Source organism: Patagioenas fasciata, chromosome 8 (assembly GCF_037038585.1).
Source record: "Patagioenas fasciata isolate bPatFas1 chromosome 8, bPatFas1.hap1, whole genome shotgun sequence".
In the NCBI taxonomy this organism is placed as follows: Eukaryota; Metazoa; Chordata; class Aves; order Columbiformes; family Columbidae; genus Patagioenas; species Patagioenas fasciata.
Genome location: NC_092527.1, coordinates 25690924 through 25813189, shown reverse-complemented (window position 1 = coordinate 25813189; position 122266 = coordinate 25690924). Strand labels below are relative to the sequence as shown.

The following is a 122266-nucleotide window of genomic DNA, read 5'->3' as shown; positions in this document are numbered from 1 at the left end:
AGCAGCCTAAGGTGGATGTCTAGGACATAGCCTAAGGACTGGGGATACACATGTGGGACCTTCTAACAATCTCAAGCTTTAAAAGCCAGGTGTGGTTCCCATGTGTTAGTACCTCGATGGATTTCTCTTCTAGCCTCCCCTTAAGCCCCTTTTAAAACATGAAATTATTAACTAAGGGTAGCGTACTAGACAATTACATGGTGGTCTGATTCCAAAACTATTTATGTTTTCATAGGTGATGCAGATGCTACTAGAGTGCACATAAAATCTGAGACACTCCAGGGTAGGAACTGAGAGTTCTTCAGGGGACAGCAGAATTTTCCATTTATCAACACCAATGTTCTGAAATAAATAGGATGGATTATTATATTAACTACCAAAACCCAAAATAAATAGTATAACAGTATATCAGCTCCTCCAGAAAGTTTCTCAGAATTACTGTAAACAGAAACTTGAACATGATGCAATACCCCACCTGCACGATTTTGCAAGAGTTTTACAACATTATGAATAAACAGACTCCTCACGTGTTTTACATGTAAGCTTTCATTTCTAGTCACTGCAGATGAGACTTTTAGCTGGAATACTGTATCCAGTTTTGAGCATTGGACTTCAAGAACAATTTAGACCAATGTGAATGCAGCAGGTGTCTTTCAGAGTTCTGATCAAATTTATTGAAGAATCAGGGTTGTGCAGTCTAGAAAAGACCACGAAGAAAAATGACAAAACTTCATACAGAGGAAAGAAATAAAGTCTTTCTGTGCTCATAAGAGTAACAAGCTCAAAATTGCAAGAGGCGAAATGTTAACATAAGGAAAATCTCTCTGGTGGTTGGAATAGATGAGCAGTGAAACCCATTGCTTATGGAGGCTGCAAAATCTCTACCACTGGAGATTTATGGGGACACTTAGGTAACTATCTTAACCATTCCTGACAGGTGAGTCTGCCTGGGATCAGGGATGTCAGTCACATGATTTCTCAGAGTCCCTTGAAACCTTGTTTTAAGGACATGTATAGACCTGTAAACAACTTTTACCACAAGATTTAAATTTTTTTAAAAAGCAGGTAACACTACAGCTGTTCTGCACTGACTTTCCATGTTATTCCACTCCATCAAAAATCAGTAGCTACCGCACCAGAAGTCAATATAACAGTTTAACTTCTCCTTGTTTCTCAATTGGAAAACTGCTGGCATTCTATGTCTGTATAAACCTCTAGCCTGAGCAGACAAAGTCACGTAGAATTGGTATTTGCACTCACGCATCTCAGCCCCGCTGGAAAACAAGATAAATGACACAAGTGCAACCTGATGTCACTTAATTCCCTAGGGTTGGGAAATGCCTTGTTCCCACGTTGTTTTAACAAGCAGTGCTGTGCTGTTTGGTTCTTTGGCATTTGGGGAGTTCGGGCTCCCCTCCACGGGGTGCCCAGGAACAGGAGTCAGAAGCCAGCGTATTGAGTGGGAGTGACCCAAGCCAGACAGTGAGAAATGACTCCTCAAGAAAGGCTGAAAGGTGCTGCACAGAAAGGAGGTGCTGTTGAGGATTCAAAGATGTAAATTCTCTTCTGCCGTTGGCTGCCTATGGCAAAGAAGTCTCTTCTCGCAAAAGAAAAAAGCTGACTTCAAACAGGACACAATACAAGCCTGGGACCTTATCATAGTGATATCCAACTGGCTTCTTGACAGGAGTGCAATCAGGTTTCATTTCCCTGATAAACTCAAAACCAGTGAACGAGCACACTGCATCAGCAAAAGCACAAGTTTTATCAATGTAACAAGTGTGATCTGGTCATTATTATCTCATTCAGCTAGACAGAAAGCTATACAGCCTAATTTAGACATCCATGCCTTCTGGACATGGTTTATGAGAAGCTCTAAGTCAAATCTTTTTAATCATTTCAAATTATAATGCAACCAGGCCCCAAACAGCCACTGATAATGAAAAACATGAACAGTGCATAAAATAACATGTTTTAGCATTACACTTGGGAAGTCATAAGGGTTTATAGCAGAATTTAAAGCGTTATCTGTACTTTCCCTCGTTGATGTCACAAGAACGATTATTCTGTTTCTCCAGCCCTAGATTAATTCTAGCTAAGCACAAGCCTTATCTTCCAATACGAACAGATCTTCACAGCAGACCGACCCTCTGAAAATCTAATTTCAGAAACACCCGACATTTAAAAGTAAAGCCTTTATCCCGATTCTGACCCGAGTAACTCCTGTTGGTCCCAACAAGTTACTCTTCTAAGATAGGATGTAAGGGAAAGAAAGCAAGCCAATTCTCCTCAAACCTCTAGAGCATTCTCTAATCACTATGTCCTTGAATATGAAGGAAACTATGACATCTATGATCTCTGCACTGCGTGCAATCCAGCAGACCAATGTGTTCAGGGAATGTCTGAGTACAACTCACGAGAAAAAGAGGTTGGTGACAAGTTTTGCTTGTAAATCCTTCAGAGGCACACCATAGTATTTTGTTTGATGGCTCTGTATCAAAGCTCATCAGCGAGAATGTAAGTAACTTCATGCGCAATTGAGAGTTAGCCAAGGGCCAGTGGCATTTAAATATCAGACTATAATTCTCCATGTAAATCTCACTCAGGGTCTCAGTTCTATAGTGAGAGTGTTCTACCAGATCCCATAATGTCCAAATGAACCATTCTGATACCCTGTATTCACTGATAAACTCCCTAAATCTAAGGGCTAGATGTGTACGAGTAATCTAATATCTAAAAGTGTTAAGAAACAACCTCATTTAGTTAGAACAGCCTAGCTAGAGCTGCGTCACCCTGGGTGAAGCTTGGTTAGCGTGCAGCGTAACAGACACCATGACCTTTCAGGGGAATTCTCTGTTACGTGGATTATGTACTTACATTTGCACTTGGTTCAGAGAGAAATCCCTCCCTTACTGTAGGTCTTGAGGACGTTGTTCAGTGTTGCTGCTGGCAAAACTTCTGGTGGTCTTGATGAGAAAAAGCTGATTGGACTCTTATTAAAAGCATACCTACTGAGAGATTACCAGCAGCTCTGCTACTGACTGATGCGTTGGTCAGTAAGGCTGTTGCTACAGCTTGAAACTACAGCACCACTGGCACATAGCTAAGGAAGCTTCTGATGGATATTGACCATGGGAAAATGAGACATCCTAGAAGAAACAGTGACTTGCTCACTCTCCCGAAGAAACAGGGACCAGTTCTTGATATAATCACACAGATCCATAGAAGCATCTGGTATTTTCAGTGGATGCTGGAGTGGAAGAGCTTGCTACTATGTGAAGACAAACAGTTGCATTCGTATTTGTGCTACAAGTTTCAAATTGTCCCTTGGACATGGGTGTAAATGCTTCAGTTCACCGATACAAAAATATTACAATGGGTGAGTACTTAGAAAACTTCCTAAAAAGCAAATTAAGTCAAACCAGTTCTGTATTTGAAACAAACCTTACAACGGCATAGCTTCTAAGCACTGAATTAATAGTGTCTAGAAGCAGAACAGCTGTAGTATGGGATATAAAAGCAAATGTTAAAATGAAAAGCTAACCTTGGTTGTAACTTATGCTAAAGCCCTTATATAGACACAGCTTGAGTCACCTACAAGCTTGTAACCTCTTTGTGAAGACAGAGACAACTTTTCTAATCCAACAAATTTAAATCACCTAGCAAACATTAAATATGTAATACATCTGTTACAGAAGTCAGTATTATTCACTCATTGTGACACAGGTGCATGGAAATAGACCCAAAGACATAAACACCAATCTACATGCAAGAGGATGCATAGATAAGGCAAAAACTTTTACTAGGTAATGTTCAAATGCAACGAGAATCTCAGTCTCCCAGAACCACCTAGCCCAAGAGGCCCCTCTCTCTGGGACTGTTCTTTATGCCCAAGCTGAACTATCCCCATCTGTCTTGACAGTTCATGGTTGTCAGGGAAACAATCTGAAAAACAGAGCTTGACTTCTGGTATGAGGTAATACAGCCCTTATCTGCCACAGAGAAGGCAAAACCCCAGGCTTCATTCAGGATTAAAAAAAAAAAAAAAAGGACACAAAAGAAGAAACAAGATTTTTCTCTGCTAGGCTCGTTAACCAGTTCCACAGAAGTCCTCGCAACTTTAATTTAACCTAGAACGAGGAAATCTGAATTGACTCCATGTTTCACCGCTTCTGACCAGAAAAGAACATACAGGTTGAAAAAATAATATAGGTTAAGCAACCAGAACAGGTTTCCAAGCATCTGTTAATCACTTCCTTGTCAGTGGCACACATGGAACATACACTGCACACAGCATCCACCTAATCCACTTATTCCAGCAATGCCTGGGTAGCTCTAGCGAGGTTATGATTCCTCCCTTCCTCAGATTTCACATTGTAATGATTGCTATGATTGTAGCTACCCAACAACAAATTCAGCTTTTGTACTTTATGGGAGGGAAAAGAAAACAATTTTTTTAGATAATGGATCCATTAGACCCAAGAGTAATCAGGCTGGTTTTGTTCCTGCAAGAAGCTCCCATTCATTTGATTAAACTCCATGGAAACATGCACATCTCTTCCCATCTCTGCTGTCCCCCGACATAGGGTTTTGTACACAGGTCAGTGTGAAGCTCACTCACTAAGATCATACTAAAACCAGCATTTTGCCTTGGTTCTCCTGAGCAAATAACAGGCTTATGTCAAGTAAGTAAGGTTCTCATTCACACCAAAGGACCACAGCTAAAGGTGATCTTTTCTAAAGAAGATTTATCCAGATATTTCCACACATCAACTCATTTTCAAACCTTCTGCTCCTCTATGGCATTCCTTTCCTCCCTGACTGAACACATCTTCATTTCTTCAGTAATGCTGCTTTGGATGTTTCTCTCCCTATTTTCCTTCACAGAATCACAGAATGTTAGGGATTGGAAGGGACCTCGAAAGATCATCCAGTCCAATCCCCCTGCTGGAGCAGGAACACCCAGATGAGGTTACACAGGAATGTGTCCAGGCGGGTCTTGAATGTCTCCAGCGTAGGAGACTCCACAACCCCCCTGGGCAGCCTGTTCCAGTGCTCTGTTACCCTCACTGAGAAGAAGTTTCTTCTCAAATTTAAGTGGAACCTTTTGTGTTCCGGTCTGTATCCTTTACCCCTTGTCCTACCATTGTTTGTCACCGAGAAGAGCCTGGCTCCATCCTCGTGACACTCACCCTTTATATATCTGTAAACATTAATGAGGTCACCCTTCAGTCTCCTCCAAGCTAAAGAGACCCAGCTCCCTCAGCCTTTCCTCATAAGGGAGGTGCTCCACTCCATCATCTTTGTTGCCCTGCGCTGGACTCTCTCCAGCAGTTCCCTGTCCTTCTGGAACTGAGGGGCCCAGAACTGGACACAATATTCCAGATGGGGTCTCACCAGGGCAGAGTAGAGGGGAAGGAGAACCTCTCTTGACCTACTAACCACCCCCCTTCTAACACACCCCAGGATGCCACTGGCCTTCCTGGCCACAAGGGCACAGTGCTGGCTCATGGTCATCCTGCTGTCCACCAGGACCCCCAGGTCCCTTTCCCCTACACTGCTCTCTAACAGGTCATTCCCCAACTTATACTGGAACCTGGGGTTGTTCCTGCCCAGATGCAAGACTCTACACTTTCCCTTCTTATATTTCATTAATTTTTTCCCCACCCAACTCTCCAGCCTGTCCAGGTCTCACTGGATGGCAGCACAGCCTTCCGGGGTGTCAGCCACTCCTCCCAGCTTGGTGTCATCAGCAAACTTGCTGATAGTGCACTCTATTCCCTCGTCCAAATCATTGATGAATATATTGAATAATATAGGCCCCAGTACTGACCCCTGAGGCACTCCACTAGATACAGGCCTCCAACTAGACTTACTTACCCCATTCTGTTTCAAATGTGTTTACTAAGAGGACCACTTTCTGATTTCATTTCCACTAATGTCAAGGGGCTAAAGATTCCATTCATAACGCAATTTGCATTTCTCTGTGCTACCATTTCCAGCTGCCCCGCTCCTCTCCCCCCTAGACCCTGTTAATGCTTTCCAAGTTTTCACACAGGTATAACCAGACTTCCAATAATAGCTCTTTCCCAAATCCCAGCCTCTATTCTGAGCTGACCGCATCACTGCTACTGCCAGCAGCTGACCAGAACTTTGGGGCTAGTTTGACAGCTTGTATAAAGTCCCAGACCTGTGAGGTTGTGGCAACTGGAAGGTATTTGCTCTATTTCAAGATTCACTAAGCACGCTAGAGAATCAGTCCACAGCAAAGCCAACATAAATTGTGGCTAAATATGTCAGAATTTGATGATAAATATGAATAATCATCCTCATTAGTTCTACTAAATTCACTGAAACTTTTGCAATATGGGCACAAAGTTTTTTCTCCCAGCAAATGATATTGAATAAAATATGTGTTCCAAGACACTTGCCAGTCAATTGCATTGCTGGCTGCCAAAATACATCTTTGCAAGATTTCTTATTGTCTTAATTTGAGTTAACAGTTCATAGCAGCCACCCACTTAACAGCAAATCTGCCCACATTTCACACAGTCAAAGAAATCAGCAGGAATTAGTAGGAGCATCTCATCCACCTGTTTAAGGTGCCCTGCAAACTCTGTTTGATGGGACAGCATAGATAGAACCACTTATAGCACAAGAGAAAACATGTTAATTAAAATCAATGTAAATTCTGCACTGGTAAAGACGTGGGAACTGGTCCAGGAAAGATCACACTCTTGTCATTCCTCATTAGGAGATTGTCCCTTAGAAGGACCAAGTTTCTGGAATCCCTGCTAATCTGGAATCCCCATTAATGCCATTGTGTAAGTGGCTGATGGTAGGGTCACATCCAGGGTGCCACGGAAGCACCGCCCAGTCACCCCGTACCATCAGCACACTGGTTTGGAATAACTCTCGCCTAATCAAAAGGTGCAACTCCATACGGCCCAGCCTGTAACTGCACCCTTAAGCGCCTACCCTGGCACTGAGTCAAATGAATTCATCCAGAGCCGTCTAAAGTTACAGAACTGTTAACATACTTTATGAAAACATTTTATCTTATTTTATGAGACATTATCTGTTCATCTGTGACAATTTACACACTTAACTCCTAGTTCATTTCTAAACCATCTGGAATGAAGAACGTAAGCAGAAAGGCCTACTTTCATTTACAATTTGAGCAACTGCTTTCAGGAATTGAACTCCATAGAAAAGATGGTATTTTCTAGGTCCTAATTTACCAAGCTTCTTCAGCAAGAAATCATAACTGAGGTGGATAAGACTCTGGATCAGCTAAGTAAACATATCCCAAGAATCAAGATGGGGCACTAACCCTCCACACCAGACCATGGTTAACACAAACATGCACAGGACTGCTTGTTCCAAACACCATCATCAATGCACAGGGTGATGGGTAAATTCCTTTTTTTACCTTAGAGCAGAGTTCGTTATCCCGGGCTCCCAAGAAGAGCTCTGGAGTGGTCTGACAGTCGTCCCTCTGTTTTAAGCCATGCACACACCCTGCACACATCCCCAGCCAGGGGAGCAGCCAGGGTGGCTTCTCTGGGTCACTGGCACCCCAGGGGCCTGCCTGTAGAGCAGAACAGACCAGGGCTGGCACTGGAGGAAGTGGCCAGGCCTGGGACCCTCAGCATGGAGGTGCCAGCGTACAGACCCGTGCCCTCCCAGGGGAGGTGTCAGGCAGCCTCGCTTGTCTCCAGCCCCTCACTGCCCCCCACGCACAGCGGCCTCGCCTTTGTGTGAGCTGCACCGTGTTTACTCTCCCACTTCCTTGTTCCACTGTAGTATGAGGGCCATAAACCGCCTGACTGCCACAGCTGAGCCCTCAGCAGCACAGGCAGGAGGAAGAGGAGGGAGGGGGATGGCGGCCAGCCCCCTGCTCTGTGCCAGGAAGGCAGCCCTTGTGCCACCATGGTGGTTGGGAGCACAGCCCTTCTTCTAAGACTGGCACCGCTGCCTGCGGCAGGCTGCTCATGCCTGCTGGTCACCCTCATGCCGAGGTCTAGGGGCGTGCCAGGGGGGAACAGGACCTACTTTCCCTTCTTCTCGGACTTCAGGGGAGGCAATGTGACGGCCCTGCGCATCATTGAGTCATCTGCCCTGGCCTCCATCTTCCTGCTGGCCTTGGCGGGAAACATCTGGGGCATCTGCCTGCTGGTGCGCCAGCGGCAGCGGCTGAGCGCCGCCAACTGCCTCGTCCTCAACCTCTTCTGTGCCGACCTGCTCTTCATCACCGCCATCCCCTTCATCGCCGTCGTGCGCTGGACGGAGTCCTGGGTGCTGGGCGACGTCGTCTGCCACATGCTCTTCTACGTGGTGAGCCTCAGCGGCACCGTCGTCATCCTCTCCCTCTCGGCCGTCAGCCTGGAGCGCGTTGTCAGCATCGCCCGGCTGCGCCACGCCGCCTTCCGCCGCCGCAAGGGGCTGGCCGCCGCCCTGCTCCTCATCTGGGGCTTCGCCGCCCTCGCCACCGTCCCGCTCTGCTGCTTCTTCACCGTGGTGCGTCTGCCCGCCGCCGCCGGCGAGGTGAGGGCGAGCGCCGCCAGGGAGGGCCCGCAGCAGCGGGGCTCTGTGCGGCCGGGGGCGCCAGGGCAGAGTGGGGAGGCAGGCGCGGGGCCGGGCGGCGACGGAGGCTCATCCGCCGCTGTGGCCGGACGGAGACGGCTTCTGGGGAGCGGGCAGGTGCCGAGGATGTGCCTGGAGCAGCGGCCGGAGCTCCCCCGGCAGGGCAGCCCTGACACCCGTGGCCGCTGTCGGCAGCGCCGCCGTCCCGCTCTCCCGGCGGGCCCTCTCATTAGATCGGCTGGGATTTTTTTTGCGTTCCCCGGTGCAGCTCGGAAATCCCCTTTTCAGCGCTCTTCCCCCTTACCGAGGGGTCGGCATCCCAGGAGAGCGGAGTAGCTGCCCCGCACATGCGGTAACATCTGTACGAAATGGCTACGCATGGATTTTTCTGCCTGATCTTTTGAAATGTGTACAAAAGTACACCCAACCTGAGACTCAAACACGTGGTTAAGCCACAGGTCTGTAAGTTTCAAAGTTGCTGTTAACATTTGATATAAAATTTATGGCAATATTTAGATTGTGGACAAAACATGCATTTGAATTTATATGGGCTTTTAAAACCATGAAGTAATACAATCATTGACTGCTCTCTGAGTAGAACGTTTTCTCAAACTCGATTTAGTCTGCAGCCATTTTCTCTACAACCTTGTAGTAAGAATGACTGTACAATGTTAATTTTCTTTTTTTCTTTGTAAACAGAATATTCACATTTGCACCTTGGTTTGGCCCAGCACTGCAGGAGAAATAGTTTGGGATGTGACCTTTGCTATTGTTTTCTTTCTAATACCAGGATTAGTAATTGTCATCAGTTATTCCAAAATCTTACAGGTATGTTTTTGCTTTAAAGTTTGTTATAGAGCAAAGGGAAGTAGACAGTAACTCACTAGGCATCAACAGGTTGTCACTGAATACAAATACACCATTTGCTCAGTAAATGGTATGTGATATAAAATGAGGCACTTCAACCTATGCATAACAGCCTGTATGTTTCAAGTAAGAAAATACTTGAACAGCCCATTAGCAGAAGCCTAACAAAAAGTTGTCTTCATTTATATACAGTATTTAATGCATTTCTCCATTTATGTGCTGTTCATATTTGAAGACTTTCAATCTCCTAAATGCTAAAAGAGTCGAGCATTTGAAATAACTAAAAACTAGATTTTGCTTTCCTTGAGTCTAAACTCCAGAGTCACAAGGGATTTGTAAGAAAGCAAAGAGAGGCGGGACTATAAAAAATCCATCCTCTTTTAGATCTACTGTTTTTCTGCCTGTATTTTTAGTACACAGATCTTGTTAGAATACACTTATTCCTCCACAATTTCAGACTTCACAAACAAAAACTAAATTAAGCACTCAGTTTCCACTGTCTTTCTGAGTGGATGTTGTTTAACTGCTGAAATGTAGGCCAAGACACCAGGCACCACAGAGTTTTTATCTATATTCTAGCAAGCACGATATTAGTTACTTGAATTCCTTTTGAAACATCTAACTTCATACCACTTCCTCTTCCAAAAACAGAGTGAGAAAGAGTGAGAAAGCTTCAAACTAGGTGCTGAAATGCCTAGTTTTTAACAACTGCCTCCAAGAGATTCTTGATTCCTGTATTAGGTAATTAGACTTTTCACACTAAATATAAGGAAAAATATAGGGTTTGAAAAGTAGCCTCAAAATACACAGATTATTGAGCAGGGAATTAACTGATGACATGCTGAGCACTGAGGGGTTGTGGGTGCCTGCACCAGAGCTGCAAGTAGGTGTTTCCATGAACTTAGAACCTAGAATTTTGGCTCTGTATGTACTTGCCTGTTGATCAGGCTTAAACTCGTAGTCAAAATCATCAGCTCTTAGTTTCTATATGGTCTATGAGATCATTATAACCTTCAGATAAATGCATTAGGTAGACCTCTTCTAGTGAAGTAAAGCACTTGCCTTTTGCAACCTTGTGTTTGTTGTAGGCAAAGAACATGTAGTAACTCAGTGGGGAGTCTGAGCTCTTTGAAAGAACCTAAAAAACTGAAGACCAAGGAATGCCACAGTTCTTGGTCAGAAACCAGGGTGGGAACAGTATTCCTCTTGTCCTTGCAGAATCCGGATTACAACAGCTGTATGTAGAAAACACAATGACATGTAGGGAGCTAGAAGCGCCCCCAAAATGTTTGGAATACTGGGTTACAAGACAGCCCCATGGTGCCATGCTCATGTTTCTTTTCCAACTTGGTAACACAGGTGCTGTGTTACCATTTCTCCTGAACTGATAAAGGAACAAGGCCCATATCAGGATCCCACCTGTTATAATTGAATCTTCTCTCTCACACATCCCTCCAGGAAGCAGCCAGGACTGAGCTGGAGAATGTCTTAATCCCTGAGTCATTGCCAATTGCAGATTCACTCTCACTTCGTGAGAACACTCCATGGTGCCTGTACACACAGAGAACAATGCTCAGCGTTACCAGAAGCGATTCAAAGCATTAATGTATTCAAATAACACAGCATCTGTCATGATGATGATTCACTACAGCTATAAGACCTCAAATTTGTTAACAGATATGCTCTACAAATGTATACTTTACAATTTAATCTGAATCTGAATATTATTTTTACTTTTATGTATTGTACTTACCAGAACCCTGGCAAAAATGATTGGAAGCCGTGATTTGTCATTAAGTTATTTGTTTCTGCACTGTTCCCCTTTTCAAGCAAAGCTTACGTAAGAGGCTAGAACTAGTAAAAACGTTCATGTTCTGGAAATTACATACTTGTATATAAGTGACTTCTAAGTTTCTGGTTCTCGGAGTGTGGTCTAGATGCCCACTGTAGGTATCTAGATTCCTTGTACTAGGCAGACCAAAAAGCGACCCAAAACATATCACTGCTGCCCCATTTCAGTTGAGCATTTCCTTAGGATGCAGTTGTGCCTTATTTGCTGCAGTCCTGGTGATTCCTGCATTCTTAGTTGTAGGCTGTGCAGCTCCAGCAGGAAAGATAGAGGGCACTTAGGTGGGAGGGAGACAAAGGTATCTGATGAAGACATTCTGTAGCCATTTCGAACAGTGGAGGCTGAGGAGGGCACAGAACTTGGTTTTCCCACTTTTTCCCACTTCTATATTAGATGTGGATATTGGTCGTTTGTATTTTACGAAACCTTCATTCTTACTAAGGCAGGTAAGCTGTTCTCTGAGAAAAACTCTTGGATTGGATTGTTTGGAGGAGTTAGCCTAGTGTCTGGATTCCAAATGCATACAGCAGAAGATCATCAGCCGGAATAGTTTTACTTGTTCAAAACATCAGAATTCTCTGCCTCTTTTAAATCAGGGAAGCAGCTAGTGAAACTGCCCCCTTCTCAGGCTCAGCAGCTGCTGAGAAGGCAGGATCACAGGTTTTGATTTATTCACCTACATTCTGTTGAAATCTTCAGTAAACATTTAGGTTCTTAATGCACATTTATTCTAGGCCATCTATGTGACAAACATCTATGTGACAAAATCAAAGTGACAACTTCAGAAAACATCAGATTACATATAACCAGTTTCATCCTTACCTGAACCAGGAAGCTATTTAAGTATCACTAGTATTAGCATTATCCTTCCTTTAGTTACTGCTAAAGGGAAATGTCACACATAAAAGCAGGAGGAAGAGTCTTACGCCTTTTGACTTTTCTACTCAGACACCAAATTGATCCAGGCTTTTGAAAATACTCCTCCTTTACCATTCAGGGTGTAAAATGACATCTCAATTATTTAGCCTAAATGTTTGTTTGCTAAATATTTGTATTTTATTTTATTTGCATTGGATGTGTGAATGTAACAGACTTACCGTGCTATACAAAGTTCAGTGGAGACAGGGATGTAGAACATGAGATTTCGAATTTTCTTCAAGCCATTGGCGTTCAATATTCTACCTAATAACAGATGACTCGTACTGACGAATACTAGATTCCCAAACTACCCATAGTCTGCTTTATTACATCAAGCAGTACTTCTACAAGATGCAGATTTTCGTAGTGACAAAAGGATCCATAAGATTTCAGGTTAGTCCACATAAAGCAATTCTGATTACTGACTGAAAAACTAGAAGTTTACACAAAACAGTGTAAAATCCCATTCAAATTTAAAACATATAATGATTTAGTAAATAAATAATGTAATAAATTCATGCTCCTTTTAATACCTACCTTATAATAACAGCATGGCAATAAGAGAATTGGATTGCGTTCCTGCTTGTGCATCAACAGCATTGTTAAGTATGTTCCAGTCTACATTTGCGAAAAAAATCAATGGGTTTATTTAGATAGAACAAATGAGGTCATAATGTGAAGTTAATGGGATTTCATGAGTAATTAAGGCTGTGGTTTGTGCTGAAAAGTATTTATGGCTGGTAGAGAGCCATGAGGAGAGCAACCAGCTTGACTAATATTGAGGTGAGTGGAGAGGAAAAAAAAAAAACTAGTAAAGTGAGAATGTTTGAAATGGAACCATTGACAAAAAGTAGAAGTGGAATTCTGCAATACTTTTTTTGTAGTCACTTTTCAAAACAGAAAAATCATGTGCTGAGATTTACTTTTGCCCTTGTAAAAATGTATTGTTAATTCTAGGTTTCAATGAAAGTTACTTTCTTCTCTTTTACTGCAGATTACGAAAGCATCAAGAAGGAGTTTAAATGCTGGTTTAGCCTGCTCAGAAAATCATCAGATTCGTGTTTCCCAGCAAGACTACAAACTATTTCGAGTCCTCTTTGTGTTGATGATCTCTTTCTTTATCATGTGGAGCCCAATTACCATAATTATTCTTTTAATTTTAGTCCAGAATGAAAAACAAAATATAAATATTTTGCCATCAGTTTTCTTCTGGATAGTGTTGTTCACTTTTGCCAACTCTGCTGTCAATCCAATTTTGTATAATGTTGTCTATTTCAGACGTAAATGTCAGGAAATTCTTCTCTGTTGTACAGGGAACCCTGTAAGGCACGGGGCTGGTACAGAAACCACTGCAAGAAGAAGTAACCACGAACAACCAGATTTGTCTTTCATTACCAGATAATTGTTTAAAGTTTGAGCTGTGCCACACTTTGGATGTTTTGTCTACGCTTTCCCAGGTTTAACAGGTCACTATGTTATAGTATTATATGCCAGAGAAGGAAAATAAAAAGCTGAATCTGTATTTTTAATTCCTGCAGGTAAAATTCTCTTGACTTCACTGCTTTGCCACAGTAAGATTTAGACAATTTTATGCAATTGATTGAATTCTCCAGTTACACTGAAATAAACAGAATATGTCAGTGAACTTGGTGAATGTAAAATAGATGAAATAAGGACTTACCAGACAAATTAATTTCTATGAGGGTACATTTTCAGTTGGCATAAATGTTATTAACTTTGATGAAGTTATAGAGAATCTATATCAAGAAGGCATCTGATCCTTTTTTTTACTCTATTTTCTACCAAGAGAGATAAACTTTCTAATGAAAATGCACATCCTCAGAAAGTATCTGCTCTTTTTTTTAAATCTCATTTTAAAAGGGCACTTGATTATACACTTAGATAACTGACTGCCTGAATATTCCATGTAGGAAACAAGATGATGTATTATTACCAACCAAATGACCAATTTGTTTCCATATCTAATTAAAAATATGGACATAATGCCTGTTAATTATAAATAAAAAATAAATAAATAAATGTTTGCTTGTTGTGTGTAAAATAGTCCTTTAAAAAATATGCATATTTTTATGTCTTCAGTAGTCATATAACAAAGTTAATCAGTGATAAGTAGTGTTACTGAAATTCCTTCCTTCTTTCTAAAATGCTATTTAGAATGAATTCCAGTATTTCCTAGAAAAAAGATGACATTTTATTTGAAAAGAAATTTAAAGTTTTAGAAAGCAAATACATTTTTAAAATTAAAACTCTTTTAATCAGAAACTGAAACCACGAAAGAAAGGTTAAAGTATCAATTATTGCCATCTGTTACTAATTCAAAATAGTGCAGTAAGATAACAGTTTACTAATAAACCAATGTCTACATATGTACAGATGTGCATACAAACAATTTGCATCCCCTGCAATCCAAATTTATTAAAATGTTTCATTGGTTTATTAACAAGATGAGCCACACAGCTCAGATAAATATACTCAAAATCTAAATGAAGCCATTTAAAAGGTTTTCAAAAGAACACCAGATCAACGTGTTAACATTACATCCATGGTGCTGTTACATGGTTTCTTTCCATAGTTTGGATCTTCTTAAGAGCAAAATCCTGAAACACACAAGGAAAAAAAAATTGTCTTTTAACCACACTAGACAAAAGTATAATATGCAAACTTTCACCAAAATTAAAATGCATACATATCTAATTTCTTTAAAATGCTTGTGAGTCCAGCAGTCCATTACTTGTGACGATAATGCCAATTACATTGCTCTGTAGTTTATAATTCCACATTTTCAACTCAGAACAAAATAGGAATTCATCCAACCTGTTACATCTGTCCTAAGCATTTTAATACTTTGGCAAACAAGGTACTGGCTAGATCAGTGATAAAGGGGTTATTTATTTACTTTAACAAGCTTCAAATTATTTGCTTTTTACTAACTTAAGAATGTCTTTCAACCAAATAAGAATCTAAAGCTTCTAATGGCAATAGTAAAATAGCTGAAGGAATATGCCACTCTTTAATTCACACTTTTTCCTTCTGGTAAATGCCAACAGCAACTTCAGCTTTCAACTCTAGTAACATGACATGGTATTGTATTTGCAAAAAGTCTCACTGTGATATCCACACTCCCATTGGATAACTTAGAACAATTTGAGCTATTACTCTGAGACATTAAGTTTATCATAGCCTGATCCAACCCTATCTGGAAAGGAGCTACCATCAGAAATGCAATGTAAGTTACTACCTAAAATCTCATCATTTCCTAGGTTTCTTTTTGCCTTAAAGAGCAAGTATACAAATAACAGATATTTAATTTTTATTTCCCATCAAGATAAGTTTTGTAAGTTTTGTACACCTATTAGTTTTTTGGGGAAACTTAATTTGCATACAGTATTAATTTAAAAAGCTAAAGAAAAATCTTTGGGGGAAAAAACAAACCAAACCACAGGCAGAGTACACACAGTTAGAAACAGCTTATTCTTGCAGCAGCTATTAACACCATTCAGAATTTTACCACAATAACAGAATACGGGTCAGTATAGACAACTGAAGTTGGCTTTTTTTTTGGCTACTAATTCTGCAGCTCTTAATAGCAGAAATAAAATGAAAGTAGCACAGCTTCCAATCCACCCATAAGAAATTAAGTGAATTTTGTAAGATATTCTGATACAAAGCTTTCAATAATTTTTTTTCAGTTTAGCTTACAATCTCTCCCTCCTTCCCAAATGTACTTGCTTTGCAGGAACTTTGCCTTAATGATACGGGAGAATTCCGAATCATCTAACACTATGGTAATTACAGGTTCTGATTACTGTAAGGGGAAAATGAAAATTGCTGGCTTTAAGTTTCATTTATATTTTGGTGCTGGGCTCATAATCTCTGGCATAATCCTCAATAAAAAGAAGATAGCATTAAGGACCTGAGCTACTATTTTTCATTTACAAACAGTATGGAACTCACACGGTCTTATCAGACAGTGCACTCAACACCTAACATCTGGATAGAAATTAGAGCAGCAGACAAAGAATGCAGCATTTGGTGCAACTTAGTAGATTTGATATTTCTATAACAAACTAGTGGTAGCATGATCAGTTTTTAAATTAAAGTCAGGAAGTCAAAGAATGTTTAAGGCTGAACTTTCAAAAGACATTCTGGGCTTTTATTTTCAAATTACACTGTCGGCTCTATATTCTGTGGAAAAACAAACATTCTGTTATATAAAAGTTCTGAGATCTTTGAAAAAGTTATATCACAAATTATGAATATATGAATATATTCAGTTTTTCTTTTAAGTTTATACTTTCTTGCAAAGATTGACAATACATTTATTGCCCTGCAAGCCTTGTATAGTGTAGAAATAATAGAAACACAGACTCCACCACGCTGAATCAGACCAGTACTTGGACTCAACCAACATCCTGATTTTACAGTGAGATAGTACTTTATCTGGGTTTGACAGAAATGCAAGAAACCACTGTAACACACACCTCTCAAGGTCACAGCACAACAGCTGCATATCTACACTTTATCTTAGATTAAATTAAAAAAATGTCCCTAATCATCTCATTATTTTGTTTTCTTATCTTCAGAAATTTACATTCTTGCTCATTTGAAGAGCAGTGAATGCAGCATTCAGAACAAATATAATCAATTTATATAATGACATTGTTTCTTTTCTCTCCTACCCTTTATGCAATCATGCACATCATTCACAGAAGACAATTTCATTTGCATTTATGATGTCTCTTAGTCTTCACTGCCTCAAATCTCAACTGTCTCTTATATTGTCTCCGAATTCTCATTCAAGACAAAACTTTTATTTTCGTTGTTGTCAGGCACTTTTTCCAGGTCACTAATCAGTATTCTGAATACCACCCACCTTTGCAGATCTTTCAGGCAGCCTGTTATCAGCACATCTACTTTACAACCTGGCAATATTTTACACTCTGTTTATAGATCAGTTGCACAGGTAATAGAACTGCAAGAGCTGACTGTGCTCATCTATTCTGACTTTCCTTATAGTACACAAAAGTTCCTTCAGTCAATCCCAGTTTATTCTAACTTGTCATTTAGAAAAGCCTTTAATCTTGATTTACAGATTTCAGTGATGAAGAGCATACGACAACTCTTGGTAAACTGTTCCAAAGGTTAATGACCTTTGGAGTTAAACAAATGGCTATTTATTTCTGCTCTGATTGTGTCCAGTTTAAAGTTCCATTCACTTTAATTTGTTATTCCTATGTTTGCAAGTTCCCATTGCTGGTGTGGGCAAGCACAGACTTTGCTCAGGTCGGCTTTTAACCTGTTTCTGATGAGAAAAGATCAAGGTCTTTGAAACACTCACTAGATGACACATTTTACAAACTTTCAATCATTTTCTCTGGTCTTCTTTGAAAATTCTAAGTCATGACATAGCAAGCAGACCTATGTCAAGCACAGCAGTCTCATGAGTCTGTAAATTAATCTTCGGCATTCTTGGTTTATGCATCCAAGAATAACATTATCTCTTTTGGCCATAGCATTACATTGGGATTTCACATTCCGCTGACTCACCAGTCAAGCCTTCTGTAGGTTTTGTGTCTTCCAGAATGCAAGAAGTGGGGTAAGGACACATACACCACTGTTTTGTTTGTGCTGAATATCCTGATCTGTCTTCTCCATTTTTTACTATTCCCCACTCTGGGAGTAATCTTTATTGGTAAGTATATCATGTTTTCCTCTAGATCACTGATTAAAGTAGCATAAATTGCCATTTGGCCTTTTTTCGTATACTTGAGCATAAGCTAGCTACTCTGTATCTTTCCCTGTGCTGGAAGCTCAGCCTGCCTATATGACTCAAGATAGGGTCATACTTCCAGTATGAGGGATATGTCCCTCTTCCACAATCCTTTGTGAAGTGGTTGGCATGAGGATCTGTGAGAAAGGGTCTGCTATAAGGGATCCTCACCAAGACTTCTCATTTTCTTTAAAGGGCTTTTACGAAGAAAGGCAAAGAGTTCTGATTAAAGGGACACAATTTCTTTTTACCGTAACTATGAAGTTTATCCTTACTATGTTTACTCATACTACATTGATTTAATTGTTTTACAACTTCCTCTAATTATTGTTTCAGCTGATGTGATATGCCATATAATAACCTATACACCTTAGCTCTCCTTCAGATAATGGAAGTAAATTTTGGAATAACTACAAGCTTCAGTTTTCAAAAGATAATATGATAACTACTAAGTAAAAGACTTAATGCATTTGCTATTTAATGAGCAAGAGACTCCCAGTGCTTTAGTTATTAAATCCTAAAATAAAATTCTTCATAAAAATATGTTCTTACCATTATGAACGATAACTCTGTATTTTCTTTCCAAGCAGAGGTCTACCTGTCTTTGTCTGACAATTTTCTGTGCCTCTGGAGGCAAGCCCTTGGGGTCCCGGGAGAACACAAAGGAATAGCTATCAGCACAAGTGCCATCTTCGTTTAGTTGGCGGCAGGAGTAATGAAGAGCATACGTATCATAATCCGTGTCTACTACCCAGTGATCATCATCTGGAAAAACCCATAGCAAAGAAACAAAGGTGTTAGAGACACAAGAAAAAATAGTACATCTAAAGAGATGGCTGCCATAACTCTGTAAAGAAAATAATATGACAAAGATTGGGGTGAATGATAACAGATTAGCTATTATTTTATCACTGTGTCCAGTATTTAATTCCATATTTGGGAGGAAGTTGTGTTTGTTTTTTTCTTTGTTGGTTTGTTTAAAAAATAAAATAAAACTAAATAAGCATATTTGTCATGGACAGTGATGGAGAGAAAAGGAATGGTTGGCACCACTTCTTCTCTAACATGAGAGCAGTATGAAGAAATGCTAATAAATGCCTTATAAATCCATAGTTGAACATCATTATAATACGTGGCAACAGACACAAAAAAAGAACTGTGTATTACAGTAGCTACCATGAAACAGAAATTAAGTTTTCTTATTTTAACCAAAAAAGCAGAACAGTCAGACAGAAAATAGTTAAAAAACCCAAAAATTAAAAAAGTCCAAAAAGCCAAACAAACAGCAAACATTAGAGAAGCTAAATGTGCTGTTGGTCATGCTAGTCTCATTCTTTGTAACTGTGTTTTCGGGGAGAACAGAGCTCCAATCACTTCCAAATTCCACCTACTTCTCTTGGAAACAATCCATGGAAATGTCTTGAGCTACAAGTGTCTGAATCTCTACTTGGATCAATAAACTATTTTTGCATAGGGTGTGACAGGTGACAGGAAAATATGAATATATATGTATACTGGATCATTTTTGTTTCTTAAAACAGATAAATCCCTACATTTACAGACACAAGACTAAGCAAAATAACAATTGCAAAATCCTCTTCCCTCAACCAAGTCTGACGTTAGGATTTTCAGAGTGAACAGAAGCATCTGGTGACTGAGTTCTGAACTAAAACATGACCTAAAACACTTCATCTGCCTTTAATTTCTTTCCAAACAGTGACCTTTGATTATATTGTTGGGTAACAAACAAAAGAAATATGAAGGTTTACAAAGGCCTGGTCTTCACTTGTTTAAAGAAAGCCAACCACCTGTTCCATATAAAACAGTGATTACCTTGTTCACATTAAGGTTTTCCAGTATGATAGTTATTACATGTTTTAAGTGTGCTTAAGAAATTCAACACTACATTTTCCTTCCCCATCATGGACATATAACATAACTAGGCTCCCAAGTAGTTCTACATCTTCTATAGCTAAATACTCACTTCCTTTCTGCAGAAAAGAGGCAACACCCCAATACTTCATCTTGAACTTGGCAGGATCCTCTGTGTCAGTGAAAGAGCCAATCATGTCAGCACAGACATCCCAGTTACTGCAGCCAGAGAGAAAGAAAACATCACATTTAAACTTAGCAGCACAGATTCAGTGTGACTGTGTGACTAGCACAGGGACAGCAGGTAGGATTAGAGTGCTGGTAAGTGAAGCAGAAGCTTAGTGAAATGGAATAAGAGGAAGATTGCAAACAACTTACTTGAAGAGTCTGACCCTGCCTTTTGCAGTGGCAGTCATTTGTCCATTCTCATCTACAGCGAACTCAGCTACCACGTTGTCCTGAAGAAACAGTCCCTCAGGATCTTTTTTTGCCATGGCATACCAGATGCCACTGTACTGCAAGTACATGAGAAAGGTTGTAGTTAGACCTAGAAGTATGGAAAACACTACAAACAGACATTACAAACTAGAGGAGATGTCAGAGGGGAGGACATTGTGTCTCAAAGTTGTACCTAAGAAACAAATCTAGCTCTTCCAACAGCAGAAACCCACCAATACACCCTAGCGCAGCCAGAGTTTCTGAAAGAATTGACATTTTTTGGTTTATTTTCTTGTATCTGCAGTTCTCTAGTATTTAGAATACAAAACTTGTTGGAAAGATGATAACAGCTAGCAGATACTGATAGAGCTATGTATAAATGTTTGGTGTTTTTTTTTTTGCCATGATGTCTGGAAACACCAGAGTATCAATTTTTCATAGAAACAAACAAGTCACTGCACTCCCTTTCTCTTTAGACCATACAGTTTGAGGCCAGTCCGCTAAACCTTAGTTTTTGCAGTATTCCTTTATCAGATGCATCAATATCCAGCATCTGTGGAGGTGTGGGCAACATCACACACTTCTGCTGTTTGTCAGTGTTGCAGTCTCTGACTGAGTGAAAATGTGAACATGCTGCTACTGAACGCCAGCATTTGTAGCCTGGGAAGAGGAGTTAGGTAAGAAAGAAAGAAAATTTACCCTGGTCTTGTCGAAGTTCTCCTTGACTTTGAAGCTGCTTACTCGGCAGTCCCGCTCCGCTGTGCTGCTGCCCAGCAAGGCCAGTGCCAGCAGCAGCAGGTAGGACAGAGCTCTCTCTGTGTGGGCCATCCTGTCCCTGCAGGAACAGCAAACAGAGAATAGCATCAGAAACAGGCTCTGACACACAAGCAGAGGAGGGAGGAAGTATGTCCTGACAGGTCCCCAGGGAATTGTGCAGCTTTCCCTGATGCATGCACAGGCAGGGCACCCTGTTGTCCCCAGCTCACCACAGCAGGGTCCCTTACAGACAGTGCTGGTCCCTGTAGCCTCTTGGAGCCCAAGTGTTGGTTTGATGGCAGTGGTAGGGCAACCAGACAGGGAGGGCTTTATGTAGTCCTGAGGTTTTCGCAACCCCTTGAGGTACAAAGCCAGCATTGGAGGGGGCATAGGAAGGCGGGTTGATGCATGCTGCAGACTGGGGCTGCTTCACAACAGCCTCTTGCGTAACACGCATGGGCTCAGGTGGTCTTTGACCCTGACCCATAGCCAAGCAGGCGCTAGGAGAAAACGCCTCTGTTTGCTTTTCCTAACCCAAAGGCAGCGCTCACATCTGGGGGAAGGGGTGTGCACATGTGTGGGGAGAACAAAGGAAAAGAGAGGCACTTCATCTTTGCATGAGGGAGAGTAACCAGCCTGCACCTCCTCTGTGATTTTACACACTGCAGTACAAAGTTCCTCTTACCCAATGTGCTCAACCTAGTTACAAGGTGCAGACCTGTTTCCTCCACCTCCTTCCCAAATTCCTTTCCCCTCTTCCCGTGATAAACAGTGGCAAACATCATACTTGCAAGTTTCTGCTTATGTTTCTGCAAGCCTGTTTGTGCCAGAACCTCTTCAGATCCTCATGACTGGTTCCCTCTTGCTGCTCAAAGGCTGGCTCAGTTGCTAAACCATCCATGATCAGCTCCCAGAGACAGGAACCAGAACCCTGTGAATCTTCAGGAAGGCAAAAGCACTTTTGTGTGGTACTGGAAAGATGGCAAGACATATGTGTGGCCTGCAAATACCCGAGTGCATGTATGCACCACACCTGGCCCTTTTGACATCAGTTTTAGATCAGAACTTCCAGAATTTCTATTCTGTTTTTGGCAAACTGTTTTCAGTTATATAAACCATTATTGTTTTCTCCTGTCCAGGCAAGTTTTGCTGTCTCTCAGTCAATATTTGTTCTATAGTTTCAACATCTTTAGGAAGCATTAGAGAAAACCTGTTAATTATTTTCTAGACATGTAACCAGAGCAGGACAGGAATGATTGTTACCAAGAGAACTAATTCACCTACTTTTTTCACCTCTCAGTTTTGAAAGAACAAAGGCAGAAGCCTGTTAGTTGAAAGGTCTGTGTTCATTACTTAAAGAAATAAGCAAAAATATAATGTAAATATGGATATACCAACGTAGTATAAAAAATACTCCAATAGTAGCTGAAGTACAGAATTAAACCAATTTTTTCAGCATGGCCTTTCCCATAAATTTACTTCAGCCTTCTATTCCTTTCATATACTCAGAAAAATATTAAATTCTTGCTGTTGCTGCCCTTTACAATCTTTTTCAGAAGTAATGTGAACAGTGGCACAGTCTCTTTCATTTATCTTTCAATCTTTCTTTCCTGCTTTCTGTTGGAGCCTTTTTGCATAGGGAGTATGTGTTTGTTCACTTTCTGAAACATCAAATCCTCAGGGATGTTCCAAGTCTGCTCTGAAGCCTTTCCTTCCCTGGATAACATCAGACACTAAAAATTCTACTATGTTTAATATTAAGCTTCTATTTGGAGTAAAGAACATACTTAACACAGGTAACAAGAAAGGCTGATGCATATTAATTGTCCTGAAATTTTAAACAGTAGTCTTTCAATAACCCAACATTTCCATTTTTAAACTGAGATTTTCAAGTTTGCTAATTCCCACAGAGACTGAAGAGAAACAGCAATAAATATGTCCCTCTGGTGGATTTAGAACCTTGCTTCAGCCCCTGGCAATGATGACATCAGTTATATACATGCATTTTCACAAATCTTTTACAAAATACTCACTAGTCTTAATTCATCATACTTAGAAGATCAAAATCAACATGGATTTTCTTTGGTCAGTGTCTCACATGACTGAGAGTAAGAAGAAGGACTACAGCTTAATTTATAACTTTTAAATCCATTACTTTCTTGAATATCAAATAAAATAATTATTTATTTATTCTCTGCTAATTTGCGAATTATTATTATTATTTCTCCTAAGTTTCCTCTCTTCAAAAACCTGTATCCTGCTTTTTATTCTCAGGGAGGTTCTTTCAGGATCAAAGCTATTTCTATAAAGTTTTGTCAATAGTGTAGTTTTCCATGAAAATTCTATGGCAGAGGTTTTCAAATGAGTCTACAGTTACTCATACAAATGAAACAAAATCTGATGAGATACGATCACCTCTGAAAATCTAGGTTAATAGTCATCTTATACTTACTGCATATTGTCCTCAGCACGTGTACAGACAAGAGACCAATCCTGGCTTCACTGAAACAAAAATTTACTTCTGTTAATAATTTTAAATAACATCAGTTCTAAATATATGCAAGAGCCATTACAGTCTCTTAAATTAATCTAAGGTCGTACACAAAAATAGATAAGAAATATGTAGTTTTGTATTAGCCATGACAGAGCATTTCTTTACTTCTGTGCCTCCACTGATCTCTGCAGTGCTGGGCAGCTCATATCTGGTGCTGATGTCTGATAGAGACTTAGTAATTATAATTTTTCTTTCATCCAGATCCTCAACTCTGGGATCTATACAAAGTCTAGGCAATGCCTGAGAAAACTCTTCTTTTGAACTGTTATCATGGTGGATTTGTGGGAGTGCAACTACAGTGAAGTCACACCAGTCTTTCCCAGTCAAATTTCAACAACTGCAGCAGAGGACCTAGACAAGTCTGTACAATTTGAAGGTTACATACTAAAATTTTGGCTCTATGCCTCTTCCAGTTTAGCTGTGCTTCCAAACACTGCCTACCTGAGCCACAGTTTACGTTAGTGAAATCCTTTCACAAATACAGCTAAAGCACTTCTTTGGTTCAATGAGACAAGCTTTTTAGGCAAAAAGGCCCCTCTGTGGCCAGTTACATCTAGATTGGGAGCATCTTGGAGGAGGGATGGAAGCTTGTTGGCAGACTAGCATCATTATGGCAATTCAAGGGTGATTTTTTTCTCAGTCCTAACAGATGTAGCTATGCCAGCACAACTATGTAAACTCATAAACAGTGTAAACTTTGCCTCAGTTAATCATCATTTGGATTGACTTGGGCTATGGATTCAGCTGAGAAATGATGCCAGCAAGTGATCATAGATCTTTGAAATCTTGATATACCCCTTGCAGATTTGTACTTCTCATGCAAACAGAAAGGAACAGAATTTGGGTCAGGATTTCAATTGACTCTGACAGCAATGTGCACAGATCAAGTCAATGGCATTGAAAGATTGCTGGGTTTTGAGAAAGCTCAGACAATCAAATTTAAAAGAATTAATAAAACATTGATAACACACAAACATGCAAATAACCTCTACTGCAAAGCACACATTTACAAAACCTGTGCTGAATTCAACACCAAGTGTGATAAATTTCATATATAACTTCCCATTCCGATGTTTGAAGCTGGCAGCATATTTTGACTACTATAGAAAGTTTTTTACAAGTTGGTACACAGATTTTTTGGAACTGTGTTTAGCTGAAGGGGAAAAAAGTCTTCTACAATTGAATTTTGCCAAGAGGTGATAACTTCAGACAATGATACTGTGATTGAAATGTTTTCTGCGTTAATAGCTTGTAAAAATTGGCAAGACTTTCCATTAGGAATAACAATAGGAAATACACAGAAAAGGACAGATTTTCAAAGGAAATCGCAGAAAGAAGTTTTCATTATAGGAGTTATTCTAGTTTCATTTATGACTTTACAATAAAACGGAAGAAACAAGACTCAAATTACTTTTTAAAGGATTTTAACACGGCAACATTGAAGCTTTAAATATTAAAAGAACTAGCATTATATTTGTGGTCACAAGAACAAGTCTAGCTCTTAGGAGAAAGCTGGCTCAAAGAACTGGTAATAGAAAATGGAGCATCCATTTCCAGCCAGACTGCATATAGATTGAAAGACTTTTTGCTCTCTTCTTGTGGTTATTTGTGTATGGAGTGCCATTCACAAACAGGGGTATCCATTAAACTCTTAGGGGCAGATTTTGCGGAGGGATGAATGACTGTTGTGTACACAGTGGATCCAACTGTAGTCACTGCCCTGTGGAGCCAGGTTCAGATGAAAAAGCGACAAATGGCATGAGCTGAGCCAAGAACCTCCATGTACTTTGTAAGGAACAATTGTGTACACTGCCACCATCACAACTGCTCCTCTTGGTGGCACTCTGAGTACAGGGGTCAAGGGCAGAACGGAATTGAAAACATTGGCCTTTGCACCATGCCAGCCTGTGTGTTACCTGTTTTTGTAATTTAATGATGTGACAGTCTGCTTAAGGAGTAAATTTACATTGAAATCTTTATAAACGGTATTTAAGCAAACCTTGTTTTAAATGGTACCTTTATTCTCTTTGGCAAAACTTTGTGAGGATCGTGATTCTGAATTGAAATGTTTTTTCCTAGATGTATTACTAAAATGGAAACACCTTGAAACAAAGATGTAAAGTTTGCCAACAGGCTGGACAGCCTGGTGAGGAGAGCTTTAAACTACGAGTGATGACAGACGGGGACATACAGGAGTGAGTCCAGCAAAGAGCCATAAAGATCATTGAGCAATAAGGGAATCTGACCAAAGGAGAGGCTGAGAGAGCTGGGACTGTTCGGAATGAAAAAGGCTCCAGGGAATCTCATCAAGTGCATAAACACTGGGCAGGAGGGTATGAAGAAGACCGAGTCAAACCCTTCTCAGCAGTGCTTAGTAATATTCTCAGTAATAAAAAATGGTCAGATAACCTAAGATCTCCAGGGAAAAAATGTGAGAGTGGATGAGACTACAAGGCTGCTGTCCTTTGCCCAGTTTGTATACTAAAATTCATGCTGACCAACCAAGAATCCCATGCTTATGGTCAAAGCTCCAGTGTATCTGGCAACCCAGGTTAACCCCTTCATGCTAGACTGGCCATTTATTTAGTAACTCTGCCCTAGAAGCTAAAATCTCTGTTGACTACTTAGTTCATGAACCCCCAGAGCTAATAATTGGTAGTTTTAAGAGACCATGAATATTTGCAGTTGTATGGAAAAAGCAGCTAACTTACTATCTTCAGAAAAGGGACAGAAAATTATTTTTAACGAAATGTAAAAGTTGAGGTTGTTTATGAAGGTCCTCAAACCATACCAGATCAGTGACACAAAAAAATTTCAGTGCCAAAAAACTGTCTGTGTTAAGAGCAAACAGGACCTGTTGTAAATACCTACAGAATCCATTCACACAACATAATAATTCAGAAAAAAAATCAATAATATTTCTGAATATTAATTTATTGGATTATACACATGAATTTCCAAAGTCCAGACAGTGGTCACAAAAATGTCCACATCAATAGCCAAGTGATTGAAATAAACACATTTGATCTGTTTCTTCAGAAAAACTCAACTGAGTGAGCCACAGTGACTGCTGTTGAGATGGACAGAGACAGTCAGATACAAACACTGAGCTGAACTGGGAAACCTCATAAATACCTTTGACATTTACATGCTGCTTGAATCTATTTAAATAACCACGTCTGTCACTTATCCTTCTTAGGAGTTTCCATGCCTCAGAAGGGCTCAGGAATGGTCTACTGCTAAGAACTAATCAATAAATAATTTAATTTCTGTAGTAACTGTAAACGTCAAAGGCAGATGACATCATATCTAATAAAATCTCAAAGCACACAGATTTCTCTGTTTTAATTTCTCTGAAATTAAAACAATTGGAAAAATATTGCACCTGACTCATTGTGTTTTTAAATCAAGCCACCTTAGCATGGAAAATAATCAAAGCCAAATGCATATTATTTTGGCCTTTAAAAGTGCAGTGAAAATGGCTGTGTGAGGTTATCCCCCCGTGTTAAACCTTCATGCATATAATGGATCCTACATTAAAATGCATTTTCTTAAGAGATGATCTTACTAAAAAATTTCTATGAAAGATGATAGCAAAATCATATTTGAAAGTGCCAGACATGTGAAAGGGTTTTTTTTATAGTTTCTTACAATAAATTTAAACATAAATGGGAATTAGCATTACTAAATATAAAATGTTCAATAGCATGGAAAATGAGAATAAAGGAGACAAAACAGAAATGAAATGTCTTGTTCCAGCGGAGAAAATTTAAAATTCATTACAATGCTAGATACGATATATATTTGTTATCTCAAAGTAAAAATAGTGTAATTTACCATTTGTAAAAACAGTTGGGCATAGGGGAGATTTGGCAGAACTGTGATAAGCATTTTAGGTGGTCTTGCATATTGGACAAAATAGACACAAAAATGAGCTTACAAAAATGTTAACCCAACACCCCCAAAGAAAACAATGTAACTCTGTCAGGTTTCCTCTGTTTTCTGTTCTCACACGTGATTAACATGAATGTGTAAATCTTATGCAAAAGGTAATTTTCTAGAGTGTTTAAACTGGGCATGAGACAGATCCTCTGTTGACCCTTTCTACTTCAAAGAAACTAGTATATAGAATGTTCCAAAGTCAGTAAGAAAATATGACTGAGCAAGTAATGAAAAAAAATGTTACCATTCCTTCACACAATTTCATTCAAGCTCTTCAACATTCTTTTTTTAAATGAGTAGCATGAAAATTATTGAGCTACAAATGAGGAACATGACAGATGAAGAGAAATAATGTAACTCTATGTAAATACATATAAAATTATTTTCAAGTCTCTATTGCTTTTATACATATTGATCAAATTATGAAAAAAACCCACAACTATTCAAAGTCAAAGATATATGTGCATTTCTTTTGCTGTTTGCTTGTGAACCACACATGCGCACAGTGGTAATAACTTCTTGTGCTGCAGTTGCACGGTCCTGCCACAAAGTTTATATCACCCGTTCACACCTGTAAGAAAATCCTGTAACCTCTTCCACCCACCAGTGAGCCCCCCTGTGTGCCCCCCTAGACTGTGAGGGGTGAGTAGCCCAGCTGGAGAAAAGGACCCAGACCAGAATGTGTCCATACTGTGCTGATTTTCACATACATTTTTAAATCCTCATGGCAACTGCAGTCTGTCAAAAATTAATGTCTTACACAGGATTTGATATCACAGTCAGAGGGAAAACTAATGTATTGAGTTAGTGCTACTACAGACCAATCACTGACCTGTTCTTTGTGCACGAGAGGATCATTGTCAGTTGCCCGTGTTGATTCTTTTAGATCTGTTGATAAAAATGGATGTTGACACACTGTGGCCTCTGACAGACAAAGTTGTACTTTGAAAATTACTCTTTTCAAATGAAGAATTGTCAAAGTGTATATGTCTATTTTCTTTATATCAAGAATCTCTTTCTGGTCTCTGATCAATACGGATGCCACAAATAGAAATAAGATGAATTGCATTGCAGCCCTAGTACTACACTGAAATTCAGATCTGTTTCAATGAACACAGATCATTTGCTGTCATAGTTAGCACTCAACTTAAACTCAATGTTCTCACCCACATAGCCCTGAGGTGTTTGATCCTAAAATTCAGCACAGTTTTCATCATTCCTTTTGCATCCATCTGAATAATGCTGAACTTATGATTGTAGGAAACTTCACACATTATAAAGATACAACCAGACTCAAGAGTCTCTTTGCCCACTGTCTGACAGTTATTACCATTTCTCTGCTCTTTAAGAAAGCAGAAATCTCCCACTTCTTCTGAAGAAGGCATAGAAGAAATCACATTTCTTTCAGCACCCTGCCCAGTTACTTATGCTTATAGAGTAAAACTTTTACTGTCTCCTGAACTCAATTGGAACTCAAGCCATTTTCTGCTTTTACTCTTTCTTTTAAACTACTTTTGAAAAAAGTTATATATAAGTCATATCTGGCTGTGCTGAGTCAAATTCTAATTGCTTTATGCCGTCTTCACCTGGGTGAATCACTTGAGCAAGCTCAGACTTTTGTAAGGTCTTTAAGATTTCACCAGTTATATACATATATAGCTTCATAATTATTTACTTTTAGTAATCCAATTTCTATCATCTCCTGGCTATCTCCAGGCAAGCTAAATTTTGCAATTTAAAAATTTTCTCTGTAACATTCTGTGTTCCTCCCCTTAAGTACCTCCCACAAATACACGTGTGTACGTGTGGGCACGTGTATAATGTGGGCTAAGCATCTGAGTGGAATTCCTCATATTAACTTTCAATGGGAACTTCTGTGTGCATAGTACAACATACATACTGTGAATGTTGGAGGTAACATACAGGTATACATATGTACACATCAGACAGTTTTTTATAAGGTCTAAGAATTAATTGGTTAGTTTAAAATGCTAAAATGATTCCCTTAGGATTTAGGAGCTAAGAATGCTCAGGGGTTTAGTGTCCTGACATCTCTTTAATTAGCAGTCTCCAAGATCTCACACTAAGAAGATGCTAAGCCAGTGCCTTCTGTCATATCTCAAGAGTTTCAGAAGGCTTAGAAGCCACAGAGGAAGGTAAATGTACTATGCCTGTGAGCTATACAATATGTACAAAGTACCATTTTCTTATTAGTATCAAGCTAGGACTTCATGCTACCACTCCTGCTTTGATGGTGATGCAGTTCTAAAAGAAATCCTAAGAACAATCCAGAAAAAATGGGTGAAGTAAATAAAGATGCCGTTGAAAAATACTTGGAAAACAACCCCCAGTTTGCCAAGGAGTATTTTGACCGAAAATTGAGGGCAGAAGTGCTGGGAAGTATTTTTAAAGTGAGCCCTGGAGATGTGAAGGAAGGAGTCAGCTTCAAAGACATGTCCCGTCTGGAGGAATGTAACATACTTTTTGAGCTGCTAACAGAAGTCCAGGATGAAGGAGGCCATATGGAAAAGATAGTGCACAAGGGCCTGCAGAGGCTGGCACAGCTGCTGGCAGCTGACCGGTGTAGTATGTTTATTTGTCGATCCCGAAATGGTATTCCAGAGGTAGCCACCAGGCTCCTCAACGTCACTCCAACTTCCAGCTTTGAGGACAATTTGGTGAATCCAGACAATGAGACTGTTTTTCCTCTGGACATCGGGATAGCAGGATGGGTTGCTCATACCAAGAAGTTTTTTAATGTACCTGATGTGAAAAAGGTAAGTGCCTTCTCTTAGGGAATGGATTTCTGTGCATTTGCTTACTCTTCTTCCTGCACAGGGCTTGTGGTACAGAGTCACTCTTCAAAAACATCCCAGGGACAGAAATCCAGACCAAAAGCATGAGGAAAGCAGCAGCAGAGTTTGCTTAAAATCCAGTAGAACCACATAATGTAGCCTAGTGACGTATTTCCCATATCCTTGCACAATAGTTGCGCTGTAATTTACTATAATAAAGAAGGAGAATATTAGATTAATAGAGACCAATTGAGTACTTGTGTTTCTGTTGAACAAAACAGGCTCCTATTCTCTTTTCCAGTCCAGGCTTGCAAGTGTTCTTTCTTATCATTCCATGCTGCCGTATTTGTACCTCTGAATACAATTAATTTGCAGCTTTTGTCATGAGGATGCTTCCTTGTAAGTAAGTGAATGAAGCCAGATGAAGATTATGTTAATGTTCAGCTCAAGTCTGTCTCCGAATCTAAAATAGCTTCAATTGACTAGATCCAGGGCTTTTGTTCAGAACCGTCTATAGAAGAAAATTAATGAGTCAGAACTGCTCTAACATTTTCAAAGTTCCTATTAAATTCTCACAGAATCACCCTCTTTAGTTATGGTGCTGATAAGGGTTATTATAAATGTTAATTAAAATGATGAGTGACATAACAGAAAGTAAACGCGCGTGAATAAGAACTGCTTTCAAAACTGCACTGAAACACAAGGGGAAACATAAATATGCTTTGTTGTAGATTTTTTAAAAAACAGCTAACCTTATATTATCAAATGGTGACACCTTCATCTCTTTTTAGTCTTATGTGGAAAAGCTCAGCATAATCAAGTTGTGCTAAGATAATTATACAAGATGACAGCCTGGATTCTCAGTATTTCCTATACAGTCAGTTTAAAACTCTGGGCCATTCCACAGGTGGAAACCACCTCAGTGTTCTAAGCCTGATATAATTAATATTTATGTTTTCCAGGATGCAAACAAGAAGTAATATATTTTATCATCTTAACAGCTGGTAGGCATAAAGTAATAACGGAGTGCTTTTACAGCTCAGAAACAAATGAAAATGTATATATATGTAAAACCAACATTCTAATATATAGTAAACCACCTCAGATGTAAGTAGTAATCACAGGAGCAAACAGAAGAATGATTGATCTGAGAAAATAAATCAGTTGATTTTTAACTGCCCACTAAGATGCCTTCTTCAGTGGCTGTCGGTCTGACAAGAAGCATCTGATTTACTGCTTCTTACCACCACATGGGGAGATTGGAGGATAATCCTTCTAAATTCTAAAGGCTGATTACATGAGAAAAGATCAGGAGGATCAAGAAAGATGTGCCTTCTATCAGACTCTGCACTGCTCCTTAATATCATGATATGAGAGGTGCCCAGAGCATGGCTGCCCAAGTATTTCTGCGTTTGAAAGTGGATATGTTCAAAATTTTGTGACAAATGTAATTCGAACATACTTAAATCAGAAAACCTGTCTGTCCATCTAATCCATGTCAGCTGAATATCTGTCCAGCTGTTATTCAGTCATTCTAAGGTAATCTTTACTTCAGTATCCATTTACTCTCTTAGGATTACTGAGGTCTATGCCATTAGGCCCGCACTTAAAAATGCAGTTAAACCATGGTGCCATTAATCCACATTTGTTAACTAAATGTCATCAGAACATTGACATTTTATAAGTTAATTGCAAAACTCTCAGAGATGTCTCTTGGACCAAGATTTTGTTATTTAAAAACAACCCTTGAAATTCTCACAATTTCCATTCTAATTGTAAAAAATGTCAAGTGTCCAAATCCATGCTCCTCACATAGGCAAAGCTCCCACTAATGTCACCAGAATCTTTATCTCCGTAAGGAACCCAGAACCACAGCTTTAGTCAGTAACGTGTAAGGAATATAATTAGTCCACGGCAGCAGAAATAGGCAGCCACTGAAGTCTTTACCATGTTTTTGAAATGATCATTATTTTTCAGATGACTTTTCATGCACTTCAGTCAAACTAGATTGGCTGCTACCCATATCCTGAGAAAAAAAATGACAAGCAGAGTTAAATCAGAGAGGAATTTTGCCCCTACTACCTTGTTAAATAAAAAATGCACAATGAATAATTCTAGATGGCTACAGTACTCTAAAGATGTCATGTCTAACCATTTTCTATTGTTGTCACAATCCATATCCAAACAGTATAGTGGTTTTTAAGTGTTAAGCACATTATGACATTGATAAACCCACAGTGAGACATTTTCATGCTCTCAGTCACCACTGCTTTATAACAAGAGTGAATGCAACGAAAGATCACAACAGCAAGAAATAATTGGAAAATGTAAGACTCCATTTTTAGTGCCTGGTAGCCAGTTCTTTAGGGATTATCTCCTCCTTCAACCTGGAAAGGTACCAATAAACGTGAGGAAGCTCCTCATCCTGACTAATGCTTCAGAAAAGAAAAGCAAATGAAAATATATAGACCTTCCGTAATTAGTAGCCAGAACAGTCTCCCCCCCCACAAGATTATGAACCTGTTGACTGTGAGAGTTAATAGTGTCTAATCCAGGATTTAATAGTAGTGAGAAACAGGAGGCCAGGCAGGACCGCTACACTAATAATTTTCCTCACATTATTCCCAGGGTCTGGCAGAGTATGTGACGCAAATATTCCGAAGTAAAATAACAGGGTGCATAAAATTTGATATCTCCATTAATGATATTTAAATATTAACTGATAACATGGACCACATGATAAAGTAGAGTACAATTACCTTATGTCTTTTGCTAAGGCATTATTTCCAAATAAGACTAAGAAATAAGAACATTAAACAAGGAGCATGTCTTCTGGGGAAACAAAATCTCACATGCTCAGCCTGTAAGAACCAACAATAAAGACTATATAGATATTTGCTTTAATCTATCATGTATTTAAATTATTGCATTATTCTTTTTAATTCGGAGATGGTTGAGGACAAAGATTTAAGTGAGGATTGGAAACTCAAGAAATAGTATTCCTGGTTATAGCAGAATATAAAATTATATGAATGGTGAAAAAATGCTTCAAAGGAAGTGAAGGCTTTGGATTAGATCCATAAAGGGACTCAAATGTTCTGATACTGAAATAACAAGCCCTCATTTTTAGAGATCCTGCACAGGAATCCGCAATCCCCAGTGAAGTGAAGAAACAACAGAGTGTGGAGGGATTCTAGTGCTTCCAACTCACATTAAGCAGCCAGAGCATTTATAATTATGGCACATAATTTAACCACTGGAACCCTATGATACAAAACAACTTAAACACATCTTCAAGTTGCAAGCACTTGTGTCATCCCTTTGTAAACTGATCCAGCTTCAGTTTGCATGAGGTTTTTTTCCTTTGTTTTGTTTTCCCCTTTTTTTTTCCTCTGGGAACTCTATGTCTCTTTAATGCAAATGTGGGAGACACTTTAATTCCGGGTCTGTCTGAAGTGACAGGACTTTCAGATTCATGAAATGTGTCAGTTCCTTGACTCCAGGCTGTCTGAGGGGCTCCGTCCCTTTTATTGAATCTACACCAAATTGTAAAATAAATGAAAGATTATTTAAAGAGGGGAGAGAAAAGTGCAAAGAGAAGCATGGGTTTGCAGCTCAATGGTTCAGACTCCCATGTGGCATCGAGGAGACCCAGACATCAAACTTTGTCCAGCTGCTGTATGTGAACAGCTTCTCTGGAAACACAGCAGTGGTCCTTGGACCAGACAGTAATCTTAGACTCCCTCCTAGGGAAAGAAGACATTTCTGGAATCAGGTGAATCCATGTCAAAAATATGAAGGAGTGGGAAAGCACAGGAGAGCATGAGATGGTCAATGACACAACTGGTTGCCCTGAAAATTGAAGGAATGGAGTCACTTTGTGGTGGAGCTGGTAGCAGGGCAGTCACTTGCTAATAAGATGTTTCAGTTCTTAACTCATGTTCTGCTAGAGCCCCAACAATATGATCTTGTAGAAGAAACCCAAACATCCAACATAATGACAAGGCAGAGTATGTTAAAAAAAGGCTTTGAAAGCCAGAGGAAGATAGTTAAAGTAATTTTAGAGGGAAGTTCTTGAGAAACAAACTCAAGAGTTATTAAGATGAGAAGAAATGAGAGCAAAGATATACAATACTACAGAAGTACTGCCTTCCTGAATGTCTGGAAAGAAATGAGAATTGAAAGAAACAATCCTAAGAAAATAAAAATGGGGAAAAAATTGAGAGGTAGACTTTTACCTGGGAAGAACTTGCATTGTAAATATTACTGTCTGCTCCTCCATTTTATCATCTTGATAATAAAAACCAGATTGCGATAAACTCACACTCAGTATGGTAAATATTAACTGGAAAAATGGAAATGTGTTCCAATTTGATACAAAGACAAAGATTTTGTCAGCTTATAAGAAAATATTTTAATATAGGAACAAATGTCTATTAATTGTGCCTTCCACAAGAATAACCCAAACCTTTCTTTCCTTGAATTAACTTACGTTAAAATGGGAAAGCTCCCAAAATGGTAGAAAAAAAAAATTACAATTAAAAACTTTGTTTTAACCTAGTATTATTTTTTATTGTGAAAAAAATATTCATATCAATATAATACAGATTCAATTTTTAAAAGTTGCAGAATAGCCGCTACATACAGAAAATGACAAGCAGACATCATAGTGACATGACTGAAAAGATCAGCCCCCAAATGTTAAATATATATTCATTTCTACTTAATTCAGTTTCAAAACTCTAGTGATCTTGAAATACCAAAGTCAATTTGTTCTGCAATGCTAGTAAGTTACATGCCAAAATGTAGTCGTTTTACATCCCTGACAAAACATGATTATTTGAGTATGGCCTAATGAATGACCAACTCATTTAGCTAATTGGTTTTGGTTTTGAATCAGACTGATGGCATTTTCATAGCTGATGGTAGGTGCTTTCTGTTTTCCATTCATCCTCAATTACATAATTATGAAACAAAAACATTTGTGAGTTGAAATTAGGGGAAGCAGAAATAGGAGATGAAGCGATATAGCACACCAATACCACCTACTCAGTTATAAAAATATTGTTTGAGAAATGTGAGCCAATGCAAGACAATCAGTGGGAGAACAAAATAACAGAAATAGGAGAAAATACCTCAGGGTTATCAGAAAGAAAACCAGAAACATGTAAAGATGGTAATAAGAAATGTGTGTCAGTGATCAGAGTATGACACCAGCTCCTGATGTCAGGGTTTCCTACGGTTCCTGTTCCAATAGTGCTCCAGACCCACTCCTGGTCATCACACATGCAAAGGATGGCACACTTTGACCAGTCTGAGCTCATCTGTCTAAACCAGAACCTCCAGCCCAACATGAGCGAAGTAGTCATAACTGCAAGGGGTCCCAGAAAGGCTCTGCTTTGTAAGAGGAAAGAGGTGGGGGAAAATAGGCATCTGCTAGCTTGGCATTATCACCTTGGCTGCAGGATTAAGTCTTATCACCTTTCCTTAGCTGTGATATTTGATGAAATTCACCAGACTCAAAATGGAGAGGCAGGCTGCACAGTAAGTGTTGACATGTCACTCGGAGTCAGCACAAGAAGGAAGGAACAGTAAGAGTTTTTAGAATGAGAGTAATTGTGATGGTGATATGAAAACCAAGTTATAAATGTCTTCTGTGGGACATGAAGAAAACAGCATCATGCTGCTTCCTATCAAGGCCTCTGGACAGGGAAGCAAAGGTTTATGGGAAAGTCTAATTTCCTAACATTTCAAGTATGTGATGAAGATGCTGATGGTGTACCAAATTAAAAGCAATTGGTAATAAACAAGTGTACCGGAGATGTGAGAAGCCTCAGTACTAACAACTTTGACCTGCTGTTCCTATTACCTCAAATGAATCAGAGCAGTGAATCTTTACCCTGATGAAACAAACAGGGCGGAAGGATCCTTGTTCCCTTATACTTTCGTTTTGAGTTACTTCTCACGCTTCTCCATTTCTCCGTCTTTCCTGCATTTGTATAAATTACATATTTTTGCATGTGCAATGGAAATCAAATTAACAAGGGATACACTACCTCATCACTTAGAATAGTTGATGCATTTTCTGATAAAATTTACACTCAACAAATAATTTATACTGCAGACTTTGACCTGACATCTCTAATAGTGTCAAACTCACTTGCCTCAGACTGTATTTTGTCATTAATCCAATCAGAAATGCTCAAGGCTTAGCTCAGTGTTCTGGAGTAGAGTGTAGCAAATCCTAAGATAACTTTATGAATTGGGAGATGTATTTTCTTTATTAAATACTGTAGGATGAGTCAACGAACATTAGAATTACGGTTTTCAAGCTTGGCGTAGAATAAAGCCTGTGAAAGGTTACAAATTTTTGCAGTGCTTTTTTTCATAGTTTGCTTGAAGAACTGTGGGATATCTAAAAAACAGCCAATGAAGGAGGATTCATCATGAAAGAAGTAAGGTCTTTAAAAACTGGTAAAAGGAAGCATAGGAGAACATATCACTCGCAAGAAAGGAACAGAGCTCTCCAGAGAGAGCCATAAAATGAGACAGAATACAGTTCCTTCCTCTGGGCAGTCCATGAAAAAGAACCTTTCATAAACAATAAAGAAAACACTGTTTTTTTTTTTTTTAAACAAAACTACATAATTGTAAAGTATTATCTGCTTTAAAATTAAATTTCTTCTTGAAATGCCTGTGGTTCCCAAGGGAATGAATTTTTCTCTTTTGTATTTATTTTACCTTATTACAGACATTAACTCATAGTTGTGTATCTACAATTCAGAATCAGATGTGATGCAGTCTCAGTAAGCAAGTTCATTTGTAACTGCCATATGAGGAAAATAAAAATTATTTTTAGAAAGAATGGCCCTATTTTTCCTTTTTGCAGAGGTATAATCACACTGGTTTCGCAACAGTGACTTCTGTTTTCGTAAATTCCACCGCTAGCTATGAGGTGGAAATTAGGCTTATAAAACTTAAAGGAATTGAAAATTTGAAGCCAAATGATCTAAACATAGAGCATTATATTTATATTTCATTGGTAAGAGGCTTATAATAACAATGTATAGTAGCGTTGGTAAGTTACAGGGAGATAAAACTCATGTCATGGTTTAGAAAATCAAGAAACATGAATTAGCTGCTGATTTGAAGTGTATAGGTTAGATCCATAGTAGCCTGCCAAACCCCTCTCCAGTTAACAGCACAGGCTTGTGTTCTTTAAAATTTTCCTGTCCTCTGCAAAAACTGTAAGACCGAAGTGCTGCTTCTGAACACTTCTAGCCACTACTGCTTTTACCTGCAGTTATTAAACAAACTAAGACTCAGCAGCTGTGTCCTGCTGATTCAGCTCACTTTGTGTATACAGGTCCCTTTTAAGCACTCAGAAATACAGAAATGTCTGAAATTTTAATTTATTCCCTCATATCAGCATACAACATTCTAAAACCAGGAACTTGGGCCTCGCCATTATGCTAGCTGCTCTTGGTGAGGCGGAGGAACACCAAAACAGGGTCAAATTCTCTATTTACTTTATTTTGAAGATTTACTTTAATTTTAATGACTGAGATAGTCAGAGATTCAGTCTACATTCTCAGGGTTGTATATGCTATAGATTGATGCAACATATAACAGAAACAATTGCTAAAGTAGGAAGAGAGGAACAAAGAAATTAAGAGGAAAGATCCAAATAGTAGACAAATAATTTTAGTTCTTGCATCTCCTAGCCTTTTCATGCTTGATTTTACAACCTAGAAGACATTTGTATGTTTATTTGTTTGTTTGCTTGGTCATCTAAGTATTTTCGTGTATAATTTATGAAAGCAGGAATTCCATTATGTGGCAACCTGGGCAGGGGGATTGGACTAGATGATCTTTTGAGGTCCCTTCAAATCCCTAACATTCTGTGATTCTCCAGCCCATCAGCAAGTAAGAGACCTTGAGATCCACCATGCCTAAGCTAACACAGTAGTTAACAGCAGTTATACACATCAGCTCTGTGGGTGGACATGCACTAACAAGTCCGTCACTTTATAAACAGATTCACAAATTTTTGCTAACAGCAGGGGATTGGTCAGGTTTGGGAATCTTGGTTCCAGGTGGATGTCCCTAAAACAGGACACCTTTGGCCTCCCTCTGGCCAGTTGCCATTCCTACCCATGGTGTTATAATGTAGTCTGACCTTCCCTGCTTATCAGGCCACTCACCACCTCTTGACATTGCCATTTACCACCAACCGTTCATCACCTTGAGAAATCAGAAGGAGACCTGTTAAAAGAAATTCAGGGAGAATCTGCCATTGACTGTAGACCAGGACTTGAGTGGTCCTGTCTCTCAAGAAGTTTGAGCACTGAATTGTTAGAAGTGGCAGATGCAAGGGGATGGAGAAGGCTCAGTGAAGATAGAATCTGGCTGTTTCACATGCTTGGTAGAACCATGTCACTTCTCAGTATGGACATTTTGACAGATTTCAATTCCCCAACTCATAACTCAGGTCATTTATGTGTATTATCATAAGAACATCCCAAAACACAACCACCTCTGACCAACAGATTTCCCTGATAAATTTAAAACCTCTTTTCTAAATTAAAGAGAGCAGCAAAGCATTTCAAAGAAAATGCCGAGAATTTCTTTGATGTGAGGAAATGAAACAGTCTTCTTTGAAACAGGAACCAGCTTCCCAGGATTTTTTACAGAAAATAGTAGCATTTGGTTTCAAGGATGAAACTGGTGGGGTAGTTAGTTGTGGCTCTTTCATCAGTCATGTGGTTTCATTCCCACAGGATCCCACCACCCAACAAAAGCAGCTCTGTGTCCTGATCGCCCCGGCCCTGTACCCTCCCATTCAGCAGAGGAGTGTGTTGGGCTGGCAGCAGCAGGGCTGGGAGTCTGGCAGCCAGGAAGGAATAGGAAACAGCTCAGCCAGATGCAAACCTGTTGGGGATGCCTCCCTGCCAGAAGCATTTTAAGCCATATACATTCAAAGCAGGCCGTAGTTTTAAACATGGTGCAGTATCACGACTTTTATCGACAGAAATAACTAAATAATGATAAATATTAACATAACTATGAAGTAATTCTCCTACATGCAAACCATTGGTATTAGACTCTTCGGTAGCTTAAAAGCCATATCACTCTCTCCTCTACTCTAGATTTTCCTGTATTTTTAACTCCTCAGTTTCTCCATTATTCTAATAAAAATCTGCACAGAACATGGTTTCAGAAGCTATATTCATAACCAAAGCCAAGTTAAACTTATACATATAACTCTGCAAGGTTGACTTAAATAATGATAATAGGCTTTTTGCAAGTATAAACCTACTGCACTGTGAAACTGTGCTCATAGCATTGCAAACAAATTATCAAATGAAATGACAATTTGCTCTTGGCATGGTGACTAACTATAATGCATTTCATCTGTGTTTTGTTTTGTTTTCTTTCAGAACAACCATTTTTCTGACTATCTGGACAAAAAAACTGGTTATACAACAATCAATATGTTGGCAACCCCAATTACACAGGGTAAAGAGGTGCTTGCTGTTGTGATGGCACTCAACAAATTAAATGCCACTGAGTTCTCAAAAGAGGATGAAGAGGTAATCTCAAATGTCACAGTTGTTAGTTCAACAAGCAGTTTGAGTAAATCCACCTCTTGTTTTGATAATTTTGTCTTATTTTTACTCTTTGTCATTTTTAGGTCTTTAAAAAATATCTCAATTTTATATCTTTGGTCCTAAGAAATCATCATACGGCGTATCTCTACAATATTGAATCCCGAAGAAGTCAGGTATAGAAGAATTTGTTAATGATAATACCTCATTTTTGTGTGAAACCATTATTATTCCCACTATCTTATATCCTTCAAGCTTATGGAAGTAAGGATAGCATATTTTTAATTTTTTAATTTCATAATAGTAACACATCTTATAATTTTATTCTGGAATGCCTAGAATTTATACGTTTATGTTTTCTTACTGTTGGGAACATTCACCCTCTTTCTCTTCCATTGTAAATAGATGCTTTTGTGGTCTGCCAACAAAGTATTTGAAGAGCTAACAGATATAGAACGGCAGTTTCACAAAGCCCTGTACACTATTCGAATGTATTTGAACTGTGAACGATACTCTGTTGGTCTGCTGGACATGACTAAAGAGAAGGTAATAATCATTTTGCCTACTTGCTGTAAGTGTGCTACTCCTAACTTTAAGCTATAAAATCCATCCTTCTGATTAATTTCTTCTGCATATTTCTAGTGCATGTCTCTCCAAGACACAAAGTCACCATGCCTGCTAGCCCTTTGGGATAATTTATATAATATAAAACCTAACCATGTTACAAAAATTACATGCAAAATAAAAGCATGGCAAAGGAAACAACCATGATAAACATAAAGGCTAATTCTGTAATAATTTTTCGTATGGATAATTCCATATGAGAAAGGGTAGAAGAGAGAAGTGCAGGTCTGATTATTGCTTTATAAATACCTGCCTTCTAAAACAACAATTAAGCTGTACAACCACCCAGAGATAAGCTTCAGATTAGCCTGCAATTTACTGGTAAACGTGTCTTTCCTGGAATACATTTAACAATGTTTTCTTAATATTGTCTGAAATGTGACCATAGTACAGCTATGGAGAATGAAAAATAAAACTGCTATCCACAGATATCATACTACCTATGAACACAGAACCTATTTTTTTTTTTTCTTTCGCTAAACCCTTTGTATTATTTTCTCAGGAGTTCTATGACGAGTGGCCAATCCGGCTGGGGGAGGCAGAGCCTTACAAAGGCCCCAAGACACCTGATGGACGAGTGAGGATATTGATTTTTCTTTTTATGAATCTTAATTTTGACATTGAGTTTGTACAGGTCACCTACATTTTTTTTTCTGGTTTTATTTAGGAAGTCAACTTTTATAAGATTATTGACTATATTTTACATGGAAAAGAAGAAATCAAAGTCATTCCGTGAGTATTCATTGGCAGCCTGCAAATGAGTGGCAATTAGATAGATTGCTTGGACATAATAACAACATGTCTGTATTACAGAAATAATTTCATTTCATTCTCTCTCTAAAGGTCACCTCCAGCAGATCACTGGTGTCTTGTCAGTGGATTGCCAACATATGTTGCTGAAAATGGATTTGTAAGTTCATAGCAAAAGTAATACCTAAAAATTGTAGTTCATGCAGTTCTTCTGATTGAAAAAAATAAAACCCCAAACCTCCAGTGACCAAAAATCTCTACAAAAATACAATGCTGTTTCCAGTGTCATTGGTTCCCAGTGAAATCATGTGAATCAGTAGTCTGGGTGGAGACAAGACCTCAGTACAAACAGCCAACACATCAGGAAAACTTCCCTCTGATTGTGGTGACATTGGAGGAATAATAACGTGTGTCTGATGTCACTTTGCAGGTGTACTAAGTCTCACAACAAAAGGTCAAAGTAAGAAAATCATCATATACAAAGTTTAAATTTTTTTTTCTTCTTACCTCTTCTTGGGTAGATGATATACCTGAGACCAAGTTGTAATGTGTGACAGTTATTAATAATCCTATGGTATTTTTAATAGCAGTAGGGACAGAGCCTTTAGTACTCACTTATTTCTACGTACAAACCCCCACGGCATTTGAAAGTGGAAGTGATTTCCTTAACCATCGTGCTTATGCTCTGTGAGACAACAGACATGAGGGACTTTGCTACAAGCACTCCAGAATGAGGTTTGTTAGAATAACCATATTTAATTTAATAGGAGCAGTTTTAATTGCTGTAGCAAGCTAAGGTGCTCACTGTTGTTAGCTTAAAAAATAAATATGTCTGTTACATATATCAGGTGAAGTCTTGGTGCACGTTATATTCCAGTTAAACAATGTCTCCTTTTCTTTATGCTGCAGATTTGTAACATGATGAATGCACCAGCAGATGAATATTTCACATTTCAGGTAATTCTGGTAATCTATAATTATGTGTAGATTACAATATCTACAGTTATAGAAATTGTAGAAAAATATGCTAATGTTTTCCACCAATTATTTATACAGTTGATTACATAACTAATTTCTCCTTTGTTTGTGATGCATGGGTCTTCATGTTACATTGCCTGTATCAAAGCTGTATTACTACTTTCAAAGAAATAAACAACATTTCCTGTTCTTTGGCTTTCCTACAGAAAGGACCAGTGGATGAGACTGGCTGGGTTATCAAAAACGTCCTGTCATTGCCTATTGTCAACAAAAAAGAAGAAATTGTGGGAGTTGCAACATTTTACAATAGGAAAGATGGAAAACCTTTTGACGAGTATGATGAACAGATCATTGAAGTAAGCTTAATAGGATTAGAGGTTTTAAGGAGCCATATGACGTTAACATAAATATTATTGTAAGAAGTAATTTTGAAATGTATAAACATTTTCAAATAGGCTATATTAACATCTAAGCAAGTGTCTATTTTCTTCACTATGCAGTTTCCTAGGAATCAGAAATTTTGTTCCTCTTTATAGAACTGAAAATCTGAGGTCATTTACATTCTGATAATGAACAGAAGTCAGATGTAATTTTACTTTTTAATCATTTGACTCTTAGTGATAGCCAGCATCTCCTAATTAGCAGTGAGTAAGCAGGTATGACATTCTGCTTGCCAATGGATATCATGTCTGTGATCATGGGAGTTCCCAGAGCATTCATGACCACATGCGCCTGGGCAAGATAAGATGCTACACAGTGTACCCAAGTCCACTCAGCTAATTTAAGCTTCTTAAACCTCAAAGTCCCGTATGCAAAATGGGAATATGGGCCTTTGATTACTAGGCTGACACAAAGAACATCATTAAAAGCTGCAGGTGTGGACAGAACCTGCTGATGGAAGGTAAAGGCCCCTAACAATTAGAGTTACACATTGCTTTTCAAAGCAATGTAATTTTAAAAAAGTAAGTTCAAATTGTCAGCTTAATTTTATAGTCATGGTGTCACCTTCACTTTGCTTGGCTTTGTTCCAGACTCTCACACAGTTCCTGGGGTGGTCTGTTTTAAATACTGACACTTACGACAAAATGAACAAGCTTGAAAACAGGAAAGACATCGCTCAGGAAATGCTTATGTACCAGACAAAGGCCACCCCTTCTGAAGTTGAATCTATACTGGTAAGTTTCTGTCCACAGTTACAAAATTAAAGAAGAAAATTTGCTACTCAAAGACTGAATTTCTTACTTGTTTTTACTTTTAGAAATACAAGGAGAAATTAAATGTAAATAGTTTAGAAGAATGTGATCAAAAGGATCTTATCAGGATTTTGGTAAGTCATTAAACTGAAAATTCTGGTAGCATACTTATATCAGATATTTATGTGTCTTCATTACAGAAAAAGTTGTGTATAGTCAAATCCTGATCAATACAATTCATCTTAGCTGTCAGTTCCACAAGCTAGATGGAGCTGATTTAATAATACCTCTTCAACCTCTTTGGTTCTTCAAGGTGCAGATCCCACTGTTACCTACAGGGAAACATTCTGTCCCAAATATGTGTCAATACACTCAGACAGTCCAAGTTATAGAGAAGTGTTTAGAATTATAATTAATATTTAAAGTCTTTAACTTTCTTAAATATCCATGGGGACAGTGCTATACTTATAACTGAATTTATTTAATTTTGAAAATAAAAGAAGGGATATTGATGTAAGGTCACTTTGATTTTGAGTAAAAGGATATGTGCAAGAGTGTCCATTGGAACTGAACTACTTTTCAGATTAATTTTCCTGCATTTCCTTAGGCAGAGAAGTTCAAAGAGAGTGATCACTGACTTCACAGTGATCAAACAGATTTGATCTGATCAGCCAAAACTTTGCTTCTACTAAACCAAAAACAAGTCTCTTTTCCAGACTGTGCAGTCCTCTGACTGCCTTAGTATTTTAATCTAGAAAGGGAGCACCTTTTTGGAGGAAAACTCCTGTTTGTGCTCTCTTAGTGCACTTCCTTTTTTCTTGTGGAGCAGTCCTGGAGTACATGCGCTGGCTTACTTTACTTTTAGTGAATGAGCTCCCACTGTTAATAGATCAAAATAGAGCTAGGCTGAAGAAAAAAGGTCAAATACACACAAATCTGTTGACTTCCAATACTAACCAATTCACATATTTCCTCCTATTCTACCATGTTTGCTAATGTAGACATAGCCATAGGGGAAAGATCTCATTAAACTATTTTAGTTATGTACATGTGCATGCTGGAATGTAATGGTGTTAGGGTTTTACCGGCTCCTACAAGACAGATGCTCACACAGCTTACAAGTGATGAAACCAAAATACATAAACAGACCATGTGTAACTTCATATACCTTTTAAAGTAAATTTAATTTAGCTGCATGAAGAACCGCAGGAATTAATAGATAAACATTATAAAATATCTCTAGTGGTAGAGCAACAAGTGATTTTTATGGTGCAGACTCCAAATATAAAAAAACATAATACTGGTATGGATTTTTAAATCTCAAAAAAAGCAACAAAAGAGAGTTGTCTCAACATCGTGGACTCAGAAATTCGAAGATCTAATATCTTCTGCACTGACAAGGCTGCATGCAAATGCTTGATCCTGTTATAAGACCTGGAATCCCAGAGAGCTAATGGGATAAAGCAGGTGTTTCTAGATCTGATGATTCACAAAGTAATGGGTCTTAGAACACCACTGCCCCAGGTTTCCCTGTCCTTGACCTCAGCTCAGAGTAGATATAACGGAAAATCCCAAGGAGAAGGAAATACCTTTGCATGGATGCTCAGCCTTATTTGTTGAAATATATGCATACTTTTAGTCATCTTTTTTTCCGTATCCATAAAGCGGAGATAATTTGTAGACTATTATGGGGGAAGGGAGTAATGGTGATCATATAACCTAATTTTTGTGTTGCATCAGACTTCTCTGAATTAATTCTTGTTTGGATTGGGGCATATCCTTTGAAATATAATACTGCTCTCCCTAGGCTTTGGGATATATAGATGAAAAGTGTTATAGAACAATTCAATAATATTGACACTACCAGTTAGGTTATTCAATGTGAACCTATATAATATATACAAATAGGCAACTTAAATTGAATACAGGCTTCTTATTTTTCGTATCCTCTGCATTTTAGAATTTAGTGTGTGCTATATGGAGGTTCTTCAGTACAGGAAAGAGCGGGTCTAAGCTCCGTATCTGCTCTTCAGAGAGAGAAAAATCCCTGAATGGCATCCAGACAGCTTCTAATGAAATTTAGTACCTGGGGAAAAGATTATGCACTTACACAGTGCACTACTTCTGAAGTGACCCCTTGTTTTCATCAGTGGTCAGGAATGTTCAGAATAGACAGCTGTAAACTACAGAAAGACAATGACTAGGACAGAATCACCACCAACTACAGCACTAGAAAGTACATGATACTGAGGTGTTTGAAGCCATAATAACCATGATTATTATATGCTTTGGACATTTAAGCATTGTAACCATTTTGTACTTTATGCATACACTGAGATCATTCATGACCCAAGCAGTCAAGAGTCTGCTGCAAGTAGACTAAGAAGAACATAAATAAGATATGTGTATTTTTACGTCTGATCTTGTAGGATTTTCCAGTCCACTTTCTATGTGCTAAATCAGCCTTGCAGGTTTGTCTATTAAGTGTATATAGGCTATCACAGACAAAGAGAGACTGTCACAGGAGATGAGGTAAGACAGACTAGTTTTGAGAGCTGGTTGTGGAGCAGAAAGAAACCACCAGCACTTCAGAAGTTAAAAAACATACAGCAATCTTTCTTTGCCGGTAGTCTCTCCAAGAGAAGACAAGGCAATGAACAGGTAGGCATGCAAGCAAGCGTTCTGGTTTGTTTTTTTTTTAAAAAAAAAGGTTGTTATACTTTATTCTACCATAAAAGTGAAATAATGTTTTGTTCTAAACAAGTTGGTTTTGATCACTATGTTCACCACTATTCATAAGATCCATAAGTGAAAAGCAACACTTAACAAGAAAAATTTTGGTTTGGCTGAACTGCAGCCTTGAGACCGCGCTAAAAGGGGATGAACCATAGGATTTTAAAACAGGAAGGAGAAATTCCAAGGCCTGAGATTTCTAAGCTAAGGAAATGTTGAGATGGTCACAACAGATAGTGTTGGAATTCAGAGTGGGAAGAAACACTGTCTGGCCAAGATTTCTACCTACCTTGTTTGAGGGGAAAGCTAGCAGTATCACAATTCTGTTTCCTAACTCAATACACATCAGTTTGTACTGAAACCTGAGGCCTTTGAAGATATAGTAAGCATACTGTATTTAGACAATGTTTCTACTGAAATGGGAAAAAACATAAAAAACTTTTCCCAACTTTGTTCTTATCAGAAAAACTCTAGTGTTTTTGATCTTTTCTAACAGAAAGAAGAATTACCTGATCCAAAAGATTTAGAATTGTATGAATTCCGCTTCAGTGACTTTCCTGTTACAGAGCATGGCCTGATAACTTGTGGAATACGACTGTTCTTCGAGATAAATGTTGTTGAAAAATTCAAAGTCCCAGCTGAGGTCTGATTTATTTTGTTTTGTTTATGTTTATTTTAAGATAGAAGGGAAATAGCTGACTGTAGCTACTTTAATAAAGAAGTAGGCAATACTAAAATATTAATGGTACGGATAACAATCTTCCATTCTTAATTAAACATTTGCATCTGTCACAAAGACTTAAAACTAATCATGAAATTATGTGAGGTATGAAAGGAATTAAGTCAACATGCATTTACATAAGAACAATTTGCTGCTTCTATGTTTAATTCGATGGAAAGCAATTATTCTCATAGAACTTGCACGTTATTACAGTAATTTCATAGTATATTACAGTAATTTTACAGGAACTCCATCATTTTGTTTCAATTAACAGCACAGTTTTAATCACTTATGTTCATAATAGGTCCTTACAAGATGGATGTACACAGTTAGGAAAGGTTATCGAGATATCACTTACCATAACTGGCGACATGGATTCAATGTGGGACAAACGATGTTTACTCTGCTAATGGTAATGTTGCTAATATTAATCTTACATTCATTATCTAATTTTCATTTCAATTCCAACTGGAAGATTCAGGAAGGCACACACTCAGAATTGTCTGTTTTCTTTTACAGACAGGCAAAATAAAGAAATACTATACTGATCTAGAAGCCTTTGCCATGGTTGCTGCTGCTTTCTGCCATGACATTGATCACAGAGGGACCAATAACTTGTATCAGATGAAGTACGTATAAATGCTCAAATATGTGGATATGTAGTATTTTTAGTTGCAAATAAAAAAAAAAAAAAACAAAAAAAAAGTCAAAACTTGCAAAATATAAGGTATATATTCCATATTCATCTGGCATCAATAAACATTTATCCTATAGAGGATTTCTGCCTCAGAGCATTTGTCAGACAGGTGAAACATAAGGACAATATACAAAAGCAGAATATTATAACAGATGGGTCTCCTGGATTTGCATTCATTTTTAAGAGATGCAAAGCTCTTGCAATGCTTGGATTGTATCAGAGGCTCATGCACATGAGGTCACAAAGAAATGAGAAAAGTAAATTAAAATCCCTAGCTGGATTACTTTTTTTCAAGACAGGGCACAAACACTTTCCTGGAGAGGGATTCAGAACGTGGTATACACAAGGGTCAGTTTAGAGGGAGACAGGATTTAAGATGCATTCTTTTTCTTTGTTTTCTACTGTCTGATTTGACTAGCTCAGTTGTTATCCTCCTGCTCAGTCTACCAATGGGTGTAGGTCCTTTCCTGAGGTGTAATCTCCTCATGTTATATAGGATTCTGAGCTAAAGAGTTTGTGTCCTGCCACTGCGTCCACATGCAAGAATGTTACACATCATGAGGTCAAGCTTTGCAACTCATGCTCCTTTTTGTTCTGAGAAAATATTCTGAAGGATTCGTTATTTTTCCCTTGTTAGTGATGAAACAGTACTAATTAGGAGATGCTTGTTATAAAACCATATTAATTCATTTTGATTTAAAGTTACCTTTCAATTACAACGTTATGTATCAAGGTGAGACCCACTCTTCTCCTGAAGAGGGATCAATTTACTATTTAGTCTTTGATAAGATCTGTTAGGGCTTGTTTCTGTGTTCTAGCCAGAGAACATAAGTCTCTCAGAATGTGATATGTACCAGGAGATTATAACCATAATTTTCTGAGTACAGTTTCCCACCAACTGTATCTCCAGAATGATTCATCCTCCTCCTCTGACCCTGGAGAGGCATTTCAGCCTGCATGCTGGAGCAGTGACGGCAGGGGATTTTCTGATTATTCTCAGGGATTCTCCAGGTGACGTAGGAGAGAGAGAATGACAGACACTGATTCTTATTCAGCGGGCTGCCTCTTATCCAAATAAGTTTAAGGGAGGTTTTTAATCTCCCTACTGTGGTCTTCCCTAGCTGAAAGCCCTCTACATGAGGTCATACGCAGTAAAGCTATTTATAAAAGTTATCAGGCTTTACCACGACAGTCCTAATCACAAGTCAGAAAATACAGATAGCATGTAGCAATCTATCTTGGGTCGGCTGAGTAGCAGAGTTATTAGCCAAGTGAAGAAAGGAGGAAAATACACTTCCAAAGATGCAGAACCACCTGAAGCCTGTGTAAACAAGACACTTCTTCCTTCCTCCTGCTACCATAGTCTGACACAGAACTTCCTTTGCTTGATGCTTAGCCCAACATCAGCGGCATGCTTTGAACTCTGTGATAATACTGAACACACCTGAGCTGTCAGGACTTGTGCAGTTCATAAAACAGTGATTTTGAGGCAGGGGAGGAGCCCAAGGGCACTAGAGGAATTTAACTCCGTTTTACTGTTACTTTAGATTTAACTTACTTACAGTGTTAGAATCATAGGGGACATGGCCCAAGTCATTACAGACAGACAGGAGTTCAAAAGCTGTGCCACACAAGAAATACTAAAAAATCCATAAGGGCCATTTTTAAGGTACACGGAAAGAGTGCGGATTAAACAAATAGCAAAACTGAACATGCAAAACAAAACAGAGGCATCTGACCACATCTTTGACTCCAGTGGGCACTGAACACCCAGTGCTCTCCAGTTGCCATCATTACTCAGTCACAAGAGAGAGAGAAAGCAAGCAAGTATCTTTTTGCATCATACCAGTGTTTAAGATATATAGGTTATACTCTTGGACGTGCAGATCAGAACCATTTTAATCCTAAAAATTTGAATCTTTAAACAAAAATATTGCCTCCAAAATATAAAGAATTGCTTCTTTTTCAACAGATCAGCTGCTCCGCTGGCAAAACTTCATGGCTCATCCATTTTAGAGAGGCACCACCTGGAGTACAGTAAAACCCTTCTGCAGGATGAGGTATGTCTGCAGGAACCTCCTGCTCACACCCATCAACACTAAACATCCAACTCAGTTATGATGTTCCCAATTTCACCATGTCTCATCCACTCCTCTAAGTCTATATTAAGAAATTACACTAGAATTCAGAAGTTTAAGCCAAATTCTTATGCATTGCCCACTCCTAGATGATGGATTATAGGAGGCACAAGACCAAAAAAAAGTTACTTCATATGTAAATCAAGGGTTCCTGTATAAAGACATGATCTGCTTCACAGCAGGCCACAATTACAATCCATCTGCCCCTCTCTCTTTGCCAACTGTTATTGCTGAGGTGATTATTTTGCATCTCTCCAAAACTTAGAGTCCTTTTAAAAAAAACTTACCAGCGTGCTTTTAGAGAGACATCAGTGATTCCACCAGAAATAGACTCACTCAAGCTTTTCCTTTGCGTCTTGCTTGTAGTCCTCAGACTTTTTCCACTTTCACAAAACAGCTGATATGGAAACCAAAGCTGAAAATACAATGTGTACAGACAAAATGTTGTCATTAAACTGCTTCCCCTGGTTCAGTAGGTCTGAGTTCAGCTGCTGGCTCTGACAGCTGAGGAGCAAAGGGATGGAGCTGTTTATTATGCCCAGCTGTCAGCTGTTACCCTAGGCCAGACCCCCCCACACACCTTACCTTGCTAAAACAGAGAAGGCAGTATCACGAGGCTCTCCCCTGAACTGGGCAGTTTCTCTCAGCTGCCCTTTGCAGCAGCTGGAGGTGAGGCTCCCCACCGAATCTCCTCAGTCTCCACAAAATGGCGGCAGCGCAAGCCCGCCAGGGCCCTCTGCCCCACGGGGCCCTGCTCCTCTGGCAGCCATCGGCCACCTTTCCTCAGCGGTGCCTGGCTACAGGGGGAGAGACTCTTTACAACTCTTTACTATGTACTTTGTAGGGAAATAAGAGATTTAACAGGCATGCTCGAACACATATGCCTCTTCCATCCCGCTTGTTCGCAGCAGCACGGTAGGCTCTCACTGCCACTCTCAGTTTTCATTTTCTAATCCCTGTGGTGGTACTATTCCCTGACCCGACGCCACAAAATAAATCTTAACACTAACCAGCAGCACAATGATCATAAAAAATCCAGGAGATTTATAATTCTAAATAAAACCACAAACCATATTTACCTTTATCAATAGAAATGTCCTTTTTCAAAAATGAGGTGCCAGGGACTAACCCCAGCTTTTTGCTTGAGATGTCGTCAGGATCTCTGTTGGCTCTCAACAGCACCATGTGCTCTCACAGGTATTGTCCCCTCAGTTAAAGAAGGAAGGAAAACTAGGACACTTAGAAAAATGCCGAGTGTGACACTCTCATTCCCTTTGCCTGAGGAAAGCCCATTGTAATGGCCATAGCAGGTCCCCAACAGTGCAGTGGGAGGTTGCGCTGACCCAGGGTAACAGGGGGAAAACGGTGTCTGCTACAGAGCTTTAAAAAGTCTAGGAAAATTAGGTGTATGGAATGTGTACTGCAAAGAAATGATGAAGAACTGCCATTTCTGTACTAATTATGTGGAATACAGGTGGTTTTCTTTGGTTTTAGTTTACATGTGGCAATAGCAGGACTTGCAACTGGTTTGCGTCACTGTGGATTTAGTTATTTGTGCAGCTTTTGTGGGCAGCATCATAGGTCCACCAACCATTCACACAGTTATTTAGCCATTTATTAGCTATGAATAAGGGACATCTTTACCAACTGAATAATTTTTCATTTGCAGCACTATTTTCATTTGGAGAAATTTTCCTTTTGGCCAATTTTGTTATAGCATTCTGTGACAATCTGTGTAGTACAAACCCAAACCAGTGTTATAAAAGGAACTGAATTTGTAACTTTCATCTTGCAGAGTTTAAACATCTTCCAGAACCTAAATAAGCGCCAGTTTGAAACTGTTCTACACTTATTTGAAGTAGCAATAATAGCAACTGACTTGGCTTTGTACTTCAAGTAAGTACTGAATTCTGTATAACTTCCTACTGAAAAAAATGTCAATCATATACTACTTGTAACTTTAGTTTTTAGTTCCTTTATATGCAGAATACAGTTATATTTAAAATTGTTATTAAGCCTAATTCTTTTAGAAAACAAACCAAAAACGTTCTTAGATCCATTGTAAGCTTTCAAAATAGAGAACATATGAATGTACGTAAGACTTAGTAAATATTTAGTAGGTCATTCAAATATGCTTTTAGTTACAACAAACACTATATTTCAGAAGTGGGGATTCTGTAGCCTTACTTGAAGGTTGTGTGCATGTGTGATATTCAGCATACCACACTACAATTACTCATACTAAATAGAAGTACAATTATGGCATGGAAATTAAGATGCTGTTTTAAAAACAAAACTGCAAACATCAACTGATCACAGTGCCAAAGACTCCAAATACCAAATCATCCCTTCTGTTCCTAAGTTACTGACTTAATATGCTTTTATAATAGGTATTTTCCTTAAAGATATATGGAGCCTTTTGCTTTGATCCAGATCTCTTGTGACTGGGAAAATTTAGAGACAGGAGACAGGAAACAATTCAGTAAGTTGTTCAACAACTAGTGAACAGTAATTTCACGATTTCATTTATTCTAAATGCAAATGAAAATATTTATTAAGCAATAAGTGTATTTTTGAGGGGACAGAGTGGAAGAACATTTATTAGTATTTACCTCACTTTTCCCAATTCGATATGTTACAGAAAGTAACAAACATGTAATACTAAAGAAGAATTTCACCCCAAACAGTTAAATAGGAAGAGTTAGGAAATGGGTTATTTGTTTCTTTGTCAGAAATTCTCACACAGTATTTCACATGTCAGTGGTGTATAGCAAAATCGAACTGTGCTAGGTTACCTGAAAAATTTGAGTTCAACATTAATAACGTGTCACTTTGATACTATGATGACTAAGACACTACTTTGGAAAAACAGAAATATGGTTTTCTATTTCATTTTCAATGCAGGAACTATATATGGTTTATTGGTATGTTTTAACAGGAAAAGAACTATGTTTCAAAAGATTGTGGATGCAATTGAGAAAATGGAATCAGAAGAGGAGGCAATTAAATATATATCTATTGACCCAACCAAGAAAGAAGTAATCATGTAGGTGGTTAATATTTCATTCTTTATTCAATCTGCTATCTAGAACCAGATTTTAAAATAATTTTGGCACCTAAGCATGTAAATTAAGACTTAGTGTTATTGTCTGATGTCTTCAATCTTCTCAAAATGAGCATTCATCTGTATAATAAAGGTAAAAAAGGTCTCGATTTTTAAAAGGAATCTAGATGCCTATCATCATCCTAACTATACTCCTGTTTTGGTTTGTGTTTTCAAAGGGCTATGATGATGACTGGATGTGACCTGTCTGCTATAACCAAGCCTTGGGAAGTTCAAAGTAAGGTAGGTACTTTTCAAACAGACAATACTACATTTGCTATCTGTTTTACTGCCTATTTGCTGCACGATAATTTAAAACAACAACAACAACAAACAAAACCCTTATAATTTTATGGATATTTAAGTATCTGCACCTAATTATGTTTCCAGAAAATAATCTGTGACTGTGTGTTGATCCACCCATTTCTGCGTGTCTTTCAGCTACAACCAGCATCCCTGATTCTGTCAGCTGTCCTAGCTACCCTTAAATATCACTCAGTTATTTTTGTGCTATCCACCTTTGCTAGGTGGATAGCTAGGTGAATACCTTTTCAGGTATTTTTAAGGCACAGATTTAACATCAGTATGATTTGAATTAATTGTGCCTATTCTGTAAATCTTGGTGCCATGTGAAAGTAGCTTAAACATGCTAAAAATAAATACTGTAATACAGTGTGACACTGCTTTGTGCAAAAATACTTAAAGTACTTCAATACTTATTGATCATTGCACTGAAGCTTATCATTAGCCTTACAGGAATAGGTTTTAACAACACATAATCAAAATACAACTGCAAGATGTTTGTTGAGCCTCCTAAGTAATACATGTTACAGGTAGTAGAAGATTCTGTTATGTTGCTAATATTGTCTTGTTCCCACTGACAACAATCTATCATTTACTCAACACATATCAGAATATTGGTAGAGATAGTTTTCTGGAAAAAAGCTTTAAGTACACCAGAGAGTGTCTGTAATTTCTGAAAGAAGCACTTGATTACCTCTACAGGGATTAAAGAGTGGAATTTTATTGTGTTTTACCAAAACTCCTAATTTCTGGAGGGGTTTTAAACTACTCGGAGATAATGCAGCTAGCAAGAAATAAGTCCTTTCTTTGTGGAAGTTAGTAGTAATAGTTAAGTAGTAAACAGTAATATACCAGTTATTGGTTAATCAACCTTTTCACATTTTCTGGAAAGCCTTGTTATTTTATTTATTTGAATTTACTGCTTTCTGCTGACACTTCCACTGAATTGTGATTATTCAGGTTGCCCTCATGGTTGCAAATGAGTTCTGGGAGCAAGGTGACCTGGAGCGAACTGTGCTACAGCAACAACCAATTGTAAGTACTAAATAATATGACTGAGTGAAGAAATATTCACTGTTATTAAAGCATTGACTTATGGTCCATGAATCTTACTAGATCAATATACCAAAAAGCATATCTACATAATCTAAATTACTCCTATTCTCTTCTAGCCTATGATGGACAGAAACAAGGGAGATGAACTACCTAAGCTCCAAGTTGGTTTCATAGATTTTGTGTGTACATTTGTATACAAGGTAAGAATATTTTTTTTTGTTTCCCCACTGCAGCAGTTTTGATGCCACAATTAGTGACAAACTTGCAGTTAAAACACTCTAGACAGCAGCAGGACTATTGGTCACAGGGTAAACAACTATCACAACCACCACAATTTTTGAATTTTTTGTTACATAGAAGAATTGCTCCCACAAAGCAAATTCAAGAGATGTGAAGCAAATTCATAAAAAGTGAAGATCTCAGCGAAACTTGAGGGTGCTGAGATTTTGTTACTATCTTGAAAGACTGAGTTAGAAAGCCCAGTCTAAGTCTTCACAGTCCAATTTAATATAAGCATGCAACATGTGGATGGTCACAGAAAGCAGGAATAGGAAACTTGCAATATTCTGGAAATACAGATATTCTATATCTTCTGTAAGGCACTAAAATGCCAACATTATTAATCCCTGTCTAGCTTTTAATATCCCAAAATGTGATGCAGAAGTGTGACATGTAATATTTTAACATTTTCAGATACATGCTCATCAGCTTAGAATATACTATAGGATACTAGACTTTTAAAATTATATCCTGATACTGGCAATCATACGATAAAATATCGTGTATCATAGTTATAATCGTATTATATGAATTGGACTATCAAATGTGGGATTAGGGAAGACACTAAAATGTGCATTGTATAATTCAGATCTTTTCTGACTGTGCACAATAGGGCATTATTGTCCCATAGTATTTCCAGTAATATGCCACCACTGCATGTCCAAGAACATGCTTTCAAATATGCACCAGCCGTTACTCACACTATTTCTTTTAAAATGTTTTCTCTTCTACAGAAACCCACTACCACAGATGGAGCAAGTGCTTGAAAAACTGTTAAATGAAATAAAATTAATTTATCTAGCATACACACTGAGTTAGATATAGTGCAAAAAAGAAAACTAATGTTTTCTCTGAAAAGCAGTAGTATTTCTACAAATTCAGACTTTATAAATCATTAGTGTTTACAAATTTCTAATTTACTAATTTAAATTGTTTGTACAGGAATTCTCGAGGTTTCACAAGGAAATTACACCCATGTTTGATGGTCTTCAAAACAACAGGGTTGAATGGAAAACACGAGCTGATGAATATGAAGAGAAGATGAAAGTTATTGAGGAACAAAAGAAAAAGGAAGAAGAAGAAGCTGCCAAAAAAGGTTAAGGTTCTAAGGTTTTCATTTATATATATTTGTAAGACAGTCAATATATTCTCTTTCTCTCAAATTCACACATGCAGTGAACTTTTGCAATATTTATTGAATTTTATGCTAATGGGTACGTGAGTTCTGAATTAGCCAAATTAGCTTTATCTTCATTTGGAAGAGTAACCTTTAAAGATTACACAAATCCAGTACACTGACCTCATTTTCCTAGCTGCAGAATTATAGGGAACATGACCATCACTAGAGTGAAGGGAATGTAAAATTTATTTTGTTTTAAGACTTAAAACTGAATGCAAATCAATTTATCTGTCAATGCTGCAATCACCTGAAATACTAGAAACGTATCAAAATTCTATGTGGCATCAGCCCCAAATGTATTCAGGTGCCTTGTTTGAATTGAAAAACGAAAAGCATAAGTAAAAGCGATGGGAATGGATAGTGCACTTTTGGAACATGAAAAAGCAGCACAAGTCCCTACTTCCATTGCAAGTTTAAGATACACTTTTGGCTCTAGTTCTCTACCATCAGTTTCTTGGCTGAAATACACTCATACCACAAATGTAACGCTAATCTTCCTAAGACAGCCCAAGTCCTAAAATCGAGAGTGTGGATCTGCATATGATAACCTAGAAGACAATCTGATTTAATAGAAACTGAGAACCTATCACTCAAGTGTAACAGGAAAATAAGTCAGTTATTTTTATTCTTTATTACATGAGGAACAGCAGGTCATCAGCTCTGCCAATCAGCTGACTGAAAATGTTCAGAGAGTAAAACAAAAACATGTGTGATTTCTACAGAATTAGTTATTGTCAGCTAGTTTGAACAAGAAAAGTTAGTTTACTCTAAGCCTGTGTCTCACATTCTTAAAACATAAAACAGTAGTGAATAATTTATTTGTTAATCAATGTCTGTGGAAATAGGTGAGTATTCTTCACATTTCACACAAAGAGAGGCTACTCAAGGCCACCCATCAAGTTGCTGTCAGAGTGTGAATTGCACTAGGTAGTTACTGGCTCCTAAGACAAAGGATACTAGGCTTGCAAAAGTTGTTACGAAGATGTTGCAAAGTGGTTTTAAAAGTACTGTAAGTTACATGACTTGAAAGAGAACTCTAATAAAATGAGTCAAATATTATCAGTGTAATCAAATTACAAGAAATATTTTGGCCTACTCACACTGTGATACCACTTACACTTTCAGAGAAATTCTGTCCCCCCGTCCCCATTGTCTCCCAAATTTCTTTTTAAAGACAATTTTTTTGCAATGAGCCATATCATTTATTTACGACTAAGTTATTGCTGAGAACTAGCTGGCTGTAAGTACTCTTTCCTTTCACTGGAACACAAGCATTTGAACTTCAGAAAAATACCAGCAAAACAAAACAGCCTGGGACCTACACACAAACATCCTTGTACATTTACTCTCTTGGCAAAGATTGTAGTTGCTACAATCTGATCCTATGTCCTTAAACATACGGTTCTTAAATAAAAATTAAATTATACATTTAGGAAGATCCAGGTAGTTCTACTCCCGCTTGAAGTTAGGACCATTTTATATTATTGGTATTATGGAATCAGTTAGTCACTGACTTAAGAAAAGAAGTATTTTCCCACAAGGAGCCTCACACAGGCAAGCATGGACACAGATTTGCAGGAGCTAAGGATCGGATCTTTGCATATCGTAATTGGTATCACAAAATGTAAGTGAATTATTTTGCATCATTTTAAATGTGCACTGGGATGAGGCCATGCACATTTCTGAAGAACAGATCTGACCCTGTCAAATCAAGGCCATGTAAATATATGGGTTTGTTAAGTCAGTTCATACAAACAATAATTTGATACATGCTGAACCACACTGGTGTCTCTAGATCACGCTGACCTGCTGGCTAGTCTCAGCCATTCAGTAGACAGAAAACAAAATAAACATATTTGCTGAACCACTACAGTGGAAAGTTCAGAAAATAAACAGAATACAGTATAAGTATTAGAAAATAAAATAGTTAGTAACATAGTGTTGATTATATCCACAAATTACAAAGGGTAGGACACTGATTATGTGACATGTTTCAATGCAGGTGGAAAGGGTCGAAAATGACCTAGTAACATGGTGATCCACAGCTTTCAAATGTAAGTTTTAATTCTAATATTGGTATCTTACCTTAAATGAACCTGAGAACGCAATTTATTACATTGAAAGAATCTTAACTATGACCAATGAACATCTGTGGCATCATTTGAGAGAGACAGCAACAGAATCAGTAACTATAGTTAACAAACATAAAAAGTGTCTCTCTTAATTGGTAATTAAAAAGGGATTCATGCAGGGTTGGATAAAGGCTTATACAATTAGGTCAAATTAAAGTTCTTGTATCATCTGCTTCAAAAATAGATTCACAGATTATATTGATCCAAGACTATTTCTTTAGCATGGTTTGCATACCTCAGTTTTGTATGTGTGGGGCAGAGCTACATACATTTAACTACTGAAACTTTCCAGTAAGAGTGGTTCAGTGTGTGTTCGGTCCTTTGAGAAAAGTTGGTATCAACTGCTACACTATATACCCATATGTATATATAGCATGCTTTATTGTTTCTTATTCCATTTCCCAGACAAGTAGCGAAAGCACATTCAGTTTTCAGAAGATCACACATAATATGCATGTCACAAAAGTAACACCTTTTAAACAAGAAATTAGAGAAGCTAAAATTAACAGAAAATACTCACTTTACTTTTCTTCTCTGTTTTTTAGCTGAAAATGCAGCTGGAGGTGGTGGTGGAGGAAGTGGAGAGGACGGAAAATCCAAAACCTGTATAATTTTGTAATTCTTTGTCTCAGACACTGTTTTCTGCTACAGAGAAGACATCTAGAAAGAACTTCAATAAGCCCCAGTGGATTTCTGTTTCACATAGAATAGTATAGAACTATCTGTTAACAAACCTCTTAAACACCTGCCATTTGTTGGAAATAATTTTTAATGGAGTAAACAAAGAGTTACAATTAAAAACTGGAAAATTAAAAGAAAAAATAATTGTGTGAAATGAGTTAACTGTGTGCTCTAGATATTTTTTCATGTCACTCGATTTATATACAGTATTTTTATTAAAATATGTAACTTCTGCACACTGTCCAGAAAAAAATATAAATAATTTTGATAGATCTTATATGAAATTACCGAATGAAATATAACACATCCAATTCAAACAAAAAAATCTTTTTTTTTTAAACTTGTATGTTTAGCTTTTTATATTATGCTATCTCCTTGATCTGGAATTGTCCTTTTCCTTCATTCTCAATACTATATAAAGTTCTAGAGTAAATACCTCCTTCATCTTAGGAATGCTCAACGCAATTCCTCAGCTCATATTTATTAAAAAGCAGATCCATGGGACACAGTATTTTTTTTAAAACTACCAGGGATAAATCTGTAAATTGTTGCCATAACTCAGAGAAACCACTCTTTTGCCCATGTGCAAATGGCTCTGCCCACAGTTCCTAAACTGACCACCTTCTATCGTAAAAATCTAAAAAGGCAGACCATAAACATCATACTTTGCACACAAGTAAGAGTTTACTAAAATGCCCACACCAGTGTATCTAGAGCAGGATCTACATTCACAGGCATTTTTAAAGGCTCATGTGCTCCCAGAGCATTTTTTAAAATGCAGTAAACGAACGTATTTGAAAACCAGTGAACTGTCACCAATTTGATCTTGGGACGGAGAGGAGAGCAGAAGTAGACCACATCAGAATTCACATTCCCTCCCTTTCTACAACCAAGAGGACAGACTGCACACAAATTAGCTCTTCATAAACAATAATCTCCCTGCCGAAACCTTCTGCTCTTGAAGAATGGGAGGTCCCTCCATCCTTCTACTCCGGTCTCACGAAGCTGGTTCTTCCTGCAGATGAAGGAAGGAAAAGGGCTGGTGTATTATGCACAGATCTGAGTATTTCACTGGAACCAGTTCCACATGTAAGGGGAGACAGATGTCAAATGCAATTCCTGCAACAAACGAGCCTGACGGGCAGACTCAATCCTACCACTTTCTTCCCACTTCAAAGAAAGCAGCCCCATACTTTTCTTTCTCCAAAGGGCCCTCAGCATCCACAGAGAAGGGAGAATGATTGAATGATTAGCCATATTATATACCTTTCGAAGAATGCTCTATGAATGTAGATACTGTGTACAAATATCACCCAAAATTAAAGGAATCCACAAGAAAAAAAAAATCCATTTATTACATCCTTATTTATAAATGGGCCAAGTATTTTATGTAATCTTGGTTATGACATAAAACTGGGTGTCATTTATTATTTTCTGTTTTAAACACAGATACTAAAGTAAGCTATTTCGAGGTTGCTTGATCATGTGATTTTATCCAAATTGTATTAAATGTTGTATTTAATATATATACTGTACCTTTTCATAACTGCATTTTGAAGACCCAAAGAGGAGTTAGTTATCCAGAACACATCATATACAATACTTGAAGCAACAAATATAGCAACGCATTTGACAAAAGCCCCTTTGGGCAAGTTGCATACATGTAAGCAGATTGCTGCAGATTGGATTTGACTCTCAACCAAGCTTGCATCATGACAGAGAATTAAGCTTTAAATCCACCTTCTTACCTAAAGAAGCCTTCACGCAAGGCTACGTTTATTTCTTGCTCAAGGACACCCTAAATATCTTCTTGTACTGTCATCTATTACGTAAGTACAAACTGTTTAAAATGTAATTATGTTAAGTAATATTTGTAAATAGAGTTCTCAACTTATTCATATGAGTTCATGTAAAATGTTAATAAATAAACTGCAACTATCTCTGCTGTTACACTTTCCACATTAAATACTTTCAATAAATACTTTCTATAAATATATCTACAGTGGGAAGTACTTATCAAAAATATTTTTTATACAACATTAACTTTCCTCCGATTAACACAAACATGAAAAAAACTTGTCCTTTATATCCAAAGTAATTTTCATCTGACAAAGAAAACGGCCACTGTAACTATTCATGTGCAGACCATTTCTTTGGAAACAAAGAATGCTTGAAATAGTATGGCAATTTGAAGAGGAAGACTAATGCAGTAGGTTTCTCAAACAATATACATTCCTTACTTGTATATTTAGGATTACACTTTAAAGAAGGATTAACATTCAATCAATGTTAAGGAGATCAGAAACCACAGAAAACATACAAGTCACATGTACCTCCCCAGTAGAAAGCCACACACTTTATTTATATCAAAAATTTCACCAACCAACCAGATTTTTATAAGTAGAATTATCAGTCACATCATATTATAACTAAAATTTAAAACAAAGTCACGATGAACTAAACTTTTCTAAGGAGCAGGGGAGGCATTTCACATATGGTTTACCTAATTCAAGCAAAATACAGATATGATAAAAACTGAACTTCTCCAATAGCATTTCAAAATACTTACAGAGACTAATACCTGAATATTGAAGTCTACATGACCAATAAATTTAAGGCTATTAACTTGTGTTTAATAAATTAGAAATACGAATATATTAAAGTGTTCGGCTTTAAACTAATAACATTATCTTCCAAGATGCCTCTTTACAAAAATCTGACAATAACTGAACTTTGGGATAAAAAAAAAAGCAGCCACCTTCCTTAATGTAATGTAAATAAACTATATTCTTGTTTGTTTACATCCTTCCTACTTTTAAGTCTGGGTGCCATATATCTTTTGCACTGAATTGAAAAAAATATTTATTTCATGAGTACACAGCGTATCACAAGAAAAATAAAGTTGCTACACCTGAAGCCTTCCACAAAGACAAGCGGCTGAGATGGTCCATCTGAGTGACTGCAGAAGAGGTATATTGGCAGAAAGAGGTCTCTGGTCCCTAATTATGATCAGATTTCCACACTTGAATCTTGGCAATTCATGAAGAAGTTGAGCCCACATCAATTTCAAGTCTCAGAGAAACAAGTCTTGAAAATACTCATCAAACTCCTCCTCCCTGTTAAAAAAAAAAAAAAAAAAGAAAAAGAAAAAAGAAGTCAAAGGAAGTTCTGCTTTGGATCTTTACCTAGGACATAATCTTTGTTTAAAAAGATTCAGTAGACTTCTGATCAGAATTTGTAGCTGGTATAGACCGTTTTGGCTTATTCACTACATTACAATACCCTCCACATTTCCCCTTCTGTGTGACAGCAGTGAGTTGACCGTTCAGGATTTAATTCTAAGATAGTTAAGGGTACAGAAGGGGGTAAGACAGCAGTGGCACGGTAGTGGCTTGTCAAAGGCGTCTCCTCCAGTGTTCTGTATGTCTCCTCTTTAAAAAAAACACACTTAGGTTCACTACATGGAAGGAGATCTGACACAATATTACATGTCAGAATATCCATTGAAGGACTCTGGAAAAATCTCTGCCTTTTCAGTTCTGAATGGACACAGTACGCTTTACTGCTACAAGTTCACTAGATCAAACTAACCGTGATTTTTCATCTGCTTCTTGTAGAGGACCTTTCCAAAAGTCAGAATCAGAGGGACCATCTTGTGCATCGCTGCTATCTGAATCTGTTAAAAAATAATTAAAAGTGCTAATGAAACACATTTTTTTTTTTTTTTAAGACGGTATAATGCCAGAGCAATTTTTAATTGTAACCAGGAGAATAAAAAGAACATTTTGCTTTGCATAAAGTAAAGAATGAAAACATTTTCTAATATTATTCAACACAGCATCAAAAAGACCTCATCTAGGTGTTCCTGCTCCAGTGGGGGGGATTGGACTGGATGATCTTTCAAGGTCCCTTCCAATGCCAAACATTCTGTGATTCTGTGATATCATGAACTAATATTTTGGCCAAATTAACAATGAACATGTCAGAACACTGATCCTGACACAACAGCAGCATATCACTTTGTTCCTAAAAGTAAGGGTTTATAATCAAAAGCACCAAATCACAATACAGTTTCAACTCATGATATTAAGTGCATCAATTACTTCTACTTGAATGACAGCTTTTATCAATTGTAACTTATCAGTGAAATGGTCAGAAAACATGGATTACTGCATAACCGTTTTGCGCAAGTATTCAGAAGGAGTGAAATGCAAAAAGAAAATCTGATTATCGGAAATATGCCACGACCTAAAAAACCCAATCTTCCAATAGAGCTTCCCTGACAAAACAGAGACTTAGGGCACGGTCTGAGGCGTAAGTGAACAGCTGAAGGTTTTCCTGGGAAAATATAGGTGCTGAGAACATTCCTAAGAACATGTAGCACAACACAGCCATCAGCACAAACACTCAATCCCTTCTGAACAGTCTGCAGCAAGAATGGGTGTGACCAGGAGATGGGGCTTGTTTCACCAGGAAAGAACCTGGGGCTGGAATGAGAGACAGAGCCGGGCAGCGCCCAGGGAGCCCTGAGCGCATCCACCTGCAACCAGCCAGCCTCTGAGGTGGCAGCTGGAAAATACTTCAGTTGAAGTCTAGGATTTATTTAAAATCTATTATATTTTTGAGTAGAGTACATATTAGTATCATTCCCTGAAAGGAGATGTAGTAGTTATTATATTGGAAAAATACTTTCTTTATATGGCACACATTACACAGCATAAATTTGCAAAACTGGGCCCATGCAATTATTAATAATGTACCTATTTTTGCTCTCTCTACTCTTTTCTGGAACAACCTGACCTCTCATTTTTCTGATTATTTCCACTCTGTTATCTGCCCACATTTTTATTCCTTACTTAAACTTAAAAGATTTCCTTCTTAAAATTCCTTACACTTTTTCTCCAAGAATTCGTAATTTTTTTGACCCTTCACATCTCTGCTTGTTTTCACAGAGCATTCTTATGATCTTATAAAATACCGAAACTGCCAGCGAATAAAACTAATGACAGATGACCATGAAATAATACAACTTATTACAAAAACATAAAAAGCAGAAGATATTAAAATACTTTACCTTTATCAGAATTATCTGAATCTTCTGAAGAAACCTCATCTGGAAAGAAACACCATTTAAAAATAATAAGCTTATTTTGGTTTTATCTGTTCTCTTAAATTGTTTACAAGGATATTTCTATCGCACTGTACTCACATAAGCACGTGCACATGCACACACACACCACACATTCAAAGTAAGCAAGCAAACACAGAAGTGAAAAGACTTTTTTTGCATGAGTTCAAAGGTCATCAGTTTGAGCTCAAATACATCATCCAGAGATCTGTGGTGTAAAAAGGTTATCTAACATTTCCAAAAGGCTTTCAACCCCAAAGCCTTAAGGAATTAAATACTTCACAAGCTTTTATGGTATGCAATGCCCAATTCTTCAACATATTTTCCTTGCAACGCACACTTTTCAAAAGGCTCTCCCTCTCTGTAAAATATAAGAAATTTATCTTTTTTTTCCCCTCCAAATTTATATTTTTTGTGCACCTAGGAAATTTTACCTAAGAAATTTATTGTTTTTACTATCTGTGTTACACAGTCAAGAAAGTTACATATCTACATTTATACATAACTATATATCTATATCTATACATATATAGCTATAGCAAAACTATGACTCCACTAACATATTTGCATATGTTAAAAATTGACAGTCTAAAATTTAAATTTACCTTTATGAGTCTTTTTTTTGGACTTCTTTTTTGCTGAACTAGATAATTTTGTCTTTTTAATTTTTGGTTCTTTAGAGTTTGGTACAGATGTGCCCCTTTTCTTGCGCGCTTTGACTTCTTTCCTCCTTTAAAAAAAATGAATGTACATCTTCTGTGTTATATGTTATATGTACTCCTCAAGCAAGAGTAAATCATAAGTATCTAATTAAGTCGGACAGTTGTCCTTTTTTCCCTGAATCCTTTTACTAGGTAAACAAAAAAAAATTAAATTAGTTAAAATGAAAAGTGCTATAGAAACACTAGAGCTCTGAAGCTAAAGACAAAGGACAGGAAATGCTCAAGGTGCTAAAATGACACTGATGCAGGCAACAAAACCAGTGAATTCACAATCAAAGATGAAATTTTAAAAAATTATTTAAAAGTAATTTTATGACATGCCAAATTCTTATTTATATTGAAATCTTATTTTTTTCTTTTACCAAACAATTTCATACATGTAATGAGAAAAAAACAGGTTTTGAAAAATATTTTCATATCTGACAGTGACAAAACTTGAGGTAGAAGGATCTCACACCTAAGAACCTGCTGCAGAGTAACAACCCATGTATTTTATTTTCAGCATTACCTATATAGGCTTACTGTATAAACATAGGGTTTTTCCTGCTTCTCTGCACAAAGAATTCACTAAATTTTTTCAAAATATTGCTCCACAGTTGATAAAGTGTTTGACTCTGCTTATTCTGAATTCAAGTGGTTTTACAGTTTTACTTCCAAACAGAAGCAAGATAAATCAAACTAATCTCAGTTAGGTAATTCTCCTCCTTAATATGTGCCTACACAGTGCTTTAATGAAACCGAATATGAATTAACTTTTAAATTAGGTTAATTAACTACCTTAGATATATCCATATAGATGCACCTTTGATCTGTGTTACTTTGAAAAAGAAATCATTATTTCCTAGCTCAAAGATTTCCCTTTCATACGCTTTTCATGTAATTGTATGGCTTAATTACTGAGCTGTGCAACAAAGTTTATGCCGCATTAAGATTCAGAAAATCATAAAACCTGAATACCAATAGTCGTGGAATTCAGTAAGATTATAGATAATAATATTAAGACCCCAAATCTTAATGCACACATTTCATAGGTTCAAAATTCACTATTTTTCTTTCCTATTAATAAGTGATTCTTAAAGAAGAACAAATACTCAAATTCAAAGTTTCAAAGCACGGTCACGTGACTGACACAGAAACCCACTGTTTCTAAGAAACGAAAAAGCATTCCAGTTCTTAGCAAGAGGGAAAATAAAACACAGTGTTGTGCATAAACTTCCAGAAAATAATCACAGAGCTGAAATTAAGCAAAGAAAACTTGTGTGGCAACAGGATTCTGCCAGTTTGAGGGGTTTTGTACTTTCATTAGCAAAACAATAACTCTCAACGCTGTCAAGACAGTGACTTAATAACTCCAGATCTGCATCTATTTCTACACAAACAAAGTTCTTAATCATCTAACTGAAGTCGTCCCTCTATTTATTGTTCATCATAACTGTTATCTATCAATAACTCAGTCTCCATATTTCCAAAATATTTCATTACCGGTGATGAAAGTTTAGTTTGTAGGAACATTCTGGACATACTCCTAAAAAAGAGAACATGAAAACATTATACCCATATATATGATAAGCATAATTAAAAAAACTTATTAATACAGACATAAAACTAGATAGAACACTATCTTCTAATTTCAGTAGCTTTTCCTTCAAAACGAAAGTTACAGTGTAATTACAGCCAGGGTTGACAAAAATAGCACAACAAAAGTCTTCAAAAAGTATTTCACTAAACCTGGAGAAGGATCACAAGTTTAGCACTGGCAACTCTTCGTCAAAAAGTATCAGTGCTTATCATGCACAGATATCCCATTTTATGGATCAAATTGTTCTACAGTTATACTGAAGACCTGTAAGTCTCTTACAGCTTTGCCAGAGAACAAGTGCTGCCACATGGAGTGTCTTGTGTACAAAAGAGAAAAGCACCATTGACTTGTTTAACACAAAATAACTGTGTAAACTGTGGTAAGTTTAATTACCTGACGAATATATCAAAATGTTCACCATATTGAGTAAGAAAATCCCACTCAAGACACAAGACTGCAAAAGGAAGTGATTTAATTAAAGTTAAGAATTTTTGGAGGAAAACATAAATATTAAAAATAAAATTAGTTGAGCTGAAGGTGTGCAAGAAGTTGTCTGGTTCAAAGCCCTAAGATCTCCTAAGCCACATAATTGATTAAGCAATGACAATGATGAAACCCTCCTTGTAATGCAGTGTTGTCAGTTAAAACCAGACATGCTTGTATACAAAGAGCTTCTAATCAGTTCTAATTTTATGACACCACCAATTACATAGCATGAAGCTCTCAGACTCATCTATAACGATAACAGCCATTCTCTCTAAATCAAGACCATCATACTATCTGCAATTAACTTAATAAAATTATCTCCTGTTCAGCATTTTCCATTTGGCATGAGCTAATATAATTAATTATCAGTGCGTCTCACTTGATAAGCTTTTAAAGAACAAGATATTTGTATTCTTTTAAGTGTACATATCCTTGAAGAGCTGACTTACTCAATTTCACAAGTGCATTCTTCTTTTCACCATGTTCAACGTAACCAAAATTCACCTCCCAGCTCTTCAGGCCTTCTTTCTCATCACAGTGCTTATTTCCACAGGAAAACTGACCTTTAAAGATGTCAAAAACAGCAAACTGTGGTTCAATGATTAACAAGCATAGGTTTGGTGTTATATTCAGTTTTGCTCAGTTTTTGCTTTTTCTTTTCTATCTACTTCAAATAAAAAAGCTCAAATAGGAAACAATGACAGATAATGACAGATCAAGTAATCATACTTGTCTAATATTGCATCTTTGCAGAAAGAACATAACTTGAAAGTATATGTTATGAAATAGCCTAATACTGAACTCTGAAGAAACTGATGTCAAATTCTGTATCTTAAATAATTACTTAGCAGAGGCTGATGGATCAAGAGATGCGATTCAGACATCTATCTTTAATGACATCAAACTATTTACAGTATCATGTATGTACAAAATTAAGAGATCCATTGTTCATTACCTTACTAGTCTAGCTGATATACTGGACACACAATTTGTATTCTAATGACTTCCCATAAACATTTTACTTTTCTTTTAAGAAAAGGAAATCCAATTCTACAAGAAACTATATGGCAGCTTTAAAAGTTTCCTTGGGTTTATTATGCTAAATACAACACTAATCTTAAAACTATTTGCACGTAACCAACGTTGTTTACACCACTGGGTTCCCAATATTGCAGCTATAAAGATACATATATTCCCTTTGCAGGAGACTGATTTGTATGCAGAGATGGCAGTAAGGATGTGTATTAATAGGCTCACGAGCATGACTGCTGGTGAACGATTAACCTCAGAACATTCTGCTTAAGCTGCTAACTAATGGATTGGCAGTGTCCTCAGATACTTCAGTTCTGCAATGTAAAATCACTTGCAATGCTAACATTTGAATCTAAAAAAAAATCCCCAGGACTCCCTTTTTTAAAAAGTTTCAAATTAATAGACATTGAATATGTTTAAGCCTATGTAAGCTATGGCTGTCAGTACCCTCTGTCATCAGCAATAATTTGTATCCTTTATAAAGAAGTAAAAATCTACAGGGAAAAATTTATGCTACACAAAACTTCTTTGAACTTAACTAGACTTTGTTTACTTCACATCTTCTCAAAAAAAACAACCCTAAAACAAACCCAGAAAAATAGGCAGATAGTAAAGACAGATACATGAATTTTATTTATGTTTAGCTGCTCTTTACAGTATGTAAAATCAATTTTGGATATTCTACATTTTGGATGTGAAACTGCGTATGTTCACAAGAACAAAATTGGAACAGCATCTTCAGATTGCTAAGGCAAGCAATGAATTCTTGGGTAAACCAGAACTTAACTGCATAAACCACCGTAATTCTATGTCCTTACACATTCACTTGCATTTATGATTATCTAAATATTTTATATCACGGTGAGGTTTTTTTTAGTAGATCCCTGCTCCATGCCATACCCATGTACAGACAACCGTGCTTCTCTCACCCTCCTTTCACGCTGCAATCCTCACAACACATATTCAAGTGTTTACTTGAATATAGAATTCTACTCTTCCTGAAGGCTTTTTCAGTAGTATTTATCACCCTAGTATATCTGAATGTCATAGATGCGTTAAAACGATATTTTTGTGAAGAGATCATTATAATCCCCATCATGTATACGAAATCAAAGGGAACTACAGACCAGATTATTCAGTACTTGAAAAAAGTTTTTCCCACAGTTACATGTCCAAGAAAAGTAGACACAGAATCCAGGGCGCCATGTGGACAGTTGCCTAATTTAATCAGTAGGAAAAATGTATGTCCAAAATTCCATTTCTGCCTGAAGTTCTGTCACCTTGCTATGAGCTGCAGGGAAGTTATTGCCTTCATGTTCAGAATTATAACTCCTATAATCTGGCTGTTAAATGTGTGCTTTTGAAAACTATTAACACCTTTTGCTTCTTGAAGAAGAACAGAATAGGTGGAAAATACCAGTACTACAAGCTAACATACTAAGGAAATCCAGTAAGTCAAAAGACTGATTTCAATGCATTTTGTTCAGAGCTCAAATGTACCAGATAGGTACACAGACACATGGAGCACCATTCAGGTATTGATACCCTGCCTGTTTTCCATGGAGGAAGTTACAGAGAAAAAAAAATAATGGAAACAGATTGGGAAAAACATTTGTTTAAATGCACATTATATGTGCATTTTTATACATATAAAATATACAAAATATTTATATTTATATTTATATTTATATAAAATAGGCTAAGAAAGACACTTTTAAGCAAAACGTTAGTTTAATGAAATAGTGAAAAAATTGAGTAGATCAACTAGCAGGTATTAAACCCTATTTTGCCAAATAATATGTCTGGTTTGAGTATTTTACTAATTAATTTACAAATACAAATAAGTAGAAAACAGAAAATATACCCGCATGTTCACCTTGCTTTCTGCATATTGCTGAAGAAGTCCTATTTCACCTCTACCAGTATTTCTACAGAAAACTTCTACCACTCTTGCCTTTGGCCTAAAATACCTTTTATTTTAAAATTTTATGCAATATCTTACTACTCATCCTTTGAAAGTAAAGTACTTGGGAATGCAAGTAAAATGTATTTTTTAAATAGCTGAAAAGCTTTTCAATTTAAGGATTTATTTTCAGACCAACTAACTCATTTAAAGTAGGGTTTTTACCTTAAGATTTTAATTAAGAAAATGCCCATTTTGTGGAATCTTTAATTGAAACTGGCAACATATTAAATCATTAACTGCCATTACAGTTGTATTTTAAATTTCATGAGATACAACAGCAATCTCCAGTATAACATCCTTTCAAAACACCTATGGGAAAACATTGGAGTGGGAAAGAAAAGAAGAGGAAGAAATAATCTGGTATTTACAATCAATTACATAAGTGATACTTCTCCTTTCACTCATCCTAACTCTTCTTCTCCATGACCTCTCACGGACAAACATTGAAAACAAAGCAACCAAATATGAGTAACCCACTCCTGTGTTCCCTTCTTAGCACACCCCAAGGCACAGCACAGTGCACCAGCACTGGCTCTCCTTAACGTGGTTAATGTCACAGCTAAAAGAAGCACATGCTCTCCCTTTTTTGATGTGAATTTATCAGACAGGTAAGTATTAATGCTCTATTACATTTAGTTAAAGCCATTTATATTACTGATTTATACTTAAAAATAGCAAAAGAAAGGCATTAAAGATTCACACTTTTTTAAAATGACCATTTAAAACTGCACTTGAAAAGCATATTTAATACACCAGATAAGGTTGAATTCTTGCGCCCCTTAGTGGTGAAAGATTCTATTTTGCAATTCTCACACACCAATTGTACATTTTCCATTCAGATTTCATTAAAAAGCTTAAAACACGTAATTCTGCACTTCCCCCCACATTTTAAACATGGAGAACCAGCCATTAAAAGTGCAATACAACTTTACCTTTTTTTCCCATGAAGACATAAATTGTTCCTAAATTACTCATTTCTCATTTAATTTTAATTATCTTTTAAAAGCATTCAATAAAGCATATAACTATATCAAATGTAACTATCTCTTAATATAATCTGTAGTGCTGAATGCAACATATGACTAAACTACCTTTAGAGCTTTCATCTTTCTAGCTTAAAACCCTACCACTAATGTTCACACTCCATCCTGTGAAATGTGATTGAATTTTTTGTTTTAAAACAAGTGTATTTCTAACTTCTTGTAATACATTATAATAAATATAGCCGTCTACAGAACTGTTCTGATGCATAGCACCGCTCCATGCAATTTTCTTACACATGCATGCATGACTTCTGAAAACCGTACAGACGTATGAAGATCCACCCACAGGGAGAGCAACAGAGTCACACCATGTTCTTGCTCGTCCAGCTACTTGAAAAAGTCCCTGTCCCTGGGCCAAGGAATGGGGACCCTGTGCAAAGTCCTAGTAACACATCGGTAAGAACTTGCACACAGAAGCAGCCAGAACAAGCTACCAATTCAGAAACAAGAATGGAAGACATGACAACCATTTCCACCAATTCCCAGTGAAGCTTTCAAAATCTATTTAGCCTAAGACAGACATCACATATGGAACTTTAATTTAGAAGTTAGCATTTTGCAAAACAGCATTGGAGAAACTATCAAGAAAATTATTTCCTGAGGAAAAGTATCAAGAGATTTCAATTAAAGGTTTCAAAGACTAATGAGGTAACATAGAATGACTGAAGAAAAGCAGCTAAAAACATATCCATGAAACCCTATATTGCTAAATGCATTATGCTGGTGTTCATTACAAATCTGACCTTGTGAAAATAAATAATATGTTCTCTTAATTTTAATATATGCAGGTGAGTGTGCACTCTAGAGCTATGTGGCATGAAACAGAAAAGTCAGGTCAACTTATTGTCCATTACTATCTGATGAACTTACCGCTATTGTCAAATACTGTCTAACAAAATTATGTCAAAAAGCAGCAAGAAAAGTATCAAGAAGGAATGTCATATAAAATGAAAACTGGCATTACCTTTTCCCGAAATTACTTCTTTCTCATGTCGCCATCTAAATCCAAACTGTTAAGATAAGAACCAAAATTCAGTTGTGAATAGTCAACGTATTCAATAATATAAGGACTGCTTTCAGCTGATTGATGTCCTGCACGTGGTTCATTCATTCAGTTGTGGTTTGTAAAATTTAATTTCTTTCTCTCTTAATTAAAAATATCTTTCTGCCTCTGCTTTCCAGGATTCCAATTTACACATGCAATTCAAATTCCAGTAGATGCTGAATGGCTTTCTAAAGACTGCATAACAGGCAGAAGAACAAACAGGGAAGTAGGATAGATTACTTTACTAGATACTGTAATGCAATTTTGTCTACACTAAAAACTGAGAAGACCACTGGAATACTGAAAAGTCATATTAGCACACATCACTGCACAGAAGTAGAAGTATCTATTGCTGTGTGTGGTCTTTAATGTTGTTTTTTGTTTTTTTTTTTTGTAAAAACATAATAACTCTTTATCTGAAGGTCAACAGTATGGAGTTCCCATGCATGAAGTGTTATGTGGTTCAAAGAACACTGGAAAAAACAGGGAAAGAAAAGTTTCGGCTTCTAAGAATGTGCCATACTCTAATATAAATGCTCTGTACCTTAATAACAAGGCTGAAAAAAGCAAGCAGAAAGACATTGGTAGCAAAACGTTTTGTTGGCACTGATATTCTCCAAGTCAATATATTACATAAAGACGTCTAAGAAAACTAAAAATGTGTACAACAACAAACCATTTGCCTCTTTAAATGCGCCCACTCATTTTCAAATTGGTATTAAAATATAAACAATGTTTTCACACCTACTGGCTTCACCCGTAAAAAAAAAAAAAATCACAGGAGATCAGGTTCTGCTGTCACACTGTGTATGATGACAGTTTGCTAAGGATGGATCAGGCTGTGCTTGGCCTACTCTACAAATCTGCAGTGTGGTCTGAAGTACCATCATACCACTCCAGTCAAACAAAAATTCGTCAGTTGTAAAAACCAAGAACTGTGTTGAACAGTTCAGTGAAAACAGAATGTAAAATATATCTGCAAATGTAGAATTCATGATGGAAACCAACCGCTCCAAAGACTGATGGTAATTGCCTTTGCTCTTTTAAAGGACATTTCTTGTTTTACAGGGTATTTTAATTGTGAAAAGCTTGTGGTGCAATCGAAAAATACTGCAAGTTTACAATTAAAAATCAACATTATTTTGGCACCAATTTTGCACATGTGTGCTGCTGGCAATAAACATTAAAAAACAATTTGACCTTATCTGCATGTTTGCTTTTTCATAGTCCATCTGTTACTTTACCAATCACCAAGCTATCCATGCTCACTTTTGCTACACTGAAGTAGACTTTTATACAAATTTTCCCTCACAGTCCATACTTGACTCAATAAGAAATAAATCAGATTCCATCCTTAAGGAGTATTTCTGTAATGATATCAAGAAAAATAAGCAAAATAGAAGAAAGGAGGGAGCCAGAACTACCTGTACTACATCTAGGACAAAAGTTGTCCTCATCTGCATTAATTTTTGCCAATTGTTCTTCCACCAATCAGTGGAAAAAGACAGAGAGTGACCAAGACTAAGAAGAAAAAAAAAAAAACATAAAAAGCCAATATAAAATAATTCCTCTAAGCTAAAATATCACGAACATACTAAACTATGTAGGAAAATTAAAAATTAGGGTAGGCTCTCAAATAGTCCACCTGCAGTATTAAGGAATGCAAAAGCATAGTCAGCAGACAGTATTTATTCTGCCTCATCATCTTTGCTAAGTGTGTTCAACAAGATCCTAAATGAGCTACTTTCCACATGGTAGACCAAGACCAAGCAGAACAACTCCATAAACAATAAAATTCCCAAATTAAATATGGACTGCATGTGTAATATGCATTGGCTCCAGCAACAATTAACATGTTCACAGTCACCTCTTCCAGAAAAAAAGAAATGTATAAATTTAGACAACACTGTGGAAATAAACAGCAGATATTTTAAATATTTTTATTTTCACAGGAAAGCCTCTGTGCTGAAAAACTACTACAAAAGTGAACATATTAACATTATCAAGTAGAAAACAAGTTGGTCTAGAAATCTGAAAAATATCTGGAAATAAAAAGAGAAGAATAGAATATTTTTTTTAATGACCAGGTGTCAGACAGACTTCATTTCTTAGCAAACAGGAGACATTTCCAATCTATTAACCTACAAAACAAAGCACATAAGATCCTTTCTAGGAAAATAAGACAACAAAGAGAACATTTCTAGCCCAATGCGCATCAAAGTAAAACTTACATGCAGAGCACTCTCCCTTGCTGCACTGCAAAACTGACAACAGAATTATACTATCTGACAATACAGAGGGGCATTTACCAGCCTCAGAGCTTGCAGACAAGATGCACTGAAGGTTCAAAGACAACCCTGACATAAAAAATTCTGATCTACGGAAAATGTAAGGAGTGACAGAACCATCACAATCAAGAGCTGTCAGAGAACATTCTTCCAGTGTCTCTAACTACCAAAGGGTCACCTTGGCACTTCTCATTAAAAGCAAAGGATAAGATGATATGTCCTAACTACAAAAAGAAAAATGGCATCATGGGTCACAAGGTTCCATATGCCTGTGGTGCCAGCAAGTGCGATGAGTGCAGATGTACAAGCCAGTGTGAGCACCAGTGAAGACCAAGCCAGACCAGCAGGTGAAGCAGCTGGGGGGCAAGGAGGGCAAGTCGGTCCCCACCAGCCTGCTCTGGGTGTGAAAGCACTTCTGTATCTCTAGGGATGAGAGAACAGGAGGGTCTGCTATGGGACCAGAGGAGTCCCAGCCATCTGTGTGTGTATGTGTGTATCCATGCTTGAATGTGAGTGAAACAGCTTGAACCAGCAAGTGCAATGTGGCTGTGGCCTTGGGGTTTCTATGTTTTGGGGCTTCTTAGTGTCTTCTTTTGAGCTTCAGTCTTTGACAAGGTGTTCTGCTTAGTTTTCAGACATGAAGAGATCCCCTCCCATGAAACTGGTCTTTATCATTATCCAGTACTTAGGAAAACAGTGTTTTTTTTTCTCAGAAGGAAAGTTTTAAATGAGATCTGAGCTACAATCTCTAGGTAGAGGTCTTCAGAAGAATTAGCTGGCTAGAGAATTTTGGCTAGTAGCAAAACAATTACACCTTTGAAAAGTCAGATGAGTGCGTATGTGCAAGTCTCAGGCTATGCTATATATATATAAAACATTAAAGAAAACTGATCTCCAACTTTAATTTGACACCACCTAGCAGGATAGAGAATCACAGAAGAGCCCAGGTTAGAAGGGATCTCAAATGATCATCTGGTCCAACTTTTTGTGGGAAAGGCAGCCTAGATGAGATTATCTAGCACCCTGTCCATCCACATCTTGAAAACCTCCAGTGATGGGGACTCTACCCTGTCACTGGTGAGGCTGTTCTGATGTTCTCGCTGCCAATAATTTCCTTCCTACACCAAGATGAAGCATCATCATGCAAAGCATCAACAACTATCATATGAAAGACTGGCCAGCTGAGAAGCTTGTAACCCACAGTGCACCAGCACCGCAAAGCAGAAGGTATGAGGGGCTAAAGATACTGAACTTCCAGTTTCTGGAAATGCAGAAAAAGAATCAAGGCACGAAAAATGCGGAAGCACAGACTGCATTTCACTGGTGTGAACTGGAACTGATCTGCAGCCTATTTCTGACTTCCAAGAAAAAAAATCTGTTTTGACATCTTTCTCTACCAAACATGGGCATGGATAAACCAGTAATAGAGAAAAATATCATTTTTTCTATTTTTCGAAGAATTTCTAAGAAAGGACTCTCACATGGTCAGAATGTATTTGAGAACAGAGAACAAAACCTAATATAAGAGAACAAATTACATGATACAGCAGAGTTATGCTGACATGGCAATTCAAAAAGTATAGGTAATGACTTATAAGCACACAAAGGAATTCAGAGTGACCTCCAAGTTAGGACAGCCATATTTGAAGTCTGACAGGGAAACACTGTTCATGTAACACACACACACACACACAAAAGAAACTGGGGCAGAGCAGTTTCCCACAAAATATAGCAAACATATGGAAACTTGGCACAATTGCAAAAGAAACAAAATCTGTAAGCATGCTCAAGGGAAAATCAGTTGGGAGGCAGGGCAGGGATTGAGGGATACAAACAAGCTATAGGAAAATAAAATAAAATTTACTCAAAAAAAAGGAGGGAAGATACCCTCGGCATTTCACTTTTTCTTAATTTTACTTTAATTTTTTATTTTTTCTGTACAATGTTTCTTTAGAAGGCTGTCATTTTTTCTGCCTAATATTAGAATTTCAGCCCAGTCTTTGCAAATATTTACCAGTGAATGTTATTTTCAATATTATAAATAGTCTCAAAGAACTTTATATAGACACTGTTTGCAGGACTGGGTTACTATGTGCTAACAACACTAAGATGCATCTGAGTTCAGGAACACTCTTTGCAAAATCACAATAGAAATTCACGTATTCTTTTTGACTAAGAGGTTACTTAGTCAAGAACTTGGAAAGTACAAAGACTATTCCTGTTAAGAAGAAAAACTGGTGCTGGAATTGGGCTGTTTCTCTTAAGAAATTCTATTTATTTACAAGGAACATATAAATCTTGTTTCCATAAACAGAAAAGAACAACCAGCAAAAGACACTGCTTTACAACACACATTTCCAAAATTGTTCCTGCCACCATTCAAGTACAAAACTCTCTTTTTAGACTTTTTTTTTTTTTTTTTTTTTTATAAACACAGTAACATTCCCAGGGTTTTTTTAGGCTCCATCTAGTGCCTCTCGCCAGGCAAACCTCTCCAGCCTTTTCTCCTTAACTTCTCTGCATTTTCTGCCTTTCTTACACACACTGTAGCTCTTACTAAAACACCGCCTGACAGAAACGCTCCTGTTCCCACAGAAGCACATTTTTGGGGCAGTGACAATGCTTGAATTCAAACTGCTACTGCTTATTAAATAACTTGACAACTTCTCATAACTCTCGTTCTCGAGAAACGGGTACTAACTTTCTGGTTTCACAACATATCTGCAATCATAAAGTAATTTTTACAAAAGACCATACTTTAAAACCAAGATGATTTACAATAATGAAATGTACCTTATTCTCTTTGTATCTAGTGAGATCCGCTATACAGTATTCTTTGAACAATTTATCGTAATACTTCTTTGCAAGCTTCTTCTCCCTATAACAAAAGGTATTATTTTTTTATTAAATACCAAACATGATACAATTCATTTTACATTATGATGACATTAGCAAGACAAAGACATTGTTTCATCTCAAGAACACAAGTTGCAGGGCTAGAAATGCAACAGAAATACATTCATTGAGCTAAGGCCTAATTTTCATAAAACTGGAAAAATACATCTAATATATATCTGCAGTATAAATTAAACTATATTTTTTCAAACTAGGTTTCCTTCAGAGTTTTCAGAACAGTCATATGGATCTCAGAGAATGCACAAATATTTCTTACTTCTTTCTGTCATCAATTATTTTGCTACTGAGCATTATTACAACATGAAACACCTCATACAGGTCTTTCATTTTTAAATACATTAAAGAACAAAGAATGATCACTAAGTATGCACAGAAATTCTTAATTAGTAGGGGACACCACAAATTTAGTTCAAGTGATCTCAAAATAACATGTTCTGTAACAGTTCCAGGTACCAATTCATGTCTGCTTCATCATCTTCATTCCACAGGAATCTATGGTTTTCTCTAATAACATCAAGATCCGTCTTGTCATTTTCTCTATAAAAGGACACATTTTTTTAGTACAATGTAATATTAAAATGAGAAGTCAGTCAAATGATAATTTGGTAAACATCAGTATGTTAACAGGTGTTATCTCCACGTCACTACATAGAGGAATATATTGCTACGGAATAAAACTATCAAAAATGCTTTCCCTGGCATGCCTTTTCCCAAATGAAAAATTCACAGTGGAAACACTGGAAACAGAAACATTCACTGAAACGGTGGATGACTTGATCCTGTCTGAAAATACTTTTTATACAAGACAGTATTGTTAGAACGCATATAGATAGCTCTAAAGAAGGTTATCATTATTCTGGACAATGGTTAGAAATTCTGCACATTTCAGAAGTATTTCAGGTTTTTATTTTGAAGGTACTGCCAGATATCTCCCAATGTACTCTCAATTAATGCTCACCTGTCATCTTTTCTTTTACATAACAAAACAAGAATAATTCAGTTTATGGTAAGTTCTTATATAAAAAAAAAATGGTGCAACATGAAACAAGGCAACTCTGTGGTTTGGATATTTAAAATGACTGTAGCTACTATTTGTGACCAAAGGAATTAGTAATTCGATACATTGCCACATCCTCCGCCAAGCAGTAATATATATTTAACAGCTTTACATAACAGAGTAGATTTGCAGGTAAGAAGGGAAAGATTACTCATGGTTCTTACCCAGAACGTCGGAAATCCTCCATTTTGCCACCATAGTATAAAATGTAGTCATTCACAAATTTTTTGTGTCTTTGGTACTGAATAAAGCAATTAAGGATTTTTTCAGAAATTATCTTCATTTCTTTTACTGTAGTTTAAAACTAAAAAAAACCATTAAAAACTTCCTATATACTTAACAGAAGGAAGTTTTTCTTCTCAAACCAGTTCAGTAATTTCGAGAAAGAAAGGAATTTATTAGTAATTTTTACTTAATAACCTCTCATAAAAGCTATTTTCCAAATACAGGAATTCAAGGCAACTGAAGGCAAAACTGATCATGATCTTAAATAATCTTACATTAGAGAACCTGTAGAAGACATTACTAGAGATAAGGTTGTTTTGAATATACTTTTGAATTAACTAATGCATTCTTAAATTTCCAGCAGAGATGCTTTTCTACAGATAGTAGCAGCCTTATATAGAATTAAGTTCTGCACAAACTCTACTGAAAGAGCAAAGTGTCTTTGTGCCACTCTAAACAAAATTATCTGTATAATTTTGTCTCAAACAGGACAAATGAGCATCCAGGAAGAATCTGGAAATGCCTCTGCTGAGTAGAGGCATTCTCAGAGACATCTCAGCAACAAAAAGAAGCTACTTTGAAGAACGACTCAGTATCTGATGCTGCACTGTCAACTGCTGCGATAACTGAGAAATCTCAGTGTTTCACCATAATGGATGACCTGTGCCCCATCTTCGAACTTGAAGAAAAATGAAATAGAAGGATACGGCATCCATTGATATCAAGTGAAATCTTCTTTTTCTTGCTTCTTCCCTGTTAATAACAAAAATGTTTGAGTGAAAGCTATATTTACATTAAGTGAAAAACTTCTCACAAAAGCTAAAGATACCTATCCCATTCTTCAGCTGCGAATCGTCTGTGAACCACACTGCCTTGTTTTGCTTTTTGAAACGGCTTTCTGAGAAGGTCATCTTCCTTTACACTAAAAGCAGGGAAGAAAAAGGAAGAAAAGTTAGTCAAGAACTTTTCATAAAATAAAACCTCCATATCCCAAACATAGCATTAACTTGAGCAATAGAAACTGTTATATTGCTGGTTTCTCCATGAGCAAACCAAATCTTCAGTGAACCCACACAGGAGCCCTACTGGGGCTGGCGGTCATGTGCCAGAACAAGGGTAAAGATGATATTTATGAAAGGCTCCTGATGGTTAGTTAATATTCTACCTAGAAAGTGGAACAGTATAATGTGTAATAGCTTTATAAAAAAAAAAGAAAACTGAACAAAACCAGTCACTGTTTTAATGGAGAACAGCTATATTTATAAAATAAATGGAACAGCACAATCCCTGCTATTATTCCGGTGATTAATACATGATTTTTTTTCCAAGAATGCAGGCAGACACTCCAAAACCCACTCTTTCAAATTTACTACAAAGAAAAATATGCAAGAGTCCTAGGAAAGTTTCCAGAAAACCTTTTTAAATAAAGTCCATTAGCAGAGCAGTAGAGAGACAGGAAAATGTAAGAAAAATACATAATAATGTACGTAAAATGTTCAGTATGGTGCAGAAAGTGTTGAAGGACTATGGTGTCTAAGCAAAATAAATACATAAATAAATCAAAATCTTAATAATATAATGAGATCAGACTACAAAATTCAAGGTCAGTAGTTGTGTGAACCACTGAAAGAACTGGCAAAGGAGATTTTAAATAAGAGATGTACAGTAACATTTCAAGGATCGTGTACAACACAATTCACCAATTGCCAGGTCTCTTCACAAATTAAATAATAAACAAGAAGCATGAGTTCTTCACTTCCTCTAAGCAGGTCTTTTATACCTACAAAGCCTGCTGCCACTTGGCCTTTTCTGCCTTGCTCTCTTAGCTGTTCCACATATCCTGATGGATCACAGTGAACAGCGCAGCCAAACCCTAGCAGTTCATACTAATACTCAGAAAAATGAAACACTCTGCTCTGAGAACTGAGGGGCATATAGACACCAGATGGACATGGCAGAACGGATCTTCATCAGCTGTCCCTAGGAGACGATACGCTTTGGCAAGCTTGACACAACGTGATGCAAGAATCAAAGAAAATGATTTTTCAAAACCCTTTTCAACACCAGAGTTTACATACCACAGCATAGTCTTCTATACACAGTAATAGGCCATTTGCACAAAATACATAATGCAAAGTACCTTTTAGTCTTTTGCACGGACTTCTCTCCACTCTCCTCATCACTAAAATCAGAATCATAGTCTCCACGGCCACGTGCCTGAAAGTAATAGACAACATAGTCAATACAGCTGCAAATGTGATATGGACACAGTGTAACTAGAAATCAGTACTGTGCATCAGGCAGAAATGAAAGAGAGAAAGACCACAAGCAAGCAAGTGCAAATTCTCATGTATGTCTAAACCAAACCAAATTCAACTGACAATGCAGAGTATATTCCAAGCAACACAGGGCAAAGACAGACATCATCAGTCTGTCAAAAGATTACTTTATAAATAACTGATATGCAGATGTACCCATATTTAATCTTCACATAGATGCAGATAACTAGAAGTATGATAAACATCTCTGGTCTTTACTTCAATCAATCTCGCTTATATATAAAAAGGTATTTTTTTCCCAGGAGCTACTCTTTCAGGGGGCCTGGAGGACAGACGCTCATGTGCCCATATTATAAACAAACAAAAATGAGAACTCAAGTTTTCTGGGCTGCAGTACAGCATTTTAGGTCATTAGATTTTACACCGGGGTAGTTGGAAAACTGACTGAAATTAAAATACAAAATAGCAACATGCCTGCAAAAATGTACCATTTAATCAGTACAACACTCCTACCATTAAATTAAACATTTTTCTCCACACACTTTGGGACTACAATATCAAATTAATGCATATAAGAAAACCAAAATATCCCATTTCTTAATGGCATCAAACAATGAAGCACTGACTGATGATCAGATGTATCACCTCCATTTTTCAAGGCACAGTTACATGTCCAAGTCTTTCAGCAGAAGCAATGGCTTAAGTAGATCCCATGTCCTCCCTCACACCTACTCTGGTACCTTCGCTGTCCAGTTACAGTTGTGAAACTACACATGAACCTGATCAAACAACTCACCCAAGTTACAAAGGGTCCTACCCCAAAAAAGAATATTTTAACCCAGGTAAGTTCATCGACAGTCCATCCAGAGCCCCCAGCCAGATACACCAGCGAGCTGGAGGGGCAGCACAGGAAGAGAACAATCAGAGCCGGGCACTGCACAAACCAGCACCGACACCCAAAAAATATTTACACAACTGGAAAATCTACACAACTGAGGTAAAAAAAAGAGGGATGGTTATTGCACATCTGCACAGGAAAGGTTCAACACATACTTCCTTGTGAATGAGAAAATAAACTGGGTTAGAAAACCAGTGTATTTGATTCAGAATTGCTGATTCCTACATTACCTATGATCATATTCCTCCTAAGACAAAAACCTAAGAAAAACAAAATCTGAAAAAAGATGTATCTCTTCAGGATGATTTTGATGAGGTGCCTTCTCTGGATGCAAACACCTCCCAGAAATGCCATGCTGGACAGTCAACCATATCCCCTACTGATATCTACAACTGGTCTGTATCATGCAGAGTATGTAAAGCACTATCTTCTCACACTGACAGTGAAGGATTGATTTTTAAGATTTTATAAAAATTATTTTTATTAATAATGACAAAATGTACCTTTTTTCCTTGCTTTGATACTATAATGTGCTTCTACTCTGGAACTCTTCTGAAGAAGACATAGCTCTTATATATGTGTATATTTGAACAAAAGCAAATCAGAACTTTCTGATTTGCCTTTATGTTTTCTATTTCCCAGGAGACACAACATTATCAGTTACCCAAAGAAAAGTGCAGCAGAGCAGATGTCTGCAGCATCTGGTGAAAGTGGGCCTCATGCACTACTAAAACAGCAGCAATGGCGCAAAGTCCTCCCAGCACGGTCTCATGATAATCCACACTGCAGGTCTCCCAGCTGAGGTGGTTCTAATAGCAAGCCTGTCACTACTCTTATGAATTAAGCTTATATGGTCTTTAAAAAAGGCTGAATACCTTATGACTGTACATCAAATGCATTTATACTTGGCCTCTAAATTTAAAAAATATCCTGGTAATCCAGGAATGTTTTAAACAGCAAAAGTAATACTTCCCAGATGAACATTGAGAGCTTCCTTCGTACTCAAAAGGGGAGAAAGTCCAAGCCAACACAATGTGCATGAAAGTGAACATGAGACGGATGAAGTATAAAAACAGGCAAGAAGAGAAAAGTTGAATAAAAGTAGATTTTCCCAAAGCAATTGCCCTTGGATGATGGGCCCCAGGAAAGAAGTAGATATACTCAGTAATCAGCCCCCAACTAATTCTGGGAATGACTCAAATGAAAAAAAAAATGAAAAGATGCAAGAAAAGCTGCTCCAACAGAGTCATACTGCAGGGCAGTCAGAATCTGATGAGTGCCTTTTGGAAAGCTACATCAAACAATAATCCCATATAAGGAAAATGTATTTAGTATTTACCTACAGTAGAACAGGGGCAGATACCAAAGCTTTGTGCCCAAGCTAGTAGATTTTAGAAGAGGCATGTGTAGACATAGACATGCAAAATTGTCAAGAATATTTAAAATAACTACTTTCATTATTTGATAAACCCTTTAATATAATCTTCACTTTGATGGAATTTGTCAGAAAAATCAGAGTGCTTTTAGTAAACTAGTACGTTAACTGCCAAATATTTTATCAAACCATGAACCTGAAAGCTACATAACTCAAATGCTACAGTGTGTTTTGTTTGTTTCACCAACTTCAAACGTTTTTTACCCAAACAACAAAACAAAGTGAAACCACAAAACTAAAACAAGTCACAATATGCTTTGGAATACATCTAAACCACTGACATTTAAGTAATCCAAACATCTTGAATTAATAGCAAAGCAACTGGAGACAAAACCAAGCCCACTAATTTAGCGCTCCTAAAAAAATGGGAACTTGAAATCACAGTAAATGTACAAACACTGTAGGCAACTGATGACAGACAGAGGAGATGTCAACTGTCGATGTCAGGACACCATGGACTCTCCAGCTCTACATTTACAGGAGGTATTCGCATCCAGAAAAGGCACATCCTTTAACCCTCTCCACTCGGCTAAACCCACACTAGTGAAATGGACACATCATAGTTCATGTTGACTCCTGTTCACAACATGCAGCTGAACAGAAAAAAGGTAGTTAAAGAAAAGGCAAAACAAACCTACACACAAAATCCCAACTTGTGTCTCCTGACCTCAGCCCTGATCTTGCTGCTCCCCTCACAAGTGTCACTCCCATTCTTCCCTTGATCTGCCCAGCACACAGGCCTGTGCTCATGTTTGTTCACAGCCTGGATGTGGCCCAAAACAGACACAAGGGCACATTTTGGTATCACAGTATCACAGTATGTTTGGGATTGGAAGGGACCTCAAAAGATCATCTAGTCCAATCCCCCTGCTGGAGCAGGAACGCCTAGGTGAGGTCGCACAGGAATGTGTCCAGGCGGGCTTTGAATGTCTCCAGGGAAGGAGACTCCACAACCTCCCTGGGCAGCCTGTTCCAGTGCTCTGTTACCCTCACTGAGAAGAAGTTCTTTCTCAAATTTAAGTGGAACCTTTTGTGTTCCAGCTTGATCCCATTGCCCCTTGTCCTATCATTGTTTGCCACTGAGAAGAGCCTGACTCCATCCTCGTGGCACTCACCCTTTATATATTTATAAACATTAATAAGGTCACCCCTCAGTCTCCTCTTCTCCAAACTAAAGAGCCCCAGCTCCCTCAGCCTTTCTTCATAAGGGAGATGCTCCACTCCCTTAATCATCTTTGTTGCCCTACGCTGGACCCTCTCCAGCAGTTCCCTGTCCTTCTTGAACTGAGGGGCCCAGAACTGGACACAATATTCCAGATGGGGTCTCACCAGGGCGGAGTAGAGGGGAAGGAGGACCTCTCTCGATCTACTGACCACCCCCCTTGTAATAAACAAACTACTCTGTGAGGGGCTGAAAGGAGCATGGGGATCTGGAACGGGATCCTGGAACTGTCCTGGCTGGATAAAGGGTGCCACACGGAGAGTCAGAATGTGTCACTGATGTTGTCTTGAAAGCTTTGTAACCTCACTTGGGGGAAAAACCTGAGAGCAAGTACAAATAGCTTCAAACCTACCCTTCCTTGTAAAACCAGCTACAAGGAATGGTTGCATATACTGTACAGGGCACATCTCTAACAAAGAGAAAGGACATCCACAAGATACCGCCCTTTATTAAAGCTCTAAAACGATGAAAGGAGAAGTGCGAGTAGAAGGTAGGTAACAGCAGACCACGGGAGTGAAGATTAGAGCTTTGTGGGGCACCATGAAGAAAAATCACACGGAAAACCGGCCCGTGTGGGTCCCACTCGGCCTCTGAAGCCCTTCTCCTGCCCCACAAGCCGCGCAGCCCTACCCCGGCCAGCTGCACGGCCCAACAGCCCGTCCCACCGCCCCTGGAGCGGCCCTCGGGCGGCCTGGCCCATTCTCCGCACCGGCACGGCCTGGCCGCGCCGCCGCGATAGAGGCCGCGGCCTCTGCCGAGGCCTGTCCACCGCGCCACCGCCCGCCCCTGCCGGGCCCTCTCCTTCCGTCCCTCCCCCCGGGCCCCACTCACGGCCGCGGAGAGGCGCAGCTGGCTGGGCACCATGGCAGCGAGGCCCGGCCGGTGGGGGCAGCTGGCTGGGGAAATGGGCGAGGGTCGCCTCGGTCCCCCGGTCCCGTTCACCGGCCGCGACGCTGCTCCGGCGGCCGCTCCCGCCCGCCCCTCCCGGAAACCGGGGCCAGAGGCGGAGCGGGGCCGCGCCGGGGCTGCCTCCCTCCCTCCCTCCCGCCGCCGCTGGCTGGCGGGCGGCGCGCCGCAGGGCAGCGGGGCGCAGGCAGCCCGCGGGGGCCGGCAGGCGGGGGAGGGCGAGCGGCAGCGGAGGGGAGGGGAAAGCCGCTCATCATGTTTAGGGGCGAGGGGAGTCTCTCTGCCCGGGAACCCGGTGTGCGGCCCCGGCTGCGGCGGTCTCCGCCTCTAGGAAGGTAGGACTCGGCCGTAGCGGCTCCCAGAGAAGCCTTAGCGAGCCCCTTCGCTTCCCCGCCCCGCGCCACCGCCGGCGCTTTCCGGGGAGAGCGGAGCGGGGCCAAGGAGGTATGAGAGTGGAGGGCCCCGGCAGAAAAGGTCCCTCGGGCGGGGTCGGGGAGGCGGGGCCGCTCTGGAGGGGGCCCAGAGGGAAGAAGGGCCCCGGGCGGGGGCTGCTCGGCGGGTAGGAGCCGCCAGGCGTCCCCGGGGCTGGACTCCGGGCAGGAGGCGTGTGCGGTGCCCTCGCCGCGGCACAGACCTGGTCCACAGCCGCATTAGCGCCCTGGCAGCCTCGGCAAGGTAAACGTAACCTTGATTTCCACATGTTTTGGCCGTTTCTCTTCTTTTCAACCGCATCTCGCAGTTAGAAGAAGGAAAGGCAATATGTGACCGGTTTGTGAGGACCAACGGCAGCTGGGTTTAGAGTTTGAGAGCCTGTGGGTTGCATCAGGGAAAGGAGCTTTAGAAACAAAAACTGTTTTCTCATGAGTGAGCTGGGAAATACCCATCTTCAGCATTAAGTCATCAGATACAGCAAGTAGCGGTCAAGGAGTTGATATTGTTTCTCATCAAACATTAGGGTGCACAATACCTGAACCAGCGTTTTGGCTGCAGAGCTCTGAAATGCTTTAATCCATCACAGATACTTTCTGCTGGACCATGTCAGTGTTTCCAGTCATATTATTGATTCCTGGAATCTTAAACCACAGATACAGTTAATACAGGGAAATTTTCAAAATTGAAATACTACTACTGTCACTGTAATATAGAAGTTGTAAAATACAAGTTGTAGCTAGTTGCTATTATGCAGTAAGGCAATCACACGCCATAGTTGACAGTGTACCTCCTTACCCTGGCTACTGAATCTCAGTCTTAAAAGCAAAAGTATTTTTTCTCCTGACTTAGTATTTGTGTCTCTCATTATGTTATTATCACTCTGAAGGGATGTAAAGGTGATGCTGAAGTGTTCTGTGGAAAGGAACTGAGTGGCAATATGCTTATTTGAGTGTGTGCAGTATTCTGCTGAAGTCCTACTGAATGTGGCCCACTTCCTCTAAAGGGCAGAGACTCTGTTGCAAAAATGGAATTATCCTAATTAATTATTTAAATATCTCAAAATAAATTATGTATACCCACAAAGCTGTAATAGCAGGCATCTTTTTGTTGTTCCTCTCTTATGGAAATGGCAGACTGCTTTAGTGTGAATGAATTCTGACATGATTCTGGAAACTGGGCCAACATCATTGATTATGCACTTTGAAGAAAAGTGGGAAAGATAGAGGGAACACTGACAATTCTTGACTCTCTTGGCATTGTGCTGTGGCCACAAAAGTCTGCATATAGAGGAAATAAACTTTCTGGGACAGGAAAGTTCTGCAGTGAGTCCAACTATAGCAACTGTTGTAGATGCTGAAGTTATTTTATAAACAGCTTTTCTAAGAATAGCAGGTAGTTAATTTCATTTTACTATGTTATGCTTTACTGATGACTGACTGTGTTGCTTTTAAATATCACCCGATTGCTTTTTATATGTGGGCTGCAGTAAGCTGCAGCTGGGGAAGAGGATCAGAAATGGCCCCCTAAATAAATTGGGAGTTACAACTGGACCTGTCCTTGGCTCTTGGTATATGTGTTATAGTTTGATCCTATGGGAGTATCTCCATAGTTTAAATCTAGTATCCGTGTGCTTTGACACCAAAAAGGACACTTCTCTCATCCGAATCCCACAGAACTGAAAAGATACGGGGGGAAAAAATAGAAGAGATGGGCATAACTCTTTGCAGGGTGGGATGTGCTGTGATTTGAATTGGATTTCAATGATTGTGCAACCAAACCTTAAGAGCACAGTTTTCCATTATGGTACATCAATCGGTGGGGTAGCTGCTGCTGAACAGAGCATTTCTCTTCTTCAACTGGCACTAGTGTTTATCTGACCACTTCTGCTGAGCTGCAGTATTTAATTTTCTGCCAGTCTAGCTCCTCTGACTATCCTGCTGTGGTGTCTGATGAGTAACAGGGGTGGTGCAAAAAAAAGGTTAAGGATGGAGGGACATGAGGGAAGGGGGAGGTGAAGCGCAGGGGTGGCCCTTTCAGCAGCAGCTCTCTGTTAGATCAACTTAGCAGTAATGTGAAACTGTACTCAAATTACAGCAGCCCTGAACTTCATGGCCCACAGAAGAGACAACATCAGTGTAGCTCCTACTTCACTCTTGCCCTAAATCTGGAAATGGGTTACATATGAGGCTTAATGTATCCTGAGGGCTTCAGTCAGACATGGTTTTAAAACCTTGAAGTAAATGTTTTCTGAGTTTTCAAATCGTCAACATATTCTTTATTCAACTTTAATCAGTTTTCTGATGACTCAGTGTAACAATTCCATAGAAATTTTTGGAAGAAGAAACACAAATTTCTTCCTCCAAAAATTCTTCCCAGGGGTATTCTTAATAGTACAAGGTAATGTCCATGATTCTTATATACTCCTAAAAGTTCATCAGCTTCTGTGTGTTTACCTCCTGTCTTTCTTCCAGTCAGCTATGTAATCTCAGATCATATTATGTATAATAGACCATGGAGATAGCCTCAGTATGCAAAAAAAAAACCAACCTAGCCAAAATTATTTGATTGAATTTGCCACTTCTCAATCATCCAGATTCATTAAATGGGTAGTAAAACTGTTGATGATATCAAGAGTTTTATTAATACATATTGACTCATGTAGTTTCTACTGGAGAGGAAAAGGTGCATTTTAACAACGGGGATATGTGTTCAGGACAGACCTCTGACCTTCTTATCATTTGGGGGTAGCATGATGTTTACTGAAGTAACCCATGTTTATTTACTTATTTAATTCCACCATATTTTTACGGGGGATACTTTTATCAGTGTGTGTGTACTGAGAGAAGGTACTAAATCATGGAAATGCAGAATTCAAAGAATCATACCTGACATACTTACTGAGGTATGCCTAAAAGCTTCCAGTATAGGTGATTTCACAGCATAAATAGCTGAATCTATTAACCTGTTAGGTATACAGTGTTTTTTCCCTAATATCTAAGATAAATCTCGTTTGTTGCTACTTGAGATAATTTCTTAATGTCCTGTACTAGTTGGTAAAGAAAGCAAGAATTGATCATTGGTTGAATAAAAAATCTTTAAGTATTGGAAGACGTGAACACCCACACTCTTCCCTTTTTGAAGCTAAAGAAATGAAAGTACTGCAACCTTTCCATATAGGTTGCATTTTTGAGAACTCATATATATTTTATTGCTCTTCTTCAGTGTCAGTTTTCTGTCTCTATTTCTTAGAAGCACTAAGCATAGCTGTTCAGTCCTTATGAGTATTTAGCTGGTAACAAGTACCTCAGCTTTCTTGCAGGAGATTATTGCCTTCTAAGATCTTCAGGTAAAGTTGCTTAAACTCAAGAGCCTCTGATTTGTTTGGTCAAAATTAGTTTGGTTAGACAATTCAAAAATTGGTCCAATTCTTAATGAAGCAAATCAGGTGGCTTTTTCAGCAGGCCAGAATAGGCAGCTGCCACTGGTATGGAGAGCAAGGGCAAGGTGGTCACTGCCAACCATATCCATTAGAAGAGCTGTTTGCAGAGGACATGTATGACTACATTTGAGTTTGATTATGAGAAAGTAGTGTGAACCATCAAGAATTCTAGGAAAATTGAAATTTATCCTATCTAATCTTTCTCTGCTAAGCTAGTTGTTTTGTTGAAAAGTGAGGAAGTTAGACTTTCTAACATTATTCAACATTGGCACTTTCCTATCTTCTACATGTCTATGAAGTTAAGTCGCCAAATCATTTATTTTCCTGTCTTCATAGTACACACCATCTCATAGTATCTGTCGTGTTCCTGATTTTCATCTCCCTCTATCCAAAGTCCCCTAGTAATCTGTAGAAAAGCAAGTAGAACTATAAATGGATGTTCGCATATGCTAGTAACATCACATTCAGTAAGTGTAGTTCTTGTTTTAGATGTATCTGTGTACAATTTTGGGGATGCACTGTGCACTCCCAGCAAGCCCCAAGCAAGGTAGGTGCTTCAGTCAGACGGACAACTCCCAAGCCTAAGACTTCTGACAGGTTGGGAAAACCAGCGGGGCTGTGCTGGGGCAATGGCTCATGTTCACTAGTTCCCATCACCGGGACTGGTCTCTCCAGACTAGTCATTAAAGACTGCCGTCGTGCTGCAATCATCTAATGGTTACGTACAGAGAGCAGGCTGTTGAAATGCATATTTATTTTGTCAAATTCAGTAAAGGTTAGTTCCACATTTTTTGGTCACATAAAGGGTATCAAATGTAAAGTAGCCACTAGGTGTCGATGTTGCTGTGCTAAAAGGCAAATGCAGTTTTATTTGTTTGGCTGATAAATTTATTCAATAAAAGCACTTCTGGATTCCAAATATTTTCCAGCATAGGGTCAGTTACAAAAAATATGATAGGCAGGCCTGTGCTATGTCCATTATTTTGAGAGCAGCTGTGCTGTTTTATGCAGTTTTGGAGTTGCAGTTACTATTTCAGTGTATAATCATTGTTAGAAAAGTGCCTTTGAAAAAATGGCATCTGATTGTTCATCAGTTTCCTCCCTTGTTCCAAAATTCCAGTCCTTTGTATAAGTAACTGTAACCATTGTATTGCATTGTATTTGTTAATAATATGAAATAGAGATAATAATATGATATCCAACCCTATTATAAGAGTATAGAATTCCCTATATTTCAATTATGGGTGGAAATTTTCCTCTTAATTATTCTTATTTGACACCATTGGGGATCGATTTCAGATGTATCATGTGGGGACAGAATTTCTGGAACACTAAGGCTTCCCATATGACAAACAATTCAGAAACTTTTTTTTTTTTTTTTTTTAAATCTGGCTCTGATTCTATATAACTAAAGGCAGATCTGACAGGTGATGGAATTTTAGAAGGCCTTATGAAATAGAATTTGACACACAGACCTTTTTTATTCCAGGCTCCTATACTGCTACAGTGAAGAAATCTCTGCACAACTGCTCCACAACTCCTCTGCAACTACTTATTGCCTAATGCACTGTCAGACTTTATCTGAAGATGGTGGTTCTCTTGGCCATCTACAGAACATTTACTTTGAGACCAGAGTTTGGGAGTTAGTTTTATAAACCCTAATGCAAATCTGAAGAAGAGGACAGTGCATGTCTCAAATTCCAGTTTACATTTGCTCTGCTGATAGGATAAACAAAAATCAAAGGCTTTTATTAAAAATGGAGTTGAAACTTTCAGTTGATGTGAAAATCTCCCAAGAAGCAAAATATGAGGAAATTGCACCCTCATTCTTAGCTGATCAATTTGGTAAATAGAATCCCAGTTTAGACCACAATCTTAAAAAATATAGCCTAACCTGATTTATTCCATTAGCTCCACCTCCTGTGACACAGAAAAGGCCCCTCAGCTTTAAGCACAATTCACAAAATAATTTTTTTGTTACTGTTCACAGAGGAGCAGCCTTAATCTTCATTATCATGGACTGAAGTAGTTTAAGTCATGTGCAACACTTTATTTGATGACAGCATCACTTACACTCTTAACACTAATAAATCAAAGATATATGAAGAACTATAACTTTTAATTTCTAATGTCTTTTAATTTTCTTAACTATAACTACAGAGTTATGCAAGAATCTTAATATCTTGAAAACAAAATTGTTTCATTCATTCTTTTCCAATTAAAGGAACACTTGTAACAACAACCTTGATGCTAAAATTCCTGTCCATTTCAAAAAATATCATTAAAATGAACAAGGCTACAAGCCCTTGTTAAGATGTGTATTGTAAATAATTCCAGTATGACCCTTTAAAGACTAACTAACTCAGTTATGGAAATAATAAAGCAGACCTTAATAAAAAAAAAAAAATATATATTGGAAGCAACCTCCCGTATTATCTCTTTTTAATTGTCACTGCTAGTGCCATGTTTGTTGTATGGCAGGTGATTGTGGTCTCCAGAGCTTACAGTCTGGCAGCTCTGCTGAGAACAAAGCTCACTACAAGATTGCACTTGTATGTAAGGAGGCATAAACAAGAATAGTGACTTCAGCCTATCAAGAATTTAATTAAAAAGTAATTATCAATATGCACAAAATACTACTTAGTTTTATCAACCTGCATTGAAATAAGCGGAATACAGAAGCTAACTCCTCCAATGTGTTCCAGTTTTCATTTAAGGAGATTTTAGAAGTACATTATTCTTAAATTCCCCAAAGTATGAATATTTCCTAAGAGAGCAAAGAATGTTTAATCCTGCTTTTATGTCTAGATCTGCTATGGTGGAAAGCAACTGATGGCATTCGAATGCATAAATCCAAGAAGAAGGGAAAGCTGTTTCCCACTGGATGTTGTTGGTTTTTGTTTTTGTTTTTGTTTTTTTGTGAAAATAAAAAGAACATGTGAGCAAAATTACAGTCCATTGCACTTTTAGACCAAAGTGGAAAAGATTTGCATTCCCTTGCTTCCTGATATGCATTTTTGTGCATAATGTCTACTGTGTATATATATTCATCATATTCACTTATGATGATAATTGAAGGAAGATACAAATAATTGACAGTTGAATGTGTGGAATCTTCTGTATAAAAAGGTGAGTGACAAGTAACAAGTTCAGCAGTGTTTTTGTACCTAGCATTCTAGAAAACCTAGGAAAAAAAGGTGCCTCAGAGTCTGAGTGCATGGTATAATGTAATAGAGAAATAAAGTCTCATTCCTACATATGTGATCCAGAAAGCACCTCCTTTTAGAGCTCTGCTGCATCTTAGCCAAAAGTTCAGTACTTAATCCAGGAAACAAGAAAGTCAATTCTGCAGACTGCACTGTGCAGCTGGTCGGATGCACTCATCACAGTGTTTTCCACTGGTTGTCCTAAAGCTCAGAAAATATTTCATAGCAGAGATTATTTGCAGTATGCAGTGGTGTATTCAAGTGTATGGAATCACACAGTTTTTAAAAAATAAGGTGTAAGAGCATGATAAAGTATAACGATGTCAAAATCTACCCTCATTCACCTTATGATTTCAATGGGTTTACTTACATAGTGAAGTAGTACTGTGACTGCTTGTGGAGGCTGATGATATCAAATCAAACCTCAACCTGTATCTAGGTTGAGGTGCTCCGTAGCTGATCATTCAATGGATACTGAAGGATGCAGGGATATAGAGAGGCTACTCTGTGCACTGAAGTAGCATGAATCAGTAAAAATTCCTATTTCTTTATTTTAATGAACATGCTTATACAGTACTACTGTAAGACCTCAATTAATAATACCATTAGCCATTCTGCTAGGACTGACTTTTCATTAGTAAAACTATACTACCGATTGCCAGATTTTGGAAATAATGGGGTTTATATTTCAAATTAAATACAATTTTGTGTTATTTAATCACCAATATAATTCAGAACTTAAACTGCTGAAATACTATCTACCTTTCAATTGAAGGTATTGCCAGGATACTATTCATTCCATGGCATCTAAGTGGAAAAGGAAGGATAACTATCCTAAATGGGAACAATTAGTCTAACTTAGTTTCAAATATCAAGTTATGTTACTTAACAGCCAGCAACACTGAGCCATGCAATATCCACAATTCTAGAAGTAAAAATGGCAGACTCAAAAAATTGCTGTGGAGAGTATTTATAGCAAATAAAAAGCTTGTACCTTGGGGAAGATCCTGCTACTTGCTGAAACCTCATTCAATTTGCAAGCAATACATTAAAACGTTAACGGTTACATACCTAGGTGACTTGCCTTGAATGGAAATAAAATATAACCACATGGAAGATAAGGGCCAGGATGTGTAGTGAGATTTTAGTGAAAAAACATTCCTTTTAGCATATAGTAGAATTTTCTCTCAAGTTTGCATTACACTGTCCTCTTAAAAGATGGGTTGTATTATTTGAGGTTATGTCAGGATCTTTTAGTATCTTTTAATAATGTTGTCTTAGTCAATCTATGACGCTCCTTCCCTGTACAACTAACTTTTATTTGAACCTCAGCCTTGACAGAGTCAGTATTTGGAGGTTTTTGTAATCTGAGTCTGTTAACAACAGGAAGGTATTACTCTGACAACCTCATTGATCTCAAGTATGGCCATAGTCCATCCGTAAGTTTTGAGAACTAAGAAAACTGGTATTTGGAGATGAAACATTAAATTCAGTTCCTATTGTGGGACTCCTGAAGCGTAATCTTTCTCATACATTTTTCTGTTGAGCTTCAACTTTTAATTGTAATTTTCTAAAATCACCTAATTTTTTAGAAAGTTAACATAGCTGAGTAAGTTTAGGGTATACAGCATACAGAAATGAACCTGATTTATGACATGTTTGGGAGCTAATGTACGCTGTGGAATAAAACTCCTGTGTTTCTACATGGGAGTTACTTTAATGACCAGTACTTTGACATCCATTCTTCCTTGCAACTTGCCCTTTAACTCATGTATCTTGCCTTTAAATTCGAAGTCAGATTGTTACCACTTAGGATTTTCCTGCATTATGAACGAAAAGTGACACTTGCTTATCTCCATTAATCCAATCTTCATTATCCTGAAAGGATGCAACCAGTGATACTGTCTTAATGTAGAAAAGTGATTTCTAAAAGTTGGAAAATACTTTAATGTGCCTTTAGTTGCAGAGTATTGAGGTAACTATGTTCTAGAGACAGTCATCAACATTTCCACATGTTCAGGCTTGACAAAATAAAACCTGTCCTATAACTCCAAAATATTTGTTGGATAGATTTTGAAAATGTACATTTCATAACCTTAACAATCAAATGACACTTATCTGTAGCACACTTCACTGTTTTATGCAGTATGTGATTTGGAAAGTTATATATAAACAGTTTTTTAGTTGCTGTATCCATTAAATTGTAGACTGGAAGGTAACTTGCAAAATTAACATTAGCTTTGTCAGCATTGTCAGAGGACACACTGCCAGAAGTTTAAAACAACAGTATGTAGTACAATTTTTTGATGTTGTTTCATTGCTGTCTTGAAGGTAATCAAATAGATGATGAATTGTCATCCTTTCAACTCTCTAGCAAGAACAACTAGCAAAGCATTTTGATGTTTTCTTACTTGGAGATGTCAATGCCTGCAGGAAAATATGCCCATACAACAAAATATTAAATTGTTTGCCCGGTTAAAAAGAAGCTAATGTGCTATTAATATATGAAAGTACTGTTGCACTGTGATCTAACACTGCAGTACAAAAAACAAAACCTTAAACTTGTGGTGACAGCCGTGTTTTGTATTGACTTGCAGTTCAGTGCAGACTTAGAACACCACAAATACCCCCACCTTGGAGCCTGGGAGTCCTTCTGAAAGGGCAGCGCAACCCAGGTGACACATCTGCCCGTCAGCCACATCCACGTGGATTCTCTGTGTCCTCGGCAAAGAGGGATAAAGCTGTCTTCCTAACAGCACCCATTCGGAATCTATAGCAACCCTCCTCTAATATGCGAAGCTATTTTTAGCATCAGGGCAGCCTTGAAAACAGCAGGTAAAGCATGAAAAGAATGAATAAGTGGTTGTGGCGCTTGCCTGTGAATAGAAGCTATATATAGCTCTCGAGAGAGAAAGAGATCTTAATACATATAATGTGGATGTGAAGGGAGATCTGCCTCCCTGAGGGGAGGCAGACGTGTCAGAAACATTGAGTAAAGCATTATTACTACTTCTGACCTGAGCAGTTATCTAAAAATTCATTATTTCAGATTGTTCTGTTGAGGAAAATAAATTGTTAATGGAATCAGGTATCTTTGATTCAGTCTTTATTTGCAACGAATGTATAGCATTCATTTCCCAGAGTGAAGAGCAAATTGAACAGCAGATTATTTGCAGCTCCAAGCTCTTTTCAGCCAATATTTGCTCCAAGAAGTTCTCTAGGGACACTTTTCTCAGGTCTCCCTTCCCAATGCCTGGGGTCCGAGATCTCTGTTCCTGTGATGTCTCCACTGCTCTCTGAGTGCTCACTCCTGATTTTTTTTTTTGTCCTTCTGTTTTTCTCTTATATATTAATGTTTGCTTCAAAAAATGCTTAGGAAAAAAAGCCAGATGTGTCTTTGTTTAATCAGTAGTGTGTGCCATTTATTTAGCTGGGGAACTACACTGCTTCATGAAGGAGCTTATTCTTACTGATTTATTATGTCGAGGCTGGGAATTAGGCCCTCCAGTTTTAATGACTCTTCACCTTCACAAGGGCAGCAACAGTGGAAACTTGCAGATGCCTAAAAAGTGACTGGTGTCTAAAAGAAAGTTGGCTATATGGAATATGGAGCATTGTCTTAAAAAGTGATATGTAGGAAGCATTGTAAAGTCAAAATGTAAACATTATCATACTCAAGGTAGGGAAAATCCTTTAGCTTCTGAGCAGTCGTAACTAAAACATATATCTCTGTTGCTACGAAAATTGCATTTAAAACTACAGCCAGTTCTTAGATAATGATGTTGTGTTGGTTTTGCTTTCCCACTACAAGGAGAGAGCCAGCAGCCAAAAGAGCAAATTCTTTCTCAAAGCTGTACAGAGTAAATGGCATGTTGGCATATGAGCAAGCAGATGTGATGCACTTCTTCAGCCTTCCAGATCCCCTCTGCAGGGGGATGTGGTTCGTAAGGAAAAGGGATGGGGGAGTTCAGCTTGGAACAGTACCTGACGTGACAGAGAATCTGCTGGACCTGTGCAGTGGCGGTGTGCTCACCACAGCCTGGTGTGGGTGCCAAGCAGATCTAGTATTTGCTCAAGGTATTTGCTCAAGGCGTGAACTCTTACCAAAACAAGATGTTTTTCCAAATTACATGAATTGTTAAGAACAATAAAAAGCTGGTAAAATACACTTGTGGAGCTATGAGCAACAACTCCTTAAAATGCTTCAGTACTGATCCAAATCCCAGCCTTGTAAAGCATTTTGATTAGCAATGGTGAAGCAATAGTATGCATTTGATGAGGCACATCCTTCTCATTGTGCAATACATTATGTCAGTGACACTCCAGCGAGCCTCTTACTTGAACTATTTCAGTGACTTCAGTGGCAGTAAGATTTCTTTCATTGTGAATTATTCAGGATGTAGAAACCTTCTGTTTTAATTCTCTCCTCAAAAGCCTTATTATTTCTGCCATGTAACAAATAAATTTCCTATGTACATTTAAATAAATACCATTTAGTTAATTTTTCTGTCTGTAAAGTGACAAGGAAAATTCAATACAAGTTTATAAATATTAGAATAATTGCAGTGAGTCAATGCCATGAACAAAGTACAGAAGGGCAATGTAAGATCGCACAGGTCAAGGAAAGGATTTTATAACACGCCGTCTGTTTTTAATTAGCATCTTGGCAAACTGGAAGAGCTCAAACATTTTTCCATGAATAAATGTATTATAGACTTTTCTAGCTGCCAATTAAATGGCATTTAGCTACAGTGACAGTGGTATGTTGTTTTGGGTCTGTAGAAGCACTTGCTCACTCTTGAAAATCTGGGACGTTTTGTTTCGGATACAGGGTTCTTTCTGGACGGGATTTTCTATCCCTTGGTACTTTCACTGTGGGAATGAAGAACACTTCCCATGAACAAGTACTAAATCAATAAACAGTGCAAGGGGCTGGCAGAGCGGAGACCGTAATTATCAAATATCAGTTTGTAGATACCTCTTGAGGGTCTGTCCTTCAGTTACATAATAACTTTTAAACAAGGCTAGCTAAATTGTAGGGCATTTTGCGAGGTTCCTGTTTTGTCCTGTTTGGTCCAGACAGAGGTAGTTTGTGACCAGTTCTATCCTATGATTTACTTAAATTTTTGTGGGCATTTGTGACATCAATCTGCTGCTCAAACATGTGGCTCACTATACATTTTCTCTAGAGTGAAACCAATGCTCCCTGCCTGCTCATGTCCTCAGCTGCTTGTTCTGGCTCTAGCAATTCTTGTTTTGTTTTGGAAAGATTTAGGCTTGTTCAGTATTTGATTTGGTTTTTGTTTTTTTACCAGATCATTTATTTGATCCAGTTTAGAGAATAGCATTACAGACGGAAACACTGGTAGCAAGCTGAGGAAGGGTCAGAAGCAAGAGCCCATGGAAGATTGGGGAAGAGAGAAACCACCCTATTAAGGAATGTGTTGCACAGAACTATGTTCTCAATATCACCACGTCGTTTTCTTCAGAAGTCGTGAGATGATTTCCAATTATAAATTAACCATAGATTTTCTTAGTTGTATCATGCTCTTAATGTCTGATCAGGCCTTGTAGGGGGGGAAAAAGCAAAAAAGTAGCTTGCGTATTTGAACACAACTTTTGCTCTTTGAGAAGTTCCTATAGAGGGTGCTTTAATCTTACAGTAGGATGCACACTGGGTGATGAGTCTAATGTCAGGTCCACTCGGATGGGCATGTTGTCTGGCTGAAAAGTGCCCCCATTTCCAGCCTTGCACACGTGAGGTGCTGATCTTCCCAGCATCTAAATTAATTACTGGCAAGTTTTCTTGAAAGTTTTTTTTAAAGAGTGAGACAGTGCAGATTTCTGCAACAAGTGAAAAGCTGGTGTTCTTCATTATTGTTTCATCTCTTAATACTTTCCTCTGTGTTAGGTGCAGTCTCAGTTCCTGCTGTGAACCACGAAGACAGCTTCACATGTCTTTGAATTGGACTCTCTTTTGCTCTTGAGCTTGTATGTTTGCTCTTTTCATTCTATCCCCATCTCTAAATATCCATTGTCAGCATTTTCAAAGCAAAACGCATACAATAGAAACAAAGCGGGAATTATTTGTTTAGAGCTGGAGAAAAGTGTCTGGTATTCAGGAGAGCAGTTAACTTCATGCTACTGGACTGTGTGCTGCAAAGCATACTGCTTTGTAATGGAGCTTATGAGCCTTGTAAAAACCTGAGAAAGCAACTGGTTCCACTCCATGGGAAACCAGAAAGCAGGAGTTAGGGTAGAGCTGAGGAATCCCAGCGATTTATACAAGGATCCAATCCCATTTGGAGGAGCAGGCATAGACAATCCTGAAGGAAACTGGGGATCAATACGTAACAAGATCAGTAGGATTACTGGGGTCTTTCTCATAGTGAAGGGCCAGTCCAGTAGCTGCGGTTATGTCCATGTCTGACCTGAAGGAAGGTTGATGGATTTTTTCTGTTTGATAGTTTGTTATGTTCTTTACTTCCATAAGGCGAAGCTACTGAGCTGTGGCACTCACCTGCCTGCCTTGGAAGACAGTCAGACTGGCATGAACCATCATCCTGTTGAATGTGTAAACACAACATTAACAGTATTGTCAATATCAGCTGTTCAAAAATGATGGATTAGGTCCTTAAAATTTTGTGATACTGGTTTAAAAGTTGTGTGATAGCAAAACATAGTACATTTTGGATACTTCATATCTTGCTTCTGAGCCTTCATCCCTCTTGGTTACCCAAGAGGCTGGATGAGGAGTCCTCCCTAGGTTCCTCCCAGCCTGAGAAAGCCTTTCAAAAATCACAAGGGGTAGAAATCCTATAGCTTCAAAGTGTCTTCTGAGGTAATTCCTAATATTCTGTACTATTTAAAAATAAACTGTCAAGGATCATAGATTTCCGAAGCCCTTGGTTGTAACAAAATAACACCTGAACACTGACAAATTTTGTCAAGCTTCTCTTTGGATGAAATACATTGTGCATCTGTTTTTCTTAAACAATGACAGTTCAGATAACAGTACATCTCTCCTGACATACTTTCTGTTATTGATCAATACCAAAGCCAGCGAGCAGTCCTGGAGCCACCTGCACACTCACCTGGACATGCTCAATGGCACAGGTGTTCTGCACCACTATGTGCTTTTGGCTATGGGAGCAAAGACCTAACTCTCTTCAGAGGTGATCACTTCCAACTCCATGGTGAACTGTGAACTGGCTACTTTATGCAAGTGAAAGGAGACCACCCTCCGAGGTTTTCTTTCCTCTAAAGTTGGCAGCAATGAAGTAGCCAATTCCTCAGCGTTTTCACACAGGCACTGGCCTGCTTATTCTGCTTTTAATGAAACTCCTGTGGTATGATAAAGAAGGATATCTGTAATACAGACCTGTATATACAGGACAGGGCAAAGTCAGAAGAACTTTCCAAAACACAAATATTCTGGGCAGCCCCATCTCATTCCCAGACTAGTCTGTGCTATGAGCTGTTGTAAAGGCATCTCAAGTTTTATTACACCTAACCTGCAGAAGGCCTCTTCTGGCAATGGCTCTTGGTGCCAGATCCACCAGGAAGCACAGTGTTTTCAGAGCTGTTTAGAATTCCCAAGACTTCATTTTGTTTATTGAAAGTACAGCCTCAGTCTCAGCTGCTTAAAATTTGCCATTTGCTGCAGAATTTGTTAAAAGGGCAACATGGGGAGAGTGAAAACTCAGACTCATGAGATATTTGTAGGAGTCTTTGATCTCAAAACCCTTCTGCTCCAAACATAGTGGTAACGTAGCAATGACAATGTTTTGTTCTTTAGGAGACTCATGAATTTTGGGATGTGATTTGGACTATCGCGCATCTGTGTGGTGAAATATCATGGGCTTAACACCAAGCACAGGAAAGTTCACTGAAGTCTCACCATCATCAGCCGTGCATTTTGGATTTGGCCACATGTGCAGGCAGCTCATCCTGAGCATAGAAAAGGCAACAGAATTTTCTTAGAACAGGATTAAAGGATAACTGTAACAGTATATGTATCTGCAAAAGGAAATGTAGTCAGCATGAAACCACAGGAAGCTTACTTAAATTTTGTCACATGTTGGTAATGAAAACATATTGGGCTAATGCAAATATGCAAATACAGTCAGTGGAGCAGAGTTAATACCTCAAAAAATATTAAATATTTTTATAAATAATTTTTGGCTCTACGTTCTGACCACTTGTGTTTGCTTTCTTCAAATATTTTAGGAAACAGGTTTACTCATGGGAGTATTCACTTTTTAACCAGATATTCGATAATACTGGCTAAAAATGTATGTTTAGTAAATAAGCATAATAATAAATGCATATGTTTGCTCTAGAAACCAAGGCACAAAAGTTGGGCTGAGTCTGACCAGAGGACATGAGTAGGTGGTGAATACCTTTAATGACAACTAGCAAAAGTATGTTTAATTTTGACCATCATATACCTGCACCAAGCCTGTTGGATCATTAGATGGTTGGTTATTATCAAAAATTGTTGTTGCTGAAGAATTTGGATACATTGGAAGAAATAAGCTCTTTGATTCTTACCATGTAGAGTGACTATGTGGGAAATAATAATTCACTAAGGTTTACTTAGCTCCGGTCATAAGTGAAGGAGTGAAATATCAATGAAGTGCTGGCAATGCGGATCAGTGCTGTGCTTAGGGCAGCGGTGGATGGTTCTCCATTATTACAGAGCGGACAGCCACCATAAGGAGGCAGCGGCAAAGGGCGGGGAAGCGCCGGGGAGAGCGCGGGCACCCCGGCCCGCCCGTCCGCTCCCGACTGTCCCAGCCCGTCCCGCCCGTCCCTTCCCGGGTGTCCCAGCCCCGCTCCGGCCGCACCCGGCGGGCGGGCAGCGCGCGAGCCCGGCAGGCGCGCGCCGGGGCGGGGCGGGGCTGGGCAGCGCGCGGCGGTGGGCGGGAGCGGGTTGCCGGGAGACAGGCTCGCGCGCGGGCGCGCGCAGCCCCGGCCCGGGGTGCGGGGGGTGTCGCTCGGGTCCCCGAAAGCCAGCCAGCGGGAACGTGTCTGCCAGCGAGCACCTCCCTTGCGCGGCAGGGCCAAGATGTTTCAGCTGAAGCGTTGTCCGATGACATCCCCCCTGCTGAAACCTTGCTGAAAGAAAAAACAAGTAAATTTCCAATCGCATTGTGCCTAATCAGAACCTGAAACCCCAGCGACAACAAGCCAGCAAGGAGCGAGAGGCAGGCGCTCGGATGTGGGCACAGCAGGTCACTGCCTGCTCCAGTAGCCAGGGAACAAACAGCCATGGCAGAGGGAAAGGGCGGCCAAATGTTGCCATGGCTGGAGAGCAGACATGCCACTGAAAATCCACGGACCAATTTGTCCTTAGACCACTGCATGGCAAGAAATGAAATACTGAGCTTGGCACAAAAAGACTCTGGAAAATGTGTTTTATGCTTCTCTTCTGACGGGGCAGTTATAAATATTCATAATATTTGCAGTTTTGGAAAAAGTGGTTGTTCTGGCATGCAGTTTGGAATAGAAAACAAACTTCTAGGCGCTTCCCTGCACCGATCAAACTGAAGTCAGGTTACTGCCCTGCTGCAGAATGTGCTTTTGTTACTGAAAAACCACAACACTGAGAAGTTTTCAGGAGGTTCACAGTGTGGCTAGAGTATTAACTAAAAAGAAATGCTTAAGTAATTGATGGTGGATTTCAGTGAATGAGCTGAAGGAAATGAAACACGAGGTTTCACCATCAGTGGCAAAATATTGCCATGGCAATGGGTGTCTTTGCCAGGAATAAACAAACAAACAAATAAAAACAGGCTTCTTCTCTTTCAGCGAAAAGCTAGAGAATTTTCTGTGCTCACCTCACCAAAGTCTGTGCCTTTGGACATCTTGGAGGGGAGGAGATGGTGTACCCTACTTACGCAAGTCCCACAAATCCAGCTCCCTTCTCAGTTGTGCAATGAGATCATTTGCAGACCAAGAAGTAACCTTTATGCCCAAGGGAAGGCATCGACATTTGCTTTATAATGATTTCAGTGATTTGCTTACTGTAATTCTGTACCATTTTCTTACAGAAAGTGGAAGGGTTCAGAAATAACGCAGCTCTGTGTCACTCCTGGTTGAAGTCAATCCTGCTTTGGGAGAGACTGCTGACAGGGAAGATTTTCCTAAGAGCAAAAACATGGGCCTGCACTTAAATTAATAAAGAGCTTTTAAAAAACACAACGCAGCGAGCGGGGGAGCTGAGGCAGTGCCAGCTGCCCTGGCATTGCAGGCAGGGGTGGCTGGCGGGGAGCGTGCAGATTGCGGGCACCAGAGTCCTCTCCCAGCAGGGCCCTCAGCGGTGGGCCTCTGCCTCTGGAACCTTTCTGGACATGTGTGGCCATCCCCAGTCCCTTGGATGATGCAGACCCACCACCTGGTGTGAGCTCTGTGGGTCTCCTCTCACCCAGGGGATCAGACCTCAGCCATTGCCCAGGCAAGGATTCATCAATGTTGGGGTCATGCTTAGTATCCGTACACCGGGTTTCTTGCAGTTTTGCAGGCTGTTGTTCCCCTTTGCCATCTTTTACCCAAAGCATATGGAATTTTGCCAGGCACCCATACCTGGGTATGCGCTGGGGCCTTGCTGGCATTGTTCCTGCAGACAACATGCATAGCCCAGCGTTGGTCTTGAGATTTCACGGCCTGTAGAGCAGGAGCCAGAGCCAAGTGGCCATGTGGAATCAAAGGAGGAGTAACCAGAAGTCAAGAAAGATCTCATCAGGAGATCAGGTGTCTACTGGTGAGGAGATGGAACCTATGTGAAGTAGCCAACAGTGAACATGACTGTATTAAACTTCTCTACTATTGGGTCAACCGCAGTAGGTTTTGTGATCTGTGTACGTAAACAGTTCCGCCAGTATGATGGGGAGTGTCAAGACCTATTAAAGTTTGCAAAACTCTTCTAATAGCGATCCTATATAGGAAAAAAATAAAACAATCCCATATGGCTTTCCAGCTATTTGGCATTCATTAATTTTGTCTTACCATTCTTTATATAATAACACTTAGGTGCTGCTTAAGTTCCCTATAAAATATTTAGTGTAGTTTACTGTAAAGTCTTCAGGCTGAGGACTGTTTCTTACCGAGCATTCACACTGCACCCAGCACCAATCTCAGTTGCAGCCTCCAGACAGTATTGTGAAGATTCTTTATTACCATCAAGATGTGTTCCTATCCTGTCACTTTTCAAAAAGGTCCATTCTTAACTACAGGTTAAACACAGCTGGTGTTTAAATAACAATTTCCTTTTTTCCATCTCAAAACAGTCTCCAAGCGAACAAATTTTTTAACTTGAACTTGGAAGTAATATTGTCCATTTTTGAATACTGCTCAATCTACTTTATTTAACCAGCTCAGAAAAACATATAACAAGTAAGAATGGTTCTTTTTCTGAAAAAGCAAAAAAAAAAAAAGCAGCAGTTGGGGTCTATTTTGCATGAGAAAATATTTTGTTTAGGACTGACAGTTGTGGGCATTCTCTCATACATTGTAATATTTTCCATGTGTGGCAGCTTGTTTTTCAGTGGTGCAAATATGTGCAATAAGGGCTAAGGATAAAAATTAATCTAACAGCTTTTGCAGCAATGCTTTTGATGGTTTCACTTGATTTCATTTTCCTGTGGATAACTGCCGTTAGTTCTGCTGCTTGCAGTATGTGAAGCATAATTCTCAAAGGTTCACGAGGTTGTAGGGATCCAGTAAGAGAAGACTGATTTCTCCCCCCACACACATACACTCCACCCCACACCCACTCACCCACCCACCAGCAAAACATAATGCTGTACTATTTTTGGTAACAGGGAAAGGGCCTCCCTGTGAAAACAGAAAGCAGTGTATTTCTCAGTTACATCACTTTGCGATCTAACGCTGTGTTGTGCTCAGTGTTTTTGTGGTGATGCAAGTATTTTTTTTTCTCCCCTTTTTTTTTTTTCTTTCCTTTCAGCCGGTTGGATTTTCCCCATCTTACAGCACCTCGCAGGTCTCTTCTCTGAGCAGTACGTTGCCTGAGTGAGTGGAAACATACAGATCAGCTGCAGGTTTCTGTCTACAGAAACAGAGTGAAAGAGAAAGAAAAGGGTTGGGAAAGCAGAGACAAATACTGACCTGGACTTATAGAAAGACAACCAATGGCTGAATAAAGAACCCCTGTTCATGTTTTGGGATATTCTTTCAACTGGCTGGAACGAGAGCGGATCAAAAGAATGGGAAATGCCAGCAGACCCTTTAGAAGAATTGCTTATTTCTTATGCCTTTTATCTGTGCTTTTGCTGACTGAAGGGAAGAAACCAGTGAAGCCAAAATGTCCTGCCTGGTGTACTTGTACCAAAGATAATGCTTTATGTGAAAATGCCAGATCTATTCCTCGCAGCGTTCCGCCTGATGTTATCTCACTGTAAGGGCTGTAAGCATTTGGTTATTTAATTTATGATTTAAAATGAACTAGGATGTGTGGTGTTTTCAGTGCATACGGAAGGATGCTTGCTGCAGGGAGTACCTCCAGCATTCAGAATCATCAGCTAATGTGTTAAAATTGTGCTGCAATCCTGATTTTTACATCTCTTTCATCTGTCTGTCTGTCTGTGTATATGCACACATACCATTTTATACCTTCTTCTATATTACATGAAACCTGTAACATTCTTTTTTTTTTTTTTTACTTATATACATAATTTTCTCTGTGATGACCAGATCAATATTATAATCACGGATATATGAGATTACATTAATATAAGGTTGTTTTTTCTTCTTTCCAGATCCTTTGTGAGATCTGCTTTTACTAAAATCCCAGAAGGGAGTTTTTTGCTCACACCATCTCTGCAGCTTCTGTGAGAAATATTTATATGATACGATTTTTGTTATTAAATGTATATGTATGCACAAATATTACAGAAAGGGTCTAAGTATTAATTTTATAAGAAACAGCAAGAGGAGACTCATTAGATGACAAAAGACAAGACTTTTTAGCAATTTGAAAGATAGTACATGTATCTACTTAATATTTTGCAAGGCTATCTGTTGTCAGTGCTACTTTGAATGATTAGATGCTGAAGCTTTCGGTGACAGAATGTATGCTATCTTTACGATACTTTAATTAACATTACAGTAGGGGTTTGGGCATTGCAACAACTATTCTTGTTTCTTTTCTGCAGTCCTGGGCCTGATCCCAGTATAAAGCTGTCTGTTTGCAGCACTCCCTGACTGTGAGCTCAGAACCCCTCAGATTGGCCCCTTCATTGTGGTGGGACAGGTCCTGAAGCCCCTTTCCGTGTAAAATTGCCATTGACTTCTGTGGAAGTTCAGTTATTTCAGTGGGAGTTTGCCTTCATAGTGCCTGGATTTGACCCTGTTTGTTGTCTCATGTTCTTTGGAAAAAAAAAAAAAAAAGTAATTAAGATTTCCTTTAAATTAAACAAATTAAGCAGTTATTTCAAAATCAAATACTGTGATGAGGTATACATGGAAAGAGAATGCTTTTGGATATTTAAATATTAGATTCATTTCTATGTAGGATTTTTACAGGCTCACAGGCTTTCCTAGAAATGTGGGCATATGATTATATAATTGTGAGCTATACAGAGGCAGAGGGGGTGTAACCTGAACTGTTTATAGTGGATGTGCCGCCAGCCTGACACACACCCAGATTTGCCTCAGAAATCTAGCAAGACGGACTCCCCGATGTGATAGAAATGAAAATTGAACGTATGTCCCAGACTGACTTCCTGAGCACTCTCCAAGGGGCCAGAGGTGCAGTGTTGATGTGTTGGAGCCCTAGGGCTGTTGGAGAAAACTGCTGGGGCACGGCTCTCTGAAGCCCTGACCCTGGCTGTACTCTGCTACCTCAAGTGGAGCTGATAAGGAGGTGCAGACGTTCTGTACAATTTTGGATACAGGGTAAATAGGTAAATGCAGTTACTATGGAAACCTAAATGCTTTTCCATGGTGCTTTATTCCTGAGCAGCTTTTCCCAGGTGGTCACAGATCACAAAAGGGACACATTTAACATAATTCCTGCAATGGGCCTTTGAAAGGAAAGAAAAAAGAAATAGCAGCATTGCTGGAGCTTGTATCTGAAGAGAGTGACTGGGACATCATCTCTCTTGGCTAAGATACACCACCTACACTTACCGATACCACTGCCAGGGAGGCAGAATGGGGTAGGGTGGAGTAGGACAGACACAGTCATCTTATTTTGAGTTATGATAGCGCCTTGCACAGTGGGGTCTGGCAATGGCTTATGGCGTTTTGGTGATGGTAATAATGTGCATGGTCTGCCATATACTGAAATGCATGTTCTAAGCTGCTGTTCATAAATGCTGCAGCAAAAGGTCTGACCCCAGAAAAGCAGGTTTTGTTCCATTATGGGCTCTGACGAGTGATCTGTTTTCCAGATAATATTTCTAACATGGTAGCTGAGCTGCTTGCCGTCTTTGGAAAGTCAGGCTGCTGATCTAAGGCAAATGACTCCTTAAACACGGACCATAGGAGCAGGATTGTATTTGTGGGGTCAATTACTCCAGATTATATGTGGGAAATAAAAATTTCCACCTTTGGCAGATAATAGTAAGGGAAATAAGAATATGGAAAACTCAGGTTAACTAAAAATTACAGTAAGTTTTAGTTTTGCATGATTATAGCTGTATTGGTAGGTTTAAATTAGCAAATAGCTAGATTTAGCAGCCTATATGTATTTTTATGTAATAGTCTGCAGCATTACATTTTTAAAGTCCAAATGTAACTTGGTATCTCCAATATGCCAGTAACACATTTCTGCGTGCGGAATAATATCTGCCACTATTATTATTTACTACTGTTTTTACTGTAGTAGCGGCAATGGTCTCTGGAAAAATCATGGTCTAGTGATAGGACTTCTAAGTTCCAGGACAGGAGAGCTTTTCTTCTTGAATAGTACGGATTGTATACTCTGTTCTCTTCATGTGACAACAAAAATATGAAGGACCTACGGAGCTATGGTGAAGTGCCAGCAGTAATGTTCCCTAAATGTTGAGAAAATCTCCCTGCTCTCATCTCCAGCACTTGTAACTGTGTGTGTCAACAACATGCTGAGGGTGCCCTTTTGAACTGATGACTTGAAAGCCCGTAGAAAGAAGGGAGGTAATCATGGCACCAGGATCTGTACCTGCTCGCAGAGCACCAGTCCTGCTAAGCAATATTGTACCTATCGTCAGTCTCTGTCCCCAGAAATACCTAGTTTGTGGGTCACAGATCAAGAAAATCAGGTGTTAGAGGGCAAAGAGTGGGAGAAAAGCCACTTTGTGCATGAAATACGCTTGATACAGCCATTGAGGGGAGGTATGAGATAGAAGGCAAATGAGCTCACCAAGGGCAAGACCTATACTGTAAGTCTAGCAACCCCTAAAATAGCTATACTATTTAAAGAGATACCACCCCATTCTTTACATTGCAAGGAGAGTTGAGTACAGAAAAGGAAAAATTATCCAGTGAAATCACATCAGAAAAGTGAAATTAGCTGCAGGCAGCAGACTTACTAAATTGGTCCTCTGGTTCAGAGATTTTACAAAAATACTTATTATCTCTAGAAAAGGGAAGCATCATTGTCTCTAACAAAACGGAAGAATTTCCTGCTTATATTTTTCATACATACATAGCAACATATTTAAAGTGGAAGAAGCACAGTCTGCAACAGCCAAGTGAGAAAATAAATCAACTGCAATTTATTCTTAATGCAAGCTTCAAAATAGTAGATTAACTCATTAAGTGTATTAATTCATACTTGGAAATCTTGAATTCCTGAATGTCTAAAGATTTCATAATGTAAATCTCTTTATCCATCAGGTCAAACTGAAAAAAACATAGATGTGCATCTAGTATTCCACAGGGGTAAAGTTCATCATACTTGACAATGCCTCACCATATTAAGGGTGTGGCAGTCCAGAGCTGAATTAAAATGGATAAATGCAACCGTGGCTGATAAGCATAAATAAAGGTGGAAAAATCAATGTTAGACCATTTTTAATGCTTACAAAATTACATAAAATTAAATGTGTTGCTGGTATTTTTACTGCTAGATGGATGAAAAATACATGCACACACTAAGAGCTATCTCCAGCAGGTATAATGTGGTCTTAAAAATAGTTCTGATTTGAACACTGACTAAATTAAGAGATTTTCCATTTTTTTTCTCAATTAATTTCTAAGTACCTTCAGGTCAAATGTGCCCACATGTTTAACTCATAGGTTAAGGAATTTTCCTGCCTGTCAGTGGTGCAAATTCATCCTGATGTCTGGCTAGAGAGCTGGATATTTTCCCTGTGTTGTCACCAAAACTAAGTGTTCTTCAACACAATTGAGACAGGCCTCTGTAGTACTTGAACATTTACTGTCATCCAAGTATGTCTCCAGTGGCACTTGTACAATCCCATTGTTTTACTGGCATGATAAACCCACGTTTAGATCCCACAGAAGTCAATGGAATTTTATCAGATGGCCCCAGTAGGCAAAGCAAAGAGTTGTTGGGTCCTTCCCTTTGCACCAGACTATGGCGCAATGTAAAATATCAGCCTCATGCTCCTGTAGTGCTTGCACAGACAAAACTGTGAAACCAAGCAGTGCAAATTTGGCTTACTATGACTTGCTGAACTGTTTTCTAAAGATGCTAATAACCTGACAGTCTTTTGTTTTTCATCTCTTTTCGCAGGTTGTTTACATCTAACACTTTTGATGTTATTAGTGATGATGCTTTCATGGGCCTTCCTCATCTAGAATATTTGTGAGTGGACAAAAGTATATTTCCTGGCATTATTGAATGAAGTGGGTGGGCTCGCAAATTCCAGGCATTGCTTTGACCAGAATGACTTTACAACCCATTACAGGTTCATAGAGAACAACAGCATTAAGTCAATTTCAAGACATACTTTCAGAGGACTGAAATCTTTAATTCACCTGTAAGTAAAGTGGTTGAATATATTACTTGGTATATTTATGATATAGTAACCGAACCACATTTTTTAAATATAGCTGTTCACATTTGTTTAGGCAGTATTATTAGTCATTCAATTAGAATGTTAATCGTTGTGTTTCCACCAAAGACTTCCAAACTGTGGTATGTGTAGAAGGCTGGGATTCAAACAGCTTCCAAGCAGTACATGTTTGGCAGTAACTCCCCAGCTTTCTCTGCTCAGAGCACTGGAGATTTCCAGCTGAGCATGTAGGAGCGGGAAATAAGTGGGATGGGTTGGGAAGCTTTGCACTGACGAGGTGAGTCCCAGTTTGAGAGGTGGAGAAGAGGAAGGTGGGAGCTGTGGTCAGTACTGAGGCGCCATGGTGGTGAGAGGCTGAGAGGTGGACACGTCTCTTCCCAGGTACCCCAGTCCGGTGTGAATCAAAGAGAATATTACAGCCATTCATGGGACTGGCCGTCACTGTCTGTAGGGTGTCCACTTTAGCCACTGCCTGTATCCAGCCGAATTGACCAAATAGAATTTGAAAATTCAGACTTAGAGCAATTCTTGATAAAAGAGTTGCAACAAGATGCGCATATTATAACTTACCAGTCCACTTCTTCCACTTGATTGTAGGGCATATCAGCCTTTAGACTACAACAGGATCAGCTTTGAACTCCTGCACTGCACCCTGTCCTGTCCTCCACGCAAGCCAGAGCATCCCATGGTCGGGATCTGTCACGCACAGACACCAGTATCTGCTTAATGCTCCTGGTGTAGCTGCTCAGCCCTTCAGCTGTCCTGGAAACACAGGCAGACCCTTGCCCCCTGCCGTGCTGCAGCCCCCTGGTGCATTAGCTAAGAGGGGGCATCAGTCAAAGGCTCATGTGGCTGCTGGGAGCAACACTCCCTGTGCGCACACCAGCAGAGGCATTTCTCACGTTGTGCTCACAGGTGAAATGCACCCTGGCAACAAATACCTGGAACATTTCACTGCAAACACAAGAGTAGAATACTCGTGTTCTGAGCTAGCAAGACAGTTTTTAGACAGGCTTTTGTCTCTGTATCTTGTAACAAATTTATCTTTTAGCAATAATTGTATTTCAGCAAGCAATAAATGAAAATTGTATTGAAAATACAATATGCACTGTAAGAAAACATAAAAAATACAAAAATACTGTAAGAAAAGGAGGCTAAAACATCTGGGGTGTGCCTGACATGGGTTTATACCCAGATCTGAACATTTGCATTCTGAAGCATATATCTTGGGGTGTGTGTCATTGGCAGGGGAGTGGATTCTGACCTTTTGGCCTTAACACAATAACCTCCAAGAGGGTTTTGACACATGGTCATTTAACTTTTTCATTCATATATTTTGACACAGGAGAGAAAGCAGAGGTTCCATTTTAAATGGTTAATGCATAAATATAATAGTTGAATTGCAATTCACCACATCCTTCACCACATAGTAAATGTACCATAAACCACTTTACTCTTCCCTTTTTGGTCAGAACAGACAAGACTCACAGCTGGCTGAAACCAAGCCTACTGTGGCTACTCTTGTAGATAAAGTTATTTATAGAATGGCTCTAGGTCTGAGGAAGAGGAAGGAGAGAGGAAAGGGAAAAAGGTGTATAAACAGGCTGTGCACATCCCATAAAAATCCATATTAAAGGTATAAGTATAATTATAGTACTGTTAAAAAGGGCAGATAATTGGATAAGGCTGGTAACTGGAACCCTGTCTTCAAAATATTTATGCACATGAATAACTTTATATTCACAAATGGGTCCAGTACATTATTTATCATATTCGTTTACTTATTTAGTAGCTGTTGCTGCCAATGAGCAAATTGCTTTTCTAACACACAGGAAGGCACAGTTTCTTCTCCACAGAGCATACAGTCTGAGAGTAATGTCTTGTCTTGCCTGTTACGTTGGTTTCTGGGGATGCTTCAGCAGTTTCATAAGAGGAAACATATGCAAAAGATAGAACCACATCTGAGGATCCACTGCGGTTTGCACGCACATTTTTGGGACGTAGATTTGTGTATCATGCTGCTATTATGCATGGAACACTATTCATGAAGACAATGAGAAATTTGCAGAAAATAACTGCAAAGGCAAGTCTATTAACCACAGAATGTGACTAGTTTAATCTGCTTGCAGAACCGCTCCCCACCCTTTGGGGAAAATTGCACATACTCATTAAGAATAATTATTTGGCACCCTGAGGCATTTCTCATTTAAGAAATGGGAGAGTACTTGTGTACATAAAATATATTAAAAAGAATCATAGTAAATAAGCATGCAGATGGGTTCCATGAAGTTAGAAGATGAACTTCGTTCTATTTATTCTGTTGCTTCCTTTTCACAGCATAACTTTTGCAATGCAGTAAGCTATCCAAATATTTGTATTTTCATAATGCAATTAATTTTGATGATGATAGTGTGTTGTTATTGTAAAACAGGGCCATCTAGTATTCAACATTATGCAACACAATTTATTTTTTGCTCAGAGTAGATTTAAAGACAGAAAAAATAAAGAAAAATTGCATTCATTTTACTAATTCACTAATTTAGTGTCAAAATCTTACAGTTAGGATTGCACAATTAGTAATTTTGATTGCATTTCTTTAAGAACTGCAACCATGAGTTTAACTGCATGCTTGATTCAACCTTTACTCTCTTATTATAAACCAAATACCACATACAGTACCATCTAGGCAAACCAGTGTTTTCTTATATATAAGTATGCTTTTTAACAGTGTAATATAAAGTGCATAATTTTCATCAAAACATTGGCAGATCCGTAAACCTTGTGTAAATTTTCTTGTCAGTCATATTCCCATGGAAGTTGTGAACCACTGGTACTTCCAAGCACATCGTCCCTTTCAGTTTGCTGTAATCCAAGTCATAAAGAATATATAGGGCATTAAACCTGTGTCAGCTTGCAAGCCTACTTAGCTTTCTCCCTATGAGTTACCTGACTTTTAAAGAATTGTTCTTGAGTATAAAATTAAGCATAAGAGAAGCACATGATACATACACCCAACAGTGTTACAATCAGATGTACTTTGAAAGTGAAGTCAGAACAGACTAATAGCATTGTCCCGTATTTACTCCTGATAAGGCAAACACTTAATTTTAAATGAGGCAGTAGACATAATATGTCTGGGCCTGTTATTCAGTTTAAGTATATGCCTAAGTGGCTTTGCTTGGCTAGAGAAATCGTAGTTAATAAATAACTCTCATGTTTACAAGTGAAAACAGAAGAGGTTCTGAGTCTTACTAGCTACAGATTGAAACTGGGATCTTAAACTAGAATGATTTATTTCCACTTTTATTTCTTCTCATAAGTCATAAATAACCTACAACAAATACCCTACAACATTATTCTTTTCCTGTCATGCCCTCTGTGACATTTCAGAGAACCCAGACCTTTGGTGGACTCACTCAGATGTATCTGACTGAAATGTAATATATTGCCTGTTCAAAGCCTGCCTGCATTTCCTTGTTCACTTTTGCCAGATAGAATACTCGCTGAATTTAAGGGAGGTTTCCCAACATTAAAAATTGTAATTAATAGCAGTGTTTTGCTGATCTCACACATACATACTCATACACAGGAAAGAAAATGATGCTAATCAGCAATTTCTTGTCTATTACTGCATATTTCCAAAAGCCATAAGATGAGCCTAAGTCCAACAGAATGAAACCTTGTGTCAAGATTTTGCTTCCAGAAGATAAAGGCAAGTGTGGAAATTGCAGTAATATGAACACCATGTATCTCATAAGGAAAACATCGGCAGATCAAATCACGACTAATTGTTTTAAAACAGTGGTGTTGGCAAAACACCAGAGGTGATTGCACTTTTTACCCTGCTAAGTGAAGTATTGTAAATGCTGCAAGGCTGCTGAAGAGTCAGAAAGCAGAAAGGGGCACAGCATTTTAGTGGGAGAAAGAGTCACACAGTAAATGAGCTGTTCTTAAAAGCAATCCTTCAGAACTAAGTGCTGGAGGATACCGGGGTTCTTTACCTTAAGAAAAAACCAAACAAAACCAAAACCACACAGTATTATATGTTGAAAAAATGTGTAAATTCATGAACTAGCACTGATACTTGTGTCTTCTTTTGCAGGAGTCTCGCAAATAATAATCTCCAGTCGCTTCCAAAAGACATATTCAAAGGCTTGGATTCTTTAACAAATGTGTAAGAAAGCAATTAATTACTCTATTAATTATACTAAAAAATGTAAAGAGATTATTTTAGAGGACATTCTGAGTAACGTTCAAACCAATAGCCAGTGATGGGATCTTACTACAGGGTAGAGACTACCTGATATGGGTAGGCTTGTTTTTTTCTAATGTTGTTGATAATTTGCTTTAGTTTTTAATATTCCATCAGTTTTGAGGGTAAGTAATATTGTTGGTAGTTATGTAAGAGAGCTGCATGTTCATTAAGACTTAGTGAATAAGAAGGAAGTATCCTTAGGGATGCATGAGAGAGCATGGCATGAGGGGAGGGTAGAAGATATTTAGTGTAGTAATATCTCTGTGTGCAATTAATTTCTGGGAATTTCTGTTTTGTCACAAAATCATGTATTAATAAATACCATATCCCTTACTAAATCTAATTGCAACCAAACCAAAACATGACATTGTTTAACTATATAACTTCAATACCAATAAAAATACAAAATATTTATAAACAGATAAATCCTATAGTTGCTTCACTGAAATATATCCTGTTTACAACAACCAAATTCTGGTTCACCTGATTTGAGATAATGGGCACAGAACATCCTTTCCCTGCTCCCTGTCTTACCAAGGTAGGCTGAATTCATGTTGTAGAGCTGCAGCAGTAAGTTGTTGAGATGGTCAGTGTCTCTGGTAGCATTACTTGGCATGACTGGCCATGGCCAGGTGGTTACACAGTCTGGTCCTGGCACCTGCCTGTTCCTGTATATACGATCTAAAATCTGACCAAAGACAGTTGTAAAAGACTTGAACACAACTCCTTTGCTTGTTTCTCCTAAAGCTCTAAATGAATACATCTAAAGGAGGTAGCAAATACCGACTGGTTTACCATCAGGTTACATTAATCCTCATTTTGTTATCTAGAATGCCCTTGTTGAGAAAGGGTAATCTGAAAGAAACAACCTCCTGAAATATGGGGCCAACAGTCTGATTGGCTTTTGTGTACCTGTAAACTTGGGGAAACCAACCAAAATTTCCTGCTGATCATCAAGTTAAGTTCTCCTTGATTACCTTAATATAATTCAATCTGTGTGGGTTCTGGTATGTAGATTTAACTATGGGTCAGGACAAATTAAACCAGGGAGGCATCAACTGAGAATAAGCAAGAAAGCACATATTTAACAAGAGCCCAGTTTATTGTTGTCCCGCAAGGAGGAATACATCAGCTGATTGCTTATTTTCAATGTATGATTTGTTTGTTGTAGAGATCTTAGGGGCAATGCATTTAATTGTGACTGCAAACTGAAGTGGTTAGTGGAATGGCTGGGCAGCACCAATGCAACTGTTGAAGACATTTACTGTGAAGGCCCACCAGAATATAAGAAACGCAAAATCAATAGCCTCTCTCCGAAAGAATTTGATTGCACTATTACAGGTAACGGCCTTCAAATTATTTAATCTTGTTAAATTTGAGTCAAAGCCATATATATTTTGTTATTGTAGGGTCCATTTTTGCAGACAGTCTGCATACTGGATGGACCTTCCTCTAAAATCAATATGAATTCTGTGCAGATGTAAGTTGGATGTGTGAATTATTTGAGAGTGGGGTCTTAAATTACAGCTTCTACTCAGACTTTAATACGGTACATAAGGATTTGGAGAACTGGGACCTAAACCAGCACCTCTTTTAATTGAGGAAGACGGATAAACAAGTTGCAGTGCTCGTTTATCAACAGGAACATTTGACTACTGATGAAATACTCTAATTTGTAATAAATTGGTATCTGTTAAGCAGAATTTTTCGATACAGTATGGAAAGTATCTCTGTGATTATCATATGTTGTGTGCTGTTTTACAGAATTTGAAGTTTATCAGTCCCTTCCATACCAATCTCTGTCAGTAGATACTTTCTCATACATGAATGATAAACACGTGGTTATTGCTCAGCCTTTCACTGGAAAATGCATCTTTCTTGAATGGGACCATGTAGAAGTGATGTTCAGGAATTACGACAACATTACAGGTATGAATACTGCTCGTCAAATAACTTTACAACAGCTGATCCAAAAAGCATTTCTAACCCTGTCTTTTACTTTTCTCTTTATAGGTACTTCAACTGTTGTGTGTAAACCTATAGTTATTGAGAGTCAGCTGTATGTCATTGTCGCACAGCTGTTTGGAGGCTCCCACATATATAAAAGAGATATTTTTGCTAATAAGTTTATAAAAATTCAAGATATTGAGATCCTTAAAATCCGAAAACCCAATGACATTGAAACTTTCAGGATTGCTGAAGACTGGTATTTTGTTGTTGCAGACAGTTCAAAGGCTGGTTTCACCACTGTTTACAAATGGAACGGGAATGGATTTTATTCCCATCAGTCTCTGCACGCCTGGTACAGAGATACTGATGTGGAGTTCCTTGAAATATCCGGCAAACCACATTTAATTCTGTCAAGTAGTTCCCAAAGACCTGTAATATATCAGTGGAACAAAGGAACAAATGAATTTGTTAAGCGTTTTGATATCCAAGATATGGAAGATGCATATGCAGTGAAACATTTCAAAGTGAAAGAGGATGTGTACATTTGCTTAACAAGATTTATTGGGGACTCTAAAGTAATGAAATGGGGTGGTTCAGCATTTCTGGATTTACAAAGGATGCCATCCCGAGGGTCAATGGTATTCCAACCGCTTCAGATAGATAATTATCAATATGCCATTCTTGGAAGTGATTATTCTTTCACTCAAGTTTATTATTGGGATGCTGAAAAGGCAAAATTTGTGAAGTTTCAAGAATTAAACATACAGGCACCAAGATCTTTCATACATGTCTCCATCAATAATCGAGATTTTCTCTTTGCTTCAAGTTTTAAGGGAACTACATTGATTTATAGACATGTCATAGTTGACTTAAGCGCATGACACTCATAATTCTGAGATTACATCAGACTTTCTACCATAAGTGGACAAAATGAACTAAATGCATGATGACTCTCTTATCTTACTTCCAAATGAATGCCTTTAAAAGTTGAGATTGCTAGAACAAAGTATTACTAGTATCTTCATCTTTAATTGTCAAGTCTAGTGGTGTTGGAAGTTGCATTTTTTAACAAAAAGAATTCAAATTAACTGTTCTTTGCATCCACAATATGTAAATATGTGTGCAACTGCATCTGTTGCTATAAAGAATATTAAAATGTACTTTTCCATTTATTTATTCACCTGTTTGAAACAACTGCCAAATAAAATGTTTACATTTTGTGTCTTTCACATTCCAAATATTATTTGCAGGTGATACTTTTTATTTGTGTATATATTATACACATATAAAATAAACCCAAGAAGGCATATTGCACAATGCAGTGTTGTACTGCATGGAAGATGCATGGTATCGAAGATCAGGTGGGTTTTCCATGTAACAAGAAGTTATTGATAAAAACACAGCATTGAACCTCGATCCTATAAATTATCGCCTGGACATATAGTTGCTGATTTAAACAGGACTCTGCCCAGAAAAAAAAAAAAAAAAGGTTAAATAGATCCAATTGTAGGGTGGAGAGTTCAGTTATATAGATCCAGTTGTAGGATGGGGCTTTGTACTGTGTATAGCTGAAGTACATGATTTTCTAAAAAATGATAAAGAAATCAACAGAATAAAAGATGGTGCAAAGGTCTTTCTTTCTCCACCTCATGCTGAAGCAGCACAAAACGAATCTCTGGTATAGCGTTGGGGTTGTTACTGGGCTGAAAGCTGGAAGCACAGCTTGTTTTTCAGCTAGCAACATCCCCATAGGTGAACCATCACACATCACTTGCATGAATTCTATGTGCCTTTGTCAGGTCTTTCCACTGTAATTTCAGTTATTTAATCGTCAATGAATTTATTCATTATTCTGAATGAAGCTAGTGAATTCGAAGTTGTTTTTTTCCAGTATCCTGCAAATAAGTTTAGTAACAGCACTTCTGAAATTCAGAGAACTTTGAATGTGGCAGGACAAATTCAGTTGGTATAGCACATGCCACTCCAGGGAAACTACCTATATCTGTTAAATTACGCCAAATCTGAATTTGGCATGAAAATCTATTACAAACTCAAAATAGTCTTTTGTTGAGATACATCTAGTGCATCACTTGTGAGAAACCTGTACTGCTGCTGAAGACCATTTGGTGCAGCTCAGGAAGAGAGCTCAAGTGGAAATCATCAAGCCTTGTGCTCCAGTGCCATCTTTAAAATATACCCATGAATACTGTACATGTTGATACACATTTCTAACATTTACAGATGTTGATTGATAAATAAGACTTACAATACTATGTATGGCAGCTAATCACACAATCTGATTTTGCAAGCTGGCCACTCTGTGTACTCACAGACACCCCAAAAATGTCAGATTATTATGGTGCTGCTGAAAGCACCTGCAGCCGAAGAATAATAATTAAGAAAAAAGACACATAGTGTATGTTTTATGAAGCCTGTCCTAAACAGTATGCTTCTGTAATAAAGTTTAGAGGTTTTTTTAATATTAAATGTTATTTGAAAAACAAAAAAATCCATGTGAACAATACTGTTCTAATAAGTTAATTTTTCTGATGCCTTTTTATCCATAGCTGCCTATGCTCTAGTCAGTATTTGGCTTAATAACTACCTATTCCATAAGTATTTACAGGGTGACTAGAAAGATTTTAAACTATGTTTCACAGTTGAAACCTCCGATTTTTTTCTTAATAAATGAGTTTCCAAAAATAATCACTTGCTTGACAGGCTTCCTTTATAAATGCTTAGCTTTTATATTAGCATGACTTCAAACCCCAGAAGAAACCAAATAATCTCTTTTATTGTTTCTCTGTTGGCTGCACATATGTGATTCCCAACAAAGTTTGTCCATCTTATATTCAATCCACCTTGCATGGCAAAGGAATGAAATGGAAAGTCATGAACTGATGTCAAATCTACCAGCAAAACATGAAGTCTTTTCTACTTCATCTTGTCTTTTGTTTCGCTCTTTTACTTAAGGTCCTGTTGAATTACGTGCACTGATTTTGATCTGATTTCTCCCATTGTACTTGCCTACATGTGCTCTCTGTCAAATTAAATAGATAATGGCTATATATCCTTCTCATTATGGACATCTGGCTGCGTTCAAGTGGAGTTGCATAACCTTGCTAATTTGCTACCAACATTTATTTACAAACACTATACCCCAATATGTTACCTCACAATTGTACCTTGAGAAGGCTAGGTTTCATGGAATTATCTTTCAGAGCCAGCCAGCTACATGACCTATGTTATAGTAGTGCTATGATTATTCTCTTGAGTTAATTTATTTTGAAATAATATGATGGACTTAGGAGAATTCGCTGTTACTCCTGGGTCTAAAGGATGAGTTTAAAAGCCTGCCAGGGTGTGAGTCACTAGAATTTTACATTCACAACTAGCCACGGTACAGTCGAGGGTGGTAAGGGATTAATCTGCCAAAGTACACAACTGTGTTATCAATTTGGTTTTTCCTTCAGGAAATTTTACCTGTAGTCAAGCAGTAGCGATTTAGGAAGTTCCAAATGCCAATGTTATTTTTGGAATGTCAACTAATCACAATAAAATGCAAAATCTGAATCTGTTCTCTTTTGAAAATCCCTTTCTCTAGTCAATTTGTGTAAGTTGGAGATTCACAGGGACTACAGCTGGTTTCTTCTTGTGCATGAATAGCGTTTCATTGCACCACATAAGGAACTGGGGTATTTTTAGAACAGAACTCATAATCCTTAATGTAGAAGAGTGTAAAGGCTCATTAGGTGACTCCCTGTGCTGTTTCTTCTCAGTTTCAGAGACTGGGCATTTTAACAGCTCTTCTAAGGCCATACTCCATCCTGGTTCTCTGCTCAGTATTCCTTCTGATAGCAGTGGAAGCCCTGGACAAAAACTAAAATAGGAGCTTTTATCATATATATATATATGTTTACACTTTTTTTTTTTTTTAAAGATTGCTTTAAAAAAATCCATTTCTTTCGCCAAAATCTGTGTTACTTGCGGCTGACTGATTGTATTTTGTCATTGTAATGGAACTTCTAAACTCCCTAATTGTTTTGTTTATGACTGACAAGTATGTAAAGTACTAAAAGTATTACAGAAGACATTATTGAAGGTTATTAATGGATACTGCTGATCCTTGATGCTGCTTAGTCATGCTAATACCTAAGACAGAAAAAACCTGTTAATGGTATTGTATGTATTGTATTTCCTACAACTACTTCATTATATTTTTTAATGGAGCACATATATACAAGGATATACACTTCTGTACTCTGGAAGGGATATATAGAAGACATTCAGAATACCTGATATTAAATCACATGTAGCTTTTTTTTCTTTGTCTGTTATAACATCTAGGACTCACAGGTTTTTTGTTTCTCCTTATTTTCCATTGAAAAAATATTCCAAAATGCACTCTTTCTACGGATAAGAAAATTCAGTAAGAAAAATCTCATTCTGTAAGGTAACAAATAGAAATAGGGACAAATTGTATTATTGTTTTGGAGTTGCATTTTAATTATAAATTATTTTAATTATCTTATTTTTATTTTTGTAGCTGTACTTGAAGGGGTGATAACAGCCATTCACTTGAAGATGGGAAACAATTATAAGCATAGTTAATAATATATGTGATATGCTTTGATATATTCTAGTGGGAAGCTAAATGTCTAACAGCTGTATTTATGTATATGAGCATTACAATATATTGTGTTAGTATTCAATGGAAAATAAAGAATATTTAAAAAACAGATGTAGCAAACAGTCCTCAGACTGTTGGTAAACATTACTGATTATAGCACCCAGAGAAAGCAGAGAAGTCGGCAAGCCCAGAATGCTGCAACTAGGGACAGGGTACAAACCCACAACAAGTCTCAAGAGTCCCAGAGTCTTCCCTTTTAAGGAAATATTTTCCTTACAATGAAAAAAGTAATGTGTTCCTCCTCAGTGGAGACTCCTGAAAATCCAGGTGATCACTCGGTTCTTGCAAAACAGAGCAAGAGGCTTACAGACTTACTGCGCTACATCCCTGATCTCAATTTGTGGCAATTTTTTCTGTTGACATCTCCATGTTACATCAATCCCAGCAGTGGTGATGCGAATGGCGTGGTGAACAGGCTGCTGCCCACTGAAAAGGCCAGGACTCTGCCTGAGCAGAAGTTAAGCAAGGTTCAGAAGAGGGAAAGTCCAACCCCAAAACCTCGATTCACTCAGCTGTTAATGCCTCCCCCACTGCCTACCAGGTTTTCTCTCCAATTTAATACATATTGCAAACACTCCCAGCTACCTTTCATATGCCTGCAAACCCCCTCTCACACTTGCTGATCTGGAGACCCTAGCATGGTAGTAAAGCTGTGATTTAGTCTCCTATTGATTAGGATGGCTAAACATGTTTTTGCGGTTGAGAACTAAGCGATAAATGTTGAGGTCTTGAGGAGTTTGATTCCTCCGGAGCGAGCTGCGGTACACTGCCTGACTCACTGCTAATGGCAACTTTCTTCATTGCTGATGGCTCTGAATTCTAATGGCTGGTGTTACAGCCATGTCTCTGTTTATAGTTCACTTAAACAGCGTGCTCAGAGACCAACCGAACCATATTCCTATTCAGGAATTTTTTCTGAAATGAACTATTGCTACAAAGACCTCCAGTGTGCTATACAGCACTGGTGGTATATTTGTGCTTTGAGACTTTGAATTTCTCCAATTAGTTATGCTACTGTAATACTTCTGTCTTCAAATTTGTTACAATAGAAAGCAATTTGCCCCGAATATTCGTATTTATATTTATATAAGTGTTTATTTATTCTCCAAATAAACTGAAGTGGATGATGGCAATAATTATGTTACTGTTCCCAGTCTCCCATTCATCAAATCAATTTCTGAATTCTCAAAAGATGTTTTCAACTCAGCCTTACTTTTTGCTTCCTACTGAATTATTTCAATTGAAAAAGGACTTTCTGACCCATTCTCACTTCCTGTTCGGGGGCCTGGATAGCGCCAGCAGTATTTTAGCAACTTGTCAACCTGCCCAGATGGTGAATATCCAAGAATGCTGAAAGAGCTTCAGAATAAACAAGCTGATCTGCTAAGAATACACAGTCCTTCATTAAAAACCATTTATGAGCAAAAGAACTGGAAGTAACAACCATCATGTCTGTTTTTATAAAAAGGTCATGGGATAATCAGTGGAGTTTTGCACCAGTAATATCCACAATTACATCTGGTCACATATCTGAAATGATAATAAAAGATGGAACTGTAAAATTTCAGGAGAAAGTAAGTAGCTAAATGAGTGGGACAGGTTGACTAGTGAAGTTCAGGGTCCAGACAAGCAAAATATTATACATGGGAAAGAAATGCTCGCAAGGTTTAAAATTAGCAGTAACGAAAGGCAACTTGACATTGTTGTGAACAACTCAACAAGACACTGATCTCAAATTACAGCTACAGGAAAAAGCAAATAGTGTTACAACACGTGCAGGGTAGTAGGGAGTATACAACACTACATGTTACGGCAAATCGGTGCTGTTGCCTCATCTGAGATACTGCAAACAGTACTAGTGCGTCCACCTCAAAAAAACACATTGGAGAATGATTAAGGATTCGGAGAAACGTGGTAAAACACATTGAAGATGTGGAACAAGGTGACACTTGACTTCAGCAAACACCAACCCATGAACCAAAATACTATCCCATCCAAATTAAACTGTGGCATTCATTGCAATAGGCAGTTGTTGAGGGCAAGAATGTGGCATTCAGAAAACAGTCAAACACGGTAAAAATACATAGAAATTGTATTTATCTTTTTAGTACTCAAAATAATTTCTAATTTTTAGGGAAAATGAGGTCTTCGCACTTCTGTCAGAAGCGTCTGCCTCGAGCCATTTAGGACAAGAGGACAGACAACCCAGCAGCTGGATAATGACTCTGCTCCAGTGTGGCATTTCCCATGTTCAGTCCTTGAGACACATTGCTGAGAAATTAGCTCAACTTTGTTGCTGAGATTTGCAAAATAAAATACATAAGATGTACATTTGAATTGGCTGCTCAGAAGCATTGGCAATACTGAGAACACAAACACTGAAAAAGTCTGGAAAATACTGGCAACATATATTTTGAGGATTACAACAATTAGAAAATTTTGGCAAACTATTTGCAAGAGCTTGAAAATGTAATTGCACAACTTTGGCTGGCTTCAGCTATGTTAAGTCCTGACACACATAGACTCCCTTGGGAAGAA

The 122266-nt window shown here is 38.3% G+C and overlaps 5 protein-coding genes and 1 long non-coding RNA gene across 15 annotated transcripts; 3 read left to right on the top strand and 3 right to left on the bottom strand.

The window, feature by feature from the left end:
* Positions 1-7932: 7932 nt before the first annotated feature.
* Positions 7933-14303, top strand: FFAR4 (free fatty acid receptor 4). Its single transcript, XM_065844000.2, has 3 exons — positions 7933-8547; positions 9286-9414; positions 13215-14303. The coding sequence occupies exons 1-3, from the start codon at positions 7933-7935 to the stop codon at positions 13620-13622; spliced, it is 1152 nt and encodes a 383-aa protein (XP_065700072.1). The 3' UTR covers positions 13623-14303.
* A 169-nt stretch (positions 14304-14472) lies between these two features.
* On the bottom strand, positions 14473-21564 carry RBP4 (retinol binding protein 4). Of its 2 annotated transcripts, none has more exons than XM_065844001.2 (6): positions 21326-21564; positions 21021-21156; positions 20262-20398; positions 19996-20102; positions 18564-18776; positions 14473-14838 (listed from the first exon to the last, which is right to left on the bottom strand). In XM_065844001.2, exons 1-6 carry the CDS (start codon positions 21562-21564, stop codon positions 14825-14827), a joined length of 846 nt encoding a protein of 281 aa, XP_065700073.1. In that variant the 3' UTR covers positions 14473-14824. The 2 variants fall into 2 exon arrangements, with proteins under 2 accessions (XP_065700073.1, XP_065700074.1); XM_065844002.2 differs by having other exon boundaries at positions 21308-21419.
* A 1538-nt stretch (positions 21565-23102) lies between these two features.
* On the bottom strand, positions 23103-50868 carry LOC136104214 (uncharacterized). The gene is made up of 3 exons (XR_010651742.2): positions 50396-50868; positions 50098-50225; positions 23103-23579 (listed from the first exon to the last, which is right to left on the bottom strand). It is a non-coding gene; the product is annotated as an uncharacterized lncRNA (long non-coding RNA).
* On the top strand, positions 29725-59776 carry PDE6C (phosphodiesterase 6C). Of its 2 annotated transcripts, XM_071811990.1 has the most exons (23): positions 29725-30350; positions 39809-39961; positions 40063-40152; positions 40382-40522; positions 41103-41177; positions 41268-41332; positions 41444-41510; positions 42260-42307; positions 42535-42684; positions 43360-43503; positions 43587-43655; positions 46751-46897; positions 47280-47387; positions 47495-47604; positions 49645-49732; positions 51606-51706; positions 52749-52856; positions 53093-53156; positions 54177-54251; positions 54389-54472; positions 55494-55647; positions 57734-57785; positions 58409-59776. In XM_071811990.1, exons 1-22 carry the CDS (start codon positions 29871-29873, stop codon positions 57751-57753), a joined length of 2541 nt encoding a protein of 846 aa, XP_071668091.1. In that variant the 5' UTR covers positions 29725-29870; the 3' UTR covers positions 57754-57785; positions 58409-59776. The 2 variants fall into 2 exon arrangements, with proteins under 2 accessions (XP_071668091.1, XP_065698974.1); XM_065842902.2 differs by lacking the exon at positions 57734-57785.
* Positions 59777-60009: 233 nt separating this feature from the next.
* LOC136104213 (protein FRA10AC1 homolog) lies at positions 60010-84882 on the bottom strand. The gene is made up of 14 exons (XM_065842912.2): positions 84697-84882; positions 80172-80248; positions 78861-78953; positions 78739-78784; positions 77971-78047; positions 77203-77286; positions 76627-76711; positions 71465-71510; positions 66909-67022; positions 65877-65919; positions 64278-64402; positions 63619-63657; positions 62136-62220; positions 60010-61660 (listed from the first exon to the last, which is right to left on the bottom strand). Exons 1-14 carry the CDS (start codon positions 84727-84729, stop codon positions 61618-61620), a joined length of 990 nt encoding a protein of 329 aa, XP_065698984.1. The 5' UTR covers positions 84730-84882; the 3' UTR covers positions 60010-61617.
* A 107-nt stretch (positions 84883-84989) lies between these two features.
* Positions 84990-119777, top strand: LGI1 (leucine rich glioma inactivated 1). 8 transcript variants are annotated; one of them, XM_065842905.2, is made up of 9 exons: positions 84990-85106; positions 103817-104266; positions 104628-104699; positions 108551-108622; positions 108726-108797; positions 112936-113007; positions 114260-114429; positions 114853-115017; positions 115102-119777. In XM_065842905.2, exons 2-9 carry the CDS (start codon positions 104076-104078, stop codon positions 115917-115919), a joined length of 1632 nt encoding a protein of 543 aa, XP_065698977.1. In that variant the 5' UTR covers positions 84990-85106; positions 103817-104075; the 3' UTR covers positions 115920-119777. The 8 variants fall into 8 exon arrangements, with proteins under 8 accessions (XP_065698977.1, XP_065698976.1, XP_065698979.1 ...); XM_065842904.2 differs by having other exon boundaries at positions 85001-85215; XM_065842903.2 differs by lacking the exon at positions 84990-85106 and adding an exon at positions 85312-85446.
* Positions 119778-122266: the final 2489 nt, after the last annotated feature.

What these genes read in the sequence shown, in the direction of transcription:
- FFAR4 (XM_065844000.2), top strand. Translation starts at nt 7,933, where the DNA reads ATGGTGGTTGGGAGCACAGCCCTTCTTCTAAGACTGGCACCGCTGCCT. An exon ending in TGCCCGCCGCCGCCGGCGAG is followed by an intron (nt 8,548 to 9,285) that starts GTGAGGGCGAGC and finishes CTTTGTAAACAG; the next exon opens with AATATTCACATTTGCACCTT. An exon ending in GTTATTCCAAAATCTTACAG is followed by an intron (nt 9,415 to 13,214) that starts GTATGTTTTTGC and finishes CTTTTACTGCAG; the next exon opens with ATTACGAAAGCATCAAGAAG.
- RBP4 (XM_065844001.2), bottom strand. Translation starts at nt 21,564, where the DNA reads ATGGGTCAGGGTCAAAGACCACCTGAGCCCATGCGTGTTACGCAAGAG. An exon ending in AGAACTTCGACAAGACCAGG is followed by an intron (nt 20,399 to 21,020) that starts GTAAATTTTCTT and finishes ATGTACTTGCAG; the next exon opens with TACAGTGGCATCTGGTATGC. An exon ending in GGCAGGGTCAGACTCTTCAA is followed by an intron (nt 20,103 to 20,261) that starts GTAAGTTGTTTG and finishes CTCTGGCTGCAG; the next exon opens with TAACTGGGATGTCTGTGCTG.
- PDE6C (XM_065842902.2), top strand. Translation starts at nt 29,871, where the DNA reads ATGGGTGAAGTAAATAAAGATGCCGTTGAAAAATACTTGGAAAACAAC. An exon ending in GAAGAAATCAAAGTCATTCC is followed by an intron (nt 41,333 to 41,443) that starts GTGAGTATTCAT and finishes CTCTCTCTAAAG; the next exon opens with GTCACCTCCAGCAGATCACT. An exon ending in AATTCAAAGTCCCAGCTGAG is followed by an intron (nt 46,898 to 47,279) that starts GTCTGATTTATT and finishes TGTTCATAATAG; the next exon opens with GTCCTTACAAGATGGATGTA.
- LOC136104213 (XM_065842912.2), bottom strand. Translation starts at nt 84,729, where the DNA reads ATGGTGCCCAGCCAGCTGCGCCTCTCCGCGGCC. An exon ending in TCCGTGCAAAAGACTAAAAG is followed by an intron (nt 78,954 to 80,171) that starts GTACTTTGCATT and finishes CCCTGCTTTTAG; the next exon opens with TGTAAAGGAAGATGACCTTC. An exon ending in GAAGCAGATGAAAAATCACG is followed by an intron (nt 61,661 to 62,135) that starts GTTAGTTTGATC and finishes TTTTTTTAACAG; the next exon opens with GGAGGAGGAGTTTGATGAGT.
- LGI1 (XM_065842905.2), top strand. Translation starts at nt 104,076, where the DNA reads ATGGGAAATGCCAGCAGACCCTTTAGAAGAATTGCTTATTTCTTATGC. An exon ending in ACACCATCTCTGCAGCTTCT is followed by an intron (nt 104,700 to 108,550) that starts GTGAGAAATATT and finishes CTCTTTTCGCAG; the next exon opens with GTTGTTTACATCTAACACTT. An exon ending in ATTTGATTGCACTATTACAG is followed by an intron (nt 114,430 to 114,852) that starts GTAACGGCCTTC and finishes GCTGTTTTACAG; the next exon opens with AATTTGAAGTTTATCAGTCC.